Source organism: Narcine bancroftii (assembly GCF_036971445.1).
Source record: "Narcine bancroftii isolate sNarBan1 chromosome 12 unlocalized genomic scaffold, sNarBan1.hap1 SUPER_12_unloc_2, whole genome shotgun sequence".
In the NCBI taxonomy this organism is placed as follows: Eukaryota; Metazoa; Chordata; class Chondrichthyes; order Torpediniformes; family Narcinidae; genus Narcine; species Narcine bancroftii.
Genome location: NW_027211808.1, coordinates 1,575,158 through 1,719,336, shown reverse-complemented (window position 1 = coordinate 1,719,336; position 144,179 = coordinate 1,575,158). Strand labels below are relative to the sequence as shown.

At 45.3% G+C, this 144,179-nt stretch overlaps 1 protein-coding gene and 1 pseudogene across 2 annotated transcripts; one reads left to right on the top strand and one right to left on the bottom strand.

The window, feature by feature from the left end:
• The first annotated feature begins 26,338 nt into the window (after positions 1-26,338).
• On the top strand, positions 26,339-32,820 carry LOC138750154 (vacuolar-sorting protein SNF8-like; annotated as a pseudogene).
• A 10,180-nt stretch (positions 32,821-43,000) lies between these two features.
• On the bottom strand, positions 43,001-109,133 carry LOC138750164 (ubiquitin-conjugating enzyme E2 Z-like). Of its 2 annotated transcripts, XM_069912315.1 has the most exons (8): positions 108,873-109,133; positions 98,508-98,570; positions 68,339-68,411; positions 66,029-66,216; positions 64,015-64,126; positions 54,510-54,622; positions 52,177-52,267; positions 43,001-43,366 (listed from the first exon to the last, which is right to left on the bottom strand). In XM_069912315.1, exons 1-8 carry the CDS (start codon positions 109,043-109,045, stop codon positions 43,196-43,198), a joined length of 984 nt encoding a protein of 327 aa, XP_069768416.1. In that variant the 5' UTR covers positions 109,046-109,133; the 3' UTR covers positions 43,001-43,195. The 2 variants fall into 2 exon arrangements, with proteins under 2 accessions (XP_069768416.1, XP_069768417.1); XM_069912316.1 differs by lacking the exon at positions 98,508-98,570.
• Positions 109,134-144,179: the final 35,046 nt, after the last annotated feature.

Genomic DNA, 144,179 nt, shown 5'->3' with positions numbered 1-144,179 from the left:
CCAATATTTCTTGATTCAATAATGACTCCACAAGCTCCAGGATTCATGCAGCAGAACTTTAAGTGGAATATAATAGAAACTAGCCTGTACTTTAATGATTGTGTGTGCAATCTTCATAAGAACATCTTTTCACTTTTTTTGGTGACTGTTTTAAATAAGGCCAGCTCCTGTGAGCTGTGGCACAAGGCATTTTACTTAAGGCAGAACTAAAGGTTGAATATGTTTCAAGTTCTCTTGCAGGGGCTCTTGTGCTACAATGTCTGTTATGTACTCACTCTAACAAATTGGAGGGTTGTGCCCCATACAGACAAGCAGCTCCAACTGCATTTTAATAAGGTCTAACATATTCAAAACCCATGCAAATATGGTTTGTGTTTCATTTTACAATTTTTACACTAACACAAAGGAAAGTCAGATTGTTATTCATTTTATTAAAATCTAATGATTGGTTATATGTAAAAGCATGGCAAGAGGATCAACTAAAACCTGCCTGGGATGGTCCCTACTGTGTACTTTTAATTACAGACACCGCAGTATGAACAAGAGAAAAAGGCTGGACCCACATTCAAAGAATCAAACCAGCTTCTGAACCACAACATCATGACACACAGACTCAACCCTCAACCTGGCGTGCAGTCCCTCTTCCTTCTGACCTCAAAGTGACACTACACCGTGAAAAAGTGCCGTAATGTTGTTTTTACCATTTATTGTATTGTTTAATTGTTGCTTCTCCATTTCTGGGACATCACTTAATTACTCACAATGTATTAAGTCCTCCTGGGATAGGGGCAGCAGAGGTGACAATTATTTTCCTTTAGAATGCAGACAGGGCATAGATTTAATGTATAGTCATAGTGGGGTATGGGTTAACAAGGGATTCCAACACGGACCAGGGGAACTGAACAGCTTTAGTGGAGTACATCTAATTTGTATCTTAGCCTCTTTTTTTTTCTTCTTTGGCTTGGCTTCGCCGACGAAGATTTATGGAGGGGGTAAAAGTCCACGTCAGCTGCAGGCTTGTTTGTGGCTGACAAGTCCGATGCGGGACAGGCAGTCACGGTTGCAGCGGTTGCAGGGGAAAATTGGTTGGTTGGGGTTGGGTGTTGGGTTTTTCCTCCTTTGCCTTTTGTCAGTGAGGTGGGCTCTGCGGTCTTCTTCAAAGGAGGTTGCTGCCCGCCAAACTGTGAGGCGCCAAGATGCACGGTTTGAGGCGTTATCAGCCCACTGGCGGTGGTCAATGTGGCAGGCACCAAGAGATTTCTTTAGGCAGTCCTTGTACCTTTTCTTTGGTGCACCTCTGTCACGGTGGCCAGTGGAGAGCTCGCCATATAACACGATCTTGGGAAGGCGATGGTCCTCCATTCTGGAGATGTGACCCATCCAGCGCAGCTGGATCTTCAGCAGCGTGGACTCGATGCTGTTGACCTCTGCCATCTCGAGTACTTCGACGTTAGGGATGAAAGCGCTCCAATGGATGTTGAGGATGGAGCGGAGACAACGCTGGTGGAAGCGTTCTAGGAGCCGTATTAAAGACAGGAGTTTTAAAGCGATAACACAAAGGACATGGTGGGACAAAGACAGACAGAATGGTAGTCAGGATTGTACATGTCGCAGAGAGAGAGAGTTAATACATATGCTAATGTACACAGACAGGCTGCAACTCACAAGTTCAATGATACTGTTAGAAATTAAAGTACCTTTAAAGAAATTGCCCGAGACAAAAATTGAGAACAAAGAACATTTATTACAACAACAATGCAAAGTTGGGTGCTTCCCCTTACCCTGGGAATACACACATACACTAGGGCTCACCCAACTTTTATACAGTCGATTTCAGTATCAGAGTGCCCTCCCCCTTACATTCTTCTGCCCCCTGGATGGGTTTGGCATAGGTAATCCTTCCTGCCTACGTGCAGTTTCAGTACACTTGGAGGACCAGGGGGTATCCTGTGGGTGTCCCATCATGCCATTGTCCTTATTCACACCTTCCTGATTCTCGGGGCTACAATCTCTTGATAAGCGGAGTTGACTCATTCTATCTAGGGTTGGCTAATTTCATATGTATAAATCTGTGTAAGGTTAGCTAATTAGATATGTAGGACTTGGTACTTCTGTCTAGGGCTAGGAGACCTTTATCTGATCCAGACTACCTCAACTTCCTACATTCTATTGTACCTTACCATTCCTTTTCTTAGTCTTATGGTGGCTCTTGTCACAAAGACGATTCTTATGTTAATCGTGCTAACTCTGCTTTCCTGCATCGTAATCCTCAAGCTTATCCTGTTTGTACTGGTTACAGCCATTAACTGATGAATTTTTGTTTCTTCCATGTTCATAATTTTAGATCAATTTTCCCATCTCTCACAATCCTCACTTTTCTTTTAGATCAGTAATACTGATCTTTCACCATGATCAGTGTTACTGATCTTTGGTTACTGGTGTCAGTGCGACTGATCCCCCCCCCCCCCTTTCCTCACTTTTCTTTTAGATCAGTATTACTGATCTTTCAAGTGTAAGGAAATGTTTTACCCAGCTGGTCAATAATCGAATTGTAATACCTGTGTAAAGTCTTTAGGTAGGGGAGCACCATGAAGGTCAGAGTAGTGAGTCCAGCTGCTTATTAGGGTTGCGAGTGTCAGGCTCCAGTTCTCAGTAAAGAGTCTAGTCCATCCCACATCAGTCCGAAGTTGCCACGTCTGAACATGGGCATGGGCAGATTCACGTTGAAATATTGAAGCAGTGTCTTTTAACCACCCCACTTTTGTAAGCATTGTCCTGACGAAGTATGTGAGAAACGCTGCCTTCAGCAGCGAATGAGTAGCAGTAGTCAGGCGGTTCCGTTGAATTGTGGCTAGTATCTGACGTCCTCTTCAGCCCCGAACCCTAGGGCCACCGATCTCCGAAGGCTGTCTGGAGTCTGACATTGAGGTGCCAAGCAGCTCACGTTGTTGGTAACTGGTGTTCCCCTTCATGGGGTGATGAAAAGAGACCAAGCTGGGGGGGGATTGTTTCTCGTGAATTTATTGTATTTTGCAGCTTGCCTGTGAGTCTCTCCCTGTGTGTGGAATGTACATTGATTAATCACTATGTAGGCTGTTAACTGACTATCGCTACTGTGTTCCCCCTGGTCCATATTAAAATTGTCCTACATCTATGCCCTGTCTACACTGTAAAGTATCACAATTGTAAACTCTGCTGCCCCTATTCCAGGAGGACTTAAAACATAGCGAGTACTGAAGTGACATATCCAGTTAACAAACAATACTCCAATAAATGAATAAACAGTTAAAAAATAAACAGTTAAAAATACAACAATAAATGTATAAACCGTTAAAAAATATGACAATAAATGTCTTCTTTGGCTTGGCTTCGCGGACGAAGATTTATGGAGGGGGTAAAAAGTCCACGTCAGCTGCAGGCTCGTTTGTGGCTGACAAGTCCGATGCGGGACAGGCAGACACGATTGCAGCGGTTGCAAGGGAAAATTGGTTGGTTGGGGTTGGGTGTTGGGTTTTTCCTCCTTTGCCTTTTGTCAGTGAGGTAGGCTCTGCGGTCTTCTTCAAAGGAGGTTGCTGCCCGCCAAACTGTGAGGCGCCAAGATGCACGGTTTGAGGCGTTATCAGCCCACTGGCGGTGGTCAATGTGGCAGGCACCAAGAGATTTCTTTAGGCAGTCCTTGTACCTTTTCTTTGGTGCACCTCTGTCACGGTGGCCAGTGGAGAGCTCGCCATATAACACGATCTTGGGAAGGCGATGGTCCTCCATTCTGGAGACGTGACCCATCCAGCGCAGCTGGATCTTCAGCAGCGTGGACTCGATGCTGTCGACCTCTGCCATCTCGAGTACTTTGACGTTAGGGGTGTAAGCGCTCCAATGGATGTTGAGGATGGAGCGGAGACAACGCTGGTGGAAGCGTTCTAGGAGCCGTAGGTGGTGCCGGTAGAGGACCCATGATTCGGAGCCGAACAGGAGTGTGGGTATGACAACGGCTCTGTATACGCTTATCTTTGTGAGGTTTTTCAGTTGGTTGTTTTTCCAGACTCTTTTGTGTAGTCTTCCAAAGGCGCTATTTGCCTTGGCGAGTCTGTTGTCTATCTCATTGTCGATCCTTGCATCTGATGAAATGGTGCAGCCGAGATAGGTAAACTGGTTGACCGTTTTGAGTTTTGTGTGCCCGATGGAGATGTGGGGGGGCTGGTAGTCATGGTGGGGAGCTGGCTGATGGAGGACCTCAGTTTTCTTTAGGCTGACTTCCAGGCCAAACATTTTGGCAGTTTCCGCAAAGCAGGACGTCAAGCGCTGAAGAGCTGGCTCTGTATGGGCAACTAAAGCAGCATCATCTGCAAAGAGTAGTTCACGGACAAGTTTCTCTTGTGTCTTGGTGTGAGCTTGCAGGCGCCTCAGATTGAAGAGACTGCCATCCGTGCGGTACCGGATGTAAACAGCGTCTTCATTGTATAAACCGTTAAAAAATACGACAATAAATGTATAAACTGTTAAAAAATACAACAATAAATGTATAAACCGTTAAAAAATACGACAATAAATGTATGAACCGTTAAAAAATACAACAATAAATGTAACATTATGGCACTCTGTCACGGCGCAGTGTAAGTTTCAGGTCTGAAGGATGAGGAACTACACGCCAGGTTGAGGGTTGAGTCTGTGTGTCGTGATGTTGTGGTTCAGAAGCTGGTTTGATTCTTTGAATGTGGGTCCAGCCTTTCTCTCTTGTTCTTACTGCGGTGTCTGTAATTAAAACTACACAGAAGGGACCATCCCAGGCAGGTTTTAGTTGATCCTCTTGCCATGCTTTTCGCCAGGTTTAATTGAATGTATAAGGAAAGTCTAAGGGTGGTGTTTGGGCTAATAGTCCCTTTTGTTTCAAATCGTGGATGGAAGTAGAAAGCCCTCATAAAAATTTGGAAATGTATTGGTCATTAGCCTCAGGAATGGGAGAATCAGTGTGGAACCCCATAAATGGGAGCCCAAACATCATCTCGTACGGTGAGACTGCAAGGTCTTTACGAGGGGCTGTCCGAATTCTAATCAGGGCTAATGGTAACGATTTAATCCAGGAAAGACCAGTCTCTTCATTAAGTCGGATGAGTTGAAGTTTCAATGTTTGATTCGTACGTTCGACTCGACCCGAACTTTGGGGATGCCATGGGGTATGTAGTTGCCAGTCTATTCCTAGGTTCTTGCAGACACCCTGGAGAATCTGAGAGGTGAAATGCGTACCTCTATCTGAATCAATGGTCTGCATCATACCGTATCGTGGAATGACACATTCAATGAGTATTCTGATGACAGTGTTGGTGCGATCATTCGGGGTAGGAAAAGCTTCAACCCATCGTGTAAAATGATCGACCATGACAAGGAGAAATTTGTAAATACCAATTTTAGGAAGTTCCGTGAAGTCTATTTGTATGCGCTGGAACGGGCGAACGGCAATGTCGCGACCACCAGGTATTACTTGGCGCATCGATTTCTTATTAACCCTCTGACAAATGGGACAAGATCTAGTAGCAAGTTTAGTAATATTGTATATGCCAGGGCAGTGAAGGAAATGTCCAAAGGTATCAACAAGTGACTGGGTACCCCAATGTGTTTGTTGATGTAACTGATCTATGACTTGGCGAGTTATGGCTTTGTTAAGGACTTGCCGTCCGTCTACTGTCCACCACAACCCGTCGGCAGTCTGGCAAAATCCCTTATCTCTCATTGAGACCTCCTCTTCCCGTCAAAAGATGGGGGTCTTTTTAATCTCTATCGGTGTGGGCAGTAGCTGGTACATGTGAATTTTTTTTGCTAATGCTGCCTGTTTGGCAGCTGCATCAGCCTGCCTGTTTCCTCTAGCTTCAGGACTGTTACCATTCTGGTGTCCCCGCACATATACAATGGCAATTTTGGACGGGAGTGTTAAAGCCTCTAGGGATTGGGTAATTAACTGTTCATGGGCTAACTTCTGTCCTTTGCCAGTTATCATCCCTCTTTCTTTCCATATCTTACCGAAGGTATGGACTACACCAAAAGCATATTTAGAGTCAGTGTAGATCGTTCCTACCTTGTTCTCTAGTTCGTGGAGTGCTCTACAGAGGGCATATAGCTCACAGGATTGTGCTGACCAATGACCAGGGAGGCGACCAGCTTTGATCACCAGTTCCTGTTTACCATCCACTATACTATACCCACTATAGCGGATTCCTGCAATACAACGGGAAGAGCCGTCAATAAACAATCTTTCTCCTTCAGTTAAAGGGACATCGGTTAGGTCTTCCCTAATTTTGGTTTGTAAGTCGATAACCTCTGAGCACACATGTTCTAAATCATTTGAGGATTGGTCATTAGTTGGAGAGATGAGGAAGGCTGCTGGGTTGAGAGTTTTGGTTGTAAGTAAGGTCAAATCATTGCTGTCCATTAGGATCGTTTCATATTTTAAAATTCTCGAATCTGTGAGCCACCTTCCAGCCCGCTGCAATAGAATATTGCGGACTGTATGAGGGGTATGAACTATCATAGGGGCGCCGAAAGTAATCTTTCACCCTTCTTCAACCAAAATTGCAGTGGCTGCTATGGCTTGTATACATTCTGGCCAGCCGCGACAAACGGGGTCTAAAAGTTTTGAAAGGAAAGCTACTGGTTGTCTATAGCCTGCCCTGCTTTGGGTGAGCACTCCGGTGGCTGCCCCAGCTTTGGTATTAGTGTATAAATTAAAAGGTTTGTTTAGGTCGGGTAGCACTAAAACTGGGGCACGCGTAAGGCACTGTTTAACAGAGTTAAAATTTTTGATCTCTTCATCCGTCCAGTCAAGGGTTTCGTTTCCTATACTGGGAATCTTATCATAAAGGAATTTGACCAGGTTAGAATAATTTTCCATCCAGATTCTACAGAATCCCACTAACCCAAGGAATTTCCTGAGTTCCTGGGCATTTTTGGGAGGGGGAATCTGTATAATACCAGTTATTCTCTCTGGGCTAATCTTCCTGGTTCCTTGACTCACTAGATGTCCTAAGTATTTGACCTCGGATTGCACAAATTGTAGTTTGGACTCGCTGACTCTCAGACCTTTCTTCTCTAAAAAATTTAAAAGTACTACCGTAAAATCTTTTGCTAATTCATAAGTCCTTGCTGTAATTAACAAGTCATCCACGTATTGTATGAGTTGGCAATTTTCTCTTCGAGGAGCTTCATCTAATACCTGTTCTAGGACTTGACCAAATAAATTGGGCGATTCTGTAAAGCCTTGTGGAAGGACAGTCCACCGGTATTGGTTTTTACGGCCAGTAAAGGGGTTCTCTCATTCAAAGGCGAAATGTCTCTGCTCTCTGTGGCTAATGGACAAGTCCAAAATGCATCCTTGAGATCAATGACACTAAACCTTTGATTATGGGGGTCAATTTTACTCATGATGGTATAGGGGTTGGGTACAACCGGGTGACGGGCAAGAATGAATTTGTTAAGCTCCCTCAAGTCCTGTACTAGGCACTAGGTGCCGTCTGGTTTTTGAACAGGTAAAATCGGGGTATTAAAGGGAGACATACAAGGTTCTAGTATACCGTCCTGAATCAACTGTTCAATTACGGGCTGTAAACCTTTTCGGCCAGCCATCGGAATCGGGTACTGTTTCTGTCTAACAATTCGTTGAGTATCCTTTAAAGTGACTTGTAGTGGAGGAATATCGAGGATTCCTCTATTGCCCTTTCCTCCCCATACTCTTGGATTTATTAGTTTGCGATCTTCCTCGTTTAAAACATAGAATTGTACTCCAATGCCTGATTGTAGAGGTCGAGTACCGATAGCCAATTGGTCCTGTAAATCCCTTCCGAGCAAGCATACTCCGGCTTGGGGAAGTAATAGAAGATCCTCAATTATGATCTTATCTCCCATTTGAATTCTGACCTCTCGCAATACCGGGACTGGAAAGTCTCGTCCTCCCACCCCAGAAACTGTAACTGTCCCTTCTATTTTAACCCCCTGGGGTTGGTGTAGAATGCTAGATCGGGCGGCTCCAGAATCGACTAAAAATATCATCTTATCACTGTGGGGTCCTATGCATAAATTAACTAATGGTTCTCCGTGCAGCCCCACGGTGTGTATTGGCTGAGAACCGTGACCCCCCTATTCGTGATCAGCTTCCATCAGGGCATAGGAGCGTGTGTCAATTGCTCGCAGTGGGCATTCCTTTTTAAAGTGCCCTTCCTTTTTACAATGAAAACAGATAAGAGGTCCTGTTTCCCAATCTCTCCCAAAATATCTAGGGGGCATACATCGTCCCCGGAATCCTCCTCTACTCCTCCACCTGCTGGGGTCCCCACATCCCCACCCGTGGCTCCCATCACCGCGTACAGAAGTTGGCCAGTAATCCTTATCTTTTTCGTGATGATCAGCTACTATTCCTTTAACTGTTTGTATTAAAATTTTAGCTTTCCCTTTTTGTTTATCCTCTGTCCTCTGGACAAATGCTCTCTGAGCAATCTGCAGTAACTGGGTAATTCCTTGCTCATGCCAATTTTCTGTCTTTTGTAGCTTTCTTCTGATGTCTGGGGCTGAGTTGGTAACAAAACCCGTTAGAACCAATTGTTCCCCTGCTGGAGATTCTATGTCGAGACCACCATATTGTTGAATTGCTGTGCGCAGTCTATTGAGAAATGCAGAGGGGGTCTCCTCGGGACCTTGGGGAACCTCAAAGGCTTTTTTGAAATTCTGTCCTTTGGGGACAGATTCCCTGATTCCTTTGATCAAATTAATCCTGTATTCTTCCATCAGTGTGCTGCCACCACTGGTATTTTTGTCCCAATTAGGTTTTGTGAGGGGGGAATTTGACTTCTCCAGGGGTCGCCTCGTGCCCCCCTTGGTGTTCCTTATCCCATACTCTAATGCCTGCCTGTCGGATCATTCCCTGCTCATCTAAGGTAAACAGAGTCTTAAAGATGATGTTAATTCCTCCCAAGTATACAGGTTTGGTCCCAAAAATTGGTCTAACTGTTCAACACATCCCTGGGGATCTTCTATCAGGGAGATTAATTCTTTCTTAAAATTACGTACTTTAGTGCTGGTCAGGGGCACATTTACGAACCCAAGACCTCCCACGGGAACCTCCCGCAGGGGTCACATCCAGCTGATTTCTGGTTTCTTAGATTTGTGTTCCTGTTCCCTGAGAAGTGAATGGCAGGGTTCTGCCCCTTCTTCCTGAGGGATCTCACGCTGTTCTGAATTACCATGTTCTATCTCTACTGTCAACGGAGGTGGTAATCGAGCGCTTTGTGAGCGAGTCACCATACCACTCCGGTTCTCCTCTTTCTTCTCTAGTGGTGGGGGAGGAGGGGGAGGTGCAGAAGGGTAGGTCATAGGAGGGGAAGGAAAGATAGGAGCCGGCATAGGAGGAACATAAGGTGGAGGGAGGGAATGTAACACATCCCACCCCTGTGATTCAGGGACAAAAGGTTCCTCCTCTCTCTTATCCCTGAATTCTTTCTCATTCAAAACCAGTTGTTCAATGGGTCCCTTGAGCCAGCAGGCTGAATATTTCTTGCTCTCAACATTGTCTCTCTGGTTTTGATAGAGCCAGATGTTCAAAGCTTGACACATCCATTCATCCTTGGATCCGAACTTTGGCAGGTACATGGAGCTCCCTTTAACCGGGCATTTAACCCATTCAATACAACAATACCTGACCATTGTCAGTTTGTCTTTCCCACGGGTCTTTCCCGTGCCCCACTCAGATAACATCAACCCAAGCGGGCTGTACGTAGCTATCTGGTGTTCACATCCTGAACCAGGACTCTCTTCCTTGCTACTCATTATTCCCATACTTATAAACAAGTAAAATTCCTCTTACCGAGTTCAGTAGCAATGCTCTAGCGCGCTTCCTCCCGTCGTTTGTTCTCAATGCCTCTTCTTGGATATCACTCGCTTCTTCCACTGACCAGCCACCCGTCGCCCGTGAGTCCAGCTGAATCAGCCGGGGTGCACCTACTCTCGTCATCGGGGCACTCTGTCAGTGGAGGGAGTGTGATCCCGGACGAGTCCCCATTTGTTAGAAATTAATGTACCTTTAAAGAAATTGCTCGAGACAAAAATTGAGAACAAAGAACATTTATTACAACAACAATGCAAAGTTGGGTGCTTCCCCTTACCCTGGGAATACACACATATAATGGGGCTCACCCAACTTTTATACAGTCAATTTCAGTATCAGAGTGCCCTCCCCCTTACATTCTTCTGCCCCCTGGATGGGTTTGGCATAGTTAATCCTTCCTGCCTACGTGCAGTTTCAGTACACTTGGAGGACCAGGGGGTATCCTGTCGGTGTCCCATCATGTCATTGTCCTTATTCACACCTTCCTGATTCTCGGGGCTACAATCTCTTGGTATGCAGAGTTGACTCATACTATCCAGGGTTGCCTAATTTCATATGTATAAATCTGTGTATGGTTAGCTAATTAGATATGTAGGACTTGGTACTTCTGTCCAGGGCTAGGAGACCTTTATCTGATCCAGACTACCTCAACTTCCTACATTCTATTGTTCCAATCTAAGACCCAATCTGTCCAATCTCTCCACATACTCCAGATGCTTAAACCCTGGCAACATTCTAGTAAACCTTCTCTGCACTCTCTCCACTCTGTTTAATTGTTGCTTCTTTATTTCTGGGACATCACTTAATTACTCACAATGTATTAAGTCCTCCTGGGATAGGGGCAGCAGAGGTGACTATTTTCCTTTAGAATGCAGACAGGGCATAGATTTAATGTATAGTCATAGTGGGATATGGGTTAACAAGGGATTCCAATACGGAGCAGGGGAACTGAACAGCTTTAGTGGAGTACATCTAATTTGTATCTTAGCCTACACAGGTATTAAAGACAGGAGATTTAAAGCGATAGCACAAAGGACTTGGTGGGACAAAGACAGACAGAATGGTAGTCAGGATTGTACATGTCGCAGAGAGAGAGAGTTAATACATATGCTAATGTACACAGACAGGCTGCAACTCACAAGTTCAATGATACCCATGCTAATGTTAGCAGACAAGCTGCAACACACAGGTTAAACAATAAGAAACAATCCTCCCCAGCTTGGTCTCTTCTCAAACATCCTTTGGGTCTCTCATACATTCAAAATGACAAACACCACCCCGTGAAGGGGAGCACCAGTTACAAACGACGTGAGCTGCTACAGTACCCTAAAGCTGCTTGGCATTTCAATCGTTTAATCAGACTCCAGACAGCCTTCAACATCATCATCAAATGGAGATCGGTGGCCCTGGGGTTCGGGGCTGAAGAGGAACGGCAGATACGAGCCACAATTCAACGGAACCGCCTGACTCTCGACTACTCGTTCGCTGCTGAAGGCAGCGTTTCTCAGACACTTCTTCAGGTCACGTTCGCTGCTGAAGGCAGCGTTTCTCAAAAACTTGTTCAGGACAATGCTTACAACAGTCAGGCGGTTATAGACACTGCTTCAGGACTTCGACGAGAATCTGCCCATGCCCATGTTCTGACTTGGCAACCTCGGACTGATGTGGGATGGACTAGACTCTTTACTAAAATCTGGAACCTGATACTCACAACCTTTATAGCAGCTGGACTCGCTATTCTGACCTTTATGATGCTCCCCTGCCTAAAGACTTGTGTACTATTTTTAATTCATCGCCCCCTCGTCAGAACACTATCACTCAAAGGATGTGTGTTTCCCACATTTCATCTGAAGATACTGAGACTGCAGTCCGTTTATTGACCAGCTGGGAAAAACACCAAGTTGTCAAGTAAGACATTTTCAGTTAAAGACATCAGTAATACTGATCAAAAAGAAAAGTGAGGATGGAGAGGGAATCAGTCACACTGAGACCAGTAACCAAAGATCAGTAACACTGATCATGGTGGAAGATCAGTATTACTGATCTAAAAGAAAAGTGAGGATTGTGAGAGATGGGAAAACTGATCTAAAATTATGAACATGAAGGAAACTAAAATTCATACATCAGTTAATGGCTGTAACCAGAACAAACAGGATGAGCTTGGGGATTAGGATGCAGGAAAGCAGAGTCAGCACGATTAACATAAGAATCTTCTAGTCTTTGTGACAAGAGCCACCATAAGACTAAGATAAGGAGTGGTAAGGAACAATAGAATGTAGGAAGTTGAGGTAGTCTGGATCAGATAAGGGTCTCCTAGCCCTGGACAGAAGTACCAAGTCCTACATATCTAATTAGCTAACCTTACACAGATTTATACATATTAAATTAGCCAACCCTAGACAGGATAAGCCAACTCTGCATACCAAGTGACTGTAGCCCCGAGAACCAGGAAGGTGTGAATAAGGAAAATAACATGAAGGGACACCGACAGGATACTCCCTGGTCCTCCAAGTATACTGAAACTGCACGTAGACAGGAAGGATTACCTATGCCAAACCCATCCAGGGGGCAGAAGAATGTAAGGGGGAGGGTATTCTGATACTGAAATTGACTGTATAAAAGTTGGGTGAGCCCCAGTGTATGTGTGTATTCACAGGGTAAGGGGAAGCACCCAACTTTGCATTGTTGTAAAATAAATGTTCTTTGTTCTCAATTTTTGTCTCGAGCAATTTCTTTAAAGGTACTTCTATTTCTAACATTCCGAAGGCAGCCAGATGGATCCGGACCAAGCCAGTTGTTCCTCTCTCTGCAACACAAGACAACTTCGAATTTTCTGCTCTCTCTCTCTCAAAGATCTTTGGACTTCAGTTTACAAAACAAACTGAATTTTGTTTATGATCTTTGTTTCAGTTGAGATCAAAGTTTTGTGAGTCTTGTGTGTTTTGTGTCTAAGTATTTCTATGGGCTGGTTGGAATATAAATTAGACTTTAATTGCATAAGTTATACTTAGCCTGGGGAATTTATTAGTTTTACACTGTTATAGAAATTTACATAATACCAGTGGACATTGTTATAAAAAAAGGGGGGGGGGCAATCTTGAATTAAAGTTTGAAGGTGAATTTTTGTTAATAAAGTAATTGTTGATCTTTACCCCTGTGTGATTTGCCTTCTTTGTGATTGCTGTTTTGATCTTGTAACATAATTTAGGGCCATCGTCTTGGATCAAACCAATTTGGAAGCTTGAGGGGCAATTGTCTTGGGCTTAGTCATCATTTGTCTGAGATCGACTCAACCTCCAGCTTGAAATTAAAAATAAACAGTGAGGGTATAAATCACCAGCAGAAAAAACTAACCCTTCAGTGGTTAATTTAAAAATGGCTAAAAAGTCAGAACTGATGGTTATAGTTGGCAAGTTAAAACTTCTTACAGTAAGAACTGGGATGGAAAAGAAGGAACTTGCCCGAAAGATTCTTAAGCACAAGTAGGAAAGAAGCTGGAGTTTCCAAAGGAGAAAAATTCAGAGGAAGTAAAGTTGGTTTTGAGAAAACTAGAGTTAGAGGAAAAAGGAGAGGCAGAAAGGAAAGATGAAAGGGAAGCAGTAAGACAGGCAGAAAGGGAAGAGAGAGAGGAAAAAAAGAGAGGCAGAAAGCAAACGGGAAGGAGTAAGGCAGCCAGAAATGGAGGAAAGGGCAGTTGCAAGGGAGGAAAGAACAGCCGCAAGGGAGGAGAGAGAGAAAGAATGGAAATGAGCTAGAACTAGCTAAATTGAGGCAGATCCTATCCCAAGGAGAGGGAGAAGCCCAAAACTCACATGCTGGTCAGGAAGAGAGGTTTCTGGTCAGTAGAGAAGGGAGGTTAGTTCCTCCATTTGAGGAAGCTGAAATAGACCAGTATTTTCAGCATTTTGAGAAAGAGGCTGTAAATTTAAAATGACCATCAGACCAGTGGTCACTCCTGCTACAAATTGTTCTTAAAGGGAAAGCCTAACCGGTGTATTTGTGTCTCACGGTACGACAAGCAGCTGATTATGAGTTTGTAAAGCAGGCTATACTCTGATCTTATGAATGAGTCCCAGAGGTTATAGACAAAAGTTTAGGAGTTTAATAAAAGCAGCAACCCAATCTTACCTGGATTTTTCTTATAGGAATGTTGTGTGTTTTGATCTGTGGTGTGCCACAATGAAAGTAGAAAATAACTTTGATTTACTGAGAGAAATCATTCTGATGAGGAGATTAAAAATTGTGTTCCTGACAATATTCAAGTATACTTGGCAGAAAAAAACTATAAAAACTTGGCAAGAATTGGGTAAATTCACAGAGGAATAAGCTTTAACCCATGAGTCTAAGTGGACAACCAGGAAAACCATTCAAAGGAATAATGCTGATAATCCAAGTAGAGTAGAAAGAAAATCTAGAAGTGAGATTAAAGGAAGAAAGGATGAAGAAAAACTTTTCAAGTGTTATTTGCCACTATTGTAAGAAGCCAGGGCACATAATAGCAAATTGTCCTGAACTGAAAAGGAAGAAAGAGAAAGAGGTGGAACAACTGTCTGTGTTCAGAGTGAGAAAGTTAGGGATATTTTTAATCCATTCATGACTGAAGGTTTCATTTCGGTTAAAGAAGGATCCAGTCAAGTGCCAGTTAAAATCCTGCAGGATACTGGAGTAGCCCGATCGCTTGTATTTAGCAACATTTTGAATTTTGGTGAGGAGACCGATAGTGGAGATGTGAATTTAATTAAAGGCATTGGTGATGAAGCAGAGCCTATATCTTTGCATAGAATAATGATGAAATCAGACTTAGTAAATGGCCAGGTAATGATAGGGATAAGATCAAGTCTGCTGGTGGATGGAGTTTCTCTTTTGTTAGGAAATAATTTAGCAGAGGGTAAAGTCATACCTGCAGTGAAACTCACAAGTAAACCATTGGTTTATGAGTTCAAAAAGGATTTGGAAATCTACCATGTGTGTACCATTACTACAGCCACATCAGTCTCTTCAATCTGAGGCGCCTGCAAGCTCACACCAAGACACAAGAGAAACTTGTCCGTGAACTACTCTTTGCAGACGATGCCGCTCTAAGTTGACCATTCAGAGCCAGCTCTCCAGCGCATGACGTCCTGTTTTGCGGAAACTGCCAAAATGTTTGGCCTGGAAGTCAACCTGAAGAAAACTGAAGTCCTCCATCAGCCAGCTCCCCACCATGACTACTAGCCCCCCACATCTCCATCGGGCACACAAAACTCAAAACGGTCAACCAGTTTACCTATCTCGGCTGCACCATTTCATTAGATGCAAGGATCGACAACGAGATAGACAACAGACTCGCCAAGGCAAATAGCGCCTTTGGAAGAAAAACGACCAACTGAAAAACCTCACAAAGATTAGCGTATACAGAGCCGTTGTCATACCCACACTCCTGTTCGGCTCCGAATCATGGGTCCTCTACCGGCATCACCTACGGCTCCTAGAACGCTTCCACTAGCGTTGTCTCCGCTCCATCCTCAAAATTCATTGGAGCGACTTCATCCCTAACATCGAAGTACTCGAGATGGCAGAAGCCAACAGCATTGAGTCCATGCTGCTGAAGATCCAGCTGTGCTGGGTGGGTCACGTCTCCAGAATGGAGGACCTTCGCCTTCCCAAGATCGTGCTATATGGCGAGCTCTCCACTGGCCACCATGACAGAGGTGCACCAAAGAAGAGGTACAAGGACTGCGTAAAGAAATCTCTTGGGGCCTGCCACATTGACCACCGCCAGTGGGCTGATATTGCCTCAAACTGTGCATCTTGGCACCTCACACCTTTAGGAGGTCATCTTGGAGTGAAGAAGATGGTAGAAAAGAAAAGGAAACAGTTTTATATGCTGAAATTAAGAAAGGACGTTGTGAACTTTTGTAGAATCTGTGACACTTGTCAACTGGTGGGCAAAGCTAATCAAAGAAAGTGGCATTTTTACAACCCATCCCTGCTTTCGGAGAGTCCCTCTCAAAAGGATTAGTGAATTGTGTTGGCCCATTGCCAAAACCAAATGAGGAAATTAATATTTGTTAACTTTCGTGTGCACAGTTTCAAGATTTCCAGAGGCGATTCCCCTGAGAAACATTAAAGTGAAGATGATTGTAAAGGCTATGCAAAGATTTTTTACACTTTTTGGCCTACCAAGGGAAATTCATTCGGACCAAGGGATTAATTTTATGTCTGGAATATTTCAACAGGTGGCATATGAATTGGGAAACTGTCAAATTATGTCATTTGCCTATCATCCTAAGAGCCAAGGGGCCTTGGAAAGGTTCCATTGAATTGTGAAAAATATGATGAGGGTTTATTGTGTGGAAAATAAAAAGGATTGTGATGAAGGAATCAATTTGTTATTGTTTGCTGTTAGAGAGGCAACTCAGGAATCTCTTGGCTTTAGTCTATTTGAATTGGTGTTTGGTCATGAAATCAGGGGTCCATTACTATTGTTGAAGGATCAGTGGATACATAATGATATACAATCAAATCTGTTGGATTATATTTTCAAATTTAAAAAGAGTACATCAGGTTCGTGAGATGGCAAGGAAAAATTTTAAAACTGCTCAGGGAAAAATGAAAATTCAGTATGATCAAAAAACAAAAATTAGGGACATTAAACCTAGTGACAAAATATTGGTTTTGTTTCCAATGCAGTCAAACCCTTTGAGAGCTCAGTTTTCAGGACCATATAAGTGAAATCAAAAATTAACCATGTTACCATTGCCATTGAAATGTCTGATCATTGAATGGTGATGTGAACATGTTTAAACCTTAGTTTGAGAAAATGACTGAGGATTCCAACCAAGGTGCTAGTTATAGAGGAAAATAAGGAGGAGATAAGTTTTGTGGAAGGTCATGGAGCAAAGAAAGTGATAAGCCCCAGGCTAGAAAGTTCTATAGTTTCGCAAAACTTAGACACCGTTAATGCATTTGACTAAATCAGAGGGAAGAAATGAAGACATTACTTATGAAATTTAAGGATATATTCCCAGATGTTCCAATAAGAACTATTGTTGCTTGTCATAATGTGGGGTCAGCGATGCTAAACCTATTAAGCAGCATCCTTACTGAGTTAATCAAGAAAATAGCAGATTATTGGATCAAGAGGTGGATTAAATGCTCAAATATGACATCATCTGAAAATCAAGTTCAAATTGGAGTTTACCCTGTGTTCTGGTGCTTAAGCCAAATGGCTCAATTAGGTTTTATACAGATTATCAGAAAGTAAACATGGTTACAAAGACTGATGCATTCTCTATCCCAGAATAGATGATTGTGTAGATAAGATGGGAAGGCTAAATTTCTTACAAAGATTGATCTCTTGAAAGGATACTGGTGTGTTCCTTTGACAGAGAAAGGCAGGGAGATTTCTGCTTTTGTTGCACCTTTGGGATTGTATGAGTAGAATGTTATGCCTTTTGGGATGAAAAATGCACCTGACACATTTCAGAGAATGATTAATGCAGTAATTCAGGGTTTAGAGCACACAGGAGCCTATATTGATGATTTAGTAATTAGTACGGATACATGGGAAGAACATATACTTGAATTAGAGCAGTTATTTCAGAGGCTGGTAAAAGCACACCTCACAGTGAATTTGCACAAGAGTCAGATTGGACATGGCACTGTAATTTATCTGTGTTATATGGTAGGACAGTGACAGGTGGCACCAGTTGGAGCAAAAGTATTTGCTATCACTGTTAGTATTCTCTATCCCTGTTAATATGACAGCTCTTTGGAGATTTCTAGGTATGATTAGCTACTATCTTAAATTTTGTAAAAACTTTGCAGAAATTGCACTCCCATTAACAAAACTACTTGGAAAGAAAGAAAAAATTATCTGGTCAGATGCATGCCAGGAAGTGTCTCTGAAGTTAAAGGCCATTTTATGCGATCAGCCTGTACTTGTGTCCCCTAACTTTGAAAAGCCATTCTTTTTAGCTGTGGATGCCAGTGATGAAGTGGATGGTGCTGTACTGTTACAGAAGAAGGATGGTGATGGAGTAGAACATCCTATTTCATATTTCTCTATCAAGTATAATGACCATCAATGAAATTATTCAACCATTGAGAAGGAGTTATTAGCGCTTGTTTTAGCATTGCATCATTTTGATGTGTATAGTTGTACTGCTCAAAAACCTTTAATCCTTTAATAATACATTCTGATCATAATCCATTAGTTTTTATGTCTAAAATGAAATATAAGAACAAATGGTTATTGAATTGGAGCTTACTATTACAAGAGTATGATTTAATTATTACACACATAAAGGGGATGGATAAAGTAATAGCCTATTGTTTGTCATGATGTTAATCTGGGTTGATACAAATCTAATCACTTATTTATTGTAAAAAAATTGTTTATTTTATTTTATTTATGTAATATTTCCATTACTTGTTAAAAATTTGTTCCCGTGGACCAATTTTTTTTAGCAGGGGAGGTGTTACAGAGTTCTGTGTTGTGTATTGGCCTATGTGTTTTGTGGTTTTATATTAAAAAGTGACAGTTTGCCTTAAAGAGCCAAGGTGAAGGGGAACTGCTGGGATAGTGGGAGGCAGACTGAACATGTGCAGAAAATGAAAACAAGTTCTGGATTTGGATGATAAACCACCACTGGGAGGTGATATGGAGTGGAAGAAGTCTCAAAGCATGAGTCATGGTCTGGAGAACAGTTTAGAATGTTGGAATTTCAAAAAGTTTGAACATTCCAAAGGCAGCCAGAAGGATCCGGTCCAAGCCTATTGTTCCTCTCTCTGCAAGCAGCTCAAGACAACTTTTAATTTTGGGCTATCTCTCTCTCTATCTCTCTCTCAAAGATCTTTTGGCTTAATTTTACCAAACAAATTGAATTTTGTTTATTATCTTTACTTCAGTTGATTTTGAAGTTTTGTGAGTCTTGTGTGTTTTTAAGTTTGTTTTGAGTCTAAGTTTTTCTGTGGGCTGGTTGGAAATATAACAGACTGTGGCAGCTCACCACAAGGCAGGCGAACCAGCCCTGCTTATAAGCCACACAGCCTGCCAAAATGGTGCCATCGGGGGTTTCCCTTCCTTCCAGCTCAGGGCTCAGAAACCCATGCTTGGGAACCACGTGACTCCCAGATGATGTCAGTGCCCTCCAGTGTGGTTCTCAGCCAGGTCCGGACTGGGAGTATAAGTGCAGCCCAGCAGCCTGCAATAACCTTTTCTGCTTACTGAACTCAACCCGTCTGGTTGTGTGTGTTATTACAGGAGCAGTGTAGCCACTGTTACAATTGTTGACCCTGACTAGTTTCTATAGCGAGCCTGGGATCAGCGCTATAGCCGTGAAACTGCCTGAATTCTGGTTTCAGGAGCTGGAGAACTGGTTCATCCATTCAGAGGCCCAGTTTCACCACCGCCATAGTTCATCCGACATGACCAAATTCTACCATGTGGTCATTGCCCTGGACCAGGCCACAGCCAGACACGTGCTGCAACTTGTTCAGCACTCACCCGCCGAGGACAAGTATGAGACCATCAAGCTTGTGCTTATCTGGTCCCTCAGACTATCCAGACATCAGCGTGCCTCTCAGGTGCTGCACCTTGATGCCCTTGGGGACATGTCCCCGATGGAACTGATGGACAAGATGCTCACGCCCATGGGTGAGCACACCAACTGCACACTTTTCGAGCGCATTTTTCTCAAACATATGCCCAGGAACATCCACCCGCTGCTGGTTCAGGAAAGCTTCACTGACCTGAGGAGGGTTGCCCAGAAGGTCCAAGAGCTATGGGTTGCACAATTCTCAAAAGGCTCAGTGGTCCAGCAGGTCACGAGGCACGGGCATGGGCATGACTGTGCTAAGCCCACCCCTAGTGCTGCAGAAGAGCACCCGGCCCCTGCAGGGATCCCCAAAAGAATAACCAAGGTCATAGTATCCGCTTCAGGCCTCTGCCTCTACCACCAGTGCTGCAGAGCCAAGACCCGGAATTGTTGTCACCCCTGCTCGTTCCAGGGAAACCATCAGGCTGGCCGCTGTTATTGGCTGCAGCGGCTTGCCAAGGACATAGTCTTCTCTACCTGTGGGACTCAGTCAGTGGCCGGCAGTTCCTCATTGATACTGGTGCCCAGATCAGTGTCACACCGGCCATGGCCATCTAATCCATGAACCAACCTCGTGGACCTCCCCTCCGTGTGGTCAACTCAATGGCAATCTGGACGTATGGAGACAAGACAGTCCACTTCCAGATCGGCCCAGAGAATTTTGCGTGGAGATTCACCCTCTCATCCCTCCTGACTGCCATCCGGGTTGCAGATTTCCTACTCACACACAGGCTTCTAGTGGACATTCGAGGTAGGCTCCCGGTGGACGCCTCCCGCTTGGAGCAACCGCAGATGGCCATGATCAGCATGCCCAGAGATGAGTTCCAGCAGATCCTGGAAGAGTTCCCAACACACCTCAAGCCACAGTTCTCCGCTGCCTCGCCGCACCATGGGGTGATCCACCACATCCCCACCCAGGGCCTGCCGGTTCACGCCAAGGCACGCCGGCTCCCGCCTGACAAGCTCCAGGTAGCAAAGGTGGAGTTTTCACACCTGTTGGAGCTGGGGATCAATCAGCAGTCCGACAGCCTGTGGGCCTCACCGCTCCACTGGTCCTGAAAGCCTCCAGCGGCTGTCGTCCCTGCAGAGATTAACGATAGCTCAATGAAGCAACTGTTCCTGACCGTTACCCCATCCCTCACATCCAGGACTTTACTGCCAACCTGCATGATGCGAGGGTCTTCTGCAAGGTTGACATGGTGCGCAGATATCACCAGATTCCAGTGCATGGCCATCACCAACCCCTTTGTCCTGTTCGAATTCCTGCGTATGCCATTCGGGCTCAAGAATGCCGCCTTTCCAGTGCCTCATGGATTCTGTGGACAGGAACTTAACTTTCATCTTTATTTATTTCAGCAACATCCTTGTTACCAGCAAGGACCGGGAACAACACAAGGCCCACCTACATGCCCTTTTCTCCCAGCTGGCTGACTTTGGCCTTACCATCAACCTGGCCAAGTGCCAGTTTTGGTAAGAGTCCATGCAGTTTCTGGGCCATAACATTATGTCCAAAGGAGCCACGCCCACTGCTGCAAAGGTCGCCACCATCAGGGAGGTCCCACGCTGCAGGAGTTCACAGGTATGGTCAACATTTACAACCACTTCATCCTGGGAGCTGGATGCATTATGCAGCCGCTATTCGGCCTCATCGCAGCCAAGCTCAAGACGCTTGCTTGGACCCCAAAAGCCTTGGACCCCAAGGCCACCAAGGAAAGCTGCCATGCTCGCACACCCACACACCGACCTGCATATGGCACTCTCTGTCGATGCTTCTGCCACAGCCATCGGTGCTGTCCTGGAGCAGCAGGTGAATGGGCATTGGAGGCCACTGGCATTCTTCAGTTGCCTGCTCCGCCTGCTGGAACGCAAGTAAGGTGCCTTCGACCTCGAGTTATTGGACATGTACCTGGCGGTGTGGCATTTCTGCTATTTTTTGGACGGGAGGACTTTTACTATCTTCACTGACCACAAACCCCTCACCCAGGCACTTGTCATGGATAATGATCCCTGGTCGGCCCACCAGCAGTGTCACCTCTCCTTCGTTTTGGAATTTACCACCAACATTTGGCACAAGGTGGTGAAGGACAATGTGGTTGCTGATGCCCTCTCACGACCGGCCATCTGCACGCTGATGCCCGGCCTCGACTGACCAGTTCGCCTGGGACCAGGAAGCTGATAAGGAGACATGGGCCTTCAAGACTGCCATCACTGGCCTGCGGTTCCATTACCTCCCGACTCTGAGCAGCGAAGGCACCATCCTGTGCGATATCTCCTTGGGCACCCCAAGGCCAGTGGTTCAGGCATGTCTTCCGTCACATTCACGAACTTTCACATCCGTCCATCAGGTCCACAGTCCAGATGGTGGCAGAACGGTTCATATGGCATGGGCTGCGGAATCAGATCGCAGGCTGGGCCAGAAAATGCACCCACTGCTAGATGTCCAAGGTGCACAGGCACAACAGGATGCCCATACAGGAGTTCGACCACATCCAGGAATGGTTCAGCCACATTCACGTGGACATCATCGGGCCCTTACCCATTTCCTGGTGGTGGACTGCATTACTTGCTGGCCCAAGTTGATGCTAATGCCAGATGCCTCCACCGACTCCTGCTCCTGAGCCCTGTTGCATGGTTGGGTCACCCGGTTCGGCATCCCAGCTCACCTCACCAGCGATCGGGACACCCAGTTCACATCTGCACACTGGGCACAGCTCATCAACAGGTTGGGGAGATAGCTACACTGCACCATGGCCTACCAGAAAGCTAGAAGGCCAAAGGACTGGTCAAATGTCTGCCCCATCACCTTAAGTCGGCGCTCATGGCCCGCCTCACTGGTCTTGACTGGACGGACGAACTGCCTTGGGTGCTCCTGAGCATCTGCTCCACTCCACAGGCGTCATCAGCTGAGCTGGTCTACGGTGCGCCATTGGCACTAGCTAGTGAATTCATCAATGCACCTCAAAATCCCCAGCGGTTGCCTCATTAACTACTTCCTCACCTCAGGGGACACTTGGACTCCTTCGAACCCCCACCATCGCCCATGCATGGAACCCACCAGATTCATGTTCCTGGTGAATTGCTTTCCATGGAGTTCATTTTCATTCAGTGGGGCCCAACTGCAACACCGCTGCAGCAACTATACGAGGGGTCATACAGGGTTATTCAGCATTCCGGCTCAATATTCATGCTGGACTTGGGTGGCAGGCATGAGCTATTTACCATGCTGAAGCCAGCACACCTTGATCCCACTGAGCCCGTGGTCATTGCCCAGCCCAAGAAGTGAGGCCACCCAGCATAAAAGGACATTGGCGCTGGTTCTGGGATGGTAGGGGTCTGTGTGGCAGCTCACCACAAGGCAGGCGAACCGGCCTCATTTGTAAGCCATGCGGCAGGGCAGCCAGCCAAAGTGGCGCCGTTGGAGGTTTCCCTTCCTTCCAGCTTGAGGCTCAGAAACCTGCACTTGGGGACCATATGATGCCCGGATGACATCAACGCCCTCCAGCGCAGTTCTCAGCCAGTTCTGGGCTGGGAGTTTAAGTGCAGCCCAGCAGTCTGCAATAAACTAGTCTGCTCACTGAGCTCAAACCCGTTTGGTTGCATGTGTTATTACAGGAGCAGTGGAGCTGCCGCTACAAGACTTTAAATACATATGTAATATTTAGGCTGGGGAATTTATTAGTTTTATACTGTTATAGAGATTTGCATAGTAACCAGTGGCCATTGTTATAAAAGGGGTGATTTTGAATTAAAGTTTGAAGGTGAATTTTTGTTAATAAAGTAATTGTTCATCTTTACTCCTGTGTGATATGCCTTCTCTGGAGTTGCGGGTTTGATCTTGCAACAGCTATCAGAATAGTTCTGCTGAATTTTGACATATATCTTGGTATCTCTCATGAACCAACTGTTATATTCACTGCCTGTAACCAGTGAGATTGGCATGTGATCCAAAGAACTTTTCTAATCTTAAATACACATTACACACACCTGCACTCAGTATTAGAGGGAGGATTAAGTAGTTAGGTAGGTTAAGTAATAAGTTAAAGTTTAATTCTGTTTTCTTGTTCAAAAATAATTAAAAACATCTTTTTTTTAAGTAATCCTGTGTTGTGGAGCACAGCTATTGCTGCTGGTTTTTGGAGTCTTCTGGACTCCGTAGCACACGACAGCACCCTTCCTTATACCCCCTTTCATCCACCTTATATTTTCCTTCAACTTCTTACACCACTTTACACCCACCTTATTCCCTCCTTACACTCCCTTACACATCCTAATCCCTCCTTACAACCCTCTTATACACCACTCTTACATACCCCCTGACACCCTTCATATACTACCCTTATTCACTGCCTTTACACACCCTTACACCTGCTTACCCCTACAGCCCCAAACACCTCCCTTACACCCTCTTTACACACTCCCCTTGCCCCCTTACACCACCCTTTTACCCCTTTACATACACCCTTACACCAATTTACACTTCCCATACATCTTCCTTGCACCACGATAAACCCTCTTTACATCCCCTTATATGCACATATATCCCTTACACCCTTAGCCCCTTATACCCACTTACACTCCCCTTAAACACCCCTACACCCAACTTACACCTCCCTTACACCATACACAGCCCCCTACACCCTACTTACACCTCCCCTTACATCCCACTTACACCCCCCCTTACAAACACCCTACATCCGCTTACAAACTCCCTTCACCCCTTACTCCTCCTATACCTCTCTTACATGCCCCATACACCCATTACACACACCCCTTACACATCCCTTAGAGCAGGGGTGTCAAACTCAAATTCACGGAGGGCCAAAATTAAAAACTTGGACTAAGTTGAGGCCCAAACTAAATATTTATTGAAAATTTTCAACTACATCTGCATGTTTTCTCTTCTTTCAACATATGTAATGTTAAACTTTTTCTTATTAAAATAAATGTTTAATAATAGTTTTGTATAAACTCTTTCCAGAAGGATTAACAAATGAGAAATAAAATATTCAATAAATAATATTTTTCTATAGAGGATTTGTCAAATGTTGCTAGTGTGCTGTCAAATAGTAAAATCTGAGGGCTATTGAGAATGTGGGAGAATAACATGATTCTTGAAACAATCAAATGGGTGACTGATTATGGGCATGAACTCTAGCAGGGTTATTTGCCATGCCCTTTTTCCATTGGTACAGATATCCTTTGATTTACACACTTTTCAAGTTTTATACCTAATGAGCTTGTATCCAGGTGCAGGACCATTTTTAACCAGGAATATATTTATCACTGTGACATGAAACTATTGGAAGATCATTTTATCCTGAGATTAAAGTTCATAATACTTACTCAGGCCTGTGTGCGGGAGGGCGGGGTCTGCGGGCGATCGGGTTGGACAACGACAGTGCGGGGGCATCGGCTCTCGCTGCAGGGCGGCATCTCGGCGGATCAGCGGCACCGTCACCATGAGTCGCGGATCGGCCTGCGGCAGGGAGGGGGAGTGGGCAACAGTCCTGGCGAGGTCAGGCCCGAGGCCTCCAGTTCCGGGCGCTGGGAAGCGGCCTTGGCTTCCCCTGACACCGGCCAGGCCCCAAAACCAGAGTCCACGGTGAGATCCTGCAACGTAAACAGAGGAGGTGGGGGCGATTAGCAGGCTGACGCCAATGCATTCTGGGATTTGTTGTATTACTGTGCATGCACTATACTGGCGCGGCGGCCAGCAGGCCACCTCTAATACATTTTTGAAATGATCTTGCGGGCCAAATATAATTATATTGCGGGCCAAATTTGGCCCGCGGGCCAGAGTTTGACATGTGTGCCGTACAGCCTCGTAGACCCCCTTATACATTCTCACATCCCTTACACACCCACTACACCCTCCTGACCGCCCTCTTACCCCCTTATACACCCCCTTACTCCTCGTACATCCCATCGCACCCTGTACACCACACACCCTATGCTCTCCGTTCCCTCTACATCCCCCACTGAACCCCTCTGCAACACTCACACCCCTATACCCTCTGCACTTCCCTACATCCCTCCTCAAACCGCCCTTTCACTCCCTAAGCCCCCATCTCTCCTACACTCCTGCATAACCCCTTACACCTCCCCACATCCCCTGCAGCTACAGCACCCCACATCCCCTTGCACCCCCTTTCAATGCCGCACCCCTCCTTACACCTCTCTTCACCCCCTTGTACCCCCACCACTACCTTACAACATCCTTACACCCCCTACACACCTCTTTACAGCCCCATTCCACCCTTACACCACCTTAATACCCCCATAAAACACTCCCTTACATCCCCTTACACCCCCATAACACACTCCTCCTTATACCCCCATACACACCCTTACATTCCTTACATCTCTTTTACAACCCCTTTACACCCCCTTAGACTCCCATACTTTCCCCTTACATCCACACACCACCATTATACACCTCTTTACAACCCCATTCTGCCCTTATGTCCCCTTACTACCCATAAAAACACCTCTTACATCCCTTACACCCCCTTACACACCCCTCCTTATACCACCCCATACAAACCCCTTACACCCACCTTACATCCTTTACACCCTTACACCCCCATTCCCCCTTATATCCCTCTTACACATGCCTCAAAACACTGACATAACCCTTTTCACCCTCTTACACACACACTCCTACATCCTACTTACACCCCCTACACATCCCTACACCCTAGTTACACCCCCGTACACCCTCATTACTCCCCCTTACACCTCCTTACACCCCTTACACCCCCACTTACACCCTCACACCCCCCTTACATCCCCACACCTCCTTACTATCCCCTTGTTGTGCCAGCTCTGGCCGTATTGATGATAGAGAAGAGGGAGCTTTATTCTTCATCTAACCCCTAATGTACCTGTCCTGGGAATGCTTGATGGGGAAGGAGACTCTAGTAAGGAACCAAATCTATTGCACAATTGTCATTAGCAGATTAATTTTAAAAAATCCCCAAAATTAATTGTATTTGGATTTTTAATAGGTTTTGTTCCTCCATTTACTTTATCCTTTTTAACCTCTTCTTTGCAGCTGGCAAAGGATTCTGGTCTGAGATGCTGGGGGGTTTGGAGACTTTCATTATGAGCTTGGAGTTCAGATTATTGAAGTCTGTCTGGCTCTGAAACACAGAAATGGAGGTACCTTCACTCTAATACATATTTATGCATATTGTCATAAATGTAAGTACAATGTACAGATGCACTGAAATTCTTGCTGGAGCCACAAAATGCAGCATTTTGGTTTAAGTAGTATAACATGCATTACCATAATGTGTCAAGACAGAAAAAGAGATCTCGAATACAAAAGAATTGATATACATTCACAGTAGCAGTTAGTTTATGGAAAAAAAGTGGCATTTCAATAGTGCATACAGATCTTTTGAAGGCATCAGAGTAGTTTATGGTTAGAATTAAGGAAATTTAAAGACCTTGTTAGCTATTGGGTAACAAAATCTAGATATGCTGGACTTCAGGTTGCAGTGAGGAGAGATTGTGACCAAGGTGCTGAGGATCCCTTAGGATGTCACTGCCTTCTAGAAACTGTGCCTCACAAAGACATTTCTGCAGCGCTTGAATTGCACGTGAAGATTGAGAGGAATAAATGTTCCACTGGGGAGTCAGCGGGGAAGTGAAGCTGAGGGCAGGAATTATTATTGAATGGTGGAATAGGTTTGGGGCTGAATGGCTGAATGGTCTTGTTCTCTTGTGCTTTCTAATGAAATTCTGTAATTGTGTTCTGGATCTACTACTTTGTACAGTCATTTGAATGTCAGAACTGACTTGTTAGAGTGCTTGCAGAATAAATGTCTCTATCAGGTGTAATGTGATAGATAAACATGCTTCAGATTATTGATAGATTTTGAAAGACTGACTAAGATTTAGTATGTGGCAAAAAATTTGAGTCTAACCAAAAAGCAATGAAGTGAAACATCTGCTCAGGTGCTGGTCTCTGGGTTGATTGAATAGTGTTGCTTGCTTTTGATGCAAGATCCTGCTTGAGCTTGATGCTTGGCCGACAGATTTCCAGCATCTGCAGTTTTTTTTTTCCTACAGGCCTTTCAAAAGAAAATAAACACATATTTTGTGGGAAAAAGAATAATGGAAAATCTTGAACCACTCTAAAATCCTCTGAATTTCCTGGCCAGTAGAAATAGCCCATTCCATTGTATGCGATAGTGTTCAATTTATAAACATAGAGCTGGTAACAGGCTAAGAGGATGACAGTCAGCTGGCGAGCACTTGACAGCTCCCCTCCCAGCTGTCCCTGACCCCCCCAGCCCCCGGCATGGTACATCAGGGCAAGGGTAGTCGGCGTGTGCTGTCAGTGTGGGGGTACATATCGGGCTACTGGGAGAGTGGGTGTGGGGACTCATGTCGGACTGTTGGGAGAACTGGGCAGTGGTATTAGTCCAGCCATCCCAAACCTGACAGCTCGATGGGACAGGAGCCACAGTGTGCTCAGAGGTGTATCCAGTGCAGCTGTCCCTTCAGGTGGCCAGCACTGCGCTTTTAGTGCTACTACCTGAACAGCAATTCTAAGGGCTGCTTCTGCTTCTGCTTGGCAGAGAATGCAACTGAAGAAACTTAAAGTTTGATTCTATTTTCATGTTTAAAGATAATTAAAAACATCTTTTGTTTAAATAACCATTTATCTTGGTTTTGGGGTCCTTTGGACTCGTATCAATACAAATTCCTTACAGACGTGGCAGGAATTAAACCACAGTCCTGACCAATGGCATTGTAAAGGCATTACACTAACCACCTCACCAAATGTGCTGCCCATGCTGGTGATGCTGTTGTTAAGCTTGAAATAATTGATCTAGTGCAGGGATGTTTCTAGTTATTCTCATTGTATCCATGGCCAGGTCCGATGACACTGGACGAGCTGCATCAGCGGGTGCTGAAAAGAAGAGGCAAGTTTGTGCAAGATGTCAGCCAGTGGTAATACACACTGGACTTTTAGATTGTACCTACCCCCTGCCAGGAGTGGGTGTGTGGCATTCACCTGTGTAAATTGACTGGGTTGATAGGATCAGAAAAATTCACAGCAATGTTGGTGGTCTTCTGACCCATCAACTGTAGATCATGAGTGAGTCATGAACAATTTCCAAGCCTTTTCAGTCAGAATGTTGTAGTGATTATGATCCTGAAGTGATTATAGAGTGTCGAGGAAAGCCCAATTGTAATTTTGGGGTGTTATGTGGGTGGAAAGAAAAAGTTTGAAAACTATTGATTTAATTATACTTAATTGACTCGTTATGTACATGGTTTCATAATTCCAAAAGAAATGGGCCAATGACAATTTTTCTCAAGCAAAATATTTCAGTAACAATTGGGCTAGAGCAGTAATTCTGAACCTTCCCTTCCCATTCACATTCCACCTTAAGCAATCCCTTACTAACCACAGAGCACTGATGGCATAGGGATTACATAAAGTGGTATGTGAATGGAAAGCAAAAGGTTGAGAATAACTGGATTAAGGGATCCCAATCAGCCACATTCCAATTGAAAAGTAAAGCAACTTTGAAGTGCTGAATGGCCTCCCTTGCTTCTCTGCTCACATTGCCTGATGATTATTTTCTTTGCCCATCTATTATCCTTCAACCCTCAAGCTGGTGATATGAACCAAAGGTGACTGTTCATTGTAACTTTCTCATCCAGAGATGAGCTTATTCAGGCCATAAAAAAGCTGGAGTTCTTGGGCAATGGCTTTGCTATTATCCCAGTGGGAGGCAGGTACTTAGTGCAGTCTGTACCAGCAGAATTGAACATGGATCATACAGTGGTATGATTGCAGAGGTAGGTGCTCTGATTCCTGAGGCTGCTGCATTCATAACTTGAATGCTTAATCGAGTGAATAATCTCAAGTTGCTTCCCAGGAAAATTTGTCACCAATTGATCAAGGAGCTGGAGACTTTGGGACTGGTGTAGGCTGAAAAGTTGACTGTTAGTTGTAGTCAATTTGTGATGGGACATGTTCAAGAGGAAATGTGTGTGTGAGAGAGATGTCTGTTATGCTACAAGCTTGCATATCTACCTATCCTTTTTCTCTTAGTTTCCACATTTAATATCAGTCCTACAATCCTTGTGTGGTCATTCACCTGTATTTTTGTGTACATGAGCTACTTAAAAAAAATAATTTGAAATGTACAGATACAGAACTTTTATCCCCTGATGGTAAAGAAAGAGAACTTGCACTTCAATTGCATCTTTCATGATCTTGGACATCAAATGTTTTTGGAAGTCTTGCCCTTATTGTAATGCAGTAATCATGGAAATCAGTTGGGTCGATGTGTTGGGCATCAGATAACCTTTAACAATTTGAAAATTAGTGCTGCTCAGGAAATTTTCCCTGCTCCCCTTTAAAGTGATGTGGGATATACCTACCATCAGTTGGTTTGTACTGGTGTTGGTACATGGATCCAGTCTGGAGTATATATTATGAAAGGATAAAATTGGCTGGACTCCAAAGGGTTAACATCACCTCTCCATTATATTTTTCTAGCTTCCTGTAAATTTTTAAAAGTTATGCTTAAAAGTCCCAGACTTTGACAATTATTTTTTGTACTCTTAGTTCATCTGTTTAGTTTCAAATGTTTCACTTACTGAGATATGGATTTACACCAGGAAGAGATCTAAATCATTCTTATTTCGACTTGCAGAGGAATGGTTGTGTAACAATCAGTGAAATCAAATTGTACCTGAAGTGGGAGACTGAATATGCCAATCAGGTGCTGGTAAGTATTGACACCGTCTCTAGAATTTCTCTTTCAATTCCATCATGTCACAGTCTGAGCTGAGCAGTGTTATCGTCATAATGCCTCTTCCAGATAGTGACTAACTGAGAGGAAAGAGGATTATAGGATTGAGCCAGAGGCAACATGTTGTCTCCATCAACATGGTGTTGCATCTGCACTTAGAGCAGCATGGTTAGAGTGTAGCGATAAATGCAAAGCTGTTATAGTTGCAGCAATCGGGACTTGGGTTTGAATCACGTCTGTAAGGAATTTGTACATTCTCCTTGTGTCTGTGTGAGTTTTTCCCAGGGGCTCCTGTTTCCTTCGGTTGGAGGTACCAGGGGTTGTAGGTCAATTGTGTGTAAATGGGCAGCGTGGGCTGAAAGGATCAGTTACCATGCTATATATCTAAATTAAAAAAAAAGAAAGCTATCTTGTTAAAAATATGAAGACCCCAATTGATAAATAATGAATGGCAATCCATTGGAATCCTTATTGGAAGACCACGCCTCCTCCTCAATGACAATCAACACAGGTGCACCTCAAGGATGCGTGCTTAGCCCACTGCTCTACTATATCTACACCCATGACTGTGTGGCCAGACACAATTTAAATGCCATCTACAAATTTGCTGATGCCAGTCATCGGCAGAATCACAGACAACAATAAGGAACCATACAGGAGTGAGATAGATCAACTAGTGGAATGGTATGACAACAATAACCTGCAATCAACATTAGCAATACTAAGGAACGGATTCTGGACTTCAGGAGGGGGAATCAGAACACAAAATTGTTCTTATTCAGAGGTCAGCAGTGGAAAGGGTAAAGAACTTCAAATTCCTGGACGTCAGCATTTCTGAAATTCCGTCCTGGGGCCATCATGTTGATGCAATCACGAAGAAGGCTCATCGGTGGCAGCTGTACTTCGTTAGGAGATTGAAGAGATTCGCAAATTTCTTCAGGTGTACCATGGAGAACATTTTGACTGGTTGCGTCACTCTCTGGTATGGATGTGACAATGCACAGAACAGGAAAAGGATAGAGTTGTGAACTCAGCCAGCACCATTATGGGCATTAGCTTTCATTCAGTTAAGGACATCTACAAGGCAATTTCTCTTGAAAGCAGCCTCTATCATCAAGAACACTCACCGCGCAGACCACCATCAGAACAGGAGGTACAGGAACCTGAAGATGCACACATGATGGAACAGAAATTGCTTCTTGCTTTCCACCATCAGATTTCTAAATGGAAATGAACCACTGACACTACCTCCCTTTTTCTCTAATTTATTTTTTTTAAAAAGTAATTTATAGCAATTTTTGCATCAACAATGCTGCCGAAAAAACAATGAATTTCATGACATGTTCATGACAATATATTCTGAATATTTAATCAAGTTTGGAAGTTTCCTTTCAAAACAATGAATGTTGATTTGGGCATCACTTTTGGCACAGTTATCATGGGGTGAGCAGCCTGTTCCTGTGATGTACTTTCTATGTTCCGTAGGGTTGACTGGATGAATAATCTCAGTTGGGGAATGCCTGCTTGATGATCTTTTCCATCCTAAACCTCTTGATAATGAATTACTCATTGCCCATTTCCAATGTGTATGACTTCACAAGATCCAATTTTTGCTACATGCAGCCAATCCGATCATGGCCAATGCACCATTTTTTTTGTTTCCTCTCCAGACCTCTTCACTCCCTTTATGGTTTAAATAACTGTCAATCTCTTGTTTGCTACATTCAATAAATCCACCTGGTTGAGAATTTGACAATCACAACCCTCAGAAGAAATTTATCTGAACCTCCCATCTTAAATGGGTTACCCTTTAACTCCAAAATTATGTTTTGTTCTAGGTATTCTGATTGGGGAACATTCCGAGAATCTTGTTTCAATTAGATCATCACTCACTCTTAATGAATACAATCCCAATACATTGGTAATTAACCAAGCGAATCTCTGCATAACTAATGCAACACATCCTCCCAATAATACAGAACTCAAAATTGTAAGTGCTCCAGGTGTCACCTCACCAGCACCCTGTAAATTGGCATCAACACTGCACCACACTTGGAGTCCATTCCCCAGCAATGTCGGCCAACATTTCATCAGTCTTTTTAATCACTTGCTGTACTGGGCCACACATTTTGTTTTATGTACTAGATCCTTTTGCACTGTATTCTATTTCATTCAAAGTGGATGACCTAATTTTCCAACATCTGCTAGCTTTTTGCCATCTTTTAATCAATATCCCTCTGCAGGCTCTTTGCTTTTCACAACTTGCTGACATCTCATCAGCCAGGCTGACTGCAGCACATCTCAACCAGGTAATGTGGATAAATAGTTGAGGCCTTAACATAAATACCTATGGTGTCTCAGATAAGCAAGTGTGGGACCTTCATGATTCTTGTCAACATGTAGTCAATGCCAAACATTGCCAGAAACCATTGCTAACAAAAATCTTCATTTCATTTTCAGGAACACTCATTGAAAGAAGGCTTGGCATGGATTGATAAACAGGCACCTGAGGATCCTCAGTATTTGCTGTCTGTACTCCTCTCTGATCTGTACCGACATAACACCAGAAGAAGCTGACAAAAGCTTGCCATGAGGAAAATAAAATCGACAAGCAGGAAATGAAACAAAGTCTATAAATTGATTTCTGTATCAAAGATAATTTTCTCAGATTGTTTATGACTGTAAATGTATTTGCTGGAATTTAGATGAGAGGGGATCTTATAGAAACATAAAATATGAAAAGCATAGATAAGAGAGAAGTAGGTAATTTGTTTCCATTGTGGGTGAGTCCAGACTAGGGGATATAGCCTCAAGATTCAGGGTACAGGATAGTAGATTTAGGAATGTGATGAGGAGGAACTGCTTTTCCCAGAATGTGGTGAATCTGGAATTCGCTGCCCATTGAAGCAGTGGAGGTGACCTCAGTAAATATATTTAAAACAAGGTTGGATAGATATTTTACAGGGATAGTAGGAAAGACAGGTAGGTGAAGGTGAGCCAATCATCAGATCAGCTAGTGAATGGCAGAACAGGCTTGACAGACCAAATGACCTACTCCTGCTCCTATTTCTTATGTATTGTTGCACAATTAATAGGAAAGATCTTTTTCCCAATCTTTACCAGAGTGCAAGGGAAGGGTTTAGTTTACGAGCAGCCAAGGAGTTGGGACATTTGAGGATGTGCTCAGCTGAGGAGCCAATGATGCAAAGCTACTATCTGCAGGATTATGACTAAACATCTCCAAGTCCTGCCAACAATGAAGCCTTAGCTCAGTCTCCTTGATCTTCATGCAGAGTGCTTACTTGTAACAGAGTTATACCTAGACAAATCCAAGATGGTATTTTGGAATAGTAGTAGTATACAGTCATGGAGATGTTAAACCAATACTGCATCTGCTCTCTATCTAGACATAAGCTTCCGGAATCACTTTTAAAGAACAAATTGCCCTGTATTTATCCTTCAATCACCATCACAAAAATGGATTTATTGGGTTATTTATTGAGAAGAAATGAGCCTTCCGTCGTGTATGCAGCCATCTTCAGCGCAAACTCTGGAAGATCCAAAATGAGTGGTGGACTAGCCTCACCAAATGAACCCAGCTCAGCGCGGACATTGGCGACTTCAGGGGTTTTTACAAGGCTCTAAAGGCTGTGTATGGCCCCTCACCCCAAGTGCAAAGCCCGCTGTGCAGCTCAGATGGCAGTCCTCCTCAGCAACAAGATCTCCATCCTCAAACAATGGTCAGAACACTTCCAATCTCTTTTCAGTGCCAACCACTCAGTCCAAGAATCTGCCCTGCTCCAGCTCCTTCAACATCCCTTGCTAGAGCTGGATGTGGTCCTCACCCGGGAAGAGACATATAAGGCAATTGAACAACTGAAAAGTGGCAAAGCAGCAGGTATGGATGGAATCCCCCCAGAGGTCTGGAAGGCTGGAGGCAAAACTCTGCATGCCAAACTGCATGAGTTTTTCAAGCTCTGCTGGGACCAAGGAAAGCTGCCTCAGGACCTTCGAGAAGCCATCATCACCCTGTACAAAAACAAAGGCGAGAAATCAGACTGATCAAACTACAGGGAAATCACGCTGCTCTCCATTGCAGGCAAAATCTTCGCTAGGATTCTCCTAAATAGAATAATACCTAGTGTCACCGAAAATGTTCTCCCAGAATCACAGTGTGGCTTTTGCACAAACTGAGGAACTACTGACATGGTCTTTGCCCTCAGACAGCTACAAGAAAAGTGCAGAGAACAAAACAAAGGACTCTACATCACCTTTGTTGACCTCACCAAAGCCTTTGACACCGTGAGTAGGAAAGGGCTTTGGCAAATACTAGAGCGCCTTGGATGCACCCCAAAGTTCCTCAACATGGTTATCCAACTGCATGAACACTAACAAGGTTGGGTCAGGTACAGCAATGAGCTCTCTGAACCCTTCTCCATTAACAATGGTGTGAAGCAAGGCTGCGTTCTCGCACCAACCCTCTTTTCAATCTTCTTCAGCATGATGCTGAAACAAGCCATGAAAGACCTCAACAATGAAGACGCTGTTTACATCCGGTACCACACAGATGGCAGTCTCTTCAATCTGAGGCGCCTGCAAGCTCACACCAAGAAACAAGAGTAACCTGTCTGTGAACTACTCTTTGCAGATGATGCCGCTTTAGTTGCCCATTCAGAGCCAGCTCTTCAGCACTTGACATCCTGTTTTGTGGAAACTGCCAAAATACTTGGCCTGGAAGTCAGCCTGAAGAAAACTGAGGTCCTCCATCAGCCAGCTCCCCACCATGACTACCATCCCCCCCACATCTCCATCGGGCACACAAAACTCAAAGCGGTCAATAGTTTACCTATCTCGGCTGCACCATTTCATCGGATGCAAGGATCGACAACGAGATAGACAACAGACTTGCCAAGGCAAATAGCACCTTTGGAAGACTACACAAAAGAGTCTGAAAAAACAACCAACTGAAAAATCTCACAAAGATTAGCGTATACAGACTCCACATACCCACACTCCTGTTCGGCTCCGAATCATGTGTCCTCTACCGGCATCACCTATAGCTCCGCTCCATCCTCAACATTCATTGGAGCGACTTCATCTCCAACATCGAAGTACTCGAGATGGCAGAGGCCGACAGCATCGAATCCACACTGCTGAAGATCCAACTGCGCTGTGTAGGTCACGTCTCCAGAATGGAGGGGCACCACCTTCCCAAGATTGTGTTATATGGTGAGACAGAGGTGCACCAAAGAAGAGGAACAAGGACTGCCTAAAGGAATCTCAGTGCCTGCCACATTGACCACCGCCAGTGGGCTGATATCGCCTCAAACTGTGCATCTTGGCGCCTCACAGTTCAGCGGGCAGCAACCTCCTTTGAAGAAGACCGCGGAGCCCACATCACTGACAAAAGACAAAGGAGGAAAAACCCAACACCCAACCCCAACCAACCAATTTTCCCTTGCAACCGTGTCTGCTTGTCCCGCATCAGACTTGTCTGCCACAAACGAGCCTGCTGGTGACGTGGACATTACCCCTCCATAAATCTTCGTCCGCAAAGCCAAGCCAAAGAAAGAATATGTGTGAACATTTGACGCATTTCCTACACTTGTTAATACACTTTGAAACAAATGCTATAAAGACATTTATTCCAAGACTTTTCTTGCTGGCGAGGTAGCCAGCCCTCTTTGGTGAAATTAAAGGATTTTTATTCTTTAGTGTTTCTGTCAAAGAAAGATTGGATGCTCCTTTACAGAATTGAGATTTTTATGTTACCTGCAAGATAGTCTTTAATATCTCCTGTTAACATGCAAATGCAATAATGAATTAAATTTTATATTGCATTTTAACTGGCTTGAGTGACTCCTGCCATATGCACTAACTCAGTTATTTACTGATCAAGTGAAAGCTATCTTTGTGGAGGGTGAAATGTTTGCAATCCTAAAAAAAGTTTGTAAGGAATAACTGGGATGAAATAGATTACTTTTTCAACTGGCCAATATAAATGACTGAATGGGTTTCTTCTGTGGGACACACAGGAAGCTTCAGATACAGGAATCTGAAGCTAAACACAATCTGCTGGAGGAACTTAGTGGGTCAAGCATTATCAGTTTAAACTAATGAATGATTGAGACAGAGTACGCTATCCCATCCTGGGACTTTTTATGGAGAAAACAGCATGGGAATTGTGCAGTTGTGTAAAGTTTCTGCTTTCAGCAAATTTTATTACACCAAAAAATTTAGTTGTTGCATATATAGAATATGAAACAAATAAACATCAGTGCTTTTACATAGTTTCCATATTAGTTGTTAACTGCGGTTAGAGACTTTAAAGATGCAGGTGATTAACTGGTGTCATAGCTAACCCTAACCTGCATTACAAGATTCCTCTTTTACCCTGGGATTAACCAATAACTCCTTTCCCTCTTGTTGCCTTGCCTAAAATCCTAGCTTACTACACTCAGCTAAGTTTATCTCCTACCAAGAGATAAAAACGTGAAGCACTGTCTGGTATTTTAAACACACAAATATCCTGTGTGGTCCATCTGGCCCAGGTCAAAGAAAGATTTGATGCTCCTTTACAGAACTGTGATTTTTCTGTTACCTGCAAGATAGTCTTTAATATCTTTTCTAGGCAGTGAGGTGCAAGCCAATGCTGAACAAACAAGAGGAAACAATAACTGTACTTACTGGAGAAACTTAGGCAGCATTCATGGATAGAAATTGTCAAATGAACATTTTGTGTCAGGACCTTCTATTGAGACAGTTTCAAAACAAAACATGTTACTGAACAAATGAGTGGTTTAATTTACAAAAGGAGGTGCGAGCAGATATTTTACATAAAGTTTGCACCTCAGTTGTTTTTCTTTGATGACTCATTGCTGAAACAATTCCTGGACCCCTGTATTCCATTCAGTACCTCCTGCAAAGGATACATTCCTGCAGTGACTTACAGGATGATTGAGCATAAGTGGAGACAACCAACATATAAACACTTCAAGTGTCAGTGGTCAATAATGGAAGATTGACTAAAATCATCAGTATCAATTCCATCACATCCATAGATTAATCTTCTCCTCTACTGACCCAGTGTCACCCCACATTTATTAATTCAAGTGTAGACCATAGAGAGAATGCCAAAACACACCAAACAACAAGAAAAATTATGCAGAGAAGGATCAAACAAGATGACAGGTAGGTGGCATATTATTCCACTGGGAAAAACCTTCCTGACCATTTGCAAGTTTCCATTGCAAATGAACTTTCAATGTTAAAGGAATTTCTTTTAGCTTGTAACAGTGGTTTCCATCCCTGTCTTCCTATGTGGTACAGTGTTATACTATATTATGTGTTGACTGAAGCATAACAATACATTTTAAAATGTTCACATGGCGATGATTAAATACCTGCTGGAAAAACTCAGTGGGCTTCAAGGAGGGCTCAGCTTGAAACATTGGTTATACATCTTTGCCTCCTATGGATTTGTTTAGTTTGGGATTTACAATCACGCTGACTCAGCCTGTGTAAATGAACTTGGATTTCCAATCCTTTTGAAAGACAATTCAGCAATGATTTTATAGGAGGTTGTGTATTCCTTGGTTGGTCCCCAATCTGCATGTTTCAACAGAGCCCGAGTGAATGTACAGAAACCATTTTGTTGAATTTTCTAACCTCCAAGCCTATCACCTTTCCCCTGCTAAAACCATCTTTTGTAACCTAAGGGATGTTTTTGTTAACAAATAGCCCATTTACACATCATTTGTGCATCCATCACTGATACTGGTAGCTTTCAATACTCAGGCAAGCTTATTCAGTAGCTAATCATTGAACACATAATAAATTCCAAATGAAAAATTATTGCCCAAAATCAGATCAAACCAGTCTTCCCATGAAATTAATTACAGTTTAGTGAACTGGAGAGCAACAATTTACCATCCTTTCACCCATATATATCAGTTCAATAATCCTCCAAAATGACTAGTGCTCTGGAGCATCAGACATTAAACATGCTCATCTAGTAATGGACCAAACATTGAATTACATTTGGTCAAAGTATTGATCAATTCTGGGATATGAAGTTTCCATTGCAAATGAACTTTCAATGTTAAAGGAATTTCTTTTAGCTTGTAACAGTGGTTTCCATCCCTGTCTTCCTATGTGGAACAGTGTTATACTATATTATGTGTTGACTGAAGCATAACAATACATTTTAAAATGTTCACATGGCGATGATTAAATACCTGCTAGAAAAACTCAGTGGGCTTCAAGGAGGGCTCAGGCTTGAAACATTGGTTATACATCTTTGCCTCCTATGGATTTGTTTAAGGGATTTACAACAATCACTGTGTCTACAGACTTTTTGTTTCACTGCACTAGAAACATTGGTAATAAAGAATCCCCCAACTTTACACCAACAGAAAGTAAAGCTGCTGGACTGCTTGAACACAACCTCAAAACTCAAGGAAAAGGTTTTGTTTATATTGGAGGAATCTGACAATAAAGTGACTTTATTGTTCTACCAGATATTTATAAAATTAATTTGCTTAGAGGAGCAAATACTCACTTAAAAGTGCTTATCCATAGTAGATATAATTCTGTCATCTTCAAAGGTCACATCATATGATATACCCACCCTCACATAGTGACACTTCCAAAGTTTGCTCTTCTGCTGAATGCCCCAAACTTTTGCTGGATATAACTGACAATAGCAGAAGCTTCTTTGCCAAAAGATGGCATTTTAAATGGGGAAAGTTCTTGCTGGTTGTCCAAGGTTGCATCACACCCAAACGTGATATTATCCTTGTGCCCTTTTCCACAAGGATTTCTGCAGTTTGGTGAATGTTTCCCACCTCCTCCACCACTGGCTGTCTGGTAAATGGCAGCAAGCCAAAGGGGAGACTCCAGAATCAGCTAACCCAACATACACCTTGAAATGGCCACAGGACATCTTGCATCCATTCAAAAAAATATTTGTGTTAAAAGAGTTTCTTTCTCTGCAAATGCTACGCAACATGAGTAGTTTGAGCATTTTATATTTTTACTTCTGTTTGGTATTGTTCAGATCCAATGGTAGGAAGCTAGGTCACTGAACAACTAAATTAATTTGGAGGCATTATTTATTGAAAAATAAAATACTGATAGCAAAATTATATGTCAAGCTTCAAGACAGTGTCACTAATCAGAGTAAAACCAAGATTTTATAATCGACAAACTGAAGATTTCCACATTACAGATCTCCAAGTACGTTGCAGAACAGGGGTGTCAAGCTCAAATTCATGGAGAGCCAAAATTAAAAACTTGGACTAAGTTGAGGGCCAAACTAAATATTTATTGAAAATTTTCAACAACATCTGCATGTTTTCTCTTCTTTCAACATATGTAATGTTAAATTTTTTCTTATTAAAATAAATGTTTAATAATAGTTTTGGATAAACTCTTTCCAGAAGCATTAAATGAGAAATAAATATTCAATAAATAATATTCAATAAATAATATTTCTCTATAGAGGATTTGTCAAATGTTGCTAGTGTGCTGTCGAATAGTAAAATCTGAGGGCTATTGAGAATGTGGGAGAATAACATGATTCCTGAAACAATCAAATGGGTGACTGATTGTGGGCATGAACTCTAGCAGGGTTATTTGCCATGCCCTTTTTCCATTGGTACAGATATCCTTTGATTTACACACTTTTCAAGTTTTATGCCTAATGAGCTTGTATCCAGGTGCAGGACCATTTTTAACCAGGAATATATTTATCACTGTGACATAAAACTATTGGAAGATCGTTTTATCCTGAGATTAAAGTTCATAATACTTACTCAGGCCTGTGTGCGGGAGGGCGGGGTTTGCGGGCGATCGGGTTGGACAACAACAGTGCGGGGGCATCTGCTCTCACTGCAGGGCGGCATCTCGGCGGATCATCGGCCCCGTCACCGTAAGACGCGGGTCGGCCTGCGGCAGGGAGGGGGAGTGGGCAACGGTCCTGGCGAGGTCAGGCCCCCCGAGTTTCTGCCGGACTCCCCTTGACCTGCTGAGTTTCTCCCAGACCTCCCTTGACCTGCTGAGTTTCTCCCGGATCCCCCTTTGACCTGCTGAGTTTCTCCCGGACCCCCCTTGACCTGCTGAGTTTCTCCCGGACCTCCCTTGACCTGCTGAGTTTCTCCCGGACCCCCCTTAACCTGCTGAGCTTCTCCCGGACCTCCCTTGACCTGCTGAGTTTCTCCCGGACCCCCCTTGACCTGCTGAGTTTCTCCCAGACCCCCTCCCCTTGACCTTCTAAGTTTCTCCTAGACCCCTCCCCCTTAACCTGTTGAGTTTCTCTCGGACCTCCCTTTGACCTGCTGAGTTTCTCCCGGATCCCCCTTTGACCTGCTGAGTTTCTCCCGGATTCCCCTTTGACCTGCTGAGTTTCTCCCTGATCCCCCTTTGACCTGTTGAGTTTCTCCCGGACCCCCCTTGACCTGCTGAGTTTCTCCCGGACCCCCCTTGACCTGCTGAGTTTCTCCCGGACCCCCTTTTCTTTCCGTGCCGGTGTCCCAGGACCTTTCCAGGGCAGTCTCCGCGCTCAGGACCGCGCTGGGATTCCGGTCAGCGGTGGAGGAGCAGGAGAGCGCAGCTAATCCCAATCCACCCCACGCCACTCCCGAGATTGGCGGGGGGTTCCACTCTACCTGGCCGACCAGCCTCGCTCTCCACGTGTACTCCGGGGACCCGCCGCTGGTCCGGTGGGAAGGCGCAGGGCGGTCGGCGGCCCCATTGCCCGGCGGGGAGCCCCAATCTTCCCTCCGGCGTCCCGACTCCATCTGCAGCTCCAAGAAACACTGTGCCACTGGGGTTCCGGGCGCTGGGAAGCGGCCTTGGCTTCCCCTGACACCGGCCAGGCCGCGCTGCGGTGGGGGGGTGGGCGGGGGGACACGACAGCGTGTTTATAAAATCACCCACCGCTACTTTTCAAGGACCAGGATTTTTCTCTCTCTCTCTCTCTCTCTCTCTCACCCTGGGACACAGCGGTTACTGTGCCTGCACTATACTGGCGCGATGGCCAGCGGGCCACCTCTAATACACTTTTGACATGATCTTGCGGGCCAAATATAATTATATCACGGGCCAAATTTGACATGTGTGTTGTAGAACATCATACATCAAAATACTCATGATCAGTCAAGCCCTATAGATTAGTCTAATAAAGGATTCATGGACAATTCATTACAACTGAATGGTGCTTGATTCATCTTTTGGAGCACAAGAAATGAGATTTTGGTTAAAGGAAAAAAATTCAAAAAGCATAGAGCCCTCTGCCACTACCAAGAACACAGAAGAATAGAAAATTAGACAGGGAAAATATTAATTTCATTTGCTGTTGGTCAAAGTCACCATTCTGCACAAGCCAGGAGTACAATCAATATTCAGATTTTATTTTGGAGTGGTTGACCAATTAAGTGCCCAAATACTTGATGGACAACAAAGTTAAAGTGTCAATGTTGAACCATGGATATCATGGATTGAGGCAATAAGGGAGTCCACTGTCCATTCTCCTCAAATGGATTCAATCTGAGCAAAAGCTTCAGATATGGAGAGGGAGTTTTACTGGCAAAAGCATGCAGGGTAAACCCTGATAAAAGGTTTCTATTTATTTGCAGTTTTAAGAGAGAATAACAGTGCATTAATGCACAAATATATTTGTTATGACACATCTTTCTTGAGAAATCTGACAGACTTCCTGCCATATAATCAGCAATGAAGGAGATAATCAAATGACAGTATTTTGAGCTTATTGGTTTACATGGATGGGCTTTTGTTGGATTCAATTTGCTAGCCCAGATTTCAAACAAGCTGGGCGACTGCTGAAGTTACTCCAGAAGACAATTTGCAGGCACCCAGTAGTTAACCAACAATACAGAACATTGAGATTTGAAGTTAGACTATGATAAGTTCACTGAGTTTTTAATAATTACAGATACCAACCTCAAAATGTGGAAATGCCAGGAATAAAGCTGTCAAACCACTGTGAATGTCAGACTAAATCTTTCAAAATTGCGTACTTGGTTTCGTATGACAGTAGATTGCTTCCATTTAAAAAAATAGACACCTTTACTAGTTTAATAAAAACAGGCAAATCTTAATTTTCTTTTACTAATTTGTTAAAAGAGAGATCAGAAGGAATTACATCAATGGTCTCAGTTAGTTTTACTCTTTAAACAACAAAATCTGAGTAATGCAGGTTAAAAGTGAGGGATAATTGAAAAAGTTTAAGTATTCCTTTAGTGGACAATCAAACTTTGATGTAGATGCCAGTAAAATGTGTTCCTTCAGTAAACTGATTTAGTATTTTATTGCTGTGCCCAGTCTGTTTACTGAACAAACAATGAAGTGTGTTAGCAACATCAAAGAGCCTTTTAAACAGACACCATGAATTAATTTGCAAACATACTTGAGCAATAATTTCTTCAAGTGAAGAGAATTAGTTCTGTAGAACAAGATCCACATATCAGCCCAAGGATACTCCATTCAATTGGTGCAGCCACAGAATGACTGAAGTACGAACCTTGAGCCACAAATATTTGGAATGATGACATCCAGAAGAAGTTGGTACAGACTTGTTTGCATATGAATGTGAAATATTTAAAAACAGAAAATGTCCAAACTGCTTCATACAGGTGGTTAAACTCACAAGGATGAGGCACAAGGGTAACTTTGTTGAGTAATTCTGGGCAACATAGAGCAACACTTTACAATGAAAGTAGGGCCTGGTCAGAAAGGAGTATAGACAGGAGAGCTAAAATTATCAATGATTTTTTACCCAAGCCAATTCTCCCCTTCCCTCTCCTTTCCATCATTACAAAGCAAAAACTGAGTAAAACAGGCTGCCCAAAAAGATCCCAGATCTTTGGTCTATTTACAAATGGATGAGCTTCAGCCCAGCTTCCCTTGAATCCTCACCATAACAGACATGGCCTGTCCAGAGTTTGTGTCTAGGGGTGGGAGGCACCTTGACTGTCTTGCTCATTTCCTGAGGAGCTGCTGTCAGAATCTGGCTCTAATGGTTCCTCTTCATTTTTCTTTTTCAATCGCTGCCTGATGATCTGCAGCCGATTCAGTAAGGTCTGGTAATCAAAATGACCACGCCTCTCTCCAAAGGGATCCTGCAAGAGAGAAATGATTTTTTTTTACACTGAAAATCCAAATAATTACTCTAATCAACATGCACAAACGTACTGTGTACAGTTTTGGGCGCCTCATTTAAGAAAAGGATGTGGTAGCATTGGAAAGGGCGTAGTGGTTAGTGCAACTCCTTCACAGTGCTAGCGATCAGGACTGGGGTTTGATTCCCGCACTGTCCCAAAGAACATTCTCCCTGTGAGTTTTCTCCAGAGACTCTGGTTTTCTCCCATCATTCAAAACATAACAGGAGTGTAGGTTAATTGGGTGTAAATTGGGCAACATGGACCTGTGGGCCAAAATGGCCTGTTATCGTGCTGTATGTCTAAAAAAAAAATGAAATAAAACCAAAGAAAATTTGTCGGTTCTTAAACTGTACTCAGAGTACAGAAGGATGAGGGGAGATCTCATAAAGACATTTCAAATGCTGAAAGGCATGAACAGAGTATATGCGACAAAGTTGTTTCTCATGGTAGGGGAATCTAGGACAAGAGCCCACAATTTCAAGATAAAAGGCCGTCAATTTAAAACAGAATGCGGAGCAATTTCTTTAGCCAGAGGGCTAAAGTTCTATGGAACTTGTTTGTGGAAGCGAGGTTGTTAGGTGTATTTAAGACAGAAACTGACAAGAATTTGATTAGTCAGGGCACCGTGTTACAGGAAAAATGCCAGGGATGATAAGGATCAGCTCGATTAAATGGCAGAGCAGACCATGGGCCAACTGGCCTACTTCTGCTTTTACATTAAAAAAAATCTGTCCATCTTTGAGACCCCTCAAGTATGACTATACCTTATTACAAATGCACTTTGTTTTACAAGTTCAATTCAGTAAAGTCTTCATTGTCCAGAATTTTTTATTATATTTATTTTTTTAAGAATATATATATATTTATATACTTTGACAGAGGTGGTTTGGAAGGAATTGTTAGAGCAGGTTGCACACAAACGTTTTAAAACAGAATCTTTGCAGGACTTTGGCAGAATGCTTTTTGCAGAAAGCAAAAAAATTGCAGAATACAGCTTGCCTGAGAGAGTATGTAATCTTTACAGGCAGGAACAGAACAGTTTTGCTCTCATATGGCTTTTTCAGGTGTTCCCAAGAACGCTAGCTCCTCGGGACAATAGTCTAATCCTACCCACACTGTCTTGATGTCATTGCAGTGTGTTAGGCTGGTGTGGAAACAACAGAATTGGGAGCATTGAGGACAGAAGGAAAAGTGGGGCAAAGATATGTTGGACTGGTGGCGTTGCAGTGGAGACGAGGGCAGTGCAAATGCTGTGGTGACAAACCCCGGGTGGGACTGGCAACAATGGGGGGGGGGGGAGGTGGAAAGAGTCCCCACCAGCACCGACGAGTCTCCCGAGCGGACATTCAACCGGATAGGTGTGCATGTACATTGAGAAAGCAGTGTACTGAATACACCAGCTGTTCTGCACACCCTCTTCCCCAAGTTACTCTGTGCATTCACATCTCTCTCTAGAAAAATACAAAGATGCCAAATAGTTGAAAAGAGGTCACTTGGTTACCACTTTGAGTTCTCCACAGTTTAAGACCAAGGAGTCATGCTTTGTTTGAGATTCCTTTCCTTCTGACCGTGGCCATGGTCATGCATTAGCAGAACTGATCATGGTTAATAATCCTTACCACTTCAGCTCAACTCCCTGTTAAATCAGATGAGATTGTAGAATTTCATACATGCATATATAGGTGCATATATATCGTGTTATATGGCGAGCTCTCCACTGGCCACCGTGACAGAGGTGCACCAAAGAAAAGGTACAAGGACTGCCTAAAGAAATCTCTTGGTGCCTGCCACATTGACCACCGCCAGTGGGCTGATAACGCCTCAAACCGTGCATCTTGGCGCCTCACAGTTTGGCGGGCAGCAACCTCCTTTGAAGAAGACCGCAGAGCCCACCTCACTGACAAAAGGCAAAGGAGGAAAAACCCAACACCCAACCCCAACCAACCAATTTTCCCCTGCAACCGCTGCAATCATGTCTGTCTGTCCCGCATCGGACTTGTCAGCCACAAACGAGCCTGCAGCTGACGTGGACTTTTTACCCCCTCCATAAATCTTCGTCCGCGAAGCCAAGCCAAAGATATAGGTGCATGACATATTATATTGCAGCAGGTACCACTGCAGCGCCCTCTGAAATTAAAACAGTCTGTTTGATCAGCAAAGTTGCATGTCTGTGATGCCTTGTCGCCCGAACAATAGGAATGAAATCATTATGATATCATGCAGCTATTAGTGGAGGGGGACTGCCTTCACTGCATTGAACACCTTAGGAACAAGATAAGATTTGCAACTCAAGTACATATCAGCGAAACTGCGAAGGCAACTTCCTTGCACTGCCATTAAATATTTGCTTTTCAGTTAGAGGGAGCAACCAGATGAACAGCCACAAGCGCAAGTCACATAACATCCATGGGATGATAAAGGTAACTAGTGCCTGAGCCCTTCGATAGGAACCAGACCATTCTCAACAGAGATTTCTCAAAACATTTACTGTTGTGGGGCTGGGATAGACATTATGTCCAAGATTCGTTTAGAAGTGAATGAAAGGTGCGTGGACTCGGGGCTTCTATAAATGTTGTGATTTTTACATTGGTATCTTGCCGAATAAGAACAACAGATCCAACATTGTAAATCCACAGACAGCAAATTTAAAACACAGCACGCACAACTACCTCACTGATTCAAACACAAAACGTGCTTATAATTGTGAAAATGAGGGTGTGTAATGCCATTGATTAACACCTGGATTAGCAATTTGCCAATATTAGATTTCCCACACATAACATAACAATTACAGCACGGAAACAGGCCATTAGGCCCTTCTAGTCCGCACCAAACCAAACACCCCTTTCTAGTCCCTCCTCCCTGCACAATGCCCATAACCCTCCATCTTCTTCTCATCCATATACCTGTCCAACCTTTTCTTAAATAATACAATTGACTCCGCCGCCACTATTTCTCCCGGAAGCTCATTCCACACGGCTACCACTCTCTGAGTAAAGAAGTTCCCCCTCATGTTATCTCTAAACCTCTGCCCCTTAATTCTTAACTCATGTCCTCTTGTCTTAATCTTTCCTCCTCTTAACGGAAATAGTCTATCCACATCAACTCTGTCTATCCCTTTCATAATCTTAAATACTTCTATCAAATCCCCTCTCAACGTTCTATGCTCCAAAGAATAAAGACCTAATCTGTCCAATCTCTCCCTATACTCTAGATGCTTAAACCCAGGTAACATTCTGGTAAACCTTCTCTGCACTCTCTCCACTCTGTTTATATCCTTCCTATAATTAGGCGACCAGAACTGCACACAGAACTCCAAATTAGGCCGCACCAACGTCTTATATAATCTCAACATCACCTCCCAACTCCTATATTCCATGCAATGATTGATAAAGGCCAGCATACTAAAAGCCTTCTTCACCACCCTATTCACGTGAGTTTCTACCTTCAGGGAACGATGTACCGTTACTCCTAAATCTTTCTGCTCTTCTGTATTCCTCAATGCTCTCCCATTTACCACGTATGTCCTATTCTGATTCTTCTTACCAAAATGAAGCACCTCACACTTATCAGCATTAAATTCCATCTGCCATTTTTCAGCCCACTTTTCTAAGCAGCCCAAATCCCTCTGCAATCCTTGAAAATCTTCTTCATTATCCACTATTCCACCTATCTTAGTATCGTCTGCATATTTACTAATCCAATTCACCACCCCATCATCTAGATCAATAATGTATATAACGAACAACAATGAGCCCAATACAGATCCTTGAGGCACACCACTGGTCACTGGCCTCCAACCTGACAGACAATTATCCACTACCACTCTCTGGCCTCTCCCTTTCAGCCAATGTTCAATCCATTTGACTATCTCAAAATTTATACCTAAAGACTGCACCTTCCTAACTAACCTTCCATGTGGTACCTTATCGAAGGCCTTACTGAAGTCCATATAGACAACATTCACTGCGCTACCCTCATCCACATTCCTAGTTATCTCTTCAAAAAATTCAATCAGATTGGTCAAACATGACCTTCCTCCCACAAATCCATGTTGAGTGCTCCTGATCAGACCCTGTCCATCCAGATGTTTATAAGTACTATCTCTAAGAATTTTCTCCATTAATTTACCTACCAAAGACGTCAAACTTACAGGCCGATAGTTGCCAGGATTCCTCCTTGAACCCTTTTTAAATAACGGAACCACATGCGCAATGCGCCAATCCTCCGGCACTATCCCCATATCTAATGACATTTGGAAAATTACCGCCAGAGCCTCTGCTATTTCCTCCTTCACTTCTCTCAATGTCCTGGGGAAGATCCCGTCTGGTCCCGGAGACTTATCCATCTTTATATTCTTCACAAGCCTTAAAACTACACCTTTTGTAATCTCTATATTCCCCATATTTACCCAATTTGCTTTTTTTTATCTCACATCTCCCAATATCCTTCTCCTTAGTGAATACAGAAGAAAAGAAACTGTTCAATATCTCCCGCATTTCTCTAGGCTCCACACACAGTTTTCCGCTCTGATTTTCTAAGGGACCAATTTTGTCTCTAGCTTTCCTCTTACCATGAATATCATGACTTCGCAAAGATACAATAGCAACGAACCGGTATTACACAGTTTACATGATCCCCCCCAGTATTAGATAGATAGATTACATAACTCGTTGTTAAAATTGAGAGGTCCGTTGTGAAACACAGTCATCTATTCGAACCATGAAGTCATCAGCCCGCCCACTGGCAGCCCGGCTGCTTTCCACTGCCACGGAGGATACTCCAAGCAGGATTTAACACCTACTGCAGAAGGGTTAGGTGAGTAGATCTGCTGGGTACTCAGTTTCAGATGTCCACAATACAGCTGCATAAGAACACAATATGTGGCTTTACAGTCGGGTATTGTGGAAAAGTGCCTAGAGAGGGAGGGAGTGAAACAGAGAGGAGAGACACAGAAATCATTTCCAGAAGGACAAACTTTGGAAGGATGCCTGGTCAAAGGAGAAGGCTGGCAGTCTGAAAGGTAACCTGAAAGAAAGAGGATAATCTGGAGAACCCCTAAGGGAGAGTTTCACACACACACACACACACACACACACACACACACACACACACACACACACACACACACACACACACACAAACAAAAAGGATTCAATGACTGTATATGCGAATATATACCAAAAAAAATCCTTATAATGCACGTAAATTCTAGAACTAACCCATCCGTACCTTAGGGAAAGGAAAAGAAAAAGTGGACAGAAGGGGAGAAGAAGAAAAAGGAAAAGTGGAAAGAGCTGGAATTAACATTTAATACAATCAAAAAATAAAAATAAAAATATTAAATCATTAATAGGGGATAAAAATATAAAATATTTAATAAATAGAATAAACTATCCAGGCATTTAAATAATTTAAATAAAGCTGCCAAATATCTATGAATATGTTATATTCATTTTGAAGATTATAAGTGATTTTCTACAGGATTATCCAATCTTAAATTTCCATATTCCAACAATTAATATGTACGAGGGAATCTGATTTCCATGTTAAGGCTATACATTTCCTGGCTTTTTCCAAAACGATTTTAATAAATTTGGATTTACTTTTGGTAAAGTTAACATATATGACAGTAAAATTCCACATAAGGAACAATTGTGCAACAAGAAGGAAGTCCACTCCCATAATTTTTATTACTATTTCCCCCAAATTTATCCAAAAAGGTCTTAATTTCATGCATAACCAGGTAGAATATATAAAAGAACAAATATCTGTGTCATACCTAAAACAGATATGAGATTTCCAATTTATATTGTAACTTTTGAAGGGCGAGATATAATTGATGTAAAAAATTGAAATGTATCATTGTATATTTTGATTTAATTAGAGCTGTCATACTATCTAAGCATGAATTTTACCAGCATTATTGATCAATTAATAAAAATATTTAAAAAGAGATCTTTTCCACCATGATTCACAACACCTACCTGAACAAAAACTTGTTCCTTCATCTTAAATGCCTATCCTCTAGTATTTGACATTTATAAGCTTGGGGTAGATAAAATCTTTTACCATCATTTTATTAACTTTTATCAGGCTACCACTCAGCCTCTTGACACATCAAAGACAATCCCAAAATCTCTCTATAAATCATACCAGGCAGCAATCTGGTAAATCCAAAACACTCTTAAATAATAGGGGTTGCATGGCAAGTGCAATACTGTTACAGTTCAGTGACTGGATCTAGGGTTTAAATCCTGTGCTGTCCGTAAGGAGTTTCTACAAGCTCCCTATGGCTGTGTAGGTTTCCTCCGAGTGCTCCTGTTTCCTCCCACAGTTCAAAATGTACCCAGCTTATAGGTTTAATTGGGCAGTCATTGAAGAAACACTTTTTGCCCTCTTGGAGCTTAAAAAAATTTTCAGACGCTTTTATGCTCTTTGGTCTGACCATCAATCTGAACAAGATTGAAATACTCCATCAGTCCATGCCAAACACCAACACCATAACTAAAAATACTGTTGACACCCAGCTGATAAATGTACAGCTTCAAATATTTGGGGAGCATCATCTCAGGTGATAGGTCTTTGGAGAAAGAAATTGACTCCAAGACTAGCAAGGCTAGCCAGGGTTCTGGGGAGGCTGCGTACCAGAGTGCTTAATCAACTTAACGTTCACATCTCCAAAAAGTTGAAAGTCTACATAGCTGTGAACATCTCTTCTCTCTTATATGGATGTGAGACCTGGACTCTGTACCAATGTAACATCAAACAACTGGAGAAATTTCACATGCATGCCACCCGTTTCATCCTTGGCATCCATTAGCAAGACTGTGTCTCCAACCTGGAAGTCTTGAGTCATGTGGTCCACCAGCATTGAGTCCCTGATCATCTGAGCCCAGATGGGGTGGGCGGTACACATCATCAACAGGAACAAGCACCATATGCCTCACCAGTTGCTCTAGTATTAACTGAAGACCAGATGGAGACCTTGTCCATGCAAGTGCTATAAAGATGCTGTGAAGGAAACCCTAAGCTATATAATTCACACACATCCCCCCTTCCCCCACCAATAAGAGAAAAGAATCAATCCATCCCGGAAGGTAAAGGATTAAGAATACAGGGAATGCGGCACAGAGTGTGTTTTTGTCCCAACCTGTTTTTATTTCACACCTGAGGCCCTCTAGACTCAAGGAGGATTGATGTCTTTGTTGGTATTTAGGTGGTTTTCGCATGCTTGTATTTTGGTATTTGTATAATTTAAGAGATAAGGAGGGGAGGGTGTAAGGAGAGAGAAATAAGGACTTTGTAAATCATATTATGTGGACAGAATGTAATATTTTATTTACTGGATTTACATGAGTCTTTTGATAATCAAAAAATAATATAATCAAATAAAAATGGAAACCCTATAATGTAATGACATTCAGCAAAGAGAACTAGAAGGTGCAGCTGCTAACAGATCCCTCAGGCAAGCCCTGTGCTATGAAGCCTACACCAGTTTTGAAGACCAGCGCTGCCAAAAATTGATGGAAACCATGAACTGCATCACAAGGTGGCAGCCAAAGTTATTACAAAAACAGACTTCCAGTCACCCTATTGTCCTAGGCTCTGTGCTTCCAGACTGGGACTGCAGAGTCACCTTCGTATTCACAAAAGAACTGCACAGCAACGCATCTTTTTCAAATCGAAGGACTATCAATTAAAAAAAATTGGGCCACACAGGTCCTGTTACCATGTTGTATGTCAAAAAAAAAATCTTCTGTACCCTTTCCAAAGCCTCCATATCCTTCCTCTAATGGGGGCATCAGAATAGAATATAGTAATTGGCCTAACCAGTTTTAAAATCACACCAACATAACTTTTTTACTCTTCTTGTCAATGCCCTGACCAAGGATGCACTCTCTCCCAATCTGTGTTGGTCACTTTAAACGACCCATGGACCTGAAGACCCAGATCACTATGCATGTTAATGCTATGAAGAGTCCCATCATTATTTAAATAAAGAGATTAAAGAGTGCTGAAATCTTGGATTCCTATACACAAAACACAGAAAATTATCAAATAGGAATTAAAACAAACAGAACATGGATACCACAAACATGGAAAAATCTTGTTGCACATGATTGGACCAGATCTGGATTATAACTTGCTCTGGTCTCCTGTTTGGAAAAATCCACTTGCAAAATGTTCAAAGATGGTACATTGTGCATTCCTGAATGAAAACGTTGCCTTAAGAAAAAATATGAAGCAGATATGAAGTATTTTCTGAACTTTATAAAAATGCAAAGTAATTTTATTAAAATACAAAGATTCTGGGAAGTGTGGCAGAGTAAAGAAAATGCTTCCCTGTGTCAGGTTACGAAGAGCTAAGTGGCAGTTTCAAAATGCAAAGTTGCCTGTTTGCAACAGATGGAGCATCTTCAGGAGCCGACGGTGGAACATCTTTGAGAATTCTCTATCTCAAGAGAAGAGTGAATTGTTAAACATTCAAGGCTGAGGTAGATCTTTCAGGTCTTGGGGAGCCAACAATTACGCAGAACTGCAAAAGTAAAAAAAACCCTTGTTTGTTTTCGAAGCAAAAATAGAACTAGAAAGTTGGTTAAAGTAACTTGTATACACAGAAAGGACTGATGGACGATGCAGAAAGAATGGTATTGTTGAACAAGGAAAAAGTTGTAAAGCCAGCCATTGCTTTACCATGAAATGGGTTAGAAAGTGCCTGGGAGTATATCTTATTTAGTGGAGATGAGCAAGTAAAAAGAATTTACCTGCATGGTTTGGCCCTGCAGATGAAGTCGATCCTTACAAGATAGTTCATAGAAATCGTAGAACTCCAAGAAAGATTTCTCCATCACACTTCTGAGTGAATGAAAAACATAAATCATTCATTTGTTTAGCTGATGATTGTTTCACATTTGTGGATCTAATATGAAATGCAATGCAATTTACTGCAAGGAAACAATGTATTGCTGACTGAGGCATTCACTGTTTCTAGTGAGGTATTCAAACCCACAGGAGGCAGTTTTGATATACATCAAATACAATCTCCCTGATTAGTGCCAGTTAGGTTTGATGGTGGATTTGTGTCCAACAGCAGATAACTGGGTAAGTAAACAGAGCTGTGAACCCATGCTGTGATTTCAGAGGAGGTATTTCTCAGTTGAGTTATTGAATCAAAATCCAGTAATTGGGGAGAATGATTCCCTCAACCACCAGTGAAAGAGGTTACAGCTTTTTTGTGGGATCTTGCTGTGCCCAAATTGGCATCATGTCTAATGTAATAGAGAGTGCACTGTGGTTGAATGACTTGAAAGCATTAGAAGATGCAATAACTATGGAGCCTATGTGTTTGATTTGGGTTTGACAATTCACTCATCTTGAGAACCTGCTACATTTATTTTGGCTTGAATCCAGTTGTCAATATGGTTTGTTAGAAAAGCATTAGTGACTATTTAACTAATCTCTACCACCTCATCTTTAACCCATGTAATAAACATGAAAAACATTTACTTTAAAAATGACAGTATTAAACAGTTGATTGAAAAACCAAATATTGAAATAGTAAATTCAGTAACTGAAAAGCTATCCTTCTGACTGAGGAAATAAAACAATATTGGAAAAGGAAGTAAAATATCACTGAACAATGGAACATGCACGATTTATGTTTTATAGCAAGTCATTTGAGTTCCCTAATTCTGTCAGTTCCAGATGCTGGCTCCTTTAAAGAACCATCCAACTCCCTTCCACTTCCACAGGTAAGTAAAATATCAAATTCCCTCCCAGTGAATCAGCTTTCAAACATGCTCAAGGAAATGCATTCCAGATGACAGATATAGTATTTGCTGATAATACCAAGACTAACTGAACTGTGGACAGTGAATACAAAAATACAAAGGGATGTAGATCAGCTTCAGAAATGGGCAGAGAAATTGGAGATGGAATTTAAACCAGATAAGTTTGAAGCATTGGGAGGTCAAATGCAAGGGAAATATATGCAGTTAATGTCAGGACTGTAAAGAATAGGGCTGTAAAGAAGGAGCATGGCACACTTGCTTTCAATGGTTGAGGCACTGAGCATAAAAGGAAGTCATGTTGCAGCTACTGTATATAAAACTTTGGCGAGGCTGCATTTGGAGCACCATGCATTATTCTGCTCACCACATTATGGGAAAGATGTAGAAACTTTGGAAAAGATACAAGATAGATTGAAATTTTAAAATTTAAATTTAGTTCCACAGCACAGTAAAAGGCCATTCCAGCCCACAAACTCATGCTGCCCATATCCCCCAAATGATTACAACCTAGTATGTTTTGAAAGGTGGGAGAAAATATGAGAGCCCAGAGGAAACTCATGCACACATGATCAGAGCTCCTTACAGAAAGTGTCAGATTTTAACCAGGGTCACTGGCGCTGTAATAGTTTTGCTCTCACCGGATCAGCAATAAAGAGAGGCTGGGCAAGCTTGGGTTGTCTTCTCAGAGGTGGAGGGAGACCTGACAGAAGTTTATAAATTATATGATGCCTTGACAAGGGGGACAGTCAGAATTTACCTCCCTGAGTAAAAATGTCACACAAGAGGGAGGGCTAAAATGAGAGATACAGGGCAAATTATTCATAAATAATATAAATAAATGAACATAACACACACAAATACAATGGTAGATGATTGGAATGGGCAGCCTGGAGTGGTGGTGGAAGCAAATACAGGTATAGCCCATTTTATAAAAATTGCTTTACGAAAATTCGCTTTTACAAAGAAACCTGTGTTTGAATGGGATTTTGCATTTACAAAAATAGCCTTTAATAGTAGTGAATGGGTCTTCGCCTTGTGCCATTTCAGCTTACTAAAGGTTTCATAGGAACACTATAGTTTCATAAAGCAGGGAATACTGTACAAAAGTAGAGATTAAGAGGTTTCTGGATAGATACGACTATCAAGGGAATGGAGAGCTCAAAATGTTGGGCGCTGTTTGACCTGCCTCCAGAATTTTTATGTTTTTATTACAATCACAGTGTTTTCAGAATTTTGTGTTTTGCAGAATTTTAGTTTTACTCTTTGGATGAAGATTAACTGTTTCCATATACTTCAGTCTAACTTACCTTAGTGCATCTGGGCAGGGACATTTTCCATCTAACATATCACAAACAGCCACTCTGATAGATTCATGGCGTACACATTCATTATAGTTTTTACTGTCCCCTGGATGTCTCTCCTAAAATGATAATGCCAAAAAAAACTTGTCAGTTTTAAAATTATGTTTGAGAATTTAAGAATATTAACAAAGAACTCAGATTTTAATAAGGAATGGCCACATTTTGATATCTCAGCCTTGACTAATCTGTTAACTATTCACCTGTGGAGGGCCATCAGAGTGGGATCTAACTGCCCACGCATCTGCTAAAACATGCATGAGCTACTCAAGAGTGTGCAGGATTGTCATCCCTAGTTCAAGTTTTCTACTGCAGCAACATCCAGCATCAAGAAATTCAGCCTGGGAGGAGTCAAATGATGGAGTAGTGGCCGGTAGGAGAATACCAGCCCTCTCCAGAAAAGAAGGAAAAAGTGAAGAAAAAGCAAAGCCACAGACATACAAATAAAAAAATAAAGGTGTGGAGAAAATGGTGCCTAAGAAAGAAAAGCCAAAAACAACAGGAAGAAATAAGAAAGAAAGACGCCAGAAGAGAAAGGTTACCTGCACAAGAAAGCAGGGATTCGCCGTTGAAAGAGGAGCTCACTTCCTGAGGTTAGAGGAGACCCCGCAGGGTCGCGACCCACTAACCACAGGACTGCAAAAATGACTCATGGAGTCAAGCGGGGGTGTGCAACTGCGCATGACAAGGACGACACCGACGGGATGTGGGACCAGCTGTGGAGTAAAGGCTATAAATTTATGTTAAAATATCCAGCAGTGCTTAAAATAGTTATCCCGGGGAAAAATATACTGTTCTCAGATCCAGAGAGAGCATGAGAATTTGCAGAACGCCTGTAAGACAGAAAGAGAGATGAAGAGATGTAACAAGAACAAAAAACGATGACAAACTACATATTAAGAAGTAAAAATAATGTACAAGTAAGAACTAAAGGAGGGAAGAAAAGGGAAATAAGGGAGAAGCGGGGAAAAAAGAGGAGGGGTTAAAAAAATTAATAATAAATAAATAAAACAAAAAGAAAAAGAGAAGAAACGAAGGGGGAGCTTTGTTGTAATGTGATAAAAGTCTTTTCTGGAGGGGTTTGGGTGAGTGAGAAAACAGTTACTGCGAAATCAGTTGACACGCGAACGGGTTTGCAGTCCAAATGGAGAGGGGAGTTGTGGTTGCCTGGGAAGGGACAAGGGGTGACTCAGAGAGGGCGGGGGGGGGGGCACTTGGGGTTAAGCAAATTTTAGATGTGGGAATGGTTGAAATATTTTATGCTTTAGAAGTGTTGTCATACAGTGTGTTCAAAAAAAGAAAACTGAGAAAAGGAACTGGGGAAAAGGGGAAAGGTGGTGATGAGGAAGCGAAAATGAGATGTAAACAAAGTATGAAATGGCCATGTTAAACTATATAACTATAAATATTAATGGAATACATAACCAAATCAAAAGGAAGAGGCTATTAAATTTACTGAAAAGAGAAAAAAAATAGATATAGCATTCGTGCAGGAAACACATCTAACTGAAGTGAAACACAAGAAATTAAGGAAAGACTGGGTAGGGCATATAATGGCAACATCATATAACTCAAAAACCAGAGGTGTAGCTATATTAATCAATAAAAATGTACCAATCAAAATAGAGAAAGAAATAATAGATCCAGCAGGGAGGTATATAATGATAAAGTGTCAGATATATTCAGAATTTTGGAATTTGCTCAATATATATGCACCTAATGAAGAGGATCAAAAGTTTATGCAAGATATTTTTTTGAAGATTGTAGATACGCAGGGGAATATACTGATAGGAGGGGACTTTAACCTTAATTTGGACTCAAAGATGGACAAAACTGGACAAAAGACTAGCAGAAAGAACAAAGTAGCCAAATTTATGGTTAAATCAATGCAGCAAATGCAACTTTTGGATATCTGGAGGAGACAACACCTAAAGGAGAAGGAATACTCAGAATATTCGAGTAGACATAAAACATAATCAAGGATTGACCTGCTCCTTTTATCCATATCCAAGGGAGAGTTAGGAAAACGGAATATAAAGCTAGATTGTTATCAAATCACTCACCCCTCTTATTAGCAATAGAAATGGAGGACATCCCACCAAGAACGTATAGATGGAGATTAAACTCCATGCTACTTAAAAGACAGGATTTTATAGAATTTATTAAGCGTCAAATTAAAATGTACTTTGAAATAAATACAGAATCAGTGAAAGATAAATTTATATTATGGGATGCAATGAAAGCCTTCATTAGAGGGCAGATAATAAATTATGTAACTAAGATGAAGAAGGATTATAATCGGGAAATAGAACTCCTAGAAAGGGAAATAGTAAGTACAGAAAAAGAATTAGCAACAAAGGAAGATACAACAAAAAGGTTGAGAAGAACATAATGAAGATAAAGCAGAAGTATTATGAGCTAGGAGAAAAAAAACACACAAAATACTAGCTTGGCAGCTTAAAACAGAACAAGCTAAAAGATCGGTATTGGCATCAAGGAAAAAGGACAAACAAATTACATATAACCCAACAGAAATCAATGAAAACCTCAAGGAATTCTACGAGCAATTATACTGAATTGAGAACAAAGGGAAAGAAGACAAAATAGATGAGTTTTTAGCTAAAATTGATCTACCATAATTGCAAGAAGAAGAGCAAAACAAATTGATAAAACCATTTGAAATAGAGAAAATACAGGATATATTAAAAATTTTACCAAACAATAAAACACCCGGAGAGGACGGACTCCCAATAGAATTCTATAAAACATTTAAAGACTATTAATTCCTCCTTTCCTGGAAGTAATGAACCAGATTCAAGAAACACAAAACATGCCAGATTCATGTAAAACATCAATAATTACAATAATACCAAAGACAGGGAATGATCCACTAATACCAACATTGTATAGACCAATATCTCTAACTAACTCAGATTATAAGATAATAGCTAATCTAATGGCAAACAGATTGGCCAACTGTGTACCAAAAATAGTAAAACGAGATGAAACTGGATTTATTAAGAAAAGATGAACAACGGACAATATCTAAGTTTATTAACTTAATCCATGCAGTACAAGGAAATAAAACGTCAACAGTGGCAGTTGCTTTAGACGGAGAGAAAGCCTTTGACAGGGTAGAATGGAATTATTTATTCAAAGTACTACAGAGGTTCAATCTACCAGAGAAATATATTAATTGGATTAAAGCATTATATAAAGGACTATTGCTGAAGGTGACAGTAAATGGATATTATATCAAACAAATTTAAATTAAGCAGGTCAACTAGGCAGGGATGTCTACTATCTCCCTCACTGTTCGCATTAGCTATAGAACCCTTGGCAGAACTAATAAGAACAGAAAATAAAAGAAAAGGGATAAAAATAAAAAAGAAGGAATATAAAATCAGTCTATCTGCAGATGACATCATAGTATACTTAACAGAACCAGAATTATCAATAAAAGAATTACATAAGAAATTGAAGGAATATGGAGAAATATCGGGGTACAAGATCAACACAAATAAAAGTGAAGTGATGCCAGTGAATAAGGCGGATTTCACAAACTTTGAGAAAGACTCACCATTTAACTGGCAAACACAAGCAATCCGATACCTAGGTATTAGACTAGATAATAATCTAGGCCATCTATGCAAATTAAATTATCAGCTGTTAATGAAGAAATTAAAAGAAGACTTAGAACATTGGAAAGATTTACCACTAACACTTATAGGAAGGATAAGTTGCATTAAAATGAATATCTTCCCAAGGATACAATACCTATTTCAATCATTACCAATTCCCTTAACAGACAAATTCTTCAATGAGCTAAAGAAAATAAGAATATTCTTATGGAAAGGGCGGAGAAACCAAGGATAGAGCTAGATAAATTATCAGAATGATACAAACAGCTACCAAACTTCAAGGGAAAAACCAGATTTCACCAGGTTAGAGCAAGATAACATAGGGGAAAAGGTACCAGAACATATACTTTATAACATAACATAACATAACATAACATAACATAACATAACATAACATAACATAACATAACATAACAATTACAGCACGGAAACAGGCCATTAGGCCCTTCTAGTCCGCACCGAACCAAACACCCCTTTCTAGTCCCACCTCCCTGCACAATGCCCATAACCCTCCATCTGGTTGTCATCCATATATCTGTCCAACCTTTTCTTAAATAATACAATTGACTCCGCCGCCACTATTTCTCCCGGAAGCTCATTCCACATGGCTACCACTCTCTGAGTAAAGAAGTTCCCCCTCATGTTACCTCTAAACCTCTGCCCCTTAATTCTTAACTCATGTCCTCTTGTTTAATCTTTCCTCCTCTTAACGGAAATAGTCTATCCACATCCACTCTGTCTATCCCTTTCATAATCTTAAATACTTCTATCAAATCCCCTCTCAACCTTCTACGCTCCAAAGAATAAAGACCTAATCTGTCCAATCTCTCCCTATACTCTAGATGCTTAAATCCAGGTAACATTCTGGTAAATCTTCTCTGCACTCTCTCCACTCTATTTATATCCTTCCTATAATTAGGCGACCAGAACTGCACACAGAACTCCAAATTAGGCCGCACCAACGTCTTATACAATCTCAACATCACCTCCCAACTCCTATATTCCATGCAATGATTGATAAAGGCCAGCATACTAAAAGCCTTCTTCACCACCCTATTCACGTGAGTTTCTACCTTCAGGGAACGATGTATCGATCGTTACTCCTAAATCTTTCTGCTCTTCTGTATTCCTCAATGCTCTCCCATTTACCACATATGTCCTATTCTGATTCTTCTTACCAAAATGAAGCACCTCACACTTATCAGCATTAAATTCCATCTGCCATTTTTCAGCCCACTTTTCTAAGCAGCCCAAATCCCTCTGCAATCCTTGAAAATCTTCTTCATTATCCACTATTCCACCTATCTTAGTATCGTCTGCATATTTACTAATCCAATTCACCACCCCATCATCTAGATCATTAATGTATATAACGAACAACAATGGGCCCAATACAGATCCTTGAGGCACACCACTGGTCACCGGCCTCCAACCTGACAGACAATTATCCACTACCACTCTCTGGCCTCTCCCTTTCAGCCAATGTTCAATCCATTTGACTATCTCAAAATTTATACCTAAAGACTGCACCTTCCTAACTAACTTTCCATGTGGTACCTTATCGAAGGCCTTACTGAAGTCCATATAGACAACATCCACTGCGCTACCCTCATCCACATTCCTAGTTATCTCTACAAAAAATTCAATCAGATTGGTCAAACATGACCTTCCTCCCACAAATCCATGTTGAGTGCTCCTGATCAGACCCTGTCTATCCAGATGTTTATAAGTACTATCTCTAAGAATTTTCTCCATTAATTTACCTACCAAAGACGTCAAACTTACAGGCCGATAGTTGCCAGGCTTCCTCCTTGAACCCTTTTTAAATAACGGAACCACATGTGCAATGCGCCAATCCTCTGGCACTATCCCCATATCTAATGACATTTGGAAAAGTGGGATGGAAAACTGGGGCAATATAGAAGTTCACCAGTACTGCACCATCTGCTCAACATTTGGAAGAAGATTCAGAGAAAGGAAAAAAAAACAAATTACCAACCACCAAAATTATTATTGATGCAAAATCAACTAATCCCTTTCACAATAGATAACCTTTCCTTTAGAGAATGGGAGAGAAAAGGAGTCAAAAGAATAGAAAATTGTTTTTTGGGAAATAATTTATTATATTTTGAACAAATGAAGTACAAATATGGTATAACTCACGGTACAATGTTTGCATACCTCCAACTGAAAACCTACTTAAAGGACAAATGGGAAGCAGGCTGAGGTTACCAGAAGGAAGTAATTTTGAATATGTGATTACAGACACAATAATTTCTGAAATTTTTATTCTTATTTTTTACACTATAAACCATATTAACCAAAATACACACAAACATTTACCTCTTGAATATACAGTGTCATTTTCTCCACTTTTCCCCCCTCTCCCTTCCCTCCCTCCATCCCAACCCCCTCCCTACCCACTAAACGATCAACATATACAATACAATACAGACACAATGATAATTAAAAGATTTATAACAAACATGTTCATCAAGCTGCAAGAGAAAGAGAACGATGAAATAAGCTATAAACCCAAACAAATGTGGGATCAAGATCTAAACATAAAGAAAAAAAAATGAAAAATGGGAAAACCTATGCTCCAGAACTATGAGAAATACAATAAACACGAGGTTACGCATGATACAATATAATTGGTTACACAGGCTATATATCACACCCCAAAAGTTAAATAAATGGGACCCATCAGTATCAGATAGATGTTTTCGCTGTAAGAAGAAAACGGGAACAACAGTACATGCAATTTGAGCATGTGATAAAGTGGAAAATTTTTGGGAAGATCTAAACCAGATATTAAATAAAATCAGAAAAAGCAACATACCAAAAAATCCAGAGATCTTTCTTCTAAGTAATATAAGTAAAGAATTAGGCCTTAAATAGAATGAAGCACAAAAAAGATTTATTATGATAGCCTTAGCTATAGCAAAAAAATGTATAATGTCAACTTGGAAATCAGAAGAGAGCCTGAGAGTACAGCAATGGTACATAGAAATGAATAAATACATTCCATTGAAAAAAATAACATATAATTTAAAAAATAAAGTCACAGTATTCAAACAAATTTGGGAACTGTATGTGGAACACAACAGAGAGGGCCTACCATGGACCTCTACCCCTTAAAATGACAGAATGAGAAGATTAAATGAACTGACCCAGTGTATAAAAGTAGATGACACAATTTTCTTGTTTATTTTCATTGTGTGATGACATTGTTTAATGGTTTTATGGTATTGTATATGTTGAACATTTAGTGGGTAGGGAGGGGGGTGGGAAGGAAGAAGGGAAGGGAGGGGGGAAAGGGGAGAAATTGACACTGTGTATATTCAAGAGGGAAATGTTTGTGTGTATTTTGGTTAATATGGTTCATAGTGTGAAAAATTTAAAAAAAATTAAAAAAAAGAAATTCAGCCTAAACCAGAGTGATCGGGATAGAGGATGCAAGTTGAGGATAGTACATTTATAATAGTTGATTGAAGGAAATGTATGCATTACCCGGCTCACTCACCAAATAATGGCACAGAGCTCCGTTAAGGAAATGGCTTGAAAAAAAAACTAATTGCATTCTTGAAACTGCACCATTAATGTTGGTTATGTATCTTTATCTTTGCTATATAAAGTGTACCGTTTGACCTGCTAAGTTGCTCCAGCATCATGTTTTTACTTCATTCGTGGTGTCTGCAGGCTTTCGTGTTATACTTCACCAACCAGGCCATGCCCTCTTCACACTGCTAACATCAGGAATGAGGTACAGGAGCCTGAATATGAGCACCCAGCAATACAAAAATAGCTTCCTTCCCCATGCCATCAGATTTCTGAACAGATAATAACCCAAAGACACTACCTCTCTTTCTATTCTATTTGCACTAATTTATATTAAAAATGTAATTTATACATTTAATGTTTATACCTGCAATGCATATTTGCACCTAAAATGCTGTTGCTAAACAACAAATTTCATGACATGTTCATGACAATAAATTCTGAAATGTAGTTTTTTGTGTTTCTCAGAATGAAAATTACATTGGCAGAATTTTTCTAAAAACTTCAGCTCATCAGGTAACTGCATTTCTTTGTCATATCTCTGGCAGATGTCATCATACGTCTTATGGAAGCAATACAATTAGTCTGTGACAATTTTTATGAACTCCCACTCTTTCAATAACCTCATTCCTATTGCCACCAATTTCCTTCTCATTCCACTTCTCCTGCTTTTTAAGTCAACAATGACAAAATCTATAATGAGATATTAAAAATATAACATTGTTAAAACAGACATAAACTCACCATGGTACAAACAAGGAGGCTTACAACTACCAAACTTTAAGAATTATTATAGAGCAGCACAATTAAGACACCTATCAGATTTTTATCAAAGAAGGAAAAAACCAGACTGACCAGACTAGAACTAGATAAAATAGGGGACAAGATAACTGAACATATACTATATAAGTGGGATGAAAAATTGGTGCAACATAGGAATTCGCCAGTATTGCACCATCTGCTCAACATTTGGAAGAAGATTCATGTAGAAAGGAATATAATAAATGATCAACTACCAAAATTAATATTGACACAAAATCAACTAATCCCTTTCACAATAGATAACCTTTCCTTTAGAGAATGGGAGAGAAAAGGGATCAAAAGAATAGAAAATTGTTTTTTGGGAAATAAATTATTATGTTTTGAACAAATGAAGGACAAATATAATATAACTCACAATACAATGTTTGCATACCACCAGCTGAAAACATACTTGGAAGGACAAATTGGGAAACAGTCTGAGGTTACCAAAAGGAAGCAATTTTGAATATGTGATTACATATACAATGATAATTAAAAAAATGATAACAAACATGTACATCAAACTGCAAGAAAAGGAGAACGAGGAAACAAACTGTAAACCTAAACAAAAATGGGGACAAGATCTAAACATAAAGATAAAGAATGAAACATGGGAAAAGCTATGCTCCGGAACTATAAGAAATACAATAAACACGAGGTTACGCATGATAAAATCTAATTGGTTACACAGGCTATACATCACACCCAAAGGTTAAATAAATGGAACCTAACAGTATAAGACAGATGTTTTCTCTGTAAGAAGGAAACAGGAACAATAAAACATGCAATTTGGGCATGTGAGAAAGTGGAAAAATTTTGGGAAGATCTAAACCAGATATTAAATAAAATCACAAAAAGCAACATACCAAAAAATCCAGACATCTTCCTTCTAAGTAATATAAGAAATAAAGAATTTGGACTCGATTTGGATAGAGCACAAAAAAGATTTATTATGATAGCCCTAGCTGTAGCAAAAAAATGTATTATGTCAACCTGGAAATTAGAAGACAACCTGAGAATACAACAATGGTACATAGAAATAAATAAATGTATTCCATTGGAAAAAATAACATATAATTTAAGAAATAATATCACAATATTCAAACAAATATGGGAACCATACATGAAATACAATAGAGAAATCCTACCACGGACCTCCACCACCTAAAATGACAGAAGGAGAAGGCAACGAAATGAAGTGACCCAGTATGTAAAAATAAAACACACAAATTTCTTGTTTATTTTTATTAAGTGACAACATTGTTTAATGGGTTTAATGTATCATATAGATTGAACTTTGAATAAATGGGGAGGGGGGAGGGAGGGAGAGAAGGGAGGGGGGAAAAGGGGAGAAAGTGACACTGTATATATTCAAGAGAAAAATGTCTGTATGTATTTTGGTCAGTATGGTTCATAGAGTGAAAAATAAAAAAAAAATTTAAAAAACTCACCTGCTGAAAACCTGGCTCATTGTGATATGGATTCTCGGTCATCAGGGACTGAATGGATATGAGTACCGAAGAGATGCTCTGGGCCGGGCTCCAAGCAGGACCTGTCCAGGTGCTTAAAAAAGTTTTTCTTTAAAGATACAGTAGAAACCTTCTAGACAGACTATTCATGGCAGCAATGGTCCCACACAAAATGACTGTAAATATCAATCCAAAGAGTTTTATTTAAAATAGAAAATGCTGAAAACATTCAACAGGATAGGGAGCACCCATGGAAGTAGAATATGCTTGGTTTGTTGAGTATTTCCAACATTTCCTGTTTTTGTTCCTGATTTCCACTAACTGCAATGTTTCTGATTTTTGCTGCATTCAAAATGATTAGCAGCTGTTATGAGCCCAAAGGACCCCAAACCCCAGCAGCAATATATTCACTACGACAAATGGTTGCTTAAACAAAAGTTATTTTTAATTATCTTTAAACATGAAAACAAAATCAAACTTTAACTTATCACTATTATCTTAACTAACCCAACTTAACCCCCTTCTAATTCTAAGCACATGTGTATGTAATGTGTGTGTACATTTAAGAAAAGTTCTTTGGTTAACAATTAATCTCACTTCTCATTCTTCCAAGTTCACTGGTTGCAGGCAATTATTATAATGTGCACAGAATTTAACAGGCTTTGATGCTCAAAAGGTAAATGGTTATCATTCAGGATATTTCTTGTAGGTTTGCAGAGAGAGAGAGATGTGTTGCTCCTGGATTTCCACAAATGAGGTTCCACCATTAATCTTCTCAAAGTCTTGCTATTGAAACTTGCTACATCAGGGTTCTCCAGATGATAACCGCTTTCTTTCAGGCTATCAAAGAGTTCCTTTCTGTTCCACTTATTCCAAGAGAAACATCAGACAGATAGCACTTCCATCCATCCGCCACTCTGGAGCTTCTGTTTCAGTTCCAACAAGCTTCTCCTGGCTTGTTACAGCTTTCTGTGTCACACCCAGTCCAAGACTCCCTTCTGTCTGTCTGTCTGTCTCTCTCTCTCTCTGAGACCAAAACTGCCAGGCAGCATGTCCTTCTCTCTCTCACTTGCAAAAATTCCTGACTGAAGTCAAGCAAACAACAGGAGTTCGTCTTTTGGTCAAAATGTTGTTTTAGGTAAACAATAACCTCTCAATTACTTTCCTGTGAAGAGGTATTAGGAGACGGCCTTTCTCTTGCTGTGGCTTTTAAAGACAATAGTCCATTCATTCACTTCAATTAACAGCCACGTGAAATCTCCATAGCATTCTCCATAGTTTCTGTAAAGTCACTGAATATGAATTCTTCATTATTTCAAATAAGATCTGTTTTAAAGTGCGTTTATGTAACCTACTATAATTTTACCAATTTATCTCCCAAAAACATTCCCAAATATTCTATCACACAGCACACATCTGAATATTTAGCCAGGCAGAAATAAAGTGGAGAAATACACAGTATGATAGATTGTCATACATGACCTACAATGAGATGGTAAATTAGATCCAAAATTGCCTTGGTCATAGAAGACACAGGGTAGCGGAGGAGGGGTGGTTTTGTTGAGACTAGTGATATTCTGCAAGCATCATGTTGAGACAACCATCATTTATAATACAGTGCTTTTCCCCTCCCTTATCCGTGGTTTCACTATCCAGTTTAAACTTAAGTCCATAAACCTCTGATCAGGCAATGTCTGACCACATATACTGCACATCTGCCTTCCCATAATTATTCTGTTACTGCGAGCAAGTCTGCAGCAATTTAGAAAAAGTAATTGTTTCTTTGAGATCTCTTTATTGAAGCAGGAAGGTTGATAATGCACTTGTCTAACTTGGTAGAAAATGTGAGCTTACTGAAGGGTGAGGGCAGAACCTCTCAACTCATTTTTTTGGACAAGGCATTTAAGTCTGAATTGAGCTGAAGGGAAACAGGTGAACAACTCACAAATTGTTACTTTTATAAGCACCATAGTTCCAATTGACAATCTGTACATACCCAAGAATGCTGAGGCACACTTTGCCATTTCTGTAAAAGTTTGGGTTGAAGCGCACTGTGTTATTTCCAGTTGTCACGAGTTTGACTCTCGGTGGGTGGATGGGATAGTCTGGAGGGCAGCGAAATAGGAAAAGAAAAAAGCCTGCTTCGTAAGGTGTGTCAAAAGGTCCTGTGATTAGTGCATGGATCTGCATAGAAAAGAACAGAAAATCTGATAAGAACAAACTTGAAATATTACTGGGCATCAACCAACAATATACTGCATATAATTAATCAAAATATTTCTGATTGCTCTTTGCAAAAATTTAATCCTCACTTTTTCTTGACACTTTGGAACAGAATGTAACATTCTAGCATCAAGTGAAAGGTTAATGAATTTTATTTCCATCAAAAAGAAAAGATCTCCAAAAGGCAACAGGACTGATATTGAAAGGATAGAAATAAAATCAGATTCCAACTGCTAATTACAGTGATTTTGCTCAGTGACTGATGGGTGAATTGCAGTAAAATTTAGTCTGATCTTCTCTTAGTGGTATTCATACACAGCCTAGCAAAAATTTACTGCAGAAATAGACAAATAACCATGAACCATTTTTTTTTTGCCCTGTGCCCTCCTACTCCCTAATGTAAGATAGTACCAACAAATATGCTGGAACAATCCAAATGTTAATGCAAGATCTACAGGCAAAGGCAATATTTATTGGCCATCCCTTGTATTGCCCTTAGGAAAATAACTGAACCACCCTCTTGACCTGCTGCAACTGTTTGTGTAAATGTGCCAACCAATGCAGTTGGGTGGAATGTTTCATTTTTTGACTTGTTGACAAGGAGGGAAGAGCAAAATATTTCCAAGTCAAGATACTGTGAGTCAAGGAAAATCTGAAGGTCGTAGTGTTCATGGGTATCTGGTGCACTACTCTCTCCTGCCAGTCAAGGCTTAGAAGGTGCTAAGTTCTGCAGTCCAATTTGTGAACCACACAGCCATGATTCAGTGGTGATGGCGACAATCAACATCCAATGTGGGGGGTGGGTTTTACAGAACATCTTTGGTGTTTTTGGAGTTACACTTATCCAGGCATATAGAATTTTCTGTCACAGTGCTAACGAGTCATGGAAAGACTTTGTGAAGTCAGGAGTCACTCAGTGCAAATTTTATCACAGTATGAGGGTGAATGAGACCTCTAGAATTTTGTTGTTGGGTACCCACAACAATAATGTGTTTGCATTGCTATGGATTCTCAATAGATGTAGCTTTAGTTACTTCATCTGTCCGTTCCTGAACATTGCCCAAGTCTTGTTGCAATCAGGCTTTCTGAAGGACAACAACTTTGGTGCCAATGCTGGGGACATGAATAAAACTTCAGAGTGTTGTTAACTCAGCTTCCAACATTAGGGACATCAGTTTTCTCCCATCGAGGACATCCACAAGATGCGATGTCTAAAGAAAGCAGCCTCTATCCTCAAGGACCCCCACCACCCAAGATATGCCCTCTTCACTCTGCTACAATCAGGAAAAAGTTTCAGGGTCTGAAGACAAGCACTCAGTGACACAAGAACAGCTTCTTCCCTGTAGCCATCAGATTCCTGAATGAACAATGAACCATGGACACTGCCCCACTTGGACTTTTATTTTTTTGTAGGGTGGTTTAGATGTGATTCTCCTGCAAAATAAAAAAAATTGTGATATGTTTTTAATTCTAAAGTGAAACTGAACACTTCAATCATCAATGGAGCAAAGGTACTGAAAGCTTTTTAGTGAAACAAAAAAAGTCAACAGATGCTGATTGTAGTTAAAACAGAAAAGTGCTGGAGAAGTTCAGCAGGTCCTGAACACAGATGGTGCCAAAGCTTTTTAGTGCTTGGATGAGCACTTGAATTGCTGGAAGATGGGACCACAAGCTGGCATAGACATAGCAGGCCACATGGCCTGCTCCCTGTTGCTAAAACTACCATACTTCTGAATTGATAAAATGGAAAGTGATAAGGAATACGTGGTCAAGATGATTGCCCTCCAAAACCACAATATCCTACCTTTGAGAAAGATCAGACTCCAGCCAGAAAAGGTTTTTCTGTTGATATCATCAAGGCTCTTTATGGCCATATTTAACCAAAAGGTTGCCTTGGTATGAAGGGGAGCAATTCTTAACATAACTTTGGGACTTTGTATTTTTGTTCTTGTTTGGATCAACTCTACAATGAGAGAGTCCTTTGTTTTTTATTTCAGATTTCTATCATTCACAGCACTTTCATTGACATGGGAAACTGAATGAAATTGTACATCACATAATACTGATTACATTGCAGTCGCACCTTAGTCATGTCCTGTGGGTCTGGGACCACAAACATCCCAGGTGGTGGCTCTTTGTAAATAGACATGATATCCCTGCAAAGGAGGACAGTATTAAAACACATTCAATGTTAAACTGCAATGCAATGGAAGAATGCGGCAACCTGAACAATCCCTAACTGAGGTCTTTAAAATTTTGAAAGGACTTAATAGCAAAGATGAACCAAAACTGATTCTGGCTAGGGCTAGACTTGTTAAATATTACACATTCTGTAACTTCTGCCCTTCTCTCCCATCTTTACTCCAACACTTCCAGAATGCTGACATGTACTTCCACCATCTGCAATACTGTGCCATGGTTTGCTTCTGATCTTGAGTGAGAAATTAAACCATGGCTCATATTGACTCAGGCTTCTCTCCTTTACTATCCAGCAGCAAGTTGCAGAGGAAACCAGAGAAGTTGGTGTAGTTGGACAGGTAGGAGGTAGAGGGGTGCAGAGACAAGGCTGACGTCACACACAAAGTAACATTCCACTTATTTTTTTCCCCTACAATACTGTTCAGAATTAGATCTATAGAGTAATTAGTTAATTGTTCCAATTATCTGTGGAAAAAAAATCTTCAAACAACAACTTCTCGGGGGAGGAGTCACGTGATGGAGTAGTGGCCGGACGGTGAACTCCAGCCCTCTCCAGAAAAGTCGGGAAAAACGAGAGAAAATACAAAGGCACAGAAATACAAGTTAAAGAAAAGTGAATATAAAGGTGGAAAGAAGATGGAGACAAAAGGAGAAAAATCAAAATCAACGGAAAGAAGAGAGGAAGAGAAGACAACGGAGGAAAAAGGTGAAGGCCTTACCTGTCCGAAGAGGCCCGCTGTGGAGAGAAGACCCCACTACCTCAGGTCGGTAGAAAGAGAACTACAACAATGGCTCACAGAGCCGAGTAAAAGTGCGCAACCGCGCATGCGCATACAAAAAAACACACCGACGGGAGGGGGGACCAGCTGGGGAGTCGATCTCCACAGCCGGCAACGACAGCTGCAGAACACCTGCAGCAAGAAGACACCACAGAAGACAATGGAAACAAGAAAGAAGAGGAGGAAAGGGCACCAAAGAAACAACAGATGGTCAACCTAGAGGAAGAAGAAGAGGAAGAGGAAGAGTACAGGGAAATAGAAGAAGAAAAGATAGGCAAGGTAAAGGAGGTACTTGCTCTTGTTAGAGGATACATGGAGTCATTTAAAGAATGGCAAACACAGGAATTCAATGATTTAAGAAGAAGAATAAACAACACAGAAAAGAAAATAAATAAAATGGATATGACCTTAACAGAAATGGGGAAAAAAATGGACAAGATGGAAGAACGGGCAATAGCAGCAGAAATGGAGGTAGAAGACTTAAAAAAGAAATTGGAGGAATCTAATAAAAAAACTAAAGAGACACAAGAATTACTAGCCCAAAAAATAGATATAATGGAAAATTATAACAGAAGAAATAACATAAAGATAGTGGGCCTTAAGGAAGATGTAGAAGGCAAGAATATGAGGGAGTTTATAAAAGAATGGATCCCTAAGGCCCTAGGATGTCCAGAACTACAGCAAGAAATGGAAATAGAAAGGGCACATAGAGCATTGGCCCCTAAACCACAACCACAACAAAAACCAAGATCTATTGTAGTAAAATTCCTAAGATATACTACAAGAGAAAAGGTACTGGAGAAGACAATGGAAAAAGTAAGAGAGGGCAACAAACCACTGGAGCATAAAGGGCAAAAAATCTTCATTTATCCAGATATAAGCTTTGAACTCCTAAAGAAGAGAAAAGAGTTCAATGCAGCAAAAGCGATTTTATGGAAGAAAGGATATAAATTTACACTGAAGCATCCTGCGGTATTGAAAATATTTATTCCAGGACAACAAAACAGACTATTCTCGGATCCAGAAGAAGCACGAAAATTTGCAGAACAATTACAAAAATAGACTGAGGGATGAAGACGGGTAATGAGAGCAAAAATTATCACGATTGATATGTATGTGGGTAAAGACAAAAATAGACTGAGGGATGAAGACGGGTAAGGAGGGTAAAAATGACCACGATTGATATGTATGCGGGTAAAGAGGTATAAGAGTGAATAGAGACAATGGGCATATGTGAAAGTATCTGTAATTAGAGGAAAACATAGAAAGTATAGACAAGAATTAATAAGGGAAGGTAATGGAATAGAGAGAATAAGGAGGGAACTAAAAGAGTGACCTTTGTGACATATAAAAAACAAAATCTTTTCTGGGGGGGGCTGGGTGGGGGGAAAAGAGCGGTCACTGCAAAATCAGTTGACGCTTGCGAGTGGATTCGCAAATCCAAATGGAGAGGGGAGATGTGGTTGTCCGACAAGGGATAAAGGGCAACTCAGGAGGGGAAGGGGAGATTGGGGATAAAGAAGATAGAAATAGGAGAATAAGGAAAATGTTGGATGTTGTAGGAATGTTGTCTGGTAAAGAGTTGAAAATAAGAAAACAGAAATGGAAAAGGAGGAAAGGTAATGATGGAAAAACGGAAAGAGAAGATAAACAAAATATAAAATGGCTACGCTGAACTATATGACTCTAAATATTAATGGAATACATAACCAAATTAAAAGGAAGAAACTACTAAATTTACTGAAAAAGGAAAAAATAGATATAGCATTTGTCCAAGAAACACATTTAACTGAATTGGAGCACAAGAAATTAAAGAGAGATTGGGTAGGACATGTAACAGCAGCATCGTATAATTCAAAAGCAAGAGGAGTGGCTATATTAATTAGCAAAAATGTGCCATTTAAAATAGAAGAGGAAATAATAGATCCAGCAGGGAGATATGTTATGATAAAATGTCAGATATATTCAGAGCTTTGGAATCTACTTAATATATATTCACCTAACGAAGAAGATCAAAAGTTTATGCAAGATATCTTTTTGAAGGTAGCTAATACGCAAGGGAACATACTAATAGGAGGGGATTTCAATCTGAATTTGGATCCAAATATGGATAAAACGGGGAAAAAAATTAACAGGAAGAACAAAGTAACCAAATTTATAATTAAATCAATGCAAGAAATGAAACTTGTGGACATATGGAGGAAACAAAACCCAAAAGAAAAGGAATACTCATACTACTCGACTAGACATAAAACATACTCAAGGATAGACCTATTCCTGTTATCAGCCCACATACAAGGGAGAGTTAGGAAAACGGAATATAAAGCTAGACTATTATCAGACCACTCACCCCTGTTATTGGCAATAGAGCTAGAAGACATCCCTCCAAGAATGTATAGATGGAGATTAAACCCCATGCTACTTAAAAGACAGGATTTTAGAGAATTTATTGAAAAACAATTAAAAATGTACTTTGAAGTAAATACGGAATCAGTGGAAGATAAGTTTATACTATGGGACGCAATGAAAGCATTCATTAGAGGGCAAATAATAAGTTATGCAACCAAGATGAAGAAGGACTATAATCAGGAAACAGAGCAGTTGGAAAGGGAAATAATAAACATAGAAAAAAAATTAGCAATAAAGGAAGATACAACCAAAAGAAGAGAATTGGCGGATAAAAAAATAAAATATGAAACATTACAAACATATAAGGTGGAGAAGAATATAATGAAGACAAAACAGAAATATTATGAACTAGGGGAAAAAACACACAAAATCCTAGCATGGCAGCTTAAGACAGAGCAAACTAAGAAAATGGTATTGGCAACAAGGAAAAAAGACAAACAAATTACATATAATCCAAAAGAAATTAAGGAAAACTTCAGAGAATTCTATGAACAATTATACCGAACCGAAAACGAAGGGAAAGAAGGGAAAATAGATGAATTTTTGACTAAAATTGAACTACCAAAACTACAAATAGAGGAACAAAATAAATTAACAGAACCATTTGGAACAGTAGAAATACAAGAGATAATAAAAAATTTACCAAATAATAAGACACCAGGAGAGGATGGACTCCCAATAGAATTCTACAAAACATTTAAAGACCTAATAATACCGCCCCTCCTGGATGTAATCAACCAGATTGATGAGACACAAAACTTACCAGATTCATGTAAAACAGCAATAATTACAGTGATACTAAAACAAGGGAAAGATCCACTCTCACCAGCGTCATATAGACCAATATCTTTGCTAAACACAGATTATAAGATAATAGCTAAACTATTAGCGAACAGATTAGCAGAACAGGTACCGAAAATGGTAAATTTAGACCAAACTGGATTTATCAAAAAAAGACGCACAACAGACAATATTTGTAAATTTATTAACTTAATTCATGCAGTAGAAGGAAATAAAGCACCGGCAGTAGCAGTTGCTTTAGACGCAGAGAAGGCCTTCGACAGAGTAGAATGGAATTACTTGTTCAAAGTATTGCAAAAATTCAGTTTACCGGAGAAGTATATTAATTGGATTAAAGCATTATATAAGGGACCGTTAGCGAAAGTGACAGTAAATGGACATGTATCAAAGCAATTTAACTTAAGCAGGTCAACGCGGCAGGGATGCCCACTATCACCATTATTGTTTGCGCTAGCTATAGAACCACTAGCAGAATCGATAAGAAGAGATAATAATATAAAAGGAATAAAAATAAAAGACAGGGAATATAAAATCAGTCTGTTTGCGGATGATGTGATAGTGTACTTAACAGAACCAGAACTATCAATAAAAGAACTATATAAGAAATTGAAGGAATATGGAGAAGTGTCGGGATACAAGATAAACGTAAATAAAAGTGAAGCAATGCCTATGATTAACGCGGATTTCTCAAAATTTAAGGAGGAATCCCCATTCAGATGGCAAACGCAGGCAATAAGATACCTAGGTGTGCAAATAAACAAAAATCTAGGCCAATTATATAAACTCAATTACAATCCACTAATGAAAAAACTACAGGACGATTTAGAGCATTGGAAAGAGCTACCACTAACACTGATAGGAAGGATAAACTGTATTAAAATGAACATTTTTCCAAGGATACTATACTTATTTCAGGCATTGCCAATACAACTGACAGAAAAATTCTTCAAAGAGTTAAAGAAAATAATAAGGAGATTTTTATGGAGAGGGGGGAAACCGAGGATAGCACTAGACAAATTAACAGAATGGTATAAACAAGGAGGCTTACAATTGCCAAACTTCAAAAATTATTATAGAGCCGCACAATTAAGGTACCTATCAGATTTTTATCAAACAAGGGAAAAACCAGACTGGACGAGACTAGAATTAGATAAAATAGGGGAAAAGATACCTGAACACATATTATATAAATGGGACGAAAAATTGGTACAACATAGAACTTCTCCAGTATTACACCATCTCCTCAATATATGGAAGAAGATACATGTAGAAAGAAATAAAATAAATTACCAAATACCAAAACTAATATTGACGCAAAATAAGCTACTCCCTTTTACAATAGACAACCTTGCCTTTAGAAAATGGGAAAAAAAAGGGATTAAAAGAATAGAAAATTGTTTTTCAGGAAGTAGATTCTTATCCTTTGAACAAATGAGAGATAAGTACAATATAACGGGAGATACAGCGCTGGCATATTACCAACTGAGATCCTACTTGAAAGATAAATTAGGAAGCAACTTGAGTTTACCAGAGGGAAGTAACCTTGAATATGTGATTACAGATACAATGTTAATCAAAAGATTTATAAAAAATATGTATATTAAACTGCAAGAAAAGGAAAATGAGGAAACAAATGGTAAAACTAAACAAAAATGGGAACAAGATTTAAATATAAAGATAAAAAAGGAAACATGGGAGAAGTTATGCTCTGGAACGATGAGAAATACAATAAATACGAGGCTGCGTATGATACAATATAATTGGTTACACAGACTATACATTACACCGCAAAAGTTAAATAAATGGGACCCAACAGTATCTGATAGATGTTTTCGATGTAAAAAAGAAAGGGGAACAACAATTCATGCAATCTGGACATGTGAGAGAGTAGAAAAATTTTGGGATGATCTCAATCAGATATTAAATAAAATAACAGAAAACAATATACCAAAGAATCCAGAGATCTTTCTCCTAAGTAACATAAAAAACAAAGAATTTGGAATTGACTTGGAGGATGCACAAAAAAGATTTGTTAAGATAGCCCTAGCTGTAGCAAAAAAATGTATTATGTCAACCTGGAAATTGGAAGATAATTTGAAAATACAACAATGGTATATAGAAATGAATAAATGTATTCCATTAGAAAAAATAACATATAGTTTAAGAAATAATATTGAAATATTCGAACAAGTATGGGAGCCTTACATTAAATACAATAGCGAAAACCTACCGGGAACAAACATTACCTAAGTTGATGGAAGGAGAAGAGAAGAAAAAAATGGACTCAGTAGAATTTCTGGTGTATTTTTGTTGAATGACAACATTGTCTAACTGAATTAATGCAACCTAGATTGTATAACTAAAATGGATGAGAGGGGGGAGGGATGGGGGGGTGGCTTGGGAGGAGGGAGGGGGGAGGGAGAAAAAGTCACTGTAAATGTGTGGAAAAGAAAAAGTGTATATCATGGCTATTGTGATTTATGGTGTGAAAAGTAAAAAATTAAAAAAAAAAAACAAAAAAAAAAAAAAACAACAACTTCTCAAGGAATGTGCAAATGCAACTGATTCAAGAATTAAATTACACCGGAAATCTTCTAGTCAGGTACCCTCTGGGAATGATAATCACCAATGTTTGCTTTGCTTTACAGCATATTAAAGAAGCAGAGATATTTATTTTTCTGAAAACCCTTTTCTAATCTCGCAAAGTGCCTCAGTAACAAATTCCAGAACCAATCACTTTAGCAGCCAGAGGGATAAAGTACCATGCATTAAATCCAATCCAGTTCCTTCCACTGTGCTTGTCAGCCAGAAAACTGGAGCAGCTCAACGCTGTTACGACACCAGCGATCGGGACTGGGTTTCGAATCCCGTGCTGTCTGCATTCTCTCTGTGTCTGCAGGGGTTACCTCTCACCCTTCAAAATGTATGGGGGGGGGGGTTGAAAGTCAATTGGGTATAATTGGATGGCATGGTCTTGTGGGTCCAAAGGGCCTGTTACCGTGCTGTATGTCTAAATATTTTTTTTAAAATAGCAAGTCCCAGGTTACTAGTGTTGATTTGGCTTTGGTAGAGCTCTGGTTAAGGGTAGAGGGATCAATTTTCCATTCCCAAGTGAATCTGCTTCCAATCTGCTGCTGGGAGTTGCAGGATTTAAATAACAATGCAGCAACAGGCCAATGCATTTCCAAAACAGGTTAGTGTGCAAGCAGGACTGGGACCTGGAGGTGGAATTCAAATGACTGTGCTGATCGAGTTAATCTTGATGATGCTATTTGAAAGATGCTGCCAGAGCAGTTCGGGTAAGAAACAACAGTTCATTTTGTAACAATCAATACTGTGGATGGAGGGAATAATGGTGTAGGATAATTGAGTGTTGCCAATCAAGACGGCTGCTTGGTTCTGGATGGTGTTAAACTTCTTGATCGAACTCTATTCATTCAAGCAAGTGGAGAGCATTCAATCGCACTCCCGATTGTACCTTGCAGATTGTGGGAGAAACTCGGGATATCATGTGAATCACTTGTACAGAATATCCACGATCCTGAGGCCCTCCTGTAGTAATGCCCCGAAGCAGGGGTGATTAACACTGGCAACCACAAACATTCTCCCAATATTTCAACCTTTGGATGCTCATCATCTTTAGTTTTACCAGATTGCCTCAATGCCACATTCAGTTAAATGCTGCTCTGATGTCAAGGCAATCTCTCTGACCTCAGCTGTGGAATTTTGAACCATGAATATACGAGGTCTGCAGCCAAGTAGTCCAGGCAAAACTATTGGCAAGCAGGAGCTGTTTGAAAGCTCTGTGATAGACGAAGATTGAAGCAGACTAACTGGGTAATATTTAGCTGGATTGGATTTGTCCTTGTTCTTATGTTTGGGACATTCCTGGGCAATTATCCATGGTCAGATGTAATTGTACTGGAACAATTTGCCTAGATGGCTGCTAATTCTGGTTTTCACAACTACAGCTGGGATGTTGTCTTGTCCCGTTGTCTGTGCTGTATTCAGTGCTTCAGTCATTTCTTGCTATCACATGGAGTGAAGTGAATTGGCTGAAGCCACTTCAGAGAAGCCAGGGGTCTTGAATCCTAGATGAATCATCTAATCGACACTCTGGTATATTAAATGTAGTAGATCTGCCACCCTATCACACTGCCTGTGGACAGATGCTGCTAAAAATAAAGGCTAAACATCAGATAAGAATAGAAATAAGATTAGCTGTGAGGGGATCCACAGTCAAATTGCTCACGAATATTAATGGTCTTAGTTGCCCTTGAAGAATGGACATTTTGAAGAGATGTCACGTTACAATTAATCAGAGCAAATACTATGGCTATGTTAGAAATTCTCCCCACCTACCTTGAATGCTACAGTTAAAAAAGTAGGATGTCAATTGAGTGGTCACTGCTGTGTATTAACAATAAAGAAATGGTATTTGGGGAGTCACGTGATGGAGTAGTGGCCGGACGGTGAACTCCAGCCCTCTCCAGAAAAGTCGGGAAAAACAAAGGAAAACACAAAGGCACAGAAATAAAAGTTACAGAAAAGTGAGTATAAAGGTGGAAAGAAGATGGCGACAAAAAAAGAAAAATCGAAAGCAACGGTAAGAAGAGAGGAAGAGAAGACAAAGGAGGAAAAAGGTGAAGGCCTTACCTGTCCGAAGAGGCCTGCTGCGGAGAGAGAAACCCGCTCCCTCAGGTCGGTAAATAATGGACTACAAAAATGGCTCGCAGAGCCGAGTAAAAGTGCGCAACCGCGCATGAAAAAAAACACACCGACTGGAGGGGGGACCAGCTGGGGAGTTGATCTCCACAGCCGGCAACGACAGCTGCAGAACACCTGCAGCAAGAAGAGACCACAGAAGACAATAGAAACAAGAAAGAAGAGGAGGAAAGGGCACCAAAGAAACAACAGATGGCCAACCCAGAGGAAGAAGAAGAGGAAGAGGAAGAGTACAGTGAAATAGAAGAAGAAAAGAAAGGCAAGATAAAGGATATACTTTCTCTTATTAAAGGATACATGGAGTCATTTAAAGAATGGCAAACACAGGAATTTAAGGATTTAAGAAGAAGAATAAACAACACAGAAGAGAAAATAAATAAAATAGAGATGACCTTAACAGAAATGGGAAAGAAAATGGACAAGATGGAAGAGCGGGCAGTAGCAGCAGAAATGGAGGTAGAAGACTTAAAAAAGAAATTGGAGGAATCTAATAAAAAAACTAAAGAGACACAAGAACTACTAGCTCAAAAAATAGATACAATGGAAAACCATAACAGAAGAAATAACATAAAGATAGTGGGCCTTAAGGAAGATGAAGAAGGCAAGAATATGAGGGAGTTTATAAAAGAGTGGATCCCTAAGACCCTAGGATGTCCAGAACTACAGCAAGAAATGGAAATAGAAAGGGCACATAGAGTATTGGCCTCTAAACCACAACAAAAACCAAGATCTATTGTAGTAAAATTCCTAAGATATACTACAAGAGAAAAGGTACTGGAGAAGACAATGGAAAAAGTAAGAGAGGGCAACAAACCACTGGAGTATAAAGGGCAAAAAAATCTTCATTTATCCAGATATAAGTTTTGAACTCCTAAAGAAGAGAAAAGAGTTCAATACAGCAAAGGCGATTTTATGGAAGAAAGGGTATAAATTTATACTAAAGCATCCAGCGGTATTGAAAATATTCATTCCAGGACAACAAAACAGACTATTCTCGGATCCAGAAGAAGCACGAAAATTTGCAGAACAATTACAAAAATAGACTGAGGGAGGAAGACGGGTAATGAGAGTTAAAATGATCACGATGGATATGTAAGTGGGTAAAGACAAAAATAGACTGAGGGATGAAGACGGGTAATGAGAGTAAAAATGATCACGATTGATATGTATGTGGGTAAAGAGGTATAAGAGTGAATAGAGACAATGTGCATACGTGAATGTATCTGTACTTAGAGGAAAATATAGATAGTATAGACAAGAATTAATAAGGGAAGGTAATGGAATAGAGAGAATAAGGAGGGAATTAAAAGAGTGACCTTTGTGACATATGAAAAGTGAAATCTTTTCTGGGGGGGGCGGGGTGGGGGGAAATAGCGGTCACTGCAAAATCAGTTGACGCTTGCGAGTGGATTCGCAAATCCAAATGGAGAGGGGAGATGTGGTTGTCCGACAAGGGATAAAGGACAACTCAGGAGGGGAAGGGGAGATTGGGGATAAATAAGATAGAAATAGGAGACTAAGGAAAATGTTGGATGTTGTAGGAATGTTGTCTTATAAAGAGTTGAAAATAAGAAAACAGAAATGGAAAAGGAGGAAAGGTAATGAGGGAAAAACAGAAAGAGAAGATAAACAAAATATAAAAGGGCTACGCTGAACTATATGACTTTAAATATTAATGGAATACATAACCAAATTAAAAGGAAGAAACTACTAAACTTAAATGAATAAATGTATTCCATTGGAGGGAATGGCATATAGGTTAAGAAATAATATTGAAATATTCGGACAAGTATGGGAGCCTTGCATTGAATACAATAGCGAAAACCTACCGGGGACAAACACTACCTAAGTTGATGGAAGGAGAAGGAAAGAAAGGAATGGACTCAGTAGAATTTCTGGTGTATTTTTGTTGAATGACAACATTGTCTGACTGGCTTAATGCAACCTAGATTGTATACCTAAAATGGATGAGGGGGGGGGTGGGGGGGTGGCTTGGGAGGAAGGGGGGGGGGAGAAAAAGTCACTGTATATGTGTGAAAAATAAATAGTGTATATCATGGCTAATGTGATTTATGGTGTGAAAAATAAAAAATTAAAAAAAAAGACATGGTATTTTAAAATAAATATTTAAAATTTTGAGTAAAACACAAAGATCTGCAGACACTGTGATTGAAGTAAAAACACAATGCTGGAGAATCTCAGGTAAAGCAATGTACTTTATGCAGCAAAGATAAAGATACATAACCTACATTACAGGTCTGCAAGTCACTTTGACTGAAATACTGTTTATACTCGTCTAATAGTTGATCCACCCCCCCCCCCCCCAATTTTTGGCCCAAAAATTGGACGGTCTTTGTATGATCCATGTAAAAGTTGACCGCTTCCCTATTTTTAGCCCCGAGCACCTGCCTATCTGAGTGCCTGATGCCCCACCTGCCCTGACACCCTAATCACAAATCCTTGCTCTGCCCACCTATCTGAGCTCCTGATGTCTCCATGTGGATCCTCGCCTGGCCGCCTGAACACCAGAACTCCCAACACCTCATCCAGAGACTCTCTTCTGTCTCCTGGCTGATCACTCATCCAACCTCTTGACACCTCCACCGCAGATCCTTTCCCCTCTGCCTGAATGCCAAAGCTCCCAACATTGCAGATCCTCGCCCCAGCTGCCTGACCTTTCCAATTCCCAATATCCTGACCGCAGATCTTTGCCTCAGCCGCTCACCCATCACCACTTCCATTGATCCTCGTCCCATCTGCCTGAACACCAGAGCTCCTGATCCCCAGCCACAGACTCTCTCCTTGGGCTCGGCCTCCTGCCCATTGAAGTCCTCGATGCCCTAACATGTTCTTACCACCCAGCCCTGGCTATCTGAGCTCCTGACTCTTTGAATGACACAGGTACTTACTGTGGCCAGAAGTACGACCTGTGTAAAAATTAATCCCCAAATTTGACCTGTGAAGTTCATCCCAAAACTTGACTATTGCATGAGTATATATAGTACTGACAATTTTAAATGTTTTAAATTATTCTAAATGTTGATCCTGCTAATATTTGAGCACAGATTTTCCTAAGGAATCTTTTGATGTCTTACTTGTATGTAAAGCATCAGTAAATTAGCCTTATTGATAGATGAGTAAAAGTGGCAAGGCCAAAATCTTAATACATTGCTCTCCAATTCCAGAATCTGGATTAAGGGATACAGATTAATGTTAAGATAAATTGATATGGACATTGAACCATTAACTCAGCCTATCCTTTTTTTTATGGTTTATTTGTAGATTTAAAAATACATACAAATAAACTTTACTAAAAACTAATACCCCTACTAATCCCCCTCCCCCTATGCAAGAGCCAAAAGCATATTTCGGGTAATTATCAGTTGCTGTGTAGTGTTCCAACCATTTATATCTTTGTCTTTGCTGGCCCTGTGTCAAATGTCAGTCATGAACTCAGACACATAGAAGAGGTGGCAAACCATGGATCCTTGGCCATTACCAATGCTTGAATGAGGGGCTTGTGATCCGTGAAGGCTATGAACCACCTGTCCTCGAGGAAGTAGCGGAAATGGAGGATGGCCAAATATAGCGCCAGGAGCTCCCGGTCAAAAGAACTGTATTTGAGCTCCGGCGGGCACAGCTGCTAGATGAAAAAGGCCAGCAGGCGCCATTGTCCATCGAGCTACTGTTCCAGAACCCCCCACTCCACTGTCGTAGCTGAGGCATCCACAGCGTGGTCCTGGCTAGAGCCTTCTTTGTTGAGATGAAAGACCTGTCTGCCTCCTCTGACCATGATAAAATCTTTTATTTGGTGGCCATGAGCGCGAACAACATCCCCATGAACTCTTGGATGTCTTTCAGGGTGGAGGGTTTGGGGAATCGTTGAACAGCTGCTACCTTCTCCGGCGCTGGTGCAGCCCCAGCTGCCGAAATGGTGTGCCCCAGGAACTGGAGGGACTCCTTGCCGAACTGGCATTTGGCTGCGTTGACCATGAGGCAGAAGTCCGCCAGCTGGGCAAAGAATGTGCGGAGGTGGGCTTTGTGTTCGTCACAGTTGCAACTGGCAATGAGAATATCATTGAACTCAAAATACAGGTCTTTTCCAAACATGTCCATGAGACGCTGGAATGTTTGGGCTGCATTCTTTAGACCAAAGGGCACAAGCAGGAACTTGAAGAGGCTGAAAGGAGTGATAATGGCCAACTTACCCACGTCGTCCTGATGCCCCGGGATCTGATGGTATCCCTGCACGAGGTCCACTTTGGAGAAGACCTGGACGCCGTGAAGGTTGGCGGAGAAGTCCTGTATGTGGGGTACCAGGTATCCATCGGGGGTGGTTGCAATTATAGTTCCCGCACTGTCTCCAGCCCCCGGATGATTTTGGGACCATATGGAGCGGAGATGCCCAGGCGCTGTCTGAGTTCTGAATGATTCCCCAGTTCCTGGAGAATGGAGAGCTCCTCCTTTGTTTGATGGAACTTCTCAGCGACAGCCGTCTGGGTCTAGCATGCAATGGGAGGCCCTGTGAGGCAATGTGATGGAAGACCCCATGCTGGGCCAAGGCGGCATTGAACTGTGGCTCTAAGATGGTGAGAATTCGTGGAGAAACTTGTCAAACTCGTCCCTTGCGGCAGTATGGTGGTGATTTTTGGGCCTGCGGGCTTATGCTTTGTCCAGTCAGGTGGAGTGGCATGTTCGGGCATTGACCAAACTTTTGCCCTTCATATCAACCAGTAGGCCGTGAGCTCTAAGGAAGTCGGCCCCTAACAGCGTAATGCCCATGGAGGATAGGATGAACCACCATGGAACTTCTCCTTCCTGATCTGGATAAGTGTCCTGCGGGTGCCATGGGTCCTGATGGCCACCCGCAGGGTTGGACCTTGAGATCAGAGTGACTCTCTAAGGATGTGGGGGAAAGACGCTGAGCTCAGCCCCTGTGTCCATCAGGAATCAGCAGCCGTTGGATCTCTCCGTCACATGAAGAAGGCTGTTTGTGTGGCCAGCTTTCGCAGCCATCAACGGCAGCTGGCCTGGTTGTTTCCCTGAAACCTGCAGGGCTAGCAGCATTTACTGTCTTGCGGTCCCCAGTGCTGGTGGTAGAAACACCTGGTCAACTGGCTCTCCTCTGGTTTGGTCTTGGGAGTGGCTTGTGGTCGACTAGCTCCTGGTTGTGCCACCTGGTTGAGGGCAGCTTCGTTATCCCTCTTTTGTGTGTCAGACGTCATCCGCATGGGCTGCTGCTCTCTTCGGGTTCGAGATCTTCATCTGTGAGGAGCAGCTGGATATCCTCTGGCATCTGTTCCAGGAATATCTGATGGAAGAGAAAACAAGGCTTGTGGTCTTCTCCAGGGTCAGCATTTTGTCCATCAGCATCGACGTACTACGGTCCCCAAGACCATCTAGGTGAAGGTGCCTGGAAGCTTGCTCCTGGGAAGTTAGCCCGTAAGTTCCAAGCAGCAGATCTTTGAGGGTGGTGTACTTGCCCGTAGTCGGAGGTGGTGGATGATGTCGTCCACTCTTACTGCTGTATCTTGGTCCAGTGTGCTCATGACATGATAGAACATCATGGCGTCTGAGGAGATGTTGCGGAGTTGAAATTGTACTTCTGCCTGCCCAAACCATATTCTCGGTCAGTGGGTCCAAAAGAGGGGAAGCTTTTTTTAAAATTTTTCACACTATGAACGATACTGATCAAAATACATACAGACATTTTTCTCTGTCATTTTATATCTAAAGAAATCTCTTGGTTCCTGCCACATTGACCACCGCCAGTGGGCTGATATCGCCTCAAACCGTGCATCTTGAATATTAACAGTTCGGCGGGCAGCAACCTCCTTTGAAGAAGACCGCAGAGCCCACTTCACTGACAAAAGGCAAAAGGAGGAAAAACCCAACCCCCAACCCCAACCAACCAATTTTCCCCTGCAACCGCTGCAACCGTGGCTGCCTGTCCCGCATCGGACTTGTCAGCCACAAACGAGCCTGCAGTTGACGTGGACATTTACCCCCTCCATAAATCTTTGAATAAATAATTCCATTCTACTCTGTCAAAGGCTTTCTCTGTGTCTAAAGCAACCGCTACTGTTGGAGTTTTGTTTCCTTGTACTGCATGGATTAAGTTAATGAATTTACAGATATTGTCCATTGTTTGTCTTTTTTTAATAAAACCAGTTTGATCTAGTTTTACTATTTTTGGTACACAGTCAGCCAATCTGTTTGCTAATAGTTTAGCTATTATCTTATAATCTGTGTTAAGCTTCTTTCTGCCTCCGCCTGCTTCACACTGCCAAGGCCGGGGCCACTGCCTCCCTCTCGCTTCTGCCCGGATCGGGGCCGCCACCTCCTTTATTCTGCCCGGTCCAGGGCCTCCGCCTGCTTCACTCTGCCGAGGCCAGGGCCATCGCCTCCTTCTTTCTGCCCGGACTGGGGCCTCCGCCTGCTTCCCTCTAACCTCCCCCTCCCTTTTTACATTTTACACCCCAGTTGCACAGCAGTAAGAAAGGGTATGACTCGGTCAACCCCGTCAGAATCAAATCGGGTCCGTGACCTACCTCAGAGGTAGTTAGAGAACCCAATTAAACTTACCTAGGCCATGTCCACAGGTGATTTGCGACCAGGTATAATCAGACCTAGGAGGGGAGGCAGGCCCCTCCAGCCCGGGTAAAAAACCTGCATAGGAGAAGGCCACTCCAATATAAAAGCTACGACCCAAGGACCTCGCTGCCACATCCCAGCTTGCTTGGCCACGGCACACGAACCATGGGTGTAAAGTGTGGGGCCAGTACTGCGCACACTGCACTCCACCTAAAAGTTCCTTTGCGCAGGACGAGGACATTTCCATGTCCTCCCCCTCCACGTCCTCCCCCTCAAAAGATGCTCACAAACTCAAGCTAGCATGCTGGAACATCAGAACCATGCTAGACAAGGCTGATAGCCACCGACCTGAACGTCAGTCTGCCCTCATCGCACATGAACTCCTCAGACTTGACATCGACATAGCCGCTCTCAGTGTAGTCCGCCTTGCAGATGTAGGCAGCCTCCAAGAATGTGGCGCGGGCTACACACTCTACTGCTCTGCCAAGCCTATGGATGAACGACGCCTATCTGGTGTAGGCTTCACGGTCAAGAACTCCATTGCCTCCAAACTCGAAAACCTCCCGACAGGCCACACTGACCGGATCATGTCCATGCGACTCCCCCTTCAAAACAAGCATCGCATCATCCTCATCAGTGTCTATGCTCCAACCCTCCAAGCGGAACCAGCAGAAAAGGACAAGTTCTACACTGATCTGCGCGACCTCATTCAACGCACCCCTACAACTGACAAGGTTGTCATCCTTGTCGACTTCTACGCTCGTGTCGGCAAAGACTCAGAAACCTGGCCAGGAATCCTGGGGAAGCATGATGTCGGCAAGTGCAACGACAACGGGCGCGTCCTGTTGGAGCTCTGCGCAGAACAGCGGCTTGTCATTACAAACATCCTTTTTCAGCAGAGGGACAGCCTGAAGACTACCTGGATGCATCCCCGATCCAAACACTGTCACCTCCTGGACTACATCCTGGTGCGAGAAAGAGACAAACGAGATGAGCTCCACACCAGGGTCATGCCCAGCGTGGAATGCCACACTGACCACCGGTTGGTTCGCTGCAAGCTCAACCTTCACTTCAAGCCAAAGTCCAGGAACAGTAAAGCCCCCAGAAAGAAGTTCAATGTTGGAAACTTGCAGTCAGACGAAGTGAGAGGAAACTTCCAGGCAAACCTCAAAGCAAAGCTCGAGGATGCAATCCGCCTCACGGCATAATCCCCTGAAACCTCTGGGATCAGCTGAAGACAGCCATACTGCAATCCACTGAAGAGGTACTGGGCTTCTCCTCCAGGAGAAACAAGGACTGGTTAAACAAAAACAACCAGGAAATCCAGGAGCTGCTGGCATAGAAGCGAGCTGCCCACCAGGCTCACCTTGCAAAGCCGTCCTGGCCAGAGAAGAAACGAGCCTTCCGTCGCACATGCAGCCATCTTCAGCGCAAACTCTGGGAGAACCAAAATGAGTGGTGGACTAGCCTCGTCAAACGAACCCAGCTCAGCACGGACATTGGCGACTTTAGGGGTTTTTACAAGGCTCTAAAGGCTGTGTACGGCCCCTCACCCCAAGTCCAAAGCCCGCTGCGCAGCTCAGACGGCAAAGTCCTCCTCAGCGACAAGATGTCCATCCTCAACCGATGGTCAGAACACTTCCAATCTCTTTTCAGTGCCAACCGCACAGTCCAAGAATCTGCCCTGCTCCAGTTCCCTCAACAGTTCTTAAGGCTAGAGCTGGATGAGGTCCTCACCCGGGAAGAGACATATAAGGCAATTGAACAACTGAAAAGTGGCAAAGCAGCAGGTATGGATGGAATCCCTGGTCCTCCAAGTTCACAGAAACAGCAAGTAGTCAGACAGGATTGCCTAATGCCAAACTCATCCAGGAGGCAGAAGAATGTAAGGGGGAAGGTACTTCTATACTGAAATAAACTGTATAAAAGTTGGGTGAGCCCCGGTGTGTGTGTGTATTCCCAGGGTAAGGGGAAAGCACCCAACTCAGAAAAGGGGGCTCGTCCGAGATCCCACTCCCTCCACTGACAGAGTGCCCGACGATGAGGGTAGGTGCACCCCGGCTGGTCAGTGGATGAAGCGAGTGATATCCGCGAAGAGCCATTGAGAACAAACGACGGGAGGACGTTAAGGAAGCGCGCTACGAATAGCTACTGGATCCCGGTAAGAGGAATTTTACTTACCTGTTAGTATGGGAAGAGTGAGTAGCATGGGAGATAGTCCTAAGGAAGGTCGGGACGATCAGATAACTAAGCAAAATCCCTTAGGATTAATGCTATCTGATTGGGGTGCGGGGAGAACCCGCGGGAAAGACAAACAGACCATGGTCAGGTATTGCTGTCTGGAATAGGTTAAAAACCCGATAAAAGGGAATTCAGTATATTGGCCAAAGTTCGGATCCGATGAGGACTGGACATGTCAGGCATTGAACATCTGGCTCTATCAAAACCAAAGAGATAATATTGAGTGCAGAAAATATGCAGCTCGCTGGCTTAGTGGATCGGTTGATCAACTGGTTTTGAATGAAAAGGAATGTAAGAACAAAAAGGATGAGGAACCTTTTGTCCCTGAAACACAAGGATGGGATATGTTACATTCCATTCCTCCACCTTATGCTCCTCCTATGCCGGCTCCTATCTTTCCCCTCTCTCCTATGCTCTACCCTTCTTCACATTCCCCTCTTCCCCCACAGCTAAAGAAAGGAGAAGAAAGTAGGGGTGATATGATGACCCGTTCACAAAGTACTTGAATGCCACCTCAATTGACAAGAGGGAGGAGACTTGGACTCAGAAAACTGTGAGACCCTCCGGGAGGAAAGGGCAGAACCCTTTGATTCATTTCCTGGAGAGCAGGAACCTAGACATTATAAGCCAGAAATTAATTGGATGAGACCTTCACGGGAAGTTCCAGTGAGAGGCGGTCTCAGTTTCGTAAATGTGCCCCTGACTAGTATGGAGGTGCGTAACTTTAAGAGAGAAATGACCTCCCTGATAGAGGATCCTCAGGGATGTGCCGAACAATTAGATCAATTTTTGGGACCAAATATATATATACATGGGATGAGTTAACATCGATCTTTAGGGCTCTGTTCACTTTGGATGAATGTGGAATGATTCACCAGGCAGGGATTAGTCTGGGATAGGGAACACCAAGGGGGACCTGAGGCGATACCTGGGGAACTTAAATTCCCCCTGGCAAAACTAAATTGGGATAAGAATACTAATGATGGTCGCACATTAATGGAGGAATGAGCTCTCTGAACCCTTCTCCATTAACAATGGCGTGAAGCAAGGCTGTGTTCTCGCACCAACCCTCTTTTCAATCTTCTTCAGCATGATGCTGAAACAAGCCATGAAAGACCTCAACAATGAAGACGCTGTTTACATCCGGTACCGCACGGATGGCAGTCTCTTCAATCTGAGGTGCCTGCAAGCTCACACCAAGACACAAGAGAAACTTGTCCGTGAACTACTCTTTGCAGACGATGCCGCTTTAGTTGCCCATTCAGAGCCAGCTCTTCAGCGCTTGACGTCCTGTTTTGCGGAAACTGCCAAAATATTTGGCCTGGAAGTCAGCCTGAAGAAAACTGAGGCCCTCCATCAGCCAGCTCCCCACCATGACTACCAGCCCCCCCACATCTCCATCGGGCACACAAAACTCAAAACGGTCAACCAGTTTAACTATCTCGGCTGCACCATTTCATCAGATGAAAGGATCGACAGACTCGCCAAGGCAAATAGCGCCTTTGGTAGACTACACAAAAGAGTCTGGAAAAACAACCAACTGAAAAACCTCACAAAGATAAGTGTATACAGAGCTGTTGTCATACCCACACTCCTGTTCGGCTCCGAATCATGGGTCCTCTACCGGCATCACCTACGGCTCCTAGAACGCTTCCACCAGCATTGTCTCCGCTCCATCCTCAACATCCATTGGAGCGCTTTCATCCCTAACGTCGAAGTACTCGAGATGGCAGAGGTCGACAGCATCGAGTCCACGCTGCTGAAGATCCAGCTGCGCTGGGTGGGTCACGTCTCCAGAATGGAGGACTGTCGCCTTCCCAAGATCGTGTTATATGGCGAGCTCTCCACTGGCCACCGTGACAGAGGTGCACCAAAGAAAAGGTACAAGGACTGCCTAAAGAAATCTCTTGGTGCCTGCCACATTGACCACCGCCAGTGGGCTGATATCGCCTCAAACCGTGCATCTTGGCGCCTCACAGTTTGGCGGGCAGCAACCTCCTTTGAAGAAGACCGCAGAGCCCACCTCACTGACAAAAGGCAAAAGGAGGAAAAACCCAACACCCAACCCCAACCAACCAATTTTCCCCTGCAACCGCTGCAACCGTGTCTGCCTGTCCCGCATCGGACTTGTCAGCCACAAACGAGCCTGCAGTTGACGTGGACATTTACCCCCTCCATAAATCTTCGTCCGTGAAGCCAAGCCAAAGAAGATAGGGTTAATCTGATAAAAGGAATCTGTTCCAAAGGGACAGAATTTTAGGTCCCAAGGAGACCCCCTTTGCATTTTTGAACAGATTGCGTACGGCCATACAGCAATATGGGGGTCTAGATATAGAATCTCCAGCGGGTGAACAATTGGTGTTAACGGGCTTCGTTACAAACTCAGCCCCAGACATTAGAAGGAAATTGCAGAAGACTGAGAATTGGCATGAACAGGGAATAACACAGCTTTTACAGATCGCAGAAAGGGCATACGTCCAGAGGTCTGAGGATAAACAGAAAGGAAAGGCTAAGATTTTGACACAGGCAGTCAAGGAAGTCGTGGAGGGACAGAAAGGAAAAGGTAGGGGCTGTGTGCCAGCTCTTGGACGTTGCGAGGAGTGCCAGGAGTGGGGAAGTAGAGACCAGAGCAGAGGCAGGGGTAGAGGAGAATTCCGGGGACGACGACCATTCCCGGGACCCCCGTGGAGACCCTGGTAGGAATTGGGAAACAGGAGCATTAGTTTGCTACCATTGTAAAAAGGAGGGACATTTTAAGAGAGAATGCCCAATGTGAGCCAGGGAGATGCGATCTTATGCCCTGATGGAAGCAGATTATGAATGGGGGGGGTCACGGTTCTCAGTCAATACACACCGTGGTGCTGCATGTAGAACCGTTGGTAAATTTAAGCATAGGACCCCATAGTGACAAGATGACCTTTTTAGTAGATTCTGGGGCAGCCTGGTCTAGTATTTTACAACCACCCGAGGGTGTTAAGATAGTGGGGGCAGTGATGATTTTGGGAGTAGGAGGAAGAGATTTTACGGTCCCTGTATTAAGGGATGTAAGAATACAAATGGGAGAAAAGATAATAACAGAGGATATTTTACTAGTTCCCCAAGCTGGAGTTTGTTTGGTAGGATGAGATTTACAGGACTAATTGGCTATCGGCACCAGGCCACTGGAATCAGGTATTGGAGTATGTATTAACCGAGGAGGATCGGGAACTAATAAATTCTGGAGTTTGGGCAAACAGAGGCAATAGAGGAGGGTTAGATATTCCTCCTCTGCAAGTTACTTTAAAAGATCCTGAGCAAGTAATTAGACGAAAACAGTACCCAATTCCTATGGCTGGCCAAAAGGGACTGCAGCCAGTAATTGACCAGTTGGTGAAAGATGGTATACTCGAACCTTGTATGTCACCTTTTAATACCCCAATTTTACCTGTTCAAAAACAAGCAATACCTATCAATTAGTGCAGGACTTAAGGGAGCTGAACAAATTTATTCTCACCCATCACCTGGTTGTACCTAATCCCTATATGATAATGGGTAAAATCGATCCCCATAGTAAATGGTTTAGTGTGATTGACCTCAAAGATGCTTTTTGGACCAGTCCGTTAGTAAGAGAGAGCAGAGACATGTTTGCCTTTGAAGGTGAAAATCCTTTTACTGGACGCAAGAATCAATATCAGTGGACGGTCCTTCCCCAGGGCTTTACAGAATCACCAAATTTATTCGGCCAGGTCTTAGAACAAATACTAGATGAGGCTCCTCGGAGAGAAAATTGCCAGTTGATACAATATGTTGATGATTTTTTAATCACGGGAAAAACATATGAATTAGTTAAACAGTATACTGTTGAACTTTTGAATTTTCTGGAGAATAAGGGTCTCAGGGTGAGCGAATCCGAATTACAATTTGTTCAATCAGAAGTTAAATACTTAGGTCATCTGGTGAGTCAGGGGACTAGGAAAATAAGTCCAGAGAGGATACGTGGTATTCTACAGATCCCACCTCCCAAGAATGCCCAAGAACTTAGGAAATTCCTTGGTTTAGTGGGATACTGTAGAATCTGGATTGAAAATTATTCTAGCCTGGTCAGATTTCTCTATGATAAACTCACGATTCTAGGGGATGAAGCTGTTGTCTGGACAAAGGAAGAGATTAAAGATTTTAACGGTGAAACAGTGCCGTATTAGTGCCCCAGTGTTGGCTTTACCCGACCTAAATAAGCCATTTGACCTATATTCCAATGCGAAAGGAGGTGTGGCCACCGGAGTACTAACACAAGAGAGGGCAGGCTGTAGACAGCCAGTTGCTTTTCTGTCAAAAGTTTTAGACACTGTTTGTCGTGGTTGACCAGAATGTGTGCAAGCCATCGCAGCCACTCCTATTTTAGTTGAGGAAGGACGAAAGATTACGTTTGGTGCCCCGATGATAGTTCACACCCCTCACACAGTCCGCAATATTCTCTTACAACGTGCTAGAAGGTGGCTTACAGACTCTAGAGTTTTAAAATATGAAGCGATCCTAATGGATAGGGATGATTTGACCCTGATTACGAATAAAGAACACAAACCAGCAGCTTTCTTGGTTTCTCAAATTCTGACAATACCATAAATGAGTTAGAGCATGTATGTTTAGAGGAAATAAATTTACAGACCAAAATTAGAGAGGATTTAAGCGATGAGCCTTTACAGGAGGGTGAAAGGTGGTTTATTGATGGATCTTCCCGTTACATTGATGGCACCCGCTCTAGCGGGTATAGTGTAGTGGATGGGAAGGAAGGAGTAGTGATTGAAGCCTGTCGCCTTCCCGGTCATTGGTCAGCACAATCTTGTGAATTGTATGCCCTCTGTAGAGCTCTCCAGGGTCTAGAGAACAAGGTGGGCACGATCTACACAGACTCAAAGTACGCTTTTGGTGCAGTGCACACCTTTGGGAAGATCTGGAAAGAGTGGGGAATGATAACTGGGAAAGGACAAAAGTTGATCCATGAAAACTTAATTGTCCAATCTCTAGATGCTCTTACATTAGTTCATGTACGAAGCCATCAAAGTGGTGACAGTCCTGAAGCACAGGGGAACAGACAGGCAGATGCAGCTGCCAAACAGGCTGCGCTCACAGAGAAAATAGACATGCAGCTGTTACTGCCCACCCCATATGAGGTTCAAAAGACTCTAATCCTTTCACGGGAAGAGGAGGTTTACATGAAGGACCAGGGAATGCGTCAAACTGTTGATGGGTTGTGGTGGACGGCAGAAGGACACCAAGTGCTAAACAAAGCCTTGGCTCGGCAAATTATTGATCAGCTCCACCAGCAGACACACTGGGGAACACAGGCACTTGTGGATACTTTTGTATGGTCTTTTCATTGCTCGGGAATATACACTATAGCCAAGTAGGGTATTCGGGGTTGTCCAATCTGTCAGAGAATAAATAAGAAAGTTATGCGCCAGGTAATGCCTGGTTGTCGCGATATAGCTGTACGCCCGTTTCAACGGATACAAATTGATTTTACAGAATTACCTAAGATTGGGGTTAACAAATACCTCCTGGTGATGGTAGATCATTTCACACGATGGGTTGAGGCTTTCCCGACCCCTAATGATCATGCCACCACCGTTATCAGGATACTACTGAAGTCTCTGATTCCACGATATGATATGATTCAAACCATTAACTCAGATCGAGGTACACATTTTACCTCTCAGGTACTCCAGGGTGTGTGTAAAATACTGGGAGTAGATTGGCAGCTACATACCCCATGGCACCCCCAGAGCTCAGGCCGTGTTGAACGAATGAATCAGACCTTGAAAAATCAGCTCACTCAACTTTATGAGGAAACTGGCCTCTCCTGGATTAAATGCTTACCCTTAGCTTTAATTAGGACTCACACAGCTCCTCGTAAGGACCTTGCTGTCTTCTTTACATGGGATTCCACACTGATATCCCTATCCCTGAGGCTAATGACCAGTACATATCTAAATATTTACAGGGACTTTCTACTTCTCTGTATGACTTACGATAGAAGGGCTTATTAGCTCAAACCCCACCCCTGGAGTATCCTATTCATTCTATTAAACCTGGTGATTGGGTATATGTAAAATCATGGCAAGATCACCAACTAAAACCTGTCTGGGATGGCCCCTATTGTGTACTTTTGATTAGACACTCCCATACGAACGAAATAAAAGGGATGGAGCCACATTCAACGAATTAAACGAGCTGCTGAACCACAGAGTAACGACATTGATAATCTACCCTCCACCTGGCGTGTAGTCCTTCATCCTTCTAATCTGAAAGTTACACTACGCCGGGAAAAAGTGCTGTAATGTTGTTTTTACTATTTGCTGTTTTGTTTACTTATTGGTTCCCAATTTTTGGGAAATCACCAAATTGCTCACAATATATTAAGTCCTCCTGGAATAGGGACAGCAGAGATGACAATTATTTACCTTTAGAATGCAGACAGGGCAGAGTATAGTCATAGTGGGGTACCTTATTAAGTATGGGTTAATATAGGAACCCCAACATGGACCAGGGCCAAAACGGCCCTAGGGGAGTAGATTTGATTTGTATTTCGGCCTCTACAGGTATTAAAAAGAGGAGTTTTAAAGAGATAGCACAAAGAAGATGGTGGGACAATGACAGACAGAATGTAGCAGAGAGAGAGTGAATACATATGCTAATGTTCACAGACAGGCTGCAACTCACAGGTTCAGTGATACTTATGCTAATGTTCGCAGACAAGCTGCAACTCACAGGTTGAGAGACAAGAAACACTCCTCCCCAACTTGGTCTCCTGTAAATCATCCTTTGGGTCACACAGACATTCGGAATGTTAAGCACCACCACTGTAAGGGGAGTTTCAGTTGTAAAAGACATAAGCTGCTCCAGAACACCACAGATGCTTGGCATTTAAATCATTTAATCAGACTCCAGGCAGCCTTGGAGATCATCAACGAACAGACAGCGATTGCCCTGAATTTATGGGCTGAAGAAGGATGACAGATATGAGCCACAGTTCAACAAAACCGCCTGGCTCTCGATTACTTGTTGGCTGCTGAAGGCAGCATTTGTGAAAGACTGGTTAATGACAATGCTCATAACGGTCAGGCGGTTAAAGACACTTCTTCAGTTCGAAAATCTTCCCATGCCCAGGTTCAGACTTGGCAACCTCGGTCCAGTGTGGGATGGACTAGACTTTTATTGGTAACTGGAGTCTGATACCCCCAGCCCTTATAGCAGCTGGACTCGCTATTCAGGCCGTTATGGTGCTCCCCTGACTAAAGACTTGTGTGCAGTATTTAATTCAATGGACCCCTCGTCAGATCACTATAACCCAAAGGATGGATGCATGTTTCCCAAATTCTGTCTGATGATGCTGAGACTGCAGTTCGTTTACTGACTCGCTGGGAAAAAGACCAAGTTACATTCCAGTTGAGAATTCACGAAGCGTAGCTAAAAGAAAAGTGAGGATTGTGAGAGATAAGTAAAACTAATATGAAAATATGAAAGATGAAGAAAACTAGTATGGATATATGTGTAAGGAATAAAGCCAGTATGAATAGGATAAGGATAGATAATAGAATGTAGGAAGTAAAGTTAGTCTGAATAAGATAAGGGTCTTCTAGCCTTTTAGACAGAATCAGCAAGTTCTGCATATAAGAAGTTAGTAAGCCCTGAGAGTCAGGAAGGTGTGAATAAGGACAATGACATGATAGGCACCTCACAGTTTGGCGGGCAGCAACCTCCTTTGAAGAAGACCACAGAGCCCACCTCACTGACAAAAGACAAAGGAGGAAAAACCCAACACCCAACCCCAATCAACCAATTTCCCTTGCAACCGCTGCAACCATGTCTGCCTGTCCCGCATCAGACTTGTCAGCCTGCAGTTGACGTGGACATTACCCCTCCATAAATCTTAGTCCACGAAGCCAAGGCAAAGAAGTGTTAAATAGAGATATTGGTCTATACGATGCTGGTCTTAGTGGATCTTTCCCCGTCTTTGATATTACTGTAATTATTGCTGTTTTGAATGAATCTGATATGTTTTGTGTTTTCTTAATCTGGTTCATTACTTCCAGGAGAGGAGGAATTAATAAGTCTTTAAATGTTGTATAGAATTCTATTGGGAGTCCATCCTCTCCCAGTGTTTTATTGTTTGGTAGTTTTTTAAAAATATCTCCTGTATTTCTTCTATTTCAAATGGTTTTATTAATTTATTTTGCTCCTCTGTTTGCAATTTCGGTATTTCAATTTTAGTTAGACATTTTGTCTTCTTTCCCTTCGTTTTCAGTTTGATATAGTTGTTCATAGAATTCCCTGAAGTTTTTGTTGATCTCTGTTGGGTTATATGTAATTTGTTTGTCCTTTTTCCTTGATGCCAATACCATTCTTTTAGTTTGTTCTGTCTTAAGCTGCCATGCTAGTATTTTGTGCATTTTTTTCTTAGCTCATAATACTTCTGATTTGTCTTCATTATGTTCTTCTCCACCTTATATGTTTGTAGTGTTTCATATTTTATTTTTTTGTCTGTCAATTCTCTTCTTTTAGTTGTATCTTCCTTTATTGCTAATTCTTTTTCTGTATTTGTTATTTCCCTTTCCAACTGTTCTATTTCTCGATTGTAGTCCTTCTTCATCTTAGTTATATAAATTATTATCTGTCCTCTGATGAATGCTTTCATTGCATCCCATAGTATAAACTTATCTTTCACTGATTCTGTATTTATTTCAAAGTACATTTTAATTTGTCGCTCAATGAATTCTCTAAAATCCTATCTTTTAAGTAGCATGGAGTTTAATCTCCATCTATACATTTTTGGTGGGATGTCCTCTAGCACTATTGTCAATATCATGGGTGAGTGATCCGATAACAATCTACCTTTATGTTCCATTTTCTTAACTCTTCCTTGAATGTGGGCTGATAACAGGAATTGGTCTATCTTTGAGTATGTTTTATGTCTAGCCGAAAAATATGAATATTCCTTTTCCTTTGGGTGTTGTTTTCTCCATATATCCAAAAGTTGCATTTCCTGCATCGATTTAATTATAAATTTGGTTACTTTGTTCTTTCTGTTAGTCTTTTTTCCAGTTTTATCCATGTTTGAGTCCAAATTAAGGTTAAAATCCCCTCCTAATAGTATATTCCCTTGCGTATCTACAATCTTCAAAAAGATACCTTGCATAAATTTTTGATCTTCTTCATTAGGTGCGTATACATTGAGTAAATTCCAAAATTCTGAATATATCTGACATTTTATCATTACATACATCCCTGCTGGATCTATTATTTCCTCTTCTATTTTGATTGGTACATTTTTATTGATTAATATAGCTACTCCTCTGGCTTTTGAATTATATGATGCTGCTGTTACATGCTCTATCCAATCTCTCTTTAATTTCTTGTGTTCCACTTCAGTTAGATGTGTTTCTTCCATGAATGCTATATCAATTTTTTCTTTCTTTAGTAAATTTAACAGCCTCTTCCTTTTGATTTGGTTATGTATTCCATTAATATTTAAAGTCATATTTATCTAAACAATGAAGATGTTAAGGATGTTCCTTCTCTGTTCTTAAAGCCACCTGTAAGAATTGTCAGGAACATTACATGTGGCTCTTATAAGGGATTTGAATTATGGATTACTTCTTTCAAATCAGAAACTTTTAATTTTTAATTTAATTTAGATATACCACATGGTAACAGGCCCTTACGGACCATGACCCTTTGCACCCAAATATGCCAATTGACCTTGAACCCCGATACATTTTGAAGAGGAAACCAGAGACCCTGGAGAAAACCCACAGAGTCACGGGGAGAACGTACAAACTCGTTTTAGTAGGAATAACGAATTGGACAATTTCTTTCGGTGATAAAGATCTACTTGTTAATGTTATGGAAATTTTCTCTGTAGTCTGTCATAATTCCTTTTTCATCTCGGAAGATCTTTCCTGGAACCAAAACACCAATGGTACAATGAAGAAAGCCTCTACTTCCTCAGGAATATGCGGAGGAGCTAGTGGAGTTGTTCAAGTGAACCGGTATGGACTTGAAGGGCCGACATGGCCTGTTTCCTTGCTGTAAACAGTTATATGGTTATATAGTTCAACATGGCCATTTCATACTTTGTTTATCTTTCCTTTCCGTTTCCTCATCACCACCTTCCCTTCTTATCCATTTGTTTTCTTTATTTGAAGACATTGTAAGACAAAATTTCTAAAACATAAAATATTTCCACTATTCCCATATGTAAAATTCCTTTAACCCCAATAGTCCCTCCCCTCTCTGAGTTGCCCTTTGTCCCTTTTCGAACAACCACATCTCCCCTCTTCATTTGGATTGGGAACCCGCTCACAAGCATCAACTGATTTTGCAGTGACTGTTATTCTTCCCCACCCAGCACCCCCAGAAAAGATTTTAATCTTCTTATATAACAAAGCTCACTCTCTTAATTCCCTCCTTACTTCCTTTCTTCCCTTCCTTTTCCTTCTTAGTTCTTACTTATACTTTATTCTTTTTCTTTACATATAGTTTGTTGTCATTTTTGTTCTTGTTACATCTCTTCATCTCTCTGTCTGTTTTGTAGGTGTTCTGCAAATTTTCATGCTTTTCCGGATCTGAGAACAGTTTGCTTTGCTGCCCCGGGATAACTATTTTAAGCATTTGTGCATTTGAGCCATCTTTGTAGTTCTGCGTTCGGGGTTTCCAATGACCTCAGGGAGCGGGCTTCTCTCTTCACGGCGGGCCTCCTCATACAGGTAAGGCCTTCACCTTTCCCTTCCGACGTCTGTCCTTCTTTTCTTCCCATTGTTTTTGGTTTCTGTTTCTTTGCTGCCATTTTATCCACACTTTTATTTTTAATTTATCATACCTAAAAACTTCTGTAGCCCTTTGACAGAGACAGGTCTGGAGAATGAATGGATCTCATGGACCTTGCTGATAACGGATGTATGACGTCTGCTGTAATTTTATGCCCTAAGAATTCTATGGTTGACTTGCCAAAATGACACTTGTCGAGGTTAATTGTCAGACCAAAGTCTTGGAGCCGTTAGAAAAGGCGGCCCAAATGCAGATGGTAATCTTGCTCATTTTGACTTGCTACAAGGATGTCATCCAACTAAATATATGCAAAGTCTAAATCTCTGCCTAGAGTGTCCAAAAGCCACTAAAAAGTTTGTGCAGCATTCTTTAAGCAAAATGGCATTCTGAGGAATTCAAAACGGCATAATAATTGCTGTCTTGGGAATATAATTCTCATGAATCGGTATCTGACGATATCCCTTAACCAAATCAATCTTTGAAAATATGCAGCAATGATGCAAATGGGCGGTGAAATCCTATATGTATGGAATTGGGTATCTGTCAGGTGTAGAGACATTATGCCCATGGTAGTTGCCACAGGGTCTTCATCTGCCTGTCTTCTTGGGTACCATATGCAAAGGTGATGCCAAAGGGCTGTTTGAGCGTTGGATGATACCCTATTCTTTCACTGCTTTAAATTCTGCCTTTGCTTGCTACAATTTATCAGGTGCCAGACGACAAGCCCTGGCATGGACCTGATGTGTCTATGTAATGAGACACACCATGGGGTGTTCTTGAGGCATTGAAGTTAGGGGTGAGAATATCGGAAAATTTGTTAAGTAGAGCAGTATAAGCGTCCTTGTGTAACGTACGTTCTCCGAGCTGTGAAACTCTTCCCTTGATGCACGCCAGTGGATATGTCTGAAAGGTGGTGGCATGAACTAATTTTCTGCGTTTTACATTTACCAATAAGTCACGTGATCGTAAAAAAAAATCTTCACCCAAAACAGGTTGAGGGACAGAAGCGAGGACACAATTCCAATTGTGAATCATCTAGTGTTGAAACTTGGAATGGCAGTTCCATTATTGGCTTTTTTTATGCGTCCTTTCAAAATAGGTCGGTGGGAGCAAACTAAGTTCTACAAAGAATTTGTGCTTACCTGCATCATCCTGAAGATATAATAGACCTATATGTATGCCAACTGCTGAGGCCACTACTGGCGGCCAGCCCTCTCGTTTCCCAATTTATTTTTGTAGTAGGTATATGGCTGGACGAACCTATGGCCATTTTTCCCCCAATGACGATGGTAAAAACACCACTCTCATTGTAAATCAGCATGTTCCTCTTTCTTCGATACAGGAGACAAAATTGGATGTTTTCAGGCAGACTCTTGTGTAGGAGTACGATAGAGCCTGTCAGCCTCTCGAGCCAAGTCCTGGGGATGGTGGAAATCCATGTTACCAATGGGTATGGCAAGGTGAGTTAGGAGTTTTGACAGAAATAAGGCTTCGAAAAGCAGACAATGGGAATGACCATCTGACAATGGCAGCATCTCATTCATCAGGTCTGATGGATTCTTGTCACCTAGGCCTTCCATGTTCAAAAGACGCATGCCACTCTCATGCCTAATAAGTTCGAATGAGTCAAGAATAAACTGGTGGAACCTAGTATACTGAACTTCTACCAAAGGATGAGTAATAAATTTGCTTACTCACAATGCGGTGCCCGTGTCCAATGTACTCATGACATGCCAAAATTTTGAGTCTTCCGCTGTTATACTGCAAAAATGAAACTGGGTATCAGCTTGAAGAAACCAAATTTGAGGCTGATGTGTCCAGAAAGGAGGCAAATGAATCCCAACTGCATTAACTGTCGTGGCCGCGGCGGCAGTTGTTGCTGCTGTTGAAATCCGTAATGATTCAAATTCACTGAATCTTAACTTCAGGGTCACCAATTTGTAATGGCTACTACAGTAGATGCTACTAAATAAAGGCAAACACACACAAAGGTAGTCAACTCAAGACTGGTTTATTGCAGACCCACACAGACCTTTTATTCCCTGCTTATTAATGAGCTTGTTAGTGATCAGCTGCTGATCCACATAACCAGCAGGTTAAAGCTATGAGCCATTAGCGCCTCACGCCTTTAGGCAGGGGCTTCATCTGATCCACTCACTGTACTTTTGTGGTAAATCATCTTCCTATTTCTCTTTAACTTTATATAAATTTACTTTTTTCCATTTTCTCCTGCAAATTTTTGACCATTCTTCCAATGTCAAAACAATATTTAAATCATTTTCCCATTTCTCTTTAACTATATAAATATTTACTTTTTCCATTTTCTCCTGCAACAACTTACACATGTCAGGGATTAAACCTTTTTTTAAACTTTATCTGCAATCAATAATTCAAATTTCATTTGACCCAGTAAAATTATTTCTCTACCATTATTCTTCTTTAAAAAATCTCGAAGCTGATAATAAACAAAGAATTTGACTCAATACCATATCTGCCCAGCACTGCTAACCCATGATGTGCCAGGTAAGTCTGTGAACTGATGGTGGCAGTTTGCAATATCATGCTGTGTGCCCACTACATCCTCATTAAATAAGTTTAAAAATTATTTAGATAAGTAGAAAGATTTACCCATAACTTTAATGGGAAGAGTGAATTGTATAAGGATGAATATTTATCCTTGAGTACCATACCTTTTTCAATCTATTCCATGTATAGTTCCAAAACTTTTTTTAAGGAAAAGCTATCAGATTATTTTTTATGGAAAGGTAAATTATCAAGGGTTTCTTTACAAAAATTGACTTAGCATTATGAGTTAGGTGGTTTGCAATTGCCATGATTAATAATTATTATGAGGTGGCTCAATTGAAGTTTATTAATAGGTTATTTGATATTGACCAATTTCCTAGGTGGGCAAAGATAGATATGGATCAGATTATGGAAAATAATATTACTAATTTTATTTATAAATGGAATCCTATATTGTTACAAGAATTAAAATTACCTGTTCTACGGCATATAATGAATATTTGGTATAATTGAGATTTAAGTATATATTCTAAAGGGATAGTTTCTATAAGATCTCCATTATATCAGAATAAATCATTTCCTTTTTCATTATATAATCCATATTTGAAACATTGGGAAATGAAAAAAATAGTTAATGTTATAGATTGTTTTAAGGTAGGGGGATTTTGTTCGTTTAAAAGGCTACAGGAAAGATACGTTATTGAGTCAAATTCTTTGCTTGCTTATTATCAGCTTCGAGATTTTTTTAAAGAAGAATATGGTAGAGAAATAATTTTACCGGGTCAAACGAAATTTGAATTATTAATTGCAGATAAAGTTAAAAAAAGGTTTTTATCCCTGACATGTGTAAGTTGTTGCAGGAGAAAATGGAAAAAGTAAATATATATAGTTAAAGAGAAATGGGAAAATTAATTAAATATTGTTTTGACATTGGAAGAATGGTCAAAAATGTGTGTTGATAGTGTTAGCAAATTAATTTATGTGAGATAATAGTATGGATAATTATAATTTTTTACATCAGTTATATTTAACCCTTGAGAAATTGAAAAGATATGGATTTAGTTTAACAGATTTATGTTTTAAATGCAGAGAGTAGAAAGGTACTTTTGTACATTCAGTTTGGCTGCGTAAAATAATAAAGTATTTTTGGGAGGAAGTTATAAAATTTTGAAAAGATTTGTTCAAAATGGATGTTCAACTGGATCCTAAGTTGTGTTTATTGGGTTATGTTAATGTTCCATTTGTAGATTCACAAATGCCTAAACCATATTTAGCCTTTTTAAAATTAAGGTTAGCGGTAGCGAGAAAATGTATACCTGTTAAGTGGAAGAATGAAGTACAATTAAGTTTGCGTAGATGACATAATGAATTGCAGTCTTGTTTATATTTATAAAAAATAATGTATGTCAGGAATAATTATTCTTTTTTTATTGATATGTGGGGTTTATATTTGAAATATATGTCTATAAAAATTAAATGCTGTAAAGTTGGCACATCAATCAGGGAATCTTTGGCTTGGCTTCGCGGACGAAGATTTATGGAGGGGGTAAAAGTCCACGTCAGCTGCAGACTTGTTTGTGGCTGACAAGTCCGATGCGGGACAGGCAGACACGGTTGCAGGGGAAAATTGGTTGGTTGGGGTTGGGTGTTGGGTTTTTCCTCCTTTGCCTTTTGTCAGTGAGGTGTGCTCTGAGGTCTTCTTCAAAGGAGGTTGCTGCCCGCCAAACTGTGAGGCGCCAAGATGCACGGTTTGAGGCGAGATCAGCCCACTGGCGGTGGTCAATGTGGCAGGCACCAAGAGATTTCTTTAGGCAATCCTTGTACCTTTTTTTTGGTGCACCTCTGTCACGGTGGCCAGTGGAGAGCTCACCATATAACACAATCTTGGGAAGGCGATGGTCGTCTATTCTGGAGACGTGACCCACCCAGCGCAGCTGGATCTTCAGCAGCGTGGACTAGATGCTGTCGGCCTCTGCCATCTCGAGTACTTCGACGTTAGGGATGAAAGCGCTCCAATGAATGTTGAGGATGGAGCGGAGACAACGCTGGTGGAAGCGTTTTAGGAGCCGTAGGTGATGCCGGTAGAGGACCCATGATTCGGAGCCGAACAGGAGTCTGGGTATGACAACGGCTTATCTTTGTGAGGTTTTTCAGTTGGTTGTTTTTCCAGACTCTTTTGTGTAGTCTTCCAAAGGCGGTATTTGCCTTGGCGAGTCTGTTGTCTATATTCAATACTTTTTTTACAAGACTCTGGGGAAAAGGTGGGGTTGGGATTTTTGGGGGGAGTTTTTGTGTTAGTAAGGGAGAAGGGATGTAGTTTATAGTTTATAATTTTTTAATGTATTTGATTTTTCCTTATGTAGTTTGAAAATATTAAATAACGATTTAAAAAAAGGTAATGTATCAAGTGTTAATCCAATCTTGAACAATTCTTCCAAAAATTTCATAATTTTTTTCCCAAAAGGGTTCAACTTTTCCACAAATCCATCTTTTTTTTCTTTTTTTTCTTTTGGCTTGGCTTCGCGGACGAAGATTTATGGAGGGGGTAAAAAGTCCACGTCAGCTGCAGGCTCGTTTGTGGCTGACCAGTCCGATGCGGGACAGGCAGACACGATTGCAGCGGTTGCAAGGGAAAATTGGTTGGTTGGGGTTGGGTGTTGGGTTTTTCCTCCTTTGCCTTTTGTCAGTGAGGTGGGCTCTGCGGTCTTCTTCAAAGGAGGCTGCTGCCCGCCAAACTGTGAGGCGCCAAGATGCACGGTTTGAGGCGTTATCAGCCCACTGGTGGTGGTCAATGTGGCAGGCACCAAGAGATTTCTTTAGGCAGTCCTTGTACCTTTTCTTTGGTGCACCTCTGTCACGGTGGCCAGTGGAGAGCTCGCCATATAATACGATCTTGGGAAGGCGATGGTCCTCCATTCTGGAGACGTGACCCATCCAGCGCAGCTGGATCTTCAGCAGCATGGACTCGATGCTGTCGACCTCTGCCATCTCGAGTACCTCGCCGTTAGGGGTGTGAGCGCTCCAATGGATGTTGAGGATGGAGCGGAGACAACGCTGGTGGAAGCGTTCTAGGAGCCGTAGGTGGTGCCGGTAGAGGACCCATGATTCGGAGCCGAACAGGAGTGTGGGTATGACAATGGCTCTGTATACGCTTATCTTTGTGAGGTTTTTCAGTTGGTTGTTTTTCCAGACTCTTTTGTGTAGTCTTCCAAAGGCGCTATTTGCCTTGGCGAGTCTGTTGTCTATCTCATTGTCGATCCTTGCATCTGATGAAATGGTGCAGCCGAGATAGGTAAACTGGTTGACCGTTTTGAGTTTTGTGTGCCCGATGGAGATGTGGGGGGGCTGGTAGTCATGGTGGGGAGCTGGCTGATAGAGGACCTCAGTTTTCTTCAGGCTGACTTCCAGGCCACAAATCCATAATGAATGTAAAAAAGTACCTTATCCACAATGATAACACAAGTCTGAAGAACTGAAACCATATCTTTTCAACTTCTCAGGAGTTAAATACAACTGATGAAAAAGTTATAATTAACTAAACTACATCTCAAATTAATTAATTTCGTTACTCTATCTGCACAAATAATCATCCATTCCTCCTGAGATAGTAAAATAGATAAATCTTTCTCCAACTTACTCTTTGTTTTGTGTAAATCTAATTTAGTCATCTTCTCTTACAAGAAAGCAAACATTTTGGAAACTAATCCTTTTTTTTCCACTATCAACAATTAAAATCTGAAATATAGTTTGCCCAGGTTATACCAAATCCTGTCAAATATTTTCCATTAATAACACATGTAACTATCCTAAAACCATTTTAGACTCTAACAATGTAGATAATTCAGCAGTCAAATTGCACACCCCAAATTCTGACATGGTGTGCAACATTAGGCACTGCCTGTAAGGAATTTGTCCGTTTTCCCTGTGTCTGCAAGGGTTTCCTCTGGATACTCAGCTTTCTTCCCACCCTCCAAATGCATAGGGTTGAAGGTTAACTTGGATATAATTAGGCAGAATAGGTTGAAATGGCCAGAATCTAGTTCTACCATGTTGTAAGTGTAGCGGCAGCTACATTGAAAACTGAAATAACACACAACCAGACAGGTTGAGCTCAGTGAACCTTATACTCCCAGCCCGGACCTGGCTGAGAATCGCGCTGGGGGCACTAACGTCATGTGGGTCCCCAAGCCTGGGCTTTTGAACCCAATGCCGAGGTTGAAGGGGAAAATCCCCAACGGCACTATTTTGGTTGGCTGCCCCGCCGTGTGTTACAAGTGGGGCCAGTTCGCCTGTCTAATGACGTGCTACCACCCAGCACCCCCTAGAACTGGCACCAATGTCCTTTTTAGTCAGGTGGCCTCGCTTCTTAGGCTGGGACACAACTACTGGTTCAGTGGGGTCGAGGTGTGCTGGCTTCAGCCTATCTACCATAAACAGTTTCATCCTACCGCCGATGTCTTGCGTGAACATGGACCCTGAACGCTGGATGACTTTGTTCGGCCCTTCGTAAGGCCTCTGCAGAGGTGCCGTGGATGGGCCTCATCAAATAAAAACGTACTCAGGAGAATGCAGCTCATTGGGGACGTAAGAGGACCGTGTGCCGTGTCTGGGCGGCAGTAGGGGTGCGAAGGAGCCCAACTGGGCTCTGAGGTGGAGGAGTAGCTCATGTGGTGATCGCTGGGGGTTGTGAGGTGCATTGAAGAACTCACCGGGAAACACTAGCAGTGTGCCATAGACCAGCTTGGCTGATGATGCCTGTAGATCTTCTTTGGGCATTGAGCGGATGCCCTGGAGCACCCAAGGCAGTTCGTCCACCCAGTTGGGACCAGTGAGGTGGGCCATGTGCCAACTTAAGTGGCGGTGTAGTCGCTTGACCAGGCCATTAGCCTGCAGGTGATAGGCCGTGGTGTGGTGTAGCTCGATGGTGTTGGCGAGCTGTGCCCATAGCGCAGAGGTGAACTAGGTGGCCCAATCGCTGATGAGGTGATCCGGGATGCCAAACCGGGTGACCCAACCAAGCAACAGAGTTTGGGAGCAGGAGTCCGTGGAGGTGTCTGGCATTGGGATCGCCTCGGGTCGTGTGGTCCACTACCATGAAAAGATAATGGTTACCTTAGGAAATTGGTAAGGGCCTGATGATGTCCACATAAATGTGGCTGAACCATTTCTGTACGGGCACTCTGGTGTGCCTGTGCACTTTGGAAAGCTGGCAATGGGAGCAGGTTCTAGCCCAGCCCACAATCTGCTTCCGCAGCCCATGCCAGACGAAATTCTTTGCCACCATACGGACCGTGGACCCAATGGAAGGGTGCGAAAGGTTGAGGATATTGTGGAAGACTTGCCTGCGCCACTGCTGGGGTAACCACTGGATGCGGGGTGCCTGAGTGAGGAGTTTGTGGTTGGTAAGGATGGTAAAAGTCCTTCCCTTCAAGAAATTGTGGAAATGCCACACCGTCAGGTACATGCCCAGTAATTCATGGTCGAAGGTGCTATACTTGTGTTCTGGTGGGCGAAGAAGCCAGCTGAAGAACGCCAGTTGCTTCCACTGTCCATTTACTTGCTGCTCCAGGATAGCGCCGACAGCTGTGGCAGAGGTATCGACAGAGAGTGCCATTTCCAGGTTGGTGTGTGGGTGGGTGAGCATGGTAGCCCTCACAAGGGCATTCTTTATTGGTCTTGAATGCCCTGCAGGCCTCTGGAGCCAGGCAAGGGTTTTGTGTTTAGTTGCGATGAGGGCAAAGAGCAGCTGGATGATGCGCACAGCGCCTGGGATGAAGTGGTTATGGAAGTTGACCATTACCGCCGGAGCATGGGAATTCCTTGATTGCAGCGACCTTCGTAGCAGCGGGCGCGGCTCCTTCAGCCATGAAGGAATGGCCCAAGAACTGAGTGGACTCTTTACTGAACTGGCACTTGGCTGGGTTAATCGTGAGGCTGAAGTCAGCCAGTCGGGAGAAGAGGGTGCGCAGGTGGGTCTTGTGTTGCAACAAGGATATCGTCCACGTAAATGAAAACGAAATCCAAGTCCCTGCCCACTGAGTCCATTAGGAACTGGGTCTGGGTGGCGTTCTTGACCCCGAACGGAACGCGAAGAAATTAGAACAAGCCACAGGAGATGATGATGGCTGTCTTGGGTATGTCCTCGGGGTGCACCGTGATTTGGTGATACCCGCGCACCAGGATGACCTTGGAGAATACCCTTGTGCCATGCAGGTTGGCCGTAAAGTCCTGGATGTGAGGGATCGCGTAACAGTCAGGAATTGTCGCCTCGTTGAGCTGTTGGTAGTCTCCTCAGGGGCGCCAGCCGCCGGAGACTTTCAGGACCAGGTGGAGCAGTGAGGCCCAAGGGCTGTCAGAGTGCCAAATGGTCCCCAGCTCCACCTGAGGGTTATCCTGCAGGAGCTGGCGTGCCTTGGCGAGGACCGGTGGGCCTTGGGTGGGGATGTGATAGAACACCCCGTGGCGTGGTGAGGCAGCAGAGAACTGAGGCTTGAGAATGGCCAGAAACTCATCCAGAATACGCTGGAACTCATCCTTGGGAGTGCTGATCGTGGCCATCTGTGGCTACTCTGTGCAGGAGGCATTGAGGTGAACGGCCTGTAAAGTATGGATATCTACCAGGCACCTACCTTGAATGTCAACCAGGATCCCGTGAGCAATGAGGAAGTCGGCACCTAGGATGATGGTCGGAAGGGACGAAATGGTGAACCTCCATGAGAACTTTTGCCAGACGATCTGGAAGTGGACGGTCTTGTTTCCATATGTCCGGATCTCCGTTGCATTGGCCACATGGAGGGGAAGTCCTTGAGGCTGGTGCCTGGACTCGATGGCCATGGCCGGAATGATGCTGATCTGGGCCCTAGTATCGACGAGGAAAAGTCGGCTGCTGAGAGTCCCGTGGGTAGAAAAGGTTGTGTCCTTGGCCAGCTGCCGCAGCCATTAAAAGCGGCCGGCCTGCTTGTTTCCCTGGAACAAGCAGGGCTGATAACACTTCCGAGCCTTGGCTCCCCAGTGCTGGTGTAGAAGCAGAGGCCCAGAGCAAATGTCTAGCCTATGGTTATGTTTTTTGTGGCCCCTGTAGGGAGCAGGTGTTCTACCGCAGCGCTAGAGGAAGGCTTGGAATGGTCATGACTCTGGACTGCTGAGTCCTTCAGGAATTGCTCGAGCCATAGCACGTGCCTTCTGAGCAACTTTGCTTGGGTCAGCAAGGCTCTCTTGGGCCAGTAGCGGATGTCCTCAGGCAGATGGTCGAGAAAGATGTGCTCAAGAGTGGGCAGTTGGTGTGATCACCCATGAGTGCAAGCATCTCGTCCATTATCTCAATCAGGGACCGGTCCCCCAAGACGTCGAGTTGCAGTATCCGAATGGCCTGCTGGTACCTGGATAGTCCAAGGGAGCCAGTGAGCACCCACTTGTTGGTCCTGCATTTATCTTCCGCGGGTGGGTGTTGAACGAGGTGCAGCACACATTTGGCGGTGGCCTGGTCTAGGGCGGCGACCACATGGTAGAACCTGGTCGTGTCTGATGAAATTTGACAGAGGTGGAACTGAGCCTCTGCATGGCTGAACTAGATCTCCAGCTCCTGAACCCAGAAGTCAGGGAGCTTGACTGCCATAGCATTGATTGAAGGGTCGCTCATGTTGGGTTCAAAGGTGTTTGAACCTGTCAGGGTCACCAATTGTAGCGGCAGCTTCACTGCTAACTGAAATAACATACAATCCAATGGGTTGAGCTCAGTGAGTAGAACTGATTTATTGCAGGCTGCCTGGCTGGCCTTATACTCCCAGCCCAGACCTGGCTGAGAACTGCACTGGGGGCACTGACATCACCAGGGCATCACGTAGGTCTCCATGCGCAGGCTTCTGAGCCCGGTGCCGAGGTTGAAGGGGAAATCCACGATGGCACCATTTTGGCCGGCTGCCCTGCCGTGTGTTTTAACAAAGGGAGCCGGTTCACCTGCCTAATGGCGTGTCGCCACATAAGTAAAATTTAAAATTTAATTCATGAATGGATAATGAAGCCACCCAAGCCTCTGGAGAAAATATTTCAGCTGCACTACAAAACAGTAGTGTGGGGTATTTTTCATCTACCCAAAAGAGTTTAAATTAAAAAATAATTGAAAAGACAACACTTGTGGCAACAAAAACTACTAAAATATTAGCCTATCACTCATCTCTAGAAGGAAATCAACTGCTACCCTCTAAATTTAGACATGCCAAAGCGAAGACCCTTTTGTAACTAGTCCTGATGCCAAGAAGGTTAGCAGAATTAATTGTACAGAACATGTACAGTGGCCTTCAAAGTGAGCTCTGTAATTATATTTCACCAAGGTTTTAGTTATTCAGCCAGATGCAAGAAAAGCTTTCAATGATGTTTGAACCAAGTCTTTAATCTTGTGATTTAACCTATTCCATAATTTATTGCAACAATGTCATTTCTGATATATTAAATGATATTAAAATGAATTAAAAGGGCAAAACTGTGACAAATGGATTTCAATGCAAATAAAAATGCAATTGAGGTGCCCCCTTTAAATCAATGGATATATTGCTTTCGAAATACAGACTTACAAATTCATGTATATAAATAATCAAGTAACTTTTTGAACCTCAGGGCACAGGTCAGCTACAATCTGAATGGCATAATATAGTTTGAGGAACTAGGATCTTCTTTTTTTCACTAAACCTATAATTCAAAAGTAACTCATTGTTTTTCTTTACACTAAATTGTCATTTGCTTTAGAACACTAAGAGGACAAAATATAAAGAAAGATTTTAAAAAACATCAAAACCCCAGAAAAAATTAACAGCTGCCACAAGCAACAGACATGAAGCCCAACATCCTCAAGTTCAGTCAAGGCAGACAAGTAGGCCTCCAACTGTCAAAAATGCAGAAAGTTGAAGCATACAGCATTTTAATGCCCACATAGGAAACAAATAAAAATGAGCAATTGGAGAAGAGTTACACACCAAGAACCCGACATGAATTTACTGAGTTGAAAGGACACAAGGGCACACAGTATTAAAAGTGAAACTGATAGTTGGGCAGGTGTGAAAGGGTTGGGTTTGAAAGCATTGTAGATGGAATTAACTAGTAGCAGCATCTCTGCCTCTTCCAACTTCCAAACCGTGGCACTTTTCTCAATCGTTTCTTCCTCCAGAAATCACAGCCTCACGATATTCGGTACCTTTTTTATTCTCCCATCCAATAGTTACTCTCTAATTGTTCCACTAGTGAAAGCAAAGTCTGTCTTTCATTTGAGAAATCCCCAGCGGCGAGACCTGTAACGCTTCTCCCGCCCATCACCAGAGTCACAGCTTCCTCCCCCCCCACCCACCTTCCCGGTGAAACCACTCCCCTCCCAACTCCTTCCCCAACGGGGATACAAGGAAACCATCTCTCTCCTGACCAAGGAACCTCAGCTCCCGTCTCTCCACCACCCCCACCCCCAGCCCGAGTCTCCCCCCCTTCCCCGGGGTCCCAGCCCTCATCTTAGAGCCCCTCACCCTCCCGGCCCGCACCCCCGGGGTAACTTACCTTTTAATCCGGAGCAGACAGGGCTGAGAAGGCTTCTCGCTATCCCAGTCGGTGCTGAGGGTCGGGTCCCACGAGGTAGCATGGAGTTGACTGAGAAGGCCTGTTGCTACCGAACCAGTGCTGCCTGGTAACAACATCGGGCTCACGCTCTCCTCCGCCGAAGCTTCCGCCATCTTCAACCCGCTCGGCCACACACACACAGCGCAAGCGCAGTAAACCAGACGCTCCGCAGCGCCGCCATCGACTGCATCAAATATGGATCGCTCGCCCACAACGGCGCCACCTGCTGTGAGGACACGTCACCTGCTGGGTTCAGTGACGCGACGCTCACAAAACAACGCATCCCCCTGTCTGCTCCTGTCGTGCATCTTTATGAGTAGCCCTAGCCGAAACGACCCCCATGCACCACCACTCAGGGGCGCTTGGTGTTTTTGCATCCCTCTAATATCGAACGTCTACGACGGCGGCGGCCCCGATACGGGCAGGAGCAAGGGGGAGACGGCGGCCCCAGTCCGGGCACAGGGAGAGCAGCAGCGGCCCCGGCCCCGGTCCGGGCGAAGGGTAGACGGCGGCGGCCCCGATCCGGGCAGGAGCAAGGGGGAGACGGCGGCCCCAGTCCGGGCACAGGGAGAGCAGCAGCGGCCCCGGCCCCGGTCCGGGCGAAGGGTAAACGGCGGCGGCCCCGATACGGGCGGGAGCAAGGGGGAGACGGCGGCCCCGGCCTCGGTCGAGTGAGGCAGGCGGAGGCCCCGGTCCGGACAGGGAGTGGGAGGCGGCGGCCCCAGTCCAGGCACAGGGAGAGCAGCAGCGGCCCCGGCCCCGGTCCGGGCGAAGGGTAGACGGCGGCGGCCCCGATACGGGCAGGAGCAAGGGGGAGACGGCGGCCCCGGCCTCGGTCGAGTGAGGCAGGCGGAGGCCCCGGTCCGGGCAGGGAGTGGGAGGCGGTGGCCCCAGTCCAGGCACAGGGTGAACTGCGGCGGCCTCGGCCCCGGTCCGGGCAGTATGGACCGACCTAGGAGGGGAGGCAGGCCCCTCCAGCCCGGGTAAGAAACCTGCATAGGAGAAGGCCACTCCGATATAAAACCTACGACCCAAGGACCTCGCTGCCATGTCCCAGCTTGCTTGGCCACGGCACACGAACCATGGGTGTAAAGGGTGGGGCCAGTACTGCGCGCACAGCACTCCACCTAAAAGCTCCTTTGCGCAGGCCCGAGGACAGGTCCACGTCCTCCCCCTCAACGTCCTCCCCCTCCACGTCCTCCCCCTCCACGTCCTCCCCCTCCACGTCCTCCCCCTCAAAAGATGCTCACAAACTCAAGCTAGCATGCTGGAACATCAGAACCATGCTAGACAAGACTGACAGCCACCGACCTGAACGTCGGTCTGCCCTCATTGCACATGAACTCCTCAGACTTGACATCGACATAGCCGCTCTCAGTGAAGTCCGCCTGGCAGATGTAGGCAGCCTCCGAGAACGCGGCGCGGGCTACACACTCTACTGGTCTGGCAAGCCTTCGGATGAACGACGCCTATCTGGTGTAGGCTTCATGGTCAAGAGCTTCATTGCCTCCAAACTCGAAAACCTTCCGACAGGCCTCTCGGACCGAATCATGTCCATGCGACTCCCACTTCAAAACAAGCGTCACATCACCCTCATCAGTGTCTATGCTCCAACCCTCCAGGCAGAACCAGCAGAAAAGAACAAGTTCTACACCGACCTGCGCAACCTCATCCAACGTACCCCTACAGCCGACAAGGTTGTCATCCTGGGCGACTTCAACGCTCGTGTCGGCAAAGACTCAGAAACCTGGCCAGGAATCCTGGGCAAGCATGGCGTCGGAAAGTGCAACGACAATGGGCGCCTCCTGTTGGAGCTCTGCGCAGAACAGCGGCTTGTCATTACAAACACCCTTTTTCAGCAGAGGGACAGCCTTAAGACCACCTGGATGCATCCCCGATCCAAACACTGGCACTTCCTGGACTACATCCTGGTGCGAGAAAGTGACAAACAAGATGTGCTCCACACCAGGGTCATGCCTAGCGCGGAATGCCACACTGACCACCGGCTGGTTCGCTGCAAGCTCAACCTTCACTTCAAGCCAAAGCCCAGGAACAATAAAGCCCCCAGAAAGAGGTTCAATGTTGGAAAACTGCAGTCAGACGAAGCGAGAGGAAACTTCAAGGCAAACCTCAAAGCAAAGCTTGACGTTGCAACCCGCCTCACGGACCCGTCCCCTGAAACCCTCTGGGATCAGTTGAAGGCTACCATACTGCAATCCACTGAAGAGGTACTGGGCTTCTCCTCCAGGAAAAACAAGGACTGGTTTGACGAAAACAGCCAGGAAATCCAGGAGCTGCTGGCAAAGAAGCGAGCTGCCCACCAGGCTCACCTTACAAAGCCGTCCTGTCCAGAGAAGAAACAAGCCTTCCGTCGCGCATGCAGCCATCTTCAGCGCAAACTCCGGGAGATCCAAAATGAGTGGTGGACTAGCCTCGCCAAACGAACACAGCTCAGCGCGGACATTGGCGACTTCAGGGGTTTCTACGAGGCTCTAAAGGCTGTGTACGGCCCCTCACCCCAAGTCCAAAGCCCGCTGCGCAGCTCAGACGGCAAAGTCCTCCTCAGCGACAAGATCTCCATCCTCAACCGATGGTCAGAACACTTCCAATCTCTTTTCAGTACCAACCGCTCAGTCCAAGATTCCGCCCTGCTCCAGCTCCCTCAACAGCCCCTAAGGCTAGAGCTGGATGAGGTTCCCACCCTGGATGAGACATATAAGGCAATCGAACAACTGAAAAGTGGCAAAGCAGCAGGTATGGATGGAATCCCCCCAGAAGTCTGGAAGGCTGTCGGCAAAACTCTGCATGCCAAACTGCATGAGTTTTTCAAGCTTTGTTGGGACCAAGGTAAACTGCCTCAGGATCTTCGTGATGCCACCATCATCACCCTGTACAAAAACAAAGGCGAGAAATCAGACTGCTCAAACTACAGGGGAATCACGTTGCTCTCCATTGCAGGCAAAATCTTCGCTAGGATTCTACTAAATAGAATAATACCTAGTGTCGCTGAGAATATTCTCCCAGAATCACAGTGCGGCTTTCGCGCAAACAGAGGAACCACTGACATGGTCTTTGCCCTCAGACAGCTCCAAGAAAAGTGCAGAGAACAAAACAAAGGACTCTACATCACCTTTGTTGACCTCACCAAAGCCTTCGACACCGTGAGCAGGAAAGGGCTTTGGCAAATACTAGAGCGCATCGGATGTCCCCCAAAGTTCCTCAACATGATTATCCAACTGCACGAAAACCAACAAGGTCGGGTCAGATACAGCAATGAGCTCTCTGAACCCTTCTCCATTAACAATGGCATGAAGCAAGGCTGTGTTCTCGCACCAACCCTCTTTTCAATCTTCTTCAGCATGATGCTGAACCAAGCCATGAAAGACCCCAACAATGAAGACGCTGTTTACATCCGGTACCGCACGGATGGCAGTCTCTTCAATCTGAGGCGCCTGCAAGCTCACACCAAGACACAAGAGAAACTTGTCCGTGAACTACTCTTTGCAGATGATGCCGCTTTAGTTGCCCATTCAGAGCCAGCTCTTCAGCGCTTGACGTCCTGCTTTGCGGAAACTGCCAAAATGTTTGGCCTGGAAGTCAGCCTGAAGAAAACTGAGGTCCTCCATCAGCCAGCTCCCCACCATGACTACCAGCCCCCCCACATCTCCATCGGGCACACAAAACTCAAAACGGTCAACCAGTTTACCTATCTCGGCTGCACCATTTCATCAGATGCAAGGATCGACAATGAGATAGACAACAGACTCGCCAAGGCAAATAGCGCCTTTGGAAGACTACACAAAAGAGTCTGGAAAAACAACCAACTGAAAAACCTCACAAAGATAAGCGTATACAGAGCCGTTGTCATACCCACACTCCTGTTCGGCTTTGAATCATGGGTCCTCTACCGGCACCACCTACGGCTCCTAGAACGCTTCCACCAGCGTTGTCTCCGCTCCATCCTCAACATCCATTGGAGCGCTCACACCCCTAACGTCGAGGTACTCGAGATGGCAGAGGTCGACAGCATCGAGTCCACGCTGCTGAAGATCCAGCTGCGCTGGATGGGTCACGTCTCCAGAATGGAGGACCATCGCCTTCCCAAGATCGTATTATATGGCGAGCTCTCCACTGGCCACCGTGACAGAGGTGCACCAAAGAAAAGGTACAAGGACTGCCTAAAGAAATCTCTTGGTGCCTGCCACATTGACCACCGCCAGTGGGCTGATAACGCCTCAAACCGTGCATCTTGGCGCCTCACAGTTTGGCGGGCAGCAGCCTCCTTTGAAGAAGACCGCAGAGCCCACCTCACTGACAAAAGGCAAAGGAGGAAAAACCCAACACCCAACCCCAACCAACCAATTTTCCCTTGCAACCGCTGCAATCGTGTCTGCCTGTCCCGCATCGGACTGGTCAGCCACAAACGAGCCTGCAGCTGACGTGGACTTTTTACCCCCTCCATAAATCTTCGTCCGCGAAGCCAAGCCAAAGACAAAGAATATCGAACGGCCAGCGTTTAGCGGGGGTGGTAGAAGAGTGTGCCTGCAGCGAAGTCCAAGCTTGGCAGATGGCGGGCTGTGTGTTGTGTCCTCGTTGTACCATTGGAAGCCTTAATAAAAACTAAAGGCTTATTCAGGCGCAATTTCTGCTAAGAATGCCCGTGCAGAATCGGATTTAGACCTGTGGGTTGGTAGTTCAGGTAGCAGCACTGAGAACGCAGTGCTAGCCGTCTAAAAGGGGCAGTTGCACTGGAGGCGCGCGTACACCGTGTGGGAACGTCCCGCGCAGGACAGCCCAACTATGATAGCCTATTGTCAGGGTTACTATGGTTGGCTGTCAGTGCTGGGCAGCCTGTATGCAACGTCCCCACAGTATGGCGACAGATACAGGGCTGTGGGGAGAGCATGGGGAAGTAAAATCAGTGTTTGGACGTCCTGTGCGGGCCGACCGCATTGACTGCCCCACACTGTGGCGACTGTGGGGAGAGAGCAGGGCAATTGAATCAGTGTGAGGATGTCCAGCGCAGGCCGATCCAGGTATGTCAGCACAAGCCGGCCGCCCCTCCTCCTTGTGGGGAGTGAAACGGCAATCGGAAGAGAGTGGGGCGGTTAGATCAAAGTAGGTACGTCCCTCGTGGGCCGCCCCGGTTTGATAGCCCGTGTCCGCCTCTAAACAGTGTGGGGACTGATAACAGGGCTGAGGTGAGAGAATGCGGCAGTGGTATCAGTGTGGGATCATCGCCCGCGCCACCCCCCGCCCCCCATTATGTGGGGATTGAAACGGCTGTCGGAAGAGAGTGGGGCAGTGGGATCAGTGTGGGGACGTCCCGCACGGATCACCCCAGGTTTGACACCCGCGCCAGCTTCCGAACAGTGTGGGGAATGATACAGGGCTGAGAGGAGAGAGCGGGGCAGTTGGATCAGTGTGGGGATATCCCGCGTGGGCCGCCCCAGCTCTGCCAGCTCACGCAGACCCCGACCCACTATGTGGCAACTGATAGAGGGCTGTCACGATAGAGCGGGGCAGTGGGAAGATCCCCCCACCCCCGCCACCAGGATTACCAGTACGTGCTGGCCGCCCCACAGTGTGGGGATTGATACAGTGCTGTGGGGAGTGAGTGGGGCAGTTGTATGAGTGTGCCAACGTCCCGCGAGGGACAGCCCAATTATGACAGCCTATTGCAGGCCGCCCCGCAGTGTGGGGACTAATACAGGGTGTGGCGAGAGAGCGGGGGCAGTGGGATCATTGTGAGGATGTCTGGCGTGGGCCGTCCAGCTTTGACAGCCCACGCCGGCTGCCCAACATGTGGAGAATGATGCAATGGTGTGGGAAGAGAGTGTACTCCCCCACTAATTGTAGACTGAAGCAGGGCAGTCAGGAAAGAGCGGGGCAGTTGGATCAGAGCAGGGACGTCCCCCGCAGGCCGACACGGTTTGAAACCTGAGCCGGCCCCCCACTATGTAAGGACTGACACAGGACTATGAGGAGCGAGCGCGGCAGTGGCATCTGTGCAGGGACATTCCACGCGGGCCACACGGGTTGACAGCCCGCGCCGGCCGTCCACAGTGTGGTAACTACTACAGCGCTGTGGGGAGAGAGCGGGGCAGTGGGATCAGAGTGGAGACTTTCTATGTGTGCCGCCCTTGCGTTTACAGCCGGCGCAAGTATCCTCACAATGTGGGATCTCATACCGGGCTGTGGGGTGAGCACGGGACAGTGGTATCAATGTGGGGCCGTCCCGATTGGGTCGCTCCAGCTATGACAGCTCGCGCCGGCTGCCCCACAGTGCGTGAACTGATACAGGGTTGTGGGAAGTGAGCGGGGCAGTGGGATCAGTGCAGAGATGACCCGCGTCGACCGCACTGTCGTTCCCACAGTGTAGGGTCTGATACAGGGCTGTGAGGAGAGAGCAATGCAGGGGTATCCGTGCGGGGACATCCTGCGCGTGCCGCCTCAGCTATGACACCACGCATCAGACCCACAGTGTGGGAACTGATATAGGACTTTGGGGAGATCATGGGGCAGTGGGATCAGTTTGGGGACATCACGCGCAGTGTCTTGATATTCTGAATGGACGCACCAGCTCTGACAGTCCGCGCCGGCTGACCCTAGCGTGCGGACTGATACAGGGCTGTGAGGAGAGATTGGGGCAAGGGGATCAGTGTTGGGACGTCCTGTGCAGGCTGCTCCAGTTCTGACAACCAGCTCCGGCTATCCCCCAGTGTGCCGATTGATACAGGGCTGTGGGGATAGAACGGGGAAAAGAGATCAGTGTTGGGAAGCCGAGTGCGGGACATCCCATCTCCGACAACCCGCGTAGGCTGCCGCATCTCTGCAGGGCTATGGAGAGAGTGCGGCAGTGGGATCAGTGTGGATTTGTCCAGCGCCGGCCGCCCTCAGCGTGGTGACTGCTACAGCGCTGTGAAGAGTGAGCGGGGCAGTGGGATCAGTTTGGGAAAGTTCCCCCCGGGCCACCGTAGGTTTGACAGCCAACGCCTTCCGCCGAATAGTGTAATACAGGGCTGTGGGAAGAGAGCAGGGCAATTGGATCCGCGTGGGTACGTCGTGCGCGTGCCGCCCCAGCTGTGACACCCCACACCTGACCCACAATGTGGGAACTGATACAGTGGTGTGGGAAGATCACGGGCAGTGGGATCAGTGTGGGGACAGACCGCGCCGGCTGCCCCACAGTGTGCCGATTTATACAGGACTATGGGGATAGAGCGGGACCGTGAGATCAGTGTGGATATGTGCAGAGTCGGATGCGCCAGCTTTCACAGACCGTGCCGCCCCCCGCCCCCCCCCCCCCCTCACCACCCACACTATATGGGAACTGATACATGGCTGTTGGGAGAGAGGGGAACAGTGGGATCAGAGTGCCATCACAGAGCAGGGCAGTGAGATCACTATGCAAACGTCCAGCGGGGGATGCCCCAGCTTTGACAACCGGTGTCCTCCCCCCCCCCCCAACTATGTGGGAACTGATACAGGGCTGTGTGAGGAGACCGCAGCAGCCAGATCAGTTTGGGAATCCCCTGCGCGTGCCGTCACAGCTCTGATAGCCAGTAGCGGCCGTAAACCTTTTGGGGACATGCATGGCTGTGAGGAGAGCATGGGGCAGTGGGATCAATGTTAGGATGTTCTGTGCAGGCCGCCCACCGCGTTGGCTGCCCCACACTATAGAGACTGATACAGGGCTGTGGGGAGAGCAGTGGGATCAGTGTGAGGATGTCCCTCGTGGGCCGCCCGAGCTGTCATCACCGCGGCTGCCCAACAGCGTGGGGATTGATATTGCACATTATGGGGAGGAAGTGGAGTCGTGGGATCAGTATGAGGAGGACGTGCGCGTGCCAGCCCATGTGTGACATCCCTCACCGCCTGGTCCACAGTGTGGGGACTGCTATAGCGGTGTGCGGAGAGAGCGGCGCAGTGGCATCAGTGTAGGGACAATCCGTGGCGGCCGTCCACACTGTGCTGACTGATACAAGGCTGTGGGGAGAGAGCGGGGTAGTGGGATCAGTGTGGGGACGTCACTCGTGGCCTATCCCACAGGAATGGAGACTGATACATGTCTGTCGGGAGAGAGCGCAGCAGTGTGGGGGTGTCCTGAGCCGGCCGCCCAGCTCTGACAGTACGCGCCGGCTGCCCCACAGTGTGGGATCTGATATAAGGGTGTAGGGAATGCACTGGCCAGTGGGATCAATGTGCTGACAGACTGCGCCTGCTGCTCCAGCTCTAATACTACGGCCTGCGCCGGCCGTCCACATTATGGGGACTGATAGGGCTGGGGGAGAGTGGGAAGTAATGGTATCAATGTGGGGACTTCCTGCGGGGAGATAGAGAGGGGCAGTGGCATCGGTGTGGGGACGAGCTACGCGGGCCGCCCTTGCGTTTACAGCCACGCCAACTTTCACACCGTGTGCAGACTGATATAGGGCTATGGGGAGAAAGCAGGATAGTGGAATCAGCTTGGAAAAGTCCCGCGCGGGCCACCCCATGTCTAACAGCCCGCGCCGGCTGCAGAAAAGTGTGGGCACTGATACAGGGCTGTAGGGAAGGTGCGGGGCAGTGGGATCCTTGTGGTGTTGTCATGCGCTTGTTTCCCAGCTGTCCCAGCCCCACATTAATCACAGCGTGATAACTGATATAGGTCTGTGGGGAGATTACGGGCAGTGGGATCGGTGTGGGTACATCAGCGCGGGCCGCCCCTACTTTGTCTATCCGTGTCGGCCCCACCTTCCCCTCTATGAGCGAACTGATACATGGCTGTCGGGTGAGAGCGAAGCAGTTGGATCAGCGTGGAGAGCGGAGCAATGGGATTAATGTGGAGACGTCCCTAGCGGTTCGTCCCAGGTTTAACAGCCCGGGCATAGTTCCCTTCCTTGTGCCGAGTGTTACAGGACTTTGGGGAGAGTGCGGTGCAGTAGGATCAATGTAGGGACGACCCGCGTGGGCCATTCCCATCTCCGACAGCTAGCGTCGGCGACCCCACAGTATGGAAACTGATACAAGGCAGTGGGGAGATGGCGGGGCAGTAGGATCAGTGTGGGTACGCCCCAGCTTTGACAGCGCCCCCCACCATGAAATAACTGATACAATGCTGTCGGGTGAAAGCGAAACAATGGGATCAGTGTTGGGTCTGATATGAGGATGTGGGGTGATCACGGAGCAGCGGAATCAATGTGGGGACAGCCTGTGAAGGCTGTTCCAGCTCTAACAGCCTGCGCCAGCAGTCCACATAATGGGAAATTATACACGGCTTTGGCGAGAGTAAGGGGAAGTGGGATCAGTGTGGACACTTCCTGCGTGGGCCTTACTTTCGTTTATAGCCTACGAAAGCCTCCCCATATTGTGGGGACTGATACATTGCTGTTCGCAGAGCACAGGGCAGTGGGATCAATGTGGGAATGTCCTGCACGGGCCGCACCAGCTCTGTCAGCTGTCGCCAGCCGCCCCGTAGTCTGAGGACTGATACAGGCTGTGGAGAGAATGCGGGGTAGTGAGATCAGTTTAGGGGATAGCCCGCGCCTACTGCTCCAACACTGAGATCCCGCGCCGGCCGGCCACATTGTGAGGATTGATACATAACTGTGGGGAGAGTATGGGGAAGTGGGATCCGCGCCATCCTCTCTCCTTTTGCGAACTGAATCAAGGCTGTGGGGAGATAGCAGGGCAGTTGGTTCATTGAGGGGACGTCCTGCGTTTGCCACTCCAGCTCTGATAGCCCGCGCAGGGTGCCCCACTGTATAGGCACTGATGCAGGGCTCTGCAGAGAGAACAGGGTCGTGGTACCAATGTGGGGCTGTCCCGCGTGGGTCACCCCAGCTCTGTCAGCCCAAGCAGGCTGCCCCATTCTGTGAATACTGATATAGGGGTATGGGGAGAGCAGGGGGCAATGTTGGACCTCCCCCCCCCACCACCACCACCACCACCACGGCGTGGGGACTGATACACGGATGTGGGAAGAGAGCGGGCCAATAAGATCAGTGTTTGGACGTCCTGCACGGACCCCCCTGTGGAAAATGACACAGGATAGTGTCAATGAGGGAACATCGTGCGAGGGCCGCCCCAGCTCTGACAGCCCGTGCTGTCAACCCCACAGTGTGAGGAACGATATAGGGCTGTGGGGCAGAGCTGCACAGTGAGATCAGTGTGGGGACGTCCTGCGCGCGCCGCTCCAGCTCTAATAGCCCGAGCAGGCTGCCCCATTCTGTGAATACTGATATAGCCGTGTGGGGAGAGCAGGGGGCAATGTTGGACCACCACCCCCCCCCCCCCCCCCACCGCCTGGGCCACCCCAGCTCTGATTGCTTGCGCCGGCTGCCCTACAGTGTGTTGACTGATGCAACACTGTTGGGAGTGTGCGGGGCAGTGGCATCAGTTTGCGGATGTCCTGCGCCGATCGCGCAAGATCTGACAGACTGCGCAGGCTGCCCCAGTGTGGGGACTGATTTAGATCTGTGGGGAGTGCACTGGGCAGAGGTATCTTTGCGTGGCCGTCACTCCTGTGTCTCCCCAGCTCGGACAGTTCTTGCCGGCTGTGCTAGAATGTGTTGACTGAAACAGGGCTGTGGGGAGGTAGAGGGGAAGTGGGATCAATGTGCTTTCTGCCCTAGAACTGACAACCCGCGCCGGTGGCCCCACAGTGTGCCGACTGATACAGGACTGTGGGGATAGAGCGGGGCAAAGAGATAAGTGTTGCGACGTCATGTGCTGAATCTATAATCTCCGACAGTCCGCTCCGGCTTCCCCCATTGAGGGGACTGATACAGGGCTGTGGGATGAGCACCCGTCCAGCGCAGGCCGGCCCAGAGTGTACGGATGGATACAAGGTTGAGGGAGGAGAGCGGGGAAGTTGGGTCCATGTGGCGGCGTCCCGTGCAGGCCGTCCCAGCTCTGACAGCCCACACCGATTGGCCCATAGAGTGGGAAACGATACAGGGCTGTCGGGAGAGAACGGGACAGGGCATCAATTTCGGGACGTCGTGCGTGGGCCACCCCAGCTTATATAACGCGCGCCGCGCCCCGCCCCACCCCATTATGTGGGGACTGAAAGAGAGCTGTGGGGAGAGAGCGGGGCAGTTTTTTTCAGTTTCGGGACGTCATGCGTGTGCCGCCCCAGTTCTGACCGCTAACGCCGGCTGCCTCATAGCGTGGAGATTGATACAGGGGTGTGAGAGGAGCACGGGGAAGCGGGTTTAGTGCGAGGACGTCGCGCATAGGCCTCCTCAGCTCTAATAGATCGCGCTGTCATTCCCCACAGTGTGGGGACGTCCTACGTGTGGCGCCCCAGCTCTGATAGCCTAAGCTTCCCTACTGTCTGGGTACTGATATACGACTGTGGGGAGTGCACGGGGCAGTGGGATCAATGTGGGGACAGCCCGATCCGCCTACCACAGCTCTAACATCCTGCGTCGGCCGTCCACTTTGTAGGGACTGATGCAGGGCTGTGGGGAGATCACGGGGCAGAAGTATCAATGTGATGTCATACCACGTGGGTTGTCCCACAGAGTGGGGACAGATACAGTACTGTGGGGATAATGCGGGTAATAAGATCAGAGTTTGGACGTCCTGCGTGGGCCGCCGACAGCGTTGGCTGCTTCACACTGTGGAAAATAATACAGCGCAATGGTATTAGTGTGGGGTCGTCTTGCGCGGGCGCCCATCTCTGACAGCCGGCGCCTCCCCTCCCCCCCCCCCCGACCCTTGTAGGGACGGAGACAGGGCAGTCGAAAGGGAGCGCGTCAGTTGGATCAGTGCAGGGAAGTTCTTAGCGTGCTACCATATTGACAGTCCACGCCGGACGCCCACAGTGTGGTGAATGCTACAAATTTGTAGGGAGAGAGTGGGGCTGTGGGATCAGTGTAGGGAAGTCCCGCGCCGTGCCACCCAGATTTGATAGCTAGCGCCGGCCTCCGCATAGTGTGGGGACTGATACAAGGCTGTGGGGACAAAGCGGGGCAATGGGATTAGGGTTTGGACTTCCTGCGGGATAGGCCGAAGGTGTTGGCGGACCCACACTGTGTGGGAATGATACAGGGCTGTGGGGAGAGAGCGAGGCAGTGATATCTGAGTGGGAAAGTCCCGTGCGGGCCACCCCAGTTTTGACTTCCCGCGCTGCCTTCCCCACAGTGTTGGGACTGATATAGGGATGTGTGGAGAAAGCGGGGCCGCTGATTCAGTTTTGTGGGGAGAGAGCGGGGAAGTGGGATCACTGTGGCGTCGTCGCGGCGGGCCGCCCCTTTTCTGACAGAGAACGAACTGATACAGGGCTGGGGGCAGAGAGAGGGGAAATGGGAATAGAGAGAATGGCCTGCACAGGCAGCACCAGTTCTGACAGCCCTCGTCGTATGCCCCACATTGTGGGGATTGATATAGGGTTGTGGGGAGAGGGCGGGCAGTGAGATCAATCTGGAGACGTTCTGCGTCAGCCATCCCATCTCCAACAGCTTGCGCCGCTGCCCCACTTTGTGGGGAATGATACAGGGCTGTGGGAAGAACCAGTGGGACATGCCAGCGCAGGCCAGCCACAGAATGCTGACTGATATAGAGTTGAAGGGAGAGCACGGGGCAATGGGATCAGTGTGGGGACTTTGCTCGGGGCCATCAGGGTTAACAAACCGCCCCGACCGCCCACAGAATGGTGACTGCTACAACGCTGTGGAGAAAGAGCGGGCCAGTGAGATCAGTGTGGGAAAGACCCGTGCGTGTAACCCAGGTTTACAGTCCGCGCCAGCCTCCCCACATTTTGAGAACTGATGTAGCGCTGCGGCGAGAGCACCGGGCCGTGGTATCAATGTGGGGCTATCCCGCGTGGGCCGTCCCAGCTCCAATAGCCAGCGCAGGCCGCCCCACAGCGTGGTGACTGATACAGCGCTGTGGGAAGAGAGCGGGGCAATTGCAACAGTGTTTAGAGGTCCTGCGTGTCAGAAATAAAACTTCTCACACATGAGTCTCTTTAAAACTGATGACACGACAAGCTTTATTTACAAGTCTGCAGAGTTGGACTCAACTGGTTTCTCACCAGTTAAGCCCCGATACATACAGTGCATTGATTTTTATACCTTTATTATTTGCCCTTCCCCTTCTTATTAATACTGTTTTAATTGGTTAGTATTACAAAAACATTCTAAGTATAACTACATTATTAATTATCACGTTCGTTACGTACGCTGTGAACTCTACATTCACTGAATTCTGTTTCTCACACTTCTTATCAATCCTTTGTCTCCTGCATGTCTCTCACTATGACCATGAAAAGATAGGTTTAAAAAAACATATTCAGCAGCTCCTTCTGTCCTTGACTGCTAGTAAACTCTCTGTCCGTTCTGGCTTCCCTGTTTATGATTAATCATCACATTTTAACTTAAGTCTTTTTAACCTAAATTCTCTATATCACAATCCACCCCTTTCTCTCTTTAAAATGTGTTGAATATATGTATAGATATGAATGGGGATTGTAAGCTAGGGAAGAGAAATGTTTTATGATACATTAATCTCACGCTGAAATAAAAGTCTTACAGGGTCTCCCATCCCCCCTGGTTGCATAGCTTGTTCGACCATGGAAATCACCAGGCTGCGTAGACAGGGAATAATACAGGGCAAAATAAGTAGGAGGAATAAAATACCTCCGATGACCCACAAGAAGGTACGCCACCAGGTTCCTCCAAACCATTTGTCCATCCAATTAAATTGTGGGAAAGGATGCCAGGTTTGAACCGGTACATGGGACAATGTACGAATATTATCAGCGATTTTACGAACGGCTTTTCCATTATCATCAATCTGTAAGCAGCAGTTAGTCAAATTAAGTTTGCCACATACACCTCCTTCCGTGGCTAGGAGATAGTCTAGGGCTAGACGGTTCTGATATATAGCAGAGCGCATTTGACCTTGCTGGGATGCAAGTAATTGCAGGGCTATAGCTGTTTGATTTGTAACAATTTCAAGCACTGCTTGTAAGCGAATTATGCGATTTAACATATATATAGGAGTACGATAACCCCAAGATCCATCTTGAGCCCATGTAGCGGGACCATAATATTGAATTATGCGCTCTGGAGGCCAATCATCTCTCCATTCTCCCAAATGTACCGTGGTAGAGCGGGGTTCACGATGTAATGTATCAAAGACCTTCACGCCTAATTTATGACCGTGATCGTGGGGTAGAAGGAAAAATTCTGGGCGGATTATTCCTAGGAAACAAGTTCCACTCCACTGTGAGGGAAGACGAGTATAAGCTTTATTACCACATACCCAGAATAATCCATTTGGGGATACTCCATACCCCCTTTCCCAAACTCTTTTAAGAACAGGATTTGATTGGTATGGTCCTGTGATGGTGGAAGTGGTACAATTCCAAAACTGAATACTGCTATTAGACAGGGGTAGGCAATTAGTTTTAAAAACAGTGGATAAGAACCAAGTCTGAGGTTTAGGAAACCAAGTGAAAACACCAGGCGAAATGCGAATCCATACAGCCTTGCAGGGACTTTCTCCTACTGGGTATTTGCCGGCTCGTGAGAGACAATAAAAACCAGAGGGGACGTTAGAGAGAGACCAGGTTTCTCTTGATCTCGTTCGGTTAGTTGTCCAAATGCGGGAAATCATGGTCAATGAATTGAGAGGTTCTCCCCACCAAGGCCATTGTTCTGACATCCGTGGACCCCCACAGACCCAACAATTAGTTACATTAAAAGTTCCTGCAATTTTAGTTGCCAGATCTACAAAAAGGTTATCTCCCCCAATTATATTACCGAAACTTACATGGTTATTTGGATGGACTCGAACTAAGTCCGGCTGTCTTAAAGGGACAGGCAATTTCGAGTGTGGAGAGTAACTTCTCATTGGAACAGTACGTTGGTGTATGCAAAACCAGAGTCCATCAGGGCATGGTGGGCTTGAGTCACCTTTCCAACCGTTAAGAGGGAAAGGAGTGGTATTAGGAATCTGTATATAATGACCCATATTATTTCCTTCTTTTTCCACACAAGGGGTATATGGTATTTTCTGCCCAACATTTCTCAGGAACTGAGGTATGGGAAATGAAATTACCTTCCTTTCTTCCCCAAATGTGGTCCTGAAACAGGACCACTGTATCTCTGCATTTCTTACATTTCACACCTGATAAAGACATAGGCAAACTAAGAAAAATCAAAGAACATAACAATAACATTGTGAATTAAGTCTTTTTGCGAAATCGTAAGGTAAGAGGTTTTTCTCCAGGAATACAAGTCCAATCTGAGTTCTTATCAGGGTCCTGTGGCGCCTCTACAGGTCCCTTAAATCTGGATGCGTGTGTCCACCCCTTCTCTCTTGTTCGTGCTGCAGCTTCTGTAGTTAAGAGAACTTGGTATGGACCTTCCCACTGGGGCTGGAGTTTTTCAGTCTTCCAGGTCTTGATAAGAATCCAGTCTCCTGGTTCCACTTTGTGTAAAGAAAAGTCTAGAGGCGGTGTTTGTGCCAATAGTACTCTCTTTCGTAAATCTGTAAGAGAGCGTGACAGTGCCTGTAAATAGTTCCTAACAAATATATCCCCTTCCCCCAAGGTGGGACACCCCTCAACTGTACTCCAGAAGGGAAGCCCAAACATCATTTCATAAGGGGACAGCCCTACATCTTTTCGTGGGGCAGTACGAATTCTCAATAAGACTAGGGGCAGACACTTTATCCAAGGCATTTTAGTTTCCACCATTAACTTTGTCAATTGGATTTTTAGTGTTCCATTCATACGCTCGACCTTCCCTGAGCTTTGTGGATGCCAAGGGGTATGTAATTTCCAAGAGACCTGTAATGCATCACAAATCAATTGCTGGATTTTTGAAGAAAAATGTGGACCCCTGTCTGAGTCTATAGAATCCATTATACCATATCTGGGGATTATCTGCTCTAGGAGGAGGCGAGCTACTGTAGAGGCTGTAGTATTTATTGTTGGGAAGGCTTCTACCCATCGGGTAAAGTGATCTATTATCACCAACAGATATTTCCATCTTTGAACTTGAGGTAACTCTGTGAAGTCGATCTGGATACGTTGAAAAGGGCGTATGGCTAATGGTTGACCTCCCATGGTCCCTGTCCTCATTATCTTCTTATTAATTTTTGTGCATAGGTAACAATTTTGCACCTCTTGTTGGGCCAAGGTGTAGATTCCCTTACACACATATTCTCGAAGCACTGTGTCACATAAGGCTTGAGTGCCCCAGTGGCTCTGTTGATGCAGGTGTTTTAAAATGTTGCGAGTTATTTCTTTATTTAGAACAGTTCTTCCATCTGGTGTTTTCCATGTTCCATCAGGTAATTGGCTTGCGCCCAGCTGATCCATGTTCTTTTCTTCCTTAGCAGTGAAAATGGGAGCTGTCTTTATGCCTTGCCTTATTGGGATTAAAGTCAGCAAACGGACTTCTTGTTGCATGGCTGCTCTTTTGGCTTCTTCATCAGCCAGTCTGTTTCCAATTGCTGTCGGGTTATCTCCCCTTTGATGGCTTGGTATGTAGACCACTGCTATTTCTTGGGGTAATGTTAAGGCTTCTAGAATCAGAGTAATCATCTGTTCGTGTGCCAATTCCTTTCCTCTTGATGTAATTAGACCACGCTCCTTCCAGATCTTACCAAAGGTATGCACTACTCCGTATGCATATTTGGAATCTGTGTAAATCGTTCCAATTTTCTTTGCCAGTATTTTGAGGGCTCTCTGCAAGGCATATAATTCACAGGATTGTGCTGACCAGCTTCCGGGTAGTCTCGTGGATTCTACTACTTTCCAAGTATTTCCTTCTATTATAGCATACCCATCTCTTCTCATTCCGTCAACACATCTGGCGGAGCCATCAATGTAGAATTCATATCCTTCTCCCAGCGGAGTATCGCAAAGGTCTTCTCGGGTCTTGGTCTGAAGATCTGTCAACTCGACACAGTCATGCTCCACCTCTTTCTCTGTTTCACTGCCGTATAAAAACTGAGCTGGGTTGCAGCTATTAATTTTTGCAAACTGTAAATCTTCTCCAACCATTAAAATGGTTTCATACTTTAATATACGAGAATCAGTCAGCCATCGATGGGCAGTTTGTGTTAATAAAACACTCACAGAATGGGAGGTGTACACAGTCATCTTTCCTCCAAAAGTAAGTTTACGTGCTTCCTCTACCAACAGAGCAGCAGCCACTACTCCCTGGATACACGTCGGCCATCCGCGAGACACTGGGTCCATCATTTTGGAAAGGAAAGCTACTGGGTGTCACTGACCGCCTTTTTCTTGTGTTAAAACTCCCACAGCTGTTCCTTGGTTATGAGTGACAAATAGCTGGAAGGGCTGTTTTAAAGAGGGCAGAGTGAGCACTGGGGCTCGTGTTAGGCGATGTTTCAAGTCCTCGAACCATCCCTCCTCCTCCTGGGTCCATTTCAATGGATAGTCATTTTCATTTGTCAGTTTATCATACATAAACTTCACCAAAACTGAGTAGTCCTCTATCCATAACCTACAGTATCCTAAGAGTCCCAGGAATTGTCTTATTTCCTTCTTATTACGGGGTAAAGGCATTCTAGTGATTCCCGCAATTCGTTCAGGGGTAATCCGTTTCTGTCCTTTACTTATCTGGTGTCCCAGATATATCACAGTTTTCTCAACAAACTGTAACTTGTTTCTGGACACTCGTAGACCCTTTTTCCCCAGATAATTCAAGAGTCTAATGGTCTCTCTCCTCATTTCTTGTTCCTTGGGTCCTGATAATAGTAAATCATCCACATACTGCATTAGTTGGGAATCATCAGATTGTGGATAGTCCATCAGGATTTGTTCTAGCATTTGTCCAAACAGGTTTGGAGATTCAGTGAACCCTTGGGGCAATACAGTCCACCGAAACTGTCTCCGTCTACCTGTCCATGGATTTTCCCATTCAAACGCAAACATATCTCTACTTTCCTCTTCTAACGGACAAGTCCAGAAGGCATCCTTCAAGTCGATAACACTAAACCATTCATGGTCTGGGGGAATCCGACTCATAATAGTATAGGGATTAGGCACCACTGGGTGGCGGGTCTGAACAATAGCATTCAAACTTCTTAGATCCTGAACTAGGCGATAGGATCCATCTGACTTTTTTACTGGGAGTATAGGGGTGTTATAAGGTGACATGCATTCTTCTAATAGTCCGTCTCGTATTAAAGTCTCAATTACCGGCTGTAGCCCTTTTCTCCCTTCCAAAGAAATAGGATACTGACGTTTCCTTACCGGCTGATGACCTGGTATTAATGTGACATGTAAAGGTGGGATGTCCAGACCTCCTCGATTTCCCTCCTTATACCAGACTCTCTCGTCAATCTGCCGTTCATCCTCTTCCTTTAAAGCGCAGAGGTGGACTCGCACTTCTCCGTCCACAGGGAGAGCACCCAAACCTAGGAGAGCCTGTAAGTCCCTTCCTAGGAGGTTAAATCCAGCCGAAGGTAATAACAAGAGGTCTTGTACCCCTTCTCTTTCTTCCAGTTTCACTGTTACTTGGGGAATTATTGATACCATTCTGGGAGCTCCTTCTATCCCAGAAATTGTCAAATTACTTTTTATAGGCTCAGTTCCGATTGGCACAGTTATTACACTACTTCGTTCCGCTCCTGTGTCCACCATAAACACCACCTCTTCTCCCTTGGGACCAATTTTTAGTTTTACCAGGGGTTCCCTCTTATATTTGGTCCCTAACATTTGGAACCCCTGACACCCCTAATCTTCTTCCATAAGTTCGAGGGCACGCAATTCCCTCTTGTATCGGGGGCATTCCCTCTTAAAGTGTCCTTCCTCATTGCAGTAATAGCACTTAACGAATCTCCGGGGTCTTCCCTCTCTTGGATATTTTGGATTGTTTAGAGGAAGGTTTTGTTTTCTTTCCCCTCTGGATTCAGCATTCATCTGTCGGATAGTCTGTACCATAACCTTTGTCGCCTTCTTTTGATCTTCTTCTTCTCTCTGCACATATACTTTTTGTGCCTTTTTTAACAGTTCACTTAGGGGTTTTTCACTCCAGTCCTCCTCCTTTTCTAGTTTCTTTCTAATGTCTTGCCATGATTTGGAAACAAATTCAATTCGAATAAGCTGTTCACCCATTGGTGTACTAGGGTCCACACCAGCATACTGTTGGACATTCTTTCTCACCCTCTCCAAAAAATCAGTAGGGGACTCGTCTTTCCCCTGGTGGTTCCCAAATGCCTTGGTAAAATTGTGACCCTTTGGCACAGCCTCCCGTATCCCTTTAATTGTCCACTCTCTATATTGTCTCATACTTGCCAATCCCTCGGGTGTTCGTTTGTCCCACCTGGGTTCATTTAAGGGATATTTTTGTTCATGGGGTCTAGGGTCCCCAGGTTGTTCATATTCCCACATGAGGAGGGCAGCCCGTCGAATCATCTGCCTCTCCTGGGGTGAAAATAATGTTCCCATTATTGCCTGCATCTCTTCCCACGTATATGTGTTTGGTCCCAAGAATTGGTCAAGCTGTTCAGCCAGTCCTATAGGATCTTCCAATAACTTTTTCATTTCTTTCTTAAATCCCCGCACCTCTGTACTAGTTAGGGGAACATTCACATATCCCGTTCCCCCTCCCGGTCCTCCCATAGGAACTTCTCTCAGGGGATTTAGGTTTATTGAAAACTTTGATGGTCCTGGACCAGTCTGGGATCTTGTCCAGGGTCGGTTTACCGGTGGAAGTTTAGGGTCCGACTCCCTTAATTCATCCTTTTTATCCCGGCCCCCTTCGGGGCAATCAGATTCATCACCTTTCCCCTCCGGTAATAAGCTTTCCTCGGGCGCAGTAGGCACCGGGGGAATATAAGGAGGGGGAAGGTTGTCCAGAGGTTCCCATTTCTTTTCTCCTGCCACTCTCAATTTAAAACATTCTGTTAAGGATCCTGGCCAGGGAACCCAACAAAATGCATATGCTGACTCTTCTTTATTCACCTTTGGTCTCGAATTTACATATATGTTTAATGCTTGTCTAACCCAATCCTCATCAGATCCAAATTTCGGCCACCAGACCGAGGAACCTTTAATAGGTTGTTTTGACCAAAGGAGACAATATTAGACCATCTTTTTCTTGTTTTTGTCCCGATATCTTTTACTATCCCAATTTTCAAACATTCTCCCCAAAGGGCTGTCAAGGGGTACTCCCAGGAATTGTCCTGAATTTTCAGACGAGCCCTTAGATTTTGATCCTCCCATTTTCCCACCTAGATCTGTTTATCGTTGCTGAGGACCCTCTCGCTCTGGACCCTACTCCCTTCCTCTCAGACGCCTCATCGGAGGTGCTGTCCCTCCTTCGGTTACCGCTGAGGTTTTCCTGGGGTTGACCCCTCTCTTCTCGGCACTTCGTCGGAGGTGCTGTCCCTCCTTCGGTTACCGCCGAGGTTTCCCTGGGGTCTATCCTAGAGTCCCGCGACAGGGTTCTCACACAACGACAAACGATCTATACTTAATCTATTCCGTTAGGTTTTTATCCAAACAGGTGTATCCCGTTACACCTGTTACCCAATCTCCACACCACAATCGTAAGTCGTCACTTACCGGTGTCTTCCCGGGGATTGAACCGTCACCCTTCTCCTCTCCGTCTTGTCGTGTCACCCTGTCCGGATACCACTCGCTCAAGCCGCCCGAAGCGACGAGCAAGGGACTAGGAGCCGCTGAACTCAGCGGGGTGCACCGCCTCCGATGTCCCTCTTCTCGCCTCCCCTCACGGCCGGAGTGTAGATCCAGGACGAGCCCCCATTTGTCAGAAATAAAACTTCTCACACATGAGTCTCTTTAAAACTGATGACACGACAAGCTTTATTTACAAGTCTGCAGAGTTGGACTCAACTGGTTTCTCACCAGTTAAGCCCCGATACATACAGTGCATTGATTTTTATACCTTTATTATTTGCCCTTCCCCTTCTTATTCTTTTTTTCTTTTCTTTGGCTTGGCTTCGCGGACGAAGATTTATGGAGGGGGTAAAAAAGTCCACGTCAGCTGCAGGCTCGTTTGTGGCTGACCAGTCCGATGCGGGACAGGCAGACACGATTGCAGCGGTTGCAAGGGAAAATTGGTTGGTTGGGGTTGGGTGTTGGGTTTTTCCTCCTTTGCCTTTTGTCAGTGAGGTGGGCTCTGCGGTCTTCTTCAAAGGAGGCTGCTGCCCGCAAAACTGTGAGGCGCCAAGATGCACGGTTTGAGGCGTTATCAGCCCACTGGCGGTGGTCAATGTGGCAGGCACCAAGAGATTTCTTTAGGCAGTCCTTGTACCTTTTCTTTGGTGCACCTCTGTCACGGTGGCCAGTGGAGAGCTCGCCATATAATACGATCTTGGGAAGGCGATGGTCCTCCATTCTGGAGACGTGACCCATCCAGCGCAGCTGGATCTTCAGCAGCGTGGACTCAATGCTGTCGACCTCTGCCATCTCGAGTACCTCGACGTTAGGGGTGTGAGCGCTCCAATGGATGTTGAGGATGGAGCGGAGACAACGCTGGTGGAAGCGTTCTAGGAGCCGTAGGTGGTGCCGGTAGAGGACCCATGATTCGGAGCCGAACAGGAGTGTGGGTATGACAACGGCTCTGTATACGCTTATCTTTGTGAGGTTTTTCAGTTGGTTGTTTTTCCAGACTCTTTTGTGTAGTCTTCCAAAGGCGCTATTTGCCTTGGCGAGTCTGTTGTCTATCTCATTGTCGATCCTTGCATCTGATGAAATGGTGCAGCCGAGATAGGTAAACTGGTTGACCGTTTTGAGTTTTGTGTGCCCGATGGAGATGTGGAGGGGCTGGTAGTCATGGTGGGGAGCTGGCTGATGGAGGACCTCAGTTTTCTTCAGGCTGACTTCCAGGCCAAACATTTTGGCAGTTTCCGCAAAGCAGGACGTCAAGCGCTGAAGAGCTGGCTCTGAATGGGCAACTAAAGCGGCATCATCTGCAAAGAGTAGTTCATGGACAAGTTTCTCTTGTGTCTTGGTGTGAGCTTGCAGGCGCCTCAGATTGAAGAGACTGCCATCCGTGCGGTACCGGATGTAAACAGCGTCTTCATTGTTGGGGTCTTTCATGGCTTGGTTCAACATCATGCTGAAGAAGATTGAAAAGAGGGTTGGTGCGAGAACACAGCCTTGCTTCACGCCATTGTTAATGGAGAAGGGTTCAGAGAGCTCATTGCTGTATCTGACCCGACCTTGTTGGTTTTCGTGCAGTTGGATAATCATGTTGAGGAACTTTGGGGGACATCCGATGCGCTCTAGTATTTGCCAAAGCCCTTTCCTGCTCACGGTGTCGAAGGCTTTGGTGAGGTCAACAAAGGTGATGTAGAGTCCTTTGTTTTGTTCTCTGCACTTTTCTTGGAGCTGTCTGAGGGCAAAGACCATGTCAGTGGTTCCTCTGTTTGCGCGAAAGCCGCACTGTGATTCTGGGAGAATATTCTCAGCGACACTAGGTATTATTCTATTTAGTAGAATCCTAGCGAAGATTTTGCCTGCAATGGAGAGCAACGTGATTCCCCTGTAGTTTGAGCAGTCTGATTTCTCGCCTTTGTTTTTGTATAGGGTGATGATGGTGGCATCACGAAGATGGGCAAGCATGGCGTCGGCAAGTGCAATGACAATGGGCGCCTCCTGTTGGAGCTCTGCGCAGAACAGCGGCTTGTCATTACAAACACCCTTTTTCAGCAGAGGGACAGCCTTAAGACCACCTGGATGCATCCCCGATCCAAACACTGGCACCTCCTGGACTACATCCTGGTGCGAGAAAGTGACAAACAAGATGTGCTCCACACCAGGGTCATGCCTAGCGCGGAATGCCACACTGACCACCGGCTGGTTCGCTGCAAGCTCAACCTTCACTTCAAGCCAAAGCCCAGGAACAATAAAGCCCCCAGAAAGAGGTTCAATGTTGGAAAACTGCAGTCAGACGAAGCGAGAGGAAACTTCCAGGCAAACCTCAAAGCAAAGCTTGACGTTGCAACCCGCCTCACGGACCCGTCCCCTGAAACCCTCTGGGATCAGTTGAAGGCTACCATACTGCAATCCACTGAAGAGGTACTGGGCTTCTCCTCCAGGAAAAACAAGGACTGGTTTGACGAAAACAGCCAGGAAATCCAGGAGCTGCTGGCAAAGAAGCGAGCTGCCCACCAGGCTCACCTTACAAAGCCGTCCTGTCCAGAGAAGAAACAAGCCTTCCGTCGCGCATGCAGCCATCTTCAGCGCAAACTCCGGGAGATCCAAAATGAGTGGTGGACTAGCCTCGCCAAACGAACACAGCTCAGCGCGGACATTGGCGACTTCAGGGGTTTCTACGAGGCTCTAAAGGCTGTGTACGGCCCCTCACCCCAAGTCCAAAGCCCGCTGCGCAGCTCAGACGGCAAAGTCCTCCTCAGCGACAAGATCTCCATCCTCAACCGATGGTCAGAACACTTCCAATCTCTTTTCAGTACCAACCGCTCAGTCCAAGATTCCGCCCTGCTCCAGCTCCCTCAACAGCCCCTAAGGCTAGAGCTGGATGAGGTTCCCACCCTGGATGAGACATATAAGGCAATCGAACAACTGAAAAGTGGCAAAGCAGCAGGTATGGATGGAATCCCCCCAGAAGTCTGGAAGGCTGGCGGCAAAACTCTGCATGCCAAACTGCATGAGTTTTTCAAGCTTTGTTGGGACCAAGGTAAACTGCCTCAGGATCTTCGTGATGCCACCATCATCCCCTTCTTATTAATACTGTTTTAATTGGTTAGTATTACAAAAACATTCTAAGTATAACTACATTATTAATTATCACGTTCGTTACGTACGCTGTGAACTCTACATTCACTGAATTCTGTTTCTCACACTTCTTATCAATTTTTTGTCTCCTGCATGTCTCTCACTATGACCATGAAAAGATAGGTTTAAAAAAACATATTCAGCAGCTCCTTCTGTCCTTGACTGCTAGTAAACTCTCTGTCCGTTCTGGCTTCCCTGTTTATGATTAATCATCACATTTTAACTTAAGTCTTTTTAACCTAAATTCTCTATATCACACTGCGTGTACCTCCGGTCACACTGTGGGAAGATAGCGGGGTACTGGAATCAGCGTGGGATCGTCCCGCGCGGGCCGCCCCAGCTCTGATAGCCCACGGCGCCCCTCCACATTATGGGACTGATTCAGGGCTGTGAGAGCACGGCGCAGAGGGATCAGGATGTCCTGCGTGTGCCACTCTTGCGTTTACTGTCCGCGCCAGCTTCCCCACACTGTGGGGACTGTTACAGGATTGTGTGGAGTGAACGGGGCAGTGTGAGGAACTATACAGGGCAGTGGGAAGAGAGCATAGTAGTGGGATCAGTGTGGGAACGTCCTGCGCGGAACGCCTAACCGCGTTAGCTTCCCCACATATGCACAATATTACAGCGCTGTGGGGAGAGCAGGTGGCAGTGGTATCAAAGTGGGCCGTCCCGCCTGGGCATCCCCAGCTCTGACTGCTCGAGCCTTCTGCCCCACAGTGAATTGACTGATACAGGGCTGTGGGGAGAGAGCAGGGCAGTGGGATCAGTTTGATGACGTCCCGCGCAGACCTACCAAGCTCTGACAGCCCGCGCTGGAAGCCCCATAGAGTGTGGACTAATACATGTCTGTGGGAAGAGGGAATGGAATTGAAATCAGTGTTTGGATGTCCTGTGTTGGCCGCCCCAGATCTGACAATCCGCGCCGGATGCACCATGGTGTGGGGACTTGTACAGTGTTGTGGGGAGAGAGTGGGGAAGTCGGATCAGTGTGGGGAGTGATGCAGTGCGGAGAGAGAGAGTGGGGCAGTAGTACGAGTTTGGGGCGTCCAGCTAGGAAAGCCTGCCCTGTCATCTCCACAAAATGGGGAACGATACAGGGCTGTGGGGCGAGAGCATGGCAGTTCGATTAGTGTGGGGACGTCTTGCGCTGCTGCGCCAGCTCTGATACCCCACGCAGGTTGTCCGACTATGTCGGGACTGATATAAGGCTGAGGGGAGAGCATAGGGCAGTCGGATCTGCGTGGGGACAGCCCGCGCCGCCTGCCCCAGAGCTAACAGCCCGCGTCCGCTGCCCATCAGTGTGGGGTCTGATATAGGGCTGTGGGGGAGGATCAATGCGGAAATGTGTCTCGTGGACCACCCAAGCTCTGACAGCCCCAGCCGGCTGCCCCACCGAGTGGGGACTGATAGAGAGATGTAGGTAGACAGCGTAGCAGTGCGATCAATGTGGGGACGTCCCGCGCCTGATGCCCCAGCTGTGATAACCCGCGCTGGTTGTCCACATTATGGGGACTGATTCAGGCCCATGGGAAGAGCACGGAGCAGTGGTATTAAGGTAGGGATCCTGCGTATGCCGCTCTTTACCGCACACGCCAGCCTCCCCATTCTTTGGAGTCTGTTACAGGGCAGTGTGGAGTGCACGGGGCAGTGGTATCAATGTGAGGCCGTTCCGCAAGGGCCTCCCAAGCTCCGATATCCCGCGACAGTTGCCTCACAGTGTTAGGACCGACACAAGGTTCTGGGGCGAGATTTGGGCTGTGGGATCAGTGTGCGGATGCCCTGCACAAGCCGTACCAGCTCTGACAGCCCGCGCCGGCAGTCCCACAGAGTGCGGACTAATACAGTGTTGTGGGGATAGAGGCATACAGATCAGTATTTGGACGTCCGGTGCGGGTCAACCCATCTCCGACAGCCCGCGCTGGCTGCCCCATTTGTGGGGACTGATTCAGGGCTGAATTATGAGCACGCAGCAGTCCATAAATGTAAGGCCGTTCAGCGAAGGCCGGCTATAGTGTCCGGACTGATATAGGGTTGTGGGGAGAGAGCAGGGAAGCGGGATCAGTGTGGGGACGTCCAAGCTCTGTCAGCCTACGCCGTCTGCCCCATAGTATGTCGATTGTGGTGAGAGCGGGGAAGTGAGATTAGTGTGGCGACGTGCCGTGCATCTCTGACAGCCCTTGCCTGCTGCCCCATTTGTGGGGACTGATATAGGGCTGTGGGGATATAGCGTGACAGTGAGATAATTTTGGGGACGTCCCACGTCTCTCGTGGGACGGCCCGTGCCAGCCCCACTACAGAGTGGTGATTCATACCATGCTGCTGGACAGAGCGGGGCAGTGGTATGAGTGTGGGGACTGCCCGAATGGGCCACCTCATCTCTGACAGCCCGCGCTGTCATCTCCACAATGTGGGGAACGTTACGGGGCAATGGCAGAGAGCGGAGTAGTGGTATCAGTGTGGGAACTTCCTGCGCGGGCCGCCCGACCGCGTTGGCTGACCCATATTGCAGACATTGAATAAGTGCTGTGGGGATATAGCGACGCAGTGGTATCAGTCAGTGTTGGCATGTCCCGCGCGTCCCCAGCTCTGACAGCCCCCGCCGGATCCACTCCCTATATGTGGGGACTGAAGCAAGGATGTCGGGAGCGAGCGCGGCATTGGGATCAGTTCAGGGACTTTGCTCGCGGGCCAACCGGGTTAACAACCCGCCCCGGCCGCCTACAGAATGGTGACTGCTACAGCGCTGTGGGGAAAGAGCGGGGCAGTGAGATCAGTGTGGGAAAAACCCGTGCCTGTTACCAAGGTTTGACAGCCCTGCTGTCGTTTCACAGTGTGGGAACTGACACAGGACTGTGGAGGGAAAGCGGGGCAGTGGGATCCGTGGCGTGATGTCCTGCGCTTGCCGTCCCAAGTGTGACAGCTGGTACTTTCCCACAATGTGGGGACTGATATAGGACTGTGGGGATATCACAGGACAGTGGAACACCCCGCGCCAGCCGTGCACATTGTGGAGATTGATACAGTGTTGCCTGTGGGGAGAACTCGGGGCAGTCGGATAAGCGCTGGACATCCTGTGTGTGCTGCCCTTACGTTTACAGCCGCGTCAGTCTTCCAACTTCGTAGGGCTGACACAGGACTGTGGGGAGAGCACGTCGCAGTGGTATCAGCGTGGAGCCGTCCCACCTGGGCCTGAGCTATGACAGCTCGCGCCTGCTGCCCCACAATGTGCCGACTGATACAGGATTGTGGGGATAGAGTGGGGCACTGAGATCAGTGTTGGGATGTCCTGAGCGGCCCATCCCATCTCCGACAGTCCTTGTCGGTTGCCGCACAGTGTGGAGACTGATACAGGGATGTGGAGAGATGTCGGGGCAGAGGTATGAATGTGGGACCTTCCCGCGTGGGCTGCCCCAGCTCTGAGAGCGCGCAAGCCGTCCCACAGCTTGGTGACTGATACAGGGAAGTGGGGAGAAAGCGGTGTAATAGAATCAGTGCTTGGACGTCCTGCGAAAGAAGCACGACCGTGTTGGCCGCCCAGCACTGTGGAGAATGATTCAAGGCTGTTGGGAGTGAGCGCGGCAGTGGGAGCAGTGCAGGGGCGTCCTTCGCCGTTCGCCCGGGTTGACAGGCCGCGTCGGCCACCCACAGTGTGATGACAACCTCAGCGCGGTAGGGAGAGAGTGGGACAGTGGGATCGGAGTGGGGACAGCCCACGCTGCACAACATTGTGTTGACTGATACAGGGCTGTGGGTCGAAAGCGAAAAAGTGGAATCAATTTGGGGACGTTCCGTGCTGATCCCATTGCCCCGCTCACTCCCCGCCGATCTATATCCGTCCGCTCACTGTGGGGCGTCCTGCAATTGACGGACACACATTGATGGCTCTGCCGCATGCTCTCCGCACACCCCTGTATCAGCCTCAACAAATTGACGGAGATGGGATGGCCCGCACAGGGATGAATCAGTCCCCACAAATGGGGCAGCCCGCGCCGGCATCCCCAAAGTGTGGGGACTGATACATGGCTGTGGGGCGAGAGCGTGGATGTGGGATCCGTGTGTGGATGTCCTACAGATAAGTCACACCGGCTGCCCCACATTGAGCGGATCGATACAGGGCTGTAGGAAGGGAGGGGGCAGTAGGATCACTGTGGAGAAATCCTGCGCAGGCCGCCCCAGGTTTGACAACCCGCGCCTGCTGCCCCACAGCCTGCCGACAATAAGACAAGGCAAAGATATCAGTGTTGCGACGTCCTGTGCGGGCCATCCCATCTCCGTCAATTTGTTGAGGCTGATACAGGGGTGTGCGGAGAGCATGCGGCAGAGCTATCAATGTGTGTCGGTCAATTGCAGGACGCCCCACAGTGAGCGGACGGATATAGATCGGCGGGGAGTGAGCGGGGCAATGGGATCAGCATGGGACGTCTCACATGGCCCGCCCCAGCTCTGACAGGCCCATGCCTTCGGTTCAAATAATGGAGATTGTTACAGGGCTGTGGGGAGAACACGGGACAGTGGTATCAATGAGGAACCATTCTGCGTGGTCCACCCGACTGCACTGGGAGCCCCAAACTATGGACAATGATACGGTGCAGTGGGTAGAGAGCGGGACAGTGGTATCCCGGGCGTGCTGCCCCAGCTCTGATATCCTGCACCGTCTCCCCAACTATGTGACGACTGAAACAAGACTGTCGGGAGAGAGTGGGATAATGGGTTCCGGCGACGGTGTGGAGAATGCCGCGCTGGCCATCCCAGGTTTGAAAGTCAGCGCCGGCTGCCAAACAGTGTGGTTCCACACTATGGACAATGAAACAGGACTGTGGGGAGAGAGTGGGCTTTGGCATCCGAGTGGGGCGTTCTGCGCGTGCCAATCCAACTGTGACAGCCCGCATCTGACCCACAGTATGGGGACTGATATAGGGCTGTGTGGAGATCACGGGGCAGTGGGATCAGTGTGGGGACAGCCCTAGCTGGGTGCGCCTGCTCTGGTAGCCCGCGCCGGCCGTCCACTATATTGGAACTGATACATGGCTGTCGGTAGAGAGCGGAGCAATAGGATCAGAGTGTGAACGTCCCGCACAGACCGCCCAAGTTCTGACTGCCAGTGCTGGCTGCCCCACAGTGTGGGGACTGATACAGGGTTGTGGGGCGAGAGCGGGGCTGTGGGATCAGCATGTGGATGTCCTTCATGGCCGCCCCATCTCCGACTGACGCCGTCCGCTTCCCCATAGTATGGAGACTGATACAGGGTTGTGGAGAAAGAGCGGGCAGTGGGATCAGTTTGGGGACATCCCGTCCCGCACGTGACGCCTCAGCTTTGATTGCCCATGCCGGCCACCATCCACCCTTCCCCTCCCACCCCCATTATGTGGAAACTGATACAGGGCTGTCAAGAGAGAGGGGAGTATTGGGATCAGTGTGGAGATTCCCTGCCCATGCCGCCTAGCTTTGAGAGACGGCGCCGGCTGCTCCACACTGTTGGGACTGATATAGGGCTGTGGGGAGAACAAGGCGCAGTGGGATCTGTGGGGACAGCCTGAGCCGGCGGCATTATGGGGACTGATATAGGATGGTAGGGAGAGAGCGGGACTGTCCGATCAGTCTAGGGACGTTCCTAGTGCCCTATCCGGGTTGACAGCCCACGCAGGCCGACTACAGTGGGTTGACTGCTAGAGCGCTGTGGGGAGAGAGCAAGGCAGTGGAATCAGTTTGGGAAAGTCCCGCGCTGGCCACCTCAGGTGTGACAGCCAGCGCCGGACGCCAAATAGTGTGGGTACTGATTCAATGCTGTGGGGAAAGAACGGGGCAGTAGGATCAGTGTGGGGACCGTCCTCACCGGCTGCTTCTTATCTGTTAGACCTCGCCGGCCTTCCACATTGTGGGGATTGATACAGGGCTGTGGGGTGAACACGTGTCAGTAGGATCAGTATGGGGACGTCCTGCGCGGGTCGTCCATGCGCTGACACCCCGCGCCGGTCGACGGCGTGAGGAGGCTGATGCAGGGCTGTGAGGAGAGCACTGGGTAGTGGCATCAATGTGCAGACGTCCCGTCTGATCCGCCATAGTTCTGACATTTCGCGCCTGTTGCCCCACAGTGTATTGACTAATATAGGACTGTGGGAAGAGGGAGGGGTAGTTGGATCCGTGCGAGGACGTCACTCGTAGGCTGCCCAAATCTGAAAGTCCGCGCCGGCTGCCAAACAGTATGGGGACTGTCACAAGGCTATGGGGAAAGAGCGGGGAAGGGGGATAAGTATGTAAATATTACGCGTCGGCTGTCCCAGCTCTGACACCCAAGACGCCTGCCCCACATTGTGGACTCTTGATACAGGATTGTCGGGACAGAGTGGCGCAGTGGTATCAATGTGGAGCCGTCCCGTCTTGGCCGATACAGCTCTGGCATTTTGCGCCGGTTACCCCACAGTGTTTTGACCGATACAGAACCGATGAGAAAGCGGAGTTGTTGGATCCGTGTGGGGACGTTCTACGCAGACCGCCCCTGGTTTGACAACCCGCGCCTGCTGCCCCACATTGTGCCATAGGAACATAGGAAGTAGGAACAGGAGTAGGCCAAAAATGGCATATTCGAGCCTGCTCCGCCATTCAATAAGATCATGACTGATCTAATTTATGACCTAACTCCACCTACCTGCCTTCTCTCCATATCCCCTAATTCCTCTGCCGTGCCGGCTGCCCTACAGTGTTTTGACTGATACAGGCGTGTGTGGCCGACAGATACAGGGCTGTGGGGATGAGGCGGGGAAATGAGATCTGTGTTGGATCGTGCTGAGCGGGCCATCCCCTCTCCAACAGTACGCGTCGGTTGCCCCAAATTGTTCAGACGGATACAGAGATGTGGAGAGAGATCGGGGCAGTGGAATCAATGTAGAGCCATCCCACGTGGGCCGCCCCAGCTCTGACAGCCCGCACAAGTCACCCCACAGCGTGGTGACTGAATCATGGCAGTGGGGAGAGGGCGGTGCAATGGCATCAATGTTTTGACGTGGTGCGCGGGCAGCCCGATCGCGTTGGCTGTTAGAAGAGAGCGCGGTAGTGGGATCATTGCTGGGGAGTCCCTTGCTGTCTGCCCAGGTTAACAGTCCGCGTCGGCCGCCCACAGTATGGTGACAACTACAGCGCTGGGGGGGGGGGGGGAGAGAGCGGGGCAATTGGATCAGTGTTGGGTCAGCCTGCACCGGCTGCCCCAGCTCTGATAGCCCGCGCCGGCCGTCTACATTGTGGGGACAAATATAGGGCTGTGAAGGTAGCACGGGGTAGTCAAATAAGTGTGTGGCCTTCCTGCGTGTGTCGCCCTTGTGTTTACTGCCTTTGCCAGCTCCCCACATTGAGCAGTCTGATACACGGCTGTGGGAAGAGCACGGGGCAGTGGTATCTATATGATGGATATCCCGCGTGGGTCGTCCCAGCTCTGACAGCCCACGCCTGCTGCCCGAACAGTGTGAGTTTGATACAAGGCTGCGTGGAGAGAGCGGGGCGCTGGGATCAATGCTTGCACGACCTGCCATGGGGGGCAATGGGATCGATGCAGGGATGTCGCTCCTGGCCGCCACAGCTCTGACAGCCCCGCCGGCTTAACCAAACGTGTGGACTGATACAGGGTTGTGGGCAGTGGGACTAATGGCAGGTCGTCCCGTGGCAGGTCGCTCCAGAACTGACAGCCCACGCTGTCGTCCCCACAGTGTGCCTCCTGATACAGGGCTGTGGGTCGTTGTTGGTGCAGTGGGATAAGTTTGGGGTCGTCCCGCGCGCGATGCCCCAGCTTTGACAGCCTTTGCCAGCAACCCGCCCCACTATGTGGGAACTGATACATGGCTGTCGGAGAGAGCGGAGCAGTCGGATCAGTGTGGAGATTCCCTGCCCATGCGCCTAGCTCTGAGGACGGCGCCGGCTGCCCCACAGTGTGGGACTGATATAGATCTGTGGAGAGAGCACAGGGAAGCGGGAATAATGTGGGGACAGCCTGCGCCTGCTGCTCCAACTCTAACATCCTGCGCAGGCCATGCACATTAATGGGACTGATACAGGGCTGTGGGAAGAGATCGGGAGAGAGATATCAGTGTTGGGACATCCAGCATGGGACGCTTTTTCGTTTACAACCCGCGACTTCATCATATCATTGTGGGGACTGATTCAGGGCTGTGGGGAGAGAGCAAGGCAGTGGAATCAGTGTGGGGATGTCGTGCGCAGGTTGCCCTAGATCTAATAGCCCGCGTCGGCCCCCACACTATATAGGGACTGAAACAGGGGTGACGGGAGAGAGTGCGGCTCTGGGATCAGATCAGGGACGTTCCTTGCGGGCCGTCGGGGTTGACAATCCGCGGCGGCTGACCACAGTGTTATGACTGCTACAGCGCCGTGGGGAGTGAGCGGGGCAGTGGGATCAGTATGGGAGAGTCCCGCGTGGGCCACCCCAGGTTTGACAGACGGCACCGGTCGCAGAATAGTGTGGGGACTGATACAGGGCTGTGGGGAAAGAGCGGGCCAGTGGAATCCGTGTGCTGACGTCCTGCGCGTGCCGCCCCAGCTGTGACAGCTCGCGACGCCTGTGCCACATTGTGGAGACCGATACAGGGCAGTGGGGAGAGAGCAGAGCAGCGTTATCAGTTTGGGGACGTCGTGCGCGGGCCACAGCACCTCTGACAGTCCGTGCCACCCCACCTTCCCCCTTCCCATTATTTGGGGACTGAAACGGAGCTGTGAGAGTGCACGGAGCACTGGAATCAGAGTGGGGACACCCCGTGCAGACGCCTCAGCTCTGATAGCCCACGCAGCTGTTTGTGTTGCTGTGAGGCTAGAGCGGTGCTCTGGAATCTGTGTGTGGATTTTCTGCACGGGCCGGATGCCCCACAGTGTGGGGATTGATGCAAGCTTGTGCGGAGAGAGCAGGGAAGTTGCATGAGTATAGACGTCCCTTGCGTGCGGCCCCAGGTTTGACAAAACGCGCCGGCCGCCGCAAAGTGTGGGAACACATACAGTGCTGTGGGGAGAGAGTGGGGCAGTGGTATGAATGTGAGGACGTTCCGCGTGGGCCACCCAGCACTGACCGCCCACGCTGTCATCCCACGGGGATGTGGGACTGATGTAGAGCTGTTGTGAAGCACGGGGTAGTGGGATCAGGGTCTGGATGTCCTGCGCAGATCCGACGATCCGCGCCGGATGCCCCACAATGTGGCTGATAGTTTTGTGGGGCGAGATCGGGGCTGTGGGATCAGTGTGTGAAAATTGTGCACGGGCCGCACAGGCTCCGACACCCCGCGCGGGCTGCCTCATAATGTGTGGGATTGATATAGGGTTATGGTGAGAGAGCTGGGAAGTGCAATCAGTGTGGGGACGTCCCACAAGCTGCCCCAGCTCTGACACCCCTTGCCGGCTTCCCCACGTTATGGGGACTGATACAGGGCTGTGGGGAGAGCTGGGGGCTGTTGGAATAGTGTGGGATCTTGTGTGTTCCGCTTTTGAGTTTACAGCCGCGCCAGCCTCCCCACATTGTGGGGCTGACACAGGGCTGTAGGGAGTGCACGGCACAGTGGTATCAGTGTGGGGATAGTCTGCGTATGCCTCCCCAGCTCTGACAGCTTGCGCCAGGTGCCGCACAGTATGTTGACAGATAAGATAGCTGTGGGGAGAGAGTGGGCCTATGGGATCAATTTAGAGATGTCCCTCGCAGACCGCTCAAGCTCTGACAGCCCGGCTGCCCCTCAGTGAGGCGTAAGATACAGGGCTGTGGGTCGAAAACGAGGATGTGGTATCGATTTGTGGGTGTCCTGCACTGTTCAACCCAGCACTGACTGTCCGCGCAGGTTGCCCCACAGTGTTGTGGGGAGAGAGGGGGAAGTGGGATCTGTTTGGGAACACAGATTGATTCAGTACTATGGGGAAAGAGAGTGGCAGTGGTATGTGTGTGGGGACATCCCGCGAGTACCACTCCAGCTCTGACTGTCCGCGATGTCATCCCCACAATGTGGGGAACGATATAGGGATGTGGGGAGTGCACGAGGAAGTGGGATCAGTGTGGGAATGTCCCGCGTGGCTCGCCTCAGGTTCCGGCTAGATCAGTGTGGGGAATGATACAAGGGTAGTGGGGAGAGACCGGAAATGTGGGATCAGTGTGGGAACGCACCGTGCAGGCCGCCCCATCTCTGTCAGCCCTTGCCTGCTGCCCCACTTTGTGAGGACTGAAACAGAGCTGTCGAGAGTGAGTGCGGCAGTGGAATCAGTGCTGAGACGTTCCTCGCGGGCCACCCGGGTTGACAACCTGCGCTGGCTGCACACGGTATGGGACTGCTACAGCGCTGTGGAGAGAGAGCGGGGCAATGGGATACGTGTCGTGATATCCTGCGCATGCCGCCCCAGTTGTGACAGCCCGCACCTCCCCACAGAGAGTGGACTGATATAGGGCTGTGGAGAGATCACGGGACAGTGAGATCAATGTGGGGACTGCACGAACCGGCCATCCAAATTATGGGGACAGATACAGGGCTGCGACGAGAGCAGGGAGCTGTCGGATGTCCGCGTAGACCGCCCAAGCTCTAACGTCCCGTGCCGACTGCCCCACATTGTGGGGACTGATATAGGGCTGTGTGGATATCACGGGGCATTGTGATCAGTATGGGGCCATCTCACCTGGCTCCCCCGCCCCCAGCTTTACAGCTCGCGCCGGATTCTCCACAGTGTGTTGACAGGGCTGTGGGGAGAGAACGGGGCAATGCAATCAGTGTGAGGACGACCTGTGCATACCGCCCCAGATGTGACAGCCCGCGCATGCCGCCCACAGTGTGATGAGTGCTACAGCGCTGTAGGGGGAGAGAGCGTATTTGAGGGATCAGTCTCTGGATGTCCTGCACGGTCCGCACCAGCTCTGACAGCCGCGCCGGCTGCCCCACAGAGTGCGGATCTGATACAGGGCTGTGGGGAGATATTGGGGCAGTGGGATCAGTGTGGAGGTCCCGCGCAGGCTAGCTAGCTCTGACAGCCCGCGCCGCCATCCCCACAGTATGGGGACTCATACAGTACTGTGGATAGAGATGGGTCGTCCTGCGCGTGCCGCCACAAAGTGTGGGGAATGATATAGGGCAGTGGGGAAGGACAGCGCCGTGGGATCAGTGTGGGGATAGCTGCGCAAGCTGCCCCAGCTCTGATAGCCCGCGCCGGCCGTCCACATTGTGGGGACTGATATAGGGTTGTGCGTTGAGAGCGGGGATATGGGATCAGTGTGAGGGTGTCCCGTGCAGGCCGCCCCAGCTCTGTCAACCTACGCCTACGCCGACTGCCCTATAGTGTGTGGACTGCCCTATAGGGATGTGGGGAGAGAGTGAGGAAATTGAATCAGTGTTGAGACGTCTCTCGAGGACCATCCGGTTTGACAGATATCATATTGTGGGAACAGAGCGCGGCAGTGTGGGGAACGATATAGGGCTGTCGGAAGAGAACGGAGTAGTGGGATCAGTATGGAGATGTCCTGCGCGTGACGCCCACCGAGTTGGCTGCCC

Excerpts from the sequence above, each read along its gene's own strand:
- LOC138750164 (XM_069912315.1), bottom strand. The coding sequence starts at position 109,045 with ATGGCGGAAGCTTCGGCGGAGGAGAGCGTGAGCCCGATGTTGTTACCA. Across the intron at positions 68,412-98,507 it reads TTGGACACGGGCACCGCATT|GGATATCATGTCTATTTACA; the intron begins GTGAGTAAGCAA and ends CCTCCTTTGCAG. Across the intron at positions 66,217-68,338 it reads ACCCACAGGACATGACTAAG|ATCCATGCACTAATCACAGG; the intron begins GTGCGACTGCAA and ends TTTTCTATGCAG.